This window comes from Phocoena phocoena, chromosome 18, assembly GCF_963924675.1.
Source record: "Phocoena phocoena chromosome 18, mPhoPho1.1, whole genome shotgun sequence".
In the NCBI taxonomy this organism is placed as follows: Eukaryota; Metazoa; Chordata; class Mammalia; order Artiodactyla; family Phocoenidae; genus Phocoena; species Phocoena phocoena.
In genome coordinates this window covers 16,427,069-16,571,247 of record NC_089236.1, presented here as the reverse complement: position 1 = coordinate 16,571,247, position 144,179 = coordinate 16,427,069, and the positions used below count along the sequence as shown (strand labels likewise).

General features: G+C 42.8%; 1 protein-coding gene across 1 annotated transcript; it reads left to right on the top strand.

Annotated features, from left to right (window-relative positions):
* The first annotated feature begins 29,157 nt into the window (after positions 1 to 29,157).
* On the top strand, positions 29,158 to 135,059 carry FAM124A (family with sequence similarity 124 member A). The gene is made up of 4 exons (XM_065895918.1): positions 29,158 to 29,222; positions 37,494 to 37,525; positions 57,526 to 58,259; positions 134,250 to 135,059. Exons 1-4 carry the CDS (start codon positions 29,158 to 29,160, stop codon positions 135,057 to 135,059), a joined length of 1,641 nt encoding a protein of 546 aa, XP_065751990.1.
* The last annotated feature ends 9,120 nt before the right edge of the window (positions 135,060 to 144,179 follow it).

Here is a 144,179-nt window from a genome sequence, read left to right as displayed (position 1 = left end):
AGATTCCTCTTAGCACTGACATTCCTGGCAACCTAATCAATAATCAGTACTTTATTAAACAGTTGTGATTTTGTAGGCAGTGTCTATTTCACTCTCCAAACTTGAATATCTACTAGAATACACTTAAAAGGCCAGTGCTGGACACATTTGTTATTAATTTAATACATAATACGTTGAGTTTATCTATCTACATTATATATATATATACATATTCATCATCTATATGTATCCATCTTCTAAAATTGTCTTGTTTAAATTATTGTCCTTTGCTTGCTTTAACTGTCAGAAACTGAATGTGACATCTAGCAACTTCCACATCCAGCATCCCATCCTTAGCCATCCCCATCCCACGCCCATCAGCCACAACAAATCTACAGGTCTTCAGTATTCTTGATTAAGCTTCACAGCAAAAAATAAATCTGATCAAGTCATCCTGTAATGGCAGTTGCTAAAGAGGCTTACAATGAATTGACAGAAGAGTTTTGAGAAAAAAAATCATCACTCCATATATCTCTGAAGAATGCACAGGAAACATATTTGAAAATTGAGCGTATTGTAGGCTGTATCGTAAATCACAGTAAATTCCTCAGTAAGTTCTGGTGGAATTGGGACCCAGTTTCCTATGGGGCAGTCAGCTGATTACAGCATCCTTATATTGGATTTTCCTGGTTCACTCTATCAATGCCACTCTCCTGCTCCCTGGAAACCATCCCAAATAAACCACAGGTGTTTTCTTTTGCACGTATTGTCTCCATCCTGCTCAATTTGGATTCTACACTCAGCAGTCTCTCCTAAGAGCACAGATTTGTCCTGCAAGGGAGCTGTAGTTTGTTTTGAGAGTTCACAGATCCAATCCACTCACCGATAAAGTGAAGACTGGGAAATGTTCTTCAAGTTTTTCTGTTCTCAGAACAGCCAACTGCACTTTCCTGTGAAAATGTGGGAGCAGTTTTGAGGTTTTTGGCTACCAGAACTCTCAGAAAACCCTCTGATTTCCTTCCATTACCGCCTGTGGTAGTTGCTGATCTCAAGCAGGTAAGGTTTCTGTACCTAATTCATGCCAACCAATTGCATTTGGGGGTTCATGTGAATACTTTCTCACCTGACTTTTATTGTAGATGTTGTCTGCTCATTTGGCTTTGTTCTCCTACTGGCATTCCATTCCATTCCACAGCCACACAGTGTGGAAAGGATCTACTTAATAAATGATCTGTAAAATTGGTGATTGAAAAAAAATTGGTGATTGATCATCACTCTACAAGACATACTCAAATAAGTTGTAGATGAATTGAGATGAATGTTAAAATGTAAACGTAGTGAGAAGAAAAAGTAAGTAGTGATGTATCATATTTGTTAAGAAGAAATTGGTTTTCTAAGATTAAAACTCTAGAATACAAAGAAAAAACATTATAGACTCATCTATATAAATTTTCAAAACCTGATATAAAGGAATGACAAACAAATTAAACAATAAATAACAGGCAAGAAAAATATTGACAATATGGCAGGCAACTGATTAATAATTTTAATATATAAATACTATGGAACAAATCAATATGGATGATACTACAACCTGTATGGAAAAATGAGCATGAACATGTAATTTGTTGTAAAAGAAATACAAAGACTAATAAACAATGAATAACTGTTAAGCTCTCTAGTAAGCAAAAAACTGCAAATTAAAACAACAGTATAGTATCTTTTTCCCCAAACTTGCCAGTATTTAAAAACCAGGTAATGTCTTTTCCTAGAAATGATGCTGAAGAACTGGCATTTGCAAGGACTGCTATTGAGAATTAAATTGGCACAATATTTCTGGAAGGCAATTTGCATTAAAAGGGGTGGTAATCATTTTGCAATATGTAAGTGTATCAAATCAACATATTGCACACCTTAAACTTACACAACGTTATATGTCTATTATATTTCAATAACCTGTGGGTGGGGGGAAAAGAACACAGTATTACCCGGTAGTGTTGCCAAAAGGATTTAAACGTGTGTCTGATCAAGACTTTGGGTCCAACTACCAATTTACAGGACATACAAAAGACAGAGGAGCAGGCTGACTTGAGTCAATATCCAGTCTTTACTACTTCTAGCATTCCCTTTCCTCCCTCCCTCCAGCACACAGATTAAACATGAGTCTGATCATGTTTACATGCAATCCATAAAACTATAGGAGCCATAAAACTTCAGGAACCTTGTGTTTGGGGCTCCCTCAGCAGTCAGACCACCCCCAAGTCTGCACTGATGCGCTTGAAGCTGCCGGGTATGCAGTCCATGGGGAAAAGTGAAATAGGATGGGGAAGGGGGGAGTTAATGCTTTCTCTGGGTTTGGCCTCTTGCTTATGCTATCACAGCAAGTGATGAAAGGCTTCACTGTTGCTTGCACTTTGGCTTGTTGCTTTAGTCACTCTAACACCTGACAGTTCAGCTCTCTACAGCTCAGCTGATCTCCTGACAAAACATACAATCATGATAACCATGCTTTAAAGATATTTGGGGTTAATTTTAGATCCAAGATCCCACATCATTATGAACTATTTCTGCACTTAATAATAAATGCTTTCATGCTTGTTAAATCTCCTAAGACCACCCACTGCAGCCAGATAACTTTATATTCTACTACAGGTCATTGTAGCCTTGATAGCTTGTCTGAAGTCCACTAGCAAGAGATATAAATCTTCCTATACAAACATACGTGTTAATTTGAGACTCCTCTGTTGTTTATATGTCTTGTCCGTTAAACTTCCCTGTATCTTGTCCAAATACTTCTCTTCCTGTCCTCGACAGCACCCCCATGAGTCTCATCTTACCTACCATTCAAGCTAGAACTGTAATAGAGTGAAAATACATTATCAGTCTGCCTATCGCCCCTTCCTTCAGGGAAAACATCCTTCTTATATTCAGGGTTGTCAAGATGGGAACAATACCGACCACATTTTAGTCCCAGAGATGGGCATGTGACCCAAGTGTGGCCAGTGGAGGGCTCTAGCCCTATGGTCACAATGATGGTTTCAGAGACGGTTATGTAAGCCAGGCTGAATCACGATCTTCCCCAAGGAGTTTTTTGCCATGGGTATGGGAAAAGATTCTTTTTCTTCTTCTGGGATCTTGAGTTCTAAAGTCTATAAGTTCAAGCTACTTTGAGACACCTTCCTTGACTAGCAAAAAATTTCTGCTATAGGAATGAATAAGGCCAACACTCAAAGGAAACAGAAGAAGAAAATAAAGAGATTGAAAAATTGACTCTTTGGTTCCAATTATACCCAAAGTGTACCTCAATTTTATAGTTACATGAATCAATAAGTTCATTTTCCTTTGTTTTAAATCAGTGTGAGTTGAGTTCGTCAATTGCAAACACAAAAATTCTGATTAATACATACAGTACATCACAGTTGTGTGTTTATTTAACATAATGCTTTCCTGGATAATTGTGTCAATGAGACTAGATCCAAAATTAAAACCCTAAAGTAAAGATAATAGCATTCAATTAACTCTGTCACATATTCATTCATTCAACTGTCATTATGGAGGGTGAGATTTGAGAGGGACGATAAGAAATCATTTATAACATAAAGCTCTGATGTCTGGATGGCACAGTTCTAATCTCTATAAGATGAATATAATATGGCTATTTCTGCTTGAGAAATGAGTGGTTTCTGCCTAATTTTGAATTTTTGCCTTATTGTGTGCTCTGAATCAGTACTTCTGTGAGTGGAAAATATTAATTCTCATCAGAACCCATTTGAATTCTGACAATAGTTGTGATTTGTATTTGCATCTAATTACATTTTACTAAAAGGGACAAAACTGGTTGTAGCAGAGATGGAATCCTATTGAGTCTTTAAAGATACAGGAGTCTACAAAAATTACAGTAAGAGTCTGGTGAAGTTGGAAGACAGTAGGTGCTTGAAGAGCCTCATGTTTTCACCACCTGAATGTAATGTAAGATGTGACACATGCTGGATGTGAGCATTTCTTAGCCCTGGCTTCTCAGTGAACACACACACACACACACACACACACTCTTGTTGCATGCCTTTAAACACAACATTCACACACATGCACACTTATACACACATGCACTCAGATTCTCTTTCTAGCTCCTTGAATACCTAGAAGTTACTGGCCACATTTATTATCCAACCAATTAAAAGAATGATTAAAGAAGCTACAAAGTGTTAACATGTCTGTAGATTTACTCATTTCATCTACCCTTTGTGATCTGCTCCAGGCTTTCAACATCTTTAAGACAAACACTGCACAATTTATTAAAAACATACCACATCCACCCCAAATTTTTGATGGCTGCGTTAGATCTTTTAGACAAATATCCATGATATTGTTTCCCACATGTTGGGAAAAAAGTTTTATTTGAAGAAGCTTCGTGATGGTCCTGATTCCTCTGTTTTTGCATTCATTCATTTCCAACAAGTTTTTCAATAGATTTGTTTCCAAAATCCTGCTGCATATCAGTATTCCCTGGGGAGCTTTCTTGGGAATCCGGGTGTGGAAACCTCTGCTCTACAGCCCTGTCACTCACCGTGTGGTCTGAGGACAAGCAGCACTGGCATCACCTGGGAGCATTTGAGAAATGAGGACGCTATGGCTCCATTGCAGACATAGTGAATCAAACTCTGCAACAAAGATCCTCACGTGAGTCTATACACATTAGTGTCCAAGAAGCAACTGCGGAACATGGTCAACAGAACTGGATCCTCTTCTCTCCGTTGCTATTATCCAAAATTCTGACTTCTACTTCATTAAGAACGTTATAGTGCACTTAAATTTGATTTATTCTTCATCTGTACTTTGCTCCAAAAAAATTTAAATCTTATCTTTGACTGCAGGTAAGAATAAGGCTCCGACTTGTAAAGGCCTCTTTGATGTCTCATTTTATTTTATTTTCAGAAGCGTATTCCCCACAGGTCTGCACCACTAAAGTGTCCTGAGTTTTTCCTCCTGCATTTCTTGACCTTTGCTTCCCATGTAGGTTTTACTTCCAAGGCTATTTCATCTTAGCTGTGACCTTGCCATTCATCTCCTGCTACCTAAATTTTCAAAATCTTTCCTTTGACAATCTTCGCAGGCTTTTATCTGGGCCAGCTTTAATTCTGGGCTAATGTGGAGACCCATTTTCTGTAGGCTCTCAGGTTAGATGCAATGAAATATTCCAACTTCAGATTTCATTCCTAGGAAATTGTTTGCCAATATACACTTTCTGGCTGTTCCTACTTGACTTCAAAATGTCTAGATAAAGGTGATTCATCAATCACCTTGACATTTTATCTTCCCAGTGCTGGATGCTTGATGTTACTCACACCATCTTCTTGAGGATTCTCAATTTTCCACTTTCCATCTGAATATTTTGATAGATGCAGGAAATTGAAAACACACAAAAACAGTGATTGGCTTGCTATAATGATAGCAGGAGGGAGCAAGCAATGGTAATCAGAGTGTGAGGGTTCTTATGAGTGAATTCTGCCTCAGTGTCGTCACTTCCAAAGACCTGCACTGCCACTCCCTTTCAGTCACCTCTCCCATGGTCAGACCCTGGACTAGGCCATTATCAGGAATTGTCCATATTTGATACCCCGGATGCCAATTTCCCACTGTCTGGGCAAAAATCTTTTGTCTGTCGGACTTGTATTCCCTCATCCGTGCCTGTTGACCCTGATTCTGGCTGAAATCAACCAAAATATCAACTCAGCCTTTCAGCAGTTTCCACAGGAAATCAAATTGTTTAAGCATGTCATCACATCTGAGGTCATTAGTGAAGATGTTATGGAAACACACAAAAAAGGTTGCATATGGTAAAATATTACTGTTCACCAAAGTCCAGACCTCCCCAAAGAGGGGTCTACCCTTCTCACACCTACTGCCTAACCCACAGACTCCTCCCCCGAATCCCCCCTCCTCTCCTACTCAAGACTTCACTCAAGTTCTCCCATCTCTTGTGCAAGGAAAGTCCATCCTGCTCCCAGCTCCTACTCCCCCCAAAGCCAGAGTATCCATTGAAACAAATGTCGAGTATGCTGCGGAATTTCAGGAATCAAGACAGGAAAACGTATTGGTAAAGGATGAGGCCAAACAGCCAAGAATATGAAATGATGAAGGAGTTCTGAGGGAAAGGGTTTGAGAAAGAATCCATTAGAAATCAAGGTGTGTTTGCACCCTCTGTACCGCAAGCTGACCTAGGTTTTGCATCACTGATCCTCAGTGTCTGAAAACTATATGTAATCAGTATAACTGAAGTATTACTGTGGGTAGGTATCCATCCATTAGGACTTAACAGCATAGAGGTTAGATGCAAGGGCTCTGGAATTCAACTGCTTCCTTAGTAGCTCTGAACACGTTACTTACCTGCTCTGTGCCTCATCTCTAAAATGGGGGTAATAAAAGTACTGCCCCCCCGCCTAGGGCTTCGTGGTGGCGCAGTGGTTGAGGGTCAGCCTGCCGATGCAGGGAACATGGGTTCATGCCCCGGTCCGGGAAGATCCCACATGCCGCAGAGCTGCTGGGCCCGTGAGCCATGGCCGCTGAGCCTGCGCGTCCGGAGCCTGTGCTCCGCAACGGGAGAGGCCACAGCAGTGACAGGCCCGCGTACCCCCCACCCCCAAAAAAAGTACTGCCCCCAAGGAAGCTGCAGCATTTGTAGAGAAATGATAATGAAAATTGGTAGATAGCATTGGGTCTCCCAGGTGTCTTTAAGCTGACAGTGTATTTCTTTGTTATTTTAAAAATACAACATTCTACATTTTAGGTAGAATTTTTTTAATAGCCTAAAGAAAGGCTACATGCGTTTTGACCAGAACAAAGAGGTGCAGGACTTTTATATAAAAGGGATCATCCAAAATTAGTGTAGTTCAAAATATTCATCTAATTTTGAGGGTTCCAGTAACAGGTGACAATTTAACAATTTTTGAAAATGTACTTTGAAATTGGTATTGGCATAGTTACTCTCCTTGAGGTAGGATTTTAAAGCTTTTCCCACACGGGCATTCTATCTGGCTTGGGACCAACTTCAGAACAAAGCAGAACCACCTCTTACGTGCACACAGTTGCTCTACTGTAGGTGCCCTCAACAGCTTGCTTGAAGGAACTCACTTTAAAAGGAGAAATTGTATAGTTTTAACGGCATATTAATTTGTATAAAATAACCTGCTCTGCTAAGAACCACAGTGTTTTGATTTGGTGCTTCGATGATATTTTTGGCGTGAAAATTATATTGTATCCACAAGGACTGTATTAATTTGCCAAAATTTTGTAAACTAGTAAAGTTATTACCTTCCTTCAATTTATACTTCCAAAAGTCTTTATGATTTGGTCTGCTGTACTCTGGGTTGGTTATGCTCACTGAAGACATAGTCGTTACCTGGAAAAAAAAGTTTAGCATAGAAAGTAACAGGAAAAGTCTACGGTAAGAAAGTTTCACATACGTTAAATCAGAGTCCAAAGAAAAGTAGAGAGAGTGAGGAAGAGGCAATACGTGATGAGATGGTGACTATTTTCTAGAACTACAGAAGGATAACAATCACGTACTCAGGGAGTTCTATGAATCCCAAGCAGCAAAATGAAAAGGATGCCACACCTACAGAGACCATGGTGCAAACTCAGAAAACCAAAGACAAGGAGGATGTCTTGAAAGCAATTAAAGAAAAAAATGCATATTATCTGTGAAGAACTGACCGACAAGAATACTTTTCAAGAGCAATAAAAGAAGTCAGAATGTAATGAAATTACTGGTTTGATGAGTTTTTAAAAATCTAGAAGTCTATGTCTAGCTAAAATATCCATAAAGAAGGAAGTTCAATGAAGATATGTTCAAACAAACAAAGACTGAGTTTTCTACTAACAGACCTACACGAAAGGAAATTCTGAAGGATGTATTTCAGGAAGAAGGGAAATAATCCCAAACAGAAGGTTTGAGATGCAAGAAAAAATGAAAAATAAAGGTAGTAGCAAGTATGAGCTTAACTTCAAATAAATATTAATTATGCACGTTAATAGTGATTATAATTTCTTATGGTTTTAAAAATATATATAGAATTGAGATGTACAACAACACATGACAGCATATAAGTCAGAAGAAGTGTGAATGGATTTAAAGTATTCTAATGCCCTTATATCAGCACACAACGCAATAGAAAAAGAGAAAATGACTTGACCAGGCAAGTCACAACATAGGAAATGCAAGTATTAAATAAATATATGTAAAGGTGTTCAATCTCGTTAGTACTCAGGTAAATGCAAATTTCAACCACCCTGAGATATCACTACATAAGCACCAGAACAGCTAAAATATAAAGAAATAATAATAGCAGGTATTGACAAAGATGTGAAACAATGGAATATTTCAAACATTGTTCATGAGAATGAAATTGGACAACAACTTTCAAAAACAGTTTAGGAATATCTACTAAATTTGAGAAAACCCATACTACATGATCCAGAAAGGTGTATACCCTGATATATACAGATTAGATAGATAGATAGATAAATCCAAGTGTTATATATCCAACAGTAATATGGACCAATAGTTATGTAAAAGAATGTTCACAGCAGCATTGCTTGAAGTGGTTGAAAAATGAAGACAACCCCCAAATCCTCAATATGCAATGGTTTTTTTTTTTTTTTATGCAATGATTTTAATGAACTGTGATCTATTCATGCAATTTAAACTTGTACAAAAATAATGTTGAGCAGGGCTTCTCTGGTGGTGCAGTGGTTGAGAGTCCGCCTGCTGATGCAGGGGACATGGGTTTGTGCCCCAGTCTGGGAAGATCCCACATGCCGCAGAGCGGCCGGGCCTGTGAGCCATGGCCGCTGAGCCTGCGCGTCCGGAGCCTGCGCTCTGCAACGGGAGAGGCCACAACAGTGAGAGGCCCGCGTACCGCAAAAAAAAAAAAAAAGAAGCTGGACACAAAACAATACACACTATATGAGTTCATCTTTTAAAAATGCAAAAAGCAGGGAAAACCAAATATCATGCTTAGGTGGAAAAACTATAAAGCAAAGCAAGGAAGTGATTCTCATAAATGTCAAGAGGGCGGTTACTCTTAGGGGACGTTTTCAAGGGAGTTCATGCTTCAGCTTTGACTTGATGAGTGCTTACACTTACACACCGAGCGGCTAAATCTCTGTACACTTTTCTGAATGTACATTATATTTCACTATACAAATGGGTTGTTAATAGTCTTTTTATGAAGTGTTAACTTGTGTAAGTTACTTAACCTCTCTGAACTTTAGTTTTCGCATCATATTTAGAAATATATAATAATATCTGTGGTATTATAAGAGCTAAAACTTCTGACTATCATAGTACCTCTGAATGTCATAATACCTCCATACAGGTATAGAAGTTTCTTTCAATTTCCCCTCAACACCATCCTTTTACTACTTGCCTTGGTCCTAGATGTTATTCACTTGGCCAGGGGCTAAAAGGAGAGGGTGGAGAGCTTTGAAACAGCCAGGGGACCCATAGAAGGGTGCTTTGTGCTCATCTCTGCTGCCATTGGAAGTCTCACCCCAAATAGGCAGGAATAAAGGTTTACTGTACCAAGTTCCCCTAGGGCAATAATAATAAATGGGCCAACCCAAGGGAGTCATATGAATGTATTTCAGCTACCTGATGAATTAAGGCCTTTGGCGGTAGAAAATTACCATCATGTTTAATATGGTTCATATAGGAAAATCCTTTCCAGGTTCCAAATGTACAGGACTAACTTATACATTCCTCTACACACTCATTTTTAAAAATTAATATAATTCATGATCATGCTTTCTAAAAATATCTGTTAACTAAAAGCCAAGTAAAGCATACCCATTAAAAACAGCCAGAAATATAATAATGATTTTAAGAGAGGATAGTAGATGTTATCAGGCAATTGGGATAAATTGGCTACTATGGTTGAGGACCAGATCTATGGCCAAGACTCCTGGCCGCTCAGTGTGGTGAAAGGAACACCTGCCTTTTCCCTACAGGGCAGTGACCAGAGGGACAGGGCTGACGGGAGGGGGCGGGATACCAAGGAGCCCAGGGCATCTGCAGGTTTCCTAACATCTCTGGGCCTGTTTTCTTCTCTATAAAGATGGTGGGATTGACTAGATTACATTAATGTCATTTTTAGTTCTAGAATGTTGTGAATCATCCTTGATTCACTGATCAATATTTTTAAATACCCAGTTTATTCAGAGAAACAATTTATTTTTCCTGGTATTGATCTGTAGGAAGACTCGTGTCTGGCCCCATCTTCCTTCACCCGTCAGCTGAATTCAGCAGAGAGCTGCTCCTGTATTCTGGAAGCAAAGCTCTTCTATGGTTTGTCTTTTGTGCTTTCCAGGTTTCCTCTTCTGTCCCTGCCGTCCTTCCCAATCTCCTCTTCTGCCTGTTTCACCCACCAGACTTCCAAATGGGGGCTTCCTCTGTGCACTAGCTCTTCTCCTGTCTGACTCAGCTATACTCTGTCTGCGTCTCCTTTTCCTCCCCACCGTGTGGAATGCCATCTCTGTGCTGATGGCTCCACAAATGTTATCTCCACTCAGCCCCCCTGTCATGTCTTACTTTCACACTATTCCCCTAGAACACACTTTACTCTTCCCTACCTTGGGAACTTTAGATCTGCTGTCTCCTGTTTCTAAGACACTCTTCAAGTCTTTTCCTAGTCCTTCATTTATCATCTTAAGACTCACTTCTTCAGAAAGCCTGTCCCTCTCCACTCTATCAACATAAGCACCCTGACAACTATTCTCAGTCACATATCCTAGTTAATGTCTTTTTAGCACTTGTTAAAAGCTATCAATATTTTGCTTTATTTATTTGTTACTTTGTTGTTCGTCTCCTCCATTATAACCCCAGCGCTGAGAGTACAGGATGGTATCTGTCTGTTCTCCCAAGGACCTAGCACAGAGCCAGGCACAGAGCAGGTGTTGATAAATTTTTGTTGAATGAATGGGTGTATGAATATGATTCTTCTGGTTTCTTAAGCTAATAGAGCCCCTCACACTCTTTTCTGGTGACAGAGTCTAGAACACACGGAGTCTAGAACACCTAGAGAAAATGGATCTTAACAGAGTCCTTGGATGTCTCTCTGAAGGATCAAAGCTTCAAGGGAGGTTTGGGAAAGAGTAGGATGGGAATCATTCCTAGTCTGCTTCTCTGAAGAGTGTCCTAAAAGACAATTCTGATATGTTATCATTTCCAAAGATGGCCACAAAAATACTTCCCAACCCACATACTTTTCTTAAGATGTGATGTAGACATTCCTCCTGTTGAGAGGTAGGCTCTGTATTCTTTCCCCCTTGAATCTGGGTAAGCTTATAACTTTAGCAGAAATGACATTGTGTCTTACAAGTTTCCCTGAACAAAAAAAGAAACAAGGCTACAGCATAAAAGGGAATACAGCTTTTACCTGGTTCTCCTGGGGTGCTTGCTCTTGGAACCTAGCTACCGTTCTATAAGAATGCCCAAGTAGCCACATGGAGCGGCCATATGGAGGTGTTCTGACCAATAGCCTCAGCTGCAGTAACAGATGAAAACCAGTGTCAACCAACAGACATGTGAGTGAGGAAGCCTTCTAGGTGATCCCAGGCCTCCAGTTACCAAGTAAACCCAGCCTTTGAGTCTTCCTAGTTGAGTCCCCTATCATGTAACAGAGATAGGCCATCCCCAGATCGCCCCTCTCCAAATTCCTGGCCCACAAAATCGGTGAGCATAATAATTTTTAAAAAAAATTTTTATTGGAGTATAGTTGATTTACAATGTTGTGTTAGTTTCTGCTGTACAGCTAAATGATTCAGTTATACATACACATATATCCATTCTTTTTCAGATTCTTTTTTCATTTAGATTATTACTGACTATTGTTTGAGTAGAGTTCCCTGTGCTATACAGTAGGTCCTCATTAGTTATCCATCTTATATATACTGGTGTGTACGTGTCAATCCCAATCTCCCAATTTATCCCTCCCCGTTGCCCTTTCCCCACCCTGGTAAGCATAACTTTCTTACAAAACAGAAATAGAGTCAAATAGAGTCACAGATGTAAAATGGTTCTGGAAGCCATTACATTTTGGGGTTCTGTTAGCAGCCGTAGGAACCAGAACACCAATATTATTTGCTGTTAGCTATAAAATGATTCCGATTCTCTCAATATCAGTTGGACAGGTGGTGGTATTGATACAACTGTGAAGATTTGCAGACAAGAATTCTACCTGGAGAAATGAACAGTTCTCCCACTTATGTATAAAATTAACGTGTCGCAGGGAGCTAGGGTCGGTTCACACTGGCTTATGATGTACACATTCCCAATGTGTACATCTTTTCCCAACCAGCCATGGTGGAAATAATTACACCGTGGAAATTGGCAAGCACTATAAATCAGGGCTTTTTTCCCCTCCTCCATAGAACTGACTTACCAGTCCACCTCTAGGAATGTGTGGCTTCACTTCTTGGTAATAATCTTTCTGCCCTATTATAAAAAAAGGAAATTGGCAGTTTTTCCTCCAAGGCTCCTTTAAAGCCACCTGTGATGTTCCAAGAGCTGCAGGATGGCTCCCTACTCTAATATCCTCTTCCAGCATTTCCACGTTGGACCATCCCATCCCTGCAGAGGCGGGGCAAGCCCAGATGTTCTGGGAGGGGCTGAGTGCCCCCAAGATTCCCTAGGAGAGAGGGGTTTTCCTGACTCCACTTAATTTGTGCCCACAGAAAGCTCTCCTGCTGGCCAGTAAAAGCATGTCCAGCAGGTCCAGATATATCTGCACACAGACAAATTAACAGATAGATATTATAAGGATGTTCACCCAGGTATTGTTTGGGTTAATCAGTAAGTTACTAAATTGTGGCCACCCGTGCAGTGAAATATTTAAAAAAGCCATTTTTAAAAGGAGGCAGGCCTGTATATATTCACATAGGAACATCTTTAAAATACTTTAAGTGAAAAATCAAGGCTGGAAGTCCCTGGTGGTCCAGTGGTTAGGACTCCCGCTTTCACTGCCAAGGGCCCAGGTTCATTCCCTGGCTGGAGAACTAAGATCCCACAAGCCACGCAGTGTGGCCAAAAACAAAAAAAACAAAAAATCAAGGCAATGCAGTCTGTAATGTTGCAAACTGGTCAAAAATAATATATTCATATACGTGAATATTTGCATGGAAAATGTCTGAAAGGCAGCAGGAAAAACTGTTGGAGGGGGTTAGGTTGAAAAGACAAGAAATTTGGAGTGGAAAAGAGCCTCATTTTTCATTGTAAATGGTTTTGTTATATGTTAAATTTTTAACCATATGCATATCTTTTTTCCTGATGGAATCATTTATTCGATTACATCATTTTTAAAATTTTTTAATTTAAAAATTGAGGTAAGATACGTTTATAACATTACATAAGTGTCATGTGTATGAAGTCACATCACTAACACAACTTAATACAACTTAATAAAAGCACTTAATTTGTGTTACGATTGAAATCCTTTTAGACAATTTTATTCCTCCTCAGCTTTATTGTTCCTGAGAAGATCTTCCAGTTATTGTTTGCTAGTCAACCACGCCCTTGTAAATTCACTCCGACCCCAAGCAGCTCTAAAAACATATCTGTTTTGTTTGTCACTTTATCTTCAGCACTAGAGCAGTACCTGGTGCACAGTGGAGGCAAATAAACAATTAAAATATATAGTATGTACGATGGTGGCTGGTGCTGTGGAAAAAATTCAGCAGAGAGGGAGAGGGGTGAAGTGCAACTTTTTAAAAAGGTGGTTAGGGCAAGTTTTATTGATAAGTCAATATTTGAGTAAAGACTTAAAGGATTTAGCAAAGCAAGGGATGAGGCAATTGGGAATAAGAGATTTCTAGGCAGAAGAGTAGCAAGTGCAAAGGCCCTGAGGTAGAAGTGTGTCAATCAAATAATATGCTGAATTCTTTTAAACTTTACACTTTAAATATACATAGAACATTCCTTAACTTAACACAGGAACATGAACACAATAGATTTGATTTATGCCATCATTTCTTTAATTCCCAGGGTTAAAGATGCTAACCAAGTAAACAATTTTATTATTTCAAGCAAATGGAGGTGACTGTTCGAAGGGACCTGGAGCTGAGGTTACTACCCAAGAGAATTGAGGTGACCCTTCCAAGAAAGCGTGGGTGATCCCTCTGACAATCGAAGTTGCTTTTTAACAAGTCATAGATATGCAGGGCAATTTTGTAAATAACCCTGAGCCATAAGATTTGAGCCCCCTTTTCTGGACATTATCGCAGTAAGGACACCCAGCCCACACCTGTCTAATGGAGTCATCTCTTAGTTCACACATCTGGGTTCAGGTTCACATTGACTAATTCTCCAGTCTGATTTGGGTCTGCAACCCCCTGAACTGGAACCGACAAACCTTCCTGTTACCTGAGTCTCAGAGTCTCCACCCCTGTAATGACACCTCGTTTCCCTTTCTGTAGGGCTTTCTGATTCTCAGCACTTTCTTCATGGATCTCATCCGACTTGACCTCCACGTGATATGTCGACTTGATCGACACTCTTGATGACTAAGCCCATTCCCAAAACTCTCACCTCTGACTTCCATAACATAGTCTCCCACCAATCTAGGTTCTTTCCTAGTCTCCTCCTGCCTGGGGCCCTCCCTTAATCAGTAACGTTCCAAGGGCTGCTTTGACTCTTTTCTCTCTCCCCCTACACTGGCTTGTCAATTAAACGCTCATAACATTCTTCCTACGTTAACCCACAGGAAGAAGGGGGCAATTTCCACTCCCATCCCCATCCCCATCATCATTGTAATGTATAAGTAATGGCACCTTCTGAATATTAAACAGAAAAACCGATGACGCAGTGGATAACGTTTATCATATATAGAAGAAAACTAAGAGATTGTGTAGAAACACAAAACTATGCTATTTGCGTCTGTCCAAGCCCAGTCCCGCTGGGCCTTCCTCTCCAAGGGGCACGATTGGAGTGAGATTTTTAGCTAAGAAAGCTGAAATCTGAACAATCGTATTTTGCTCTTCCTGAAGAAAGGCTTGAATAGAAGGATGTGGTCAGCAGGTGACGCAAAGAAAGAGCAGCCAGACAGTGCAGCCCTGTGTCCACTGCACAGACCAGAGGGGAGGGAACCCGTGTGTTCTGACCTGAGAGCTCGCCTCCATGCTTCACGCTCTGTTTCCCCATCACCATCCCCAAACCCCACCCAGGGTTTACCTGAAGTAAGGGGTCCATAGCCAGGGCGCTTAAGAAAAGAATCCTATCTTTCGGTGTGTGGGTAAGAAAGAAAAAATATCAGTAGAAAAGGCAGCAATGTCCCAGCCCCCATCTCAGCCCCACTCCTACCCTGGTCCTCAGGTGGAACCCCTCCATGGGTGCAGGCAGTGTCCTCAAGCTGATTGTGACTTACCACAGATATGAAGCTATCACCTGTTCCGGGACCATGGGTCATCAGCTCGGGACTCTCACTTCCAGGGAGAGCAAAAGGAAGAGGTTGGGATCTTGAGACCGTGAACTCAGGAATCAAACCAGCTGGGTTCAGATCCCCGCTCAGCCACTTACCGGTTGTATGCCTTCAGCAAGTTCCCTGCCTTACTGTACCTCAGTTTTCTTATCTGCAAATTGGGGATAAATAGAGAATCTAAGTCACAGGGTTTTAAGCACTCAAGGAGCCAAGACAGCGCCTGGCTCAGAGTGAAATTCTCGATATCACCCTAATGAGCGGGAAGCAGCAAGACGACTACGAACCTCAGTTCTCAGGAAATTCATTGCCTCTCCCAGTTTCTGCTCAGTAGAGCCAAGCTTGCTTCGCGGGGGTCCTTTTCCCCCAAGGCAACTGCATCACAAGCGTGGCACTTATCTCTCTCTGGTCATTTTTTTCTAAGACCCAAGCAGAAGGGAGGAATCAAATGACTGCTTTATCCTCCTCAGAGCAAACAGTTTAATAAATTACAGAACATTCTTCCGGCTGGTTCCTATGGAGAGTCCAAAGTTACCTTTTGAATTATGATATATTTTTGAGCTAAATATTTCTACCTAAATCCTGAACATTTCCATAGCCTTGTGTTTTCCTCTGGTTATTTGTTTGCCATTTTTGTTTTTGTTTTTTTACAAGGGAGCAAAAACATTTGTAGAAAATAATTCTCATATATAAATAAAAAGAGCTACAGAAACAGACTCACAGACATAGAGAAGAGACTTATGGTTGCTAAGGGCAGGGGATAGGGGCAGTGAAGGATTGGGAGTTTGGGATTAGCAGATGCAAACTAGTATATATAGGGTGGATAAACAACGAGGTCCTACTGTATAGCTCAAGGAACTATATTCAATATCCTGTGATAAACCATAATGGAAAAGACTGAAAAAGAATGTATATGTGTATAACTGAGTCACTTTGTTGTAGAGCAGAAATTAACACAACATTGTAAATCAACTATACTTCAATAAAATTAAAAAAAACTCCACTGTTTTTATCTCAACCTCAAGTTTAGCTATGCAACAACAACTTTAAGACACAGGCTCAACAATATCTGGAAATGTGAATATGAATGTTCTGGACCAACAATTCAGTAAGAATCATTCATCTCACTTCCTTACCTTGGATTTTACGCTCGCGAAGCAGCCTGCGGGTCATAACTTGCCTTACAGGCAGAGAATGTATTGAGTGGTGAACTTAAGTCTTTGGGAGAATTTTTAGTATTTCTATTTCTCACTCTAAATGAATGAATTGACATGGTGATCGTACATCAATCTCTTGTGAGTCAGGTGTATACAAAACAGCCACTAAAACACTGGTTAGTTCTGGGGGTCCTAGCAAGTCAGAGTTCCCCACCCTCTACATCCTCTAGAATGCTATGGTCACACCCAAGTGTGGTTGCCATTTTGTGAGCTCTGACTGGACCTTCTAGTTTACCTTTATAACGTCTCCATTTGGTTCTTAGTTACAGCAGCAACTACCATAGTTACATCTCCTACTGTGCCTTCCCTCTGCATCTGCCCAGCAGACCCTAACTGAGTGTCCCACAGGCATGTCTTTTTTATTTATTTATTTATTTATTTATTTTTGGCTGTGTTGGGTCTTCGCTGCTGCTTGCGGGCTTTCTCTAGTTGCAGCGAGCGGTGGCTACTCTTCATGGCGGTACACGGGCTTCTCGTTGCGGTGGCTTCTCTTGTTGCAGAGCACAGGCTCTAGGGCACGTGAGCTTCAGTAGTTGTGGCACGCGGGCTCAGTAGTTGTGGCTCACGAACTCTAGAGCGCAGGCTCAGTAGTTGTGGCGCACAGGCTTAGTTGCTCCGCAGCATGTGGGATCTTCCCGGACCAGGGCTTGAACCCATGTCCCCTGCATTGGCAGGCAGATTCTTAACCACTGCGCCACCAGGGAAGCCCCCCACAGGCATTTCAAGCTCAACACTTCTAAGACATAATTCAGCAAGCCCATTCTTCCTGCTGCTCCCACAGGTGGTAGGGGATCCTAGGAGAGATTTAAGCAGAGTAGTTACACGATCCGGTTTGCATTTCTGGTTTGCATTCCCTACCTGGTGTAGAGAATAGATTGTTAGAGGACAGGAGTGGATACAGGGGGTCAGTTAGGAGGATATCACAGTCATCTAGGTCAGCAATGATGTTGGCCTGGACTGAGGGATGACATTGAAGAGGGCAGGAAGGAACACTTACGAGATATGTATGAGGTGTATTTGTGATGACTGGATGTGAAAGGTGGGACAGAGGAAGACATCAAAGATGACCCTGGGTTGTGGTGGCTGGTGGGGTCATTCACTATGAAAAGGCAGCACGTTTGGGGAGGAAGATCATAATTTCTCTTTTGGACATATTGCATTTGACACATCTCTGAGACATCCAAGTGAAAATCCCATGTAGGGGATTGGACTTACTCTTTGAGCTCAGCTGGGAGAAATGGGTCAGAGATACAAATTTAGACGTTGTCAGCCTATTTATAGTACTTGTATTCATGGGTATGCATGGAATCATGAAGGAAATGATTAGAGAATGTAAAGAGAAATAGAGATAGAGCTAGACAGAGAGAGAAGAACTAGAACAGAGTAACTCCAGTACAAGAAGTCAGACTGATCTGTAGGATCTGGTAAAGGCCTCTGAGCCACAGGGTCCGGAGCTGTGGGAGGAGAACCGACAGGGGTGATGTCAAGAGAAGGGGATGCTCTAGGGAGGAGGGCATGGCCACCTGGATGGGCTGCTGCTGAAAGATCAAGTTGAAGTGCCTATAACCTTTCCCTTGGGAAAAATTCCATAATAGAATTGGAAAATGTTTATTACAAAGCCCCCCCAAAACAAACAAAAAACAGCTCTCTGGATAGCCATAGTTTATGGCTTGAAATGCAATGTAAATCCTAATTACATATAATAAACTTTTCAAAAATGATTTATGCAGCACCAAAATAATTGAAAAAAAACCCACACAATTTTTCATCCAGAAAGTTTGTCATTTCAATGTCAGACAGTTGCATGTTTCCAAATGTCTCAGTGTTTGGCAACATAGAAACCAAATGGGCAGGTGTTTGGCTGTCTTTTTTTTTTTTTCCCATGAATCATCCTGATATTTAGCATTATGTGCAAAACAGCCTAAAACTTTCCACAGCTCACTGACCCTCATTCCCACCTTTCTAACATAAAGCTGGTGGTTGCATCTTGATCTTTTTGGTTATGCACTGTTGGTTTCTTAAATCACTTAGGACACCATTTGTCAGTGTTCCCAGACTCACAGATAAAATATCACATGTGTTCCCTCCCACCATGAAGCCAAACCCAGATAAATTTTGAGTCAGTAGCATGAGCCCTCCAAGATCCTCACATCAGGCTTTGCTTGTTTCCTAGGAGACGAAGCTGTGCGGCTAGTTACTATTCCAAAGCATACAGCCAGATCCCCATCACTATGATATATTCCATTTTCTATTCAGTTTCATCCCCAGGAGGAAACTCAGGGGTTATATGGAATTGCACATTAAGACTTGCCCTTCTGTCAAACATTAATAGGATCACGGAATCATAATTCAGAGGGAGACTGGGGAACTCATGGAATCATTTCACTCCCCATCAGCAGAAGAACGTTTAACGTAACCCTGAGGAACTAAGGAATCCCCATGTTTAAAAGACAGCTCCTTTCCCCTCCATAAGAAATGATTCTACAACCTCCGGCAAACAATTCTCAGTGCTTAGCAGCCTCTACCCTGTGAGAATCCTGGGTGACATGGCGTCAACACCCATCACAGTAGGAGATTGCTAGTCAAAGACAGACTGGGAAGAAAATGATCTAATTCACTTACCGACGATTCAGATATAATATTTTGAATTCTGGAAAATATTATGGAAAAGTGAAAGCACCAAAACACAGCCAGTTCACAATATAATGTTTTCCACATTAGATTACTCATGCCAGGAAGAGTCCAGAGGTCACTTGGGTCAACTCTTGAGGAGTTGTGGGAATTAACCACTGTCACTCAGTGTACCCTTTTTTCATGCTTCTTCCAGTAAATAAATCTCCCAGTGGGATGAGACTTAATTATTTGAACTGTGTCTGCTCTGTTACATATCTTTGAAAAAATTTTTAGTGTCCTCTAAGGAATTAGAAAAGGCATCAGAACATCCACAGCCCATGTGCTCAGTCACCCTTTCAGCAACATTGGTAGAATGCCTACTGTGTACTAGGCTCACTGTTAAGTGCTAGGCATAGAGACATTTGTTGTAATGACATCCTCTGTCAATCACTGTGAGAGACAGTGAAGGTACAGTGGTGAGTGGAAACGTCTGGGCTTCGTGAAACTTATCATTTAGAGGTGGAAAGAGGGAATGATCAAAGTACCACACAAACAAATACAAAATGACCACTACGTTAAGATCCTCTGAAAGCATAAATAGGGGGATCCATCTAATGAGGGAGGAAATAATGACTGAGAGGCAACCTGATGACCAAGTGAAAAGTATCCCAGATAGGAAAACTGGCACAGCAAAGGCTCTGTGCCTGGAGAGGAAGTGCAGTTGGCCATTTGAAGAACTAAAAAAGGCCAGTGTAGTCGAGAACAGAGAATGCAGAGAGAATGGCAGTGGGGTTGGTGTGGGGGGCAGTGGTGACACATGGGTGGAGGTTTGGTACAATTCTGCTCTCCGTCCTAAGAGCAACAGGAAGCTCTTGTAATCCTTCAGGCTGTACGGGGGATGCCACAGCCAGATTTGTCTTTCAGGAAGAGCACTCTGGCTACAGTACAGTGACTAAATGAGAGGGGCAGGAATGGTTGCAAGGATCCACTTGAAACATTAGTGTAATAAGCTAGCTTAGAGAGAAGGGAGGAATGGACTAGGGTGATGGCAGTGGAGTTGAAGACAAGAGAAAATTTCAGGGCACATCTAGCAAGCAGAAACAGCAGGACTTAGTGATGAACTGATAAATGGTTAAGGGAAAGGAGAGTTTTCAAGGATGAAACCTCTGGCTTGCATACTAGGATGGATGGTGATACCACTTACTGAGATGAGAAAGAGAGAAGAGCATCGTGGCAGGGTGAGCGGGTAGAGAGGATGGGCGTGGCCACCACGAGTTCAGTTTTCTATGACTTTAATTGGAAGTGCCTTTGGGACATCCAAGAAGAGACGTCAAGGAGACAGTAAGATCAACAAGTCTGAGGTACAGAGGCGATGTCACAGTTAGAGATTCGTATTGGGAGCGTATGTGCATCAGTTGAAATCATGGGTCAAGGGAGAGAGTGCAAAGTAAGAGGAGAAGAGAGCCTAGGAACAGACTTTGAGGACTCCAGTCCATGAAACCTGTGGAAGAGGCTGCATGAGAGCCAAAGTAGATGTGACCAGAGGGATGGGAAGCAAACCAGGAAGCGTTATACCATGGGAACCCAGAAAAGAGACTGTCCCAAGAAGAAGGGAGGCATTAGTGTCTAAGGAATCTGAAGCCTATGTGGAATGGAACGAAACGGAGATAACAGATATGGACAATGCTTTCAGGAAATGGGCTGTGCGAAGGAGTGGCAGCTGATGAAAGAGGATGTGGAGCTTAAAAGGTCTTTTTGTTGTTCAACATGAGAGGCAGGACTATTTAAGTGTTGATGGGAGAGATCTCGGGAGAGGTTGAAGATACAGCAGAGAGAAACGGCAAGCGGCAGGGCAACGTTTCTGGGAAGGACGGATGGGATAGGAGCCTTTAGGTGGAGAGGTTTTATTTTGAGGATAGTCATTGTGGGTGTTGACAACCCACGCAATTGCCTGAGCAAGCATCTGTTGCCAGCATCATGGTCCCAAAGATACTGGCAGTACCTCTTCACATCGCCACCCTGAGGCGGCTAGTCTAGTCAGAGCACTGCCTACCAGTTAACCCAGCGGAGTGGTCATCTGAGCCTGAGGCTTTGTTCAAGCCCCTGCCAGTCCCACAGTAGGGCTACCTTCTCATTCAGTGGCCACGTTGTTTGTAAACCCACAGCATGATAAAGGGCTCTGGACCCCCAGACATAGTTCTGGCAAAAAAGCTAGCAAACAAGGTGAGTACACCCACAGGGTCACATAAAAGGTCTGGGGTTCATGGAGGTAAGGAGGAACCTTTCATCCTGGCTTTGGATTTGAAAAAGGTGATCACATTGTTTTCAAACTGTCAGGTTGCTTCTTAACTCTTGAATAAGCTGCTTAAGGGCAAGAACTGTGCTTTTTTATTTATGTCCCCAGTGTTTAGCACTATCTGGGATACAGTTGATGGACCAGGAGGCCAGGATCCCTCACAGGGGGTGGCAAGAGGATAGAGAGAGAAAAATGAGACTGGAAAGAGAGCCCGGTGGAGGGTCAGCGCCGGGTTGAGGTGTTCGCCCGTATTCTGTGAGTCGATGGTGGCCGTGAAAGTTCTTAAATCTGCAGACCTATCCAGAGACCTTTAGGGTGGCTCAACTCCGAGATGCGTAAATAGAAGTCTTTATGAGATTAGGGGGCAGGTGGGGAGACAAAAATGGGAGTAGGAAGGCCGGGAACATAAATGTGTATCTTGGAGTTTTAAATTGCGGCTGGAGCAGCTGTAAAATGAAGGCATTATTGGGGTGGAAAGGATGATTGTCAGCCAAATGTCAAAGTCCTCACTGGACCAGGGAAGGAACAAGGAAGTCTGTTACATCAACCCACCAGGAGCAAGGGGACCAGAAGGGGTGGGAAGGATGTGGAAGGGAAGGCAGAACAGCCTAGACCCCAAAGAAGAAAGGTTTGTGCCCTTCCCCTTTCTGTTTGATGAATTCTGTTCACTCCTTAAGTCTCAATTTACGTTTTCTATTCTGTGAAACTTTCCCAACACTTCCTCCTCGTTCTCGCCCACCCGGCCCAACCCCGCTCAGGATGTATTGTTTCCTCCCTTCCATCCCTTCCATGGCTCTAACAGCGTTTCGAAACTGAACTGTGCACACATCTGTCATGACATTAATTACATTGTATTGAGGTTTGCAGTTCACTTGCCTGGATCCCCCAGTAGGCAGGGGGTTCAAGGGCAGGGGTTTATCTTATTTGAACCAGATCCATCACGATACCCAAGTCAGTATCAATTTTTTTTTTTTTTGCGGTACACGGGCCTCTCACTGTTGTGGCCTCTCCCGTTGCGGAGCACAGGCTCCGGATGTGCAGGCTCAGCGGCCATGGCCCAGGGGCCCAGCCGCTCCGTGGCACGTGGGATCTTCCCGGACCGGGGCACGAACCCGCCTCCCCTGCATCGGCAGGCGGACTCTCAACCACTGCACCACCAGGGAAGCCCCCGAGTCAGTATCTTTTGAGGAGAGAGAGAGGGCATGGCATTGGTATGGAGGCGGGCAGGTGCATTTGGACAGTCAGATACAGATCGTGAGAGAGCTCATGGAGAGAGAGACTTGGAAGCTGACAGCAGAACAAAATGATGATTAACACCCAACACTTCCCACGTGCCGGGCGCTACCTCCATGTGATAACTTCTCAGTCCTCACAAGCCCTTAGTGTGCCTGTGATACAAACGAGGAAACTGACTCTCAGAGAAGTTACAAAACTTGCCTCAGATCACAAACCTAGTAGGTGATAGCGGGAGAGTCTGAACTCGAGCAGTCTGGTCAGCGCGAAAACTCAGACCTACCCACTACGCATACTGTCCTGCCTCCTACGTGAGACGTCTTCAAAGGCAGTGTTACGGGCTAAATTTTGTACCTGCAAATTCATATATTGGAGGCCTAATCCTCAGTACCCCAGAATGTGACCGGATTTGGAGTTAAGGTCTCTAGGGTAACAAATTAAAATGAGGCCATTAGGGTGGGCCCTAATCCAATCTGACTGGTGTCTTTATAAAAAGAGGAGATATGGACACACACAAAGACACCAGGGATGTGCACACTGAGGAATGACCACGTGAGGACACAGAGAGAAGGCGGTCTTTACAAGCCAAGGAGAGAGACCTCAGGAGAAACCACATCTGCCAACACCTGGAGCTTGGATTTCCAGCCTCCAGACGGTGAGAAATTAACTTCCTGTTGTGGAAGCCACCCAGTGTGTGGTATTTTGTTATGGCAGCCCTAAGAAACGAAGACAGGCAGAGTGGTGGAAGACTGGGTCACTGAAGCAAAGTGTGAGAAGAGGGAGAGGAAAGACAGCCAACATCCCAAATCTACATCGTTAATAAGATAAATAGCTGATCCGGCCACAATTCCCAGAAGGCATGACCGTCCTCTCTGGGGCCTAGAGGGCAGCGTCCTGAGTCTAGGGTTTCCCCGTATTTGTACATTTCCACAGCACTTTTCCAGAGGTCTTTCACATCCCCATCTCATTTTTCGCCCACCACCTGACAGTTGAAGGGGTAACCATGGGCACGGTGTGGGATGTCTGGCCTTGGACTCCAGAGAGTTGAGAGTTCTTGCGGAGGCTCCAAGGCAGGACCACTGTCTTTGCTCTCCCCTATCCAAGTGGAGTCATTTATATTTTAATAAGATTATTTTCCAACTCAACAGTTTATCGTTTCATGTATCCCTTTGCCATCTGGTCCCCTTATGCTTGCCTGTAAGGCTAGTGGCTTTCTTTGTCTAAGTAGACTTGTCAATAGTTTATAATTTTTCTTGTCATTATCATAATATTTATTTTTCACATCAGACAAAGTCTTCTGGAGACTTGGAAGAAAGATTTTTTTTTCATGTTTCTCTTTAACCTGAATATTTTATTGCTGGGTTACTTCCCCAACCAGGGATCAAACCTGCACCCCTGCAGCAAAGGCCTAGAGTCTTAAACACTGGACCACCAGGGAGGTCCCAGAAATGTATTTCTTAAAATAAAGAATTAAATAAAACTGAATGAACAAAACTTCTCAAACTCTACTGGATACCCTAAATTAGTGTATTAGATCAGGCTGGTCTTAACAACAAATAAGCCAGAAGATTTAGACTCACGCAGTGAAGAGGCCTAACTTCCCTCTAACTTGAAACTCAAACCCAAGCAAATCCCATGCCCAGGAGATTTTTATTTTTATCTGTGTTCAATCTCTAGCCTTTAAATTTCTTATCTTAAAGCTACTTACCTTCTATTGTTTAAAACCTTTGGCGTTGTCCCAATTACTTTTGGCCTTCTTGATTACTAATCTATCTCTTTCACTGGCAAAATCAAAGCTCTTTACCATCAGATTATTTTGAGTTTTTCCTCCAATAATGGTGTCAGGTTCCTGGTAGGGCTTCCTCTAAGGAAGCTCAGCTTGATGGGAGGGCTGGCCCTGCCCGTGAGGTCCGGAACAAGATAAATTGCCCTCTCCTTACCTCAAAAGTTCCATGAGGCCAGCCACTGCCTCTGACTTGTTCCAATGTGTCCCGGACACCCAGCCAATGCCTGGCACACAATGAGTGCTTAACAAATAAATAGACGGATGGTCTTGTTTTCTAATACACCACCCCATGCTACAACATCCACAGAGGCTGAAACAGTATTCTAGGTGAAATACAACGCGAGAGTGTGTTCAGATCTGTCTGAGAAAAAGTGATAAAAAAATCAGTGACATCTTGTAATCATATGCTTCGCGGTTTCTAGAGGGCTTCACATTTCCTCTGTGATTTATGCCAAGAACCCCATTTTAAGGACAATGGAAGCCCCACAGGTTTGTGTGAGGATTAAAGAGATTGTGCGCATAAGGCCCCTACCACGATGCCTGACTTGTAGTGAGAGCGTCTAAAACAGCTCATGATCTACCCTGTTTCTCTAGTGACCTGTCGGACTCTGGTCAGAAATCAGCTTTCATTTTTCCTGGCCTATTACACCCTACCTCAGTGTTCCTCCCATTCTCACGTTGATGGGAACGTCTTTAAGGAGGAGGGCGTTGCATCTCCCCGACTGTTAAAGTGATCAATGCATCTTACAGCGGGGAGGGGGAGGGCGTTGCATCCCCGCGACAGTTAAAGTGATCAACGTTAAATAGCTGGAAGTAGAGCCCAGGAACCATGTAAAGGTTATGGGCAAAATACCCTATTGCGATCGCTACAAGGTCCTTGCTCTGATTACCCGCTGACAGCTCTTTTACCAAAAACAAATTACAAAGTGAGGCTCCAGGGACCCAAAAGCTTACGCGGGAGCCCATGCACAGCTGGATACGGGTGCTCAGAGGAACGGTGAAGACTGTTCAAAATTTTTCTCTTCCAGATAGCAAATGCATCACTGAGTCACCATCTGAGGCTGTGCCAATAATAAATAACACTTGTGTCCCCTGCAGTTGAGGGGGCCTGAATCAATGTATCATTTGAGATGCGGTCCAGGTTTTTGTCTGGTCTGACCTTTCTCTGGGTATTTGAGAAGGACTGAAATAATTTAAGCAGCATCTCATTTTCTAAGGGCCATGCTAATTTCACTGTTTCTTCTCTGCTCTTTTTCTTAGTGTTGCCTTCCTGAGGGTCTACCTGGCCCACCTATAGACTTCCTGGCAGATGACAAGGACTCCATCCACATTAAATGGGTCACCCGGCTCCCCGACTCACTCACTGGGTGGCCTAGGGCAAGGCCCTTGAACTCACTGGGGTTTAGCTTCCTCGACTGTAAAGTGGAAAAATAAACCTATTTCACAGACCTTTGTGCAGGATTAAATGAGGTGACAAATATGAATTGTCCCTACACAGAATAGACAAAGGTAGGTTCCCTCGTGGTTGTAAGGATAACAAGGTAGCAGAATGTTCATTGGACTTACCTATTTGGCCACTTTTATCACGCCCTTTAACCTGGTCTCATGGACACTGTATTTGTCCTTCTACTTTTCTTTTTTTTTTTTTTTTTTTTTGCGGTACGCGGGCCTCTCACTGTTGCGGCCTCTCCCGTTGCGGAGCACAGGCTCCGGACGCGCAGGCTCAGCGGCCATGGCTCACGGGCCCAGCAGCTCCGTGGCATGTGGGATCTTCCCGGACCGGGGCACGAACCCACGTCCCCTGCATCGGCAGGCGGACCCTCAACCACTGCGCCACCAGGGAAGCCCTAGTCCTTCTACTTTTCAAATAGGCTATAATGACCTATTGATTTTGGGGAGATGTTACATGTGTATAGAACTGCCTCACTACCATCTTTGCCATTTTGTGTCCTTCTGGTCCCCCAGCTTTCCTTCCCTCCGTCTCTAATGAAATGCTCAGGGCCCTGTCCTGCCACACACTTGCTGGTCTCCACACTGGGAAAGCTCTCCTCACTAAACCCCTCCACGCTGGCGCTGCTTCCCTTTCATTCACTCAACACGTATTTATTGCTCGAAGGACTATTTCAGGTGCTGGGAATACAGCAGTGAACAAAACAGAGTCCCTGCTCTCCTGGAGCTGGCATTCCATGGATAGGAATGGGGAAGAAAGAACAGGTAGTCAACAAAACTATCATATGTTACGTGCTGGCAGAGTTATAAGAAAGAGCAGAGCAAGGTAAGGGATACTGTGAGGTAGGTTTAGTTGGGAAGGGCTCTCTGATGAGGGGCCATTTGAACAGACTCCTGAAAGACATGTGGTAGGAGCCTTGCAGAAAATCTGGGAGAAATTATTCCAGGGAGAAGAAACGGCAAGTGCAAAGGCCCTGAGGCAGAAGAGAGCTAAATATGCCTTCCCAAGAGAGCGTTCCCTGACATTCCAACTTGAATTACATTCTCTCTCAGGGCACACTGTTCTTTTCTTCATAGCATTCATCTCCACTGATGTTTTATATATATTTTAATATATGCTTGTTTAATAAGTCTCCCTCTCCTGATTATAAGCTCAGTGAGGGCAGGCATCATATCTGTTGCTGTTTTCCCTTATTTGTATATCCAGAATTCAGCCTCCTGTTTGGTAGTTATCAACTGCATGGATAAATTTAAGATGGTCATTAATGACATTGTGCTTTAAATCTCTCACAACACTCCTTTTGCCTCATCTGAGAATTTTCCTTTAGGAATTGGTACATGGGGTGGGAGGTGGGGGGAGTCTCCTTTGAACTGGCATGCTCCTTTCTTTCAGCTAATGAGCACAGATTGAGTATAATATATCCATTTCTGTTTTGTGTGCAAGGAATTTTATGCTCAGTAAGGACAATTCAGTTAAGATTTGGGGTTGGCATATTGACCTGTGTTTTTTCTTGATGATGAGATTGCATGTCTATTCTTCTTTTGTTTAGTTGGATTTCTCTTTTATGTAATTTAATTAAGATAAGAATCAAAAGGAGTGACATTTAGGTAAGTGGGAAGGAAGAACAGAAGGGAGGGGAGAGGGAGAGAGGAAAGACAATGGATTCCCGTTCGGTGATACCACTTGTCACTGCTTTGCAAATTGAGACTGGGAATGTAGCTAGCTCATGCTTTAAAAGTAATGATAGCTGCCTGGTACTAGTGCTTAGCATGTATCAGGACCAATGCTACATATTTTTATGTATGACCTCATTAAATTCACAACAGGCTCTAGGGTAGATATCAATAGTCCCATCTTACAGATAAGTAAATAAAGGCTCAAAGAGGTTAAATAACTTGCTTTAAAACAGAAGAAAGAAGAAATGAGTGCCTTCCAATGGTTTGGACAAGGCTGTCAGCATTAAATCCAAACTGTTTTGATTCTCCCTGCCCCCAAGTTCCATCCAGCCTCACCCTACTAAGAGGAGGTGAGGCCCTCCAATAGTGATCATTAACTCACCTCAGGTGCTGAGTGGGGTACTTTACAAACATCCATTATCCCCTTACAACAACAACCCCTGAATGCAGGTGCCTGCAATGGTCTTTAAGTTATTTTTAAAGGCTTTTTTTTTTTTAACTAGCAAAAGAATGCATGACACCAACTGTAAACTGGCACGTTGGTGGTGGGAAGCCACTCAGACTTATGCTAAGAAAGGTGATAATGAACTCACTGTTGGCAATTCTGAGGGAACTGTACGAAAACACCTAGATGTTCTAACTGGTGCAGAAGTAGAACTGATTCCTCCTTGCTTTCACCGTGCGGCCGGGGGTTTCTCGGTGGGACTCGCGACGCTGGGGCTGAGGAACCTCCGGGCAATCCCTAGGATTCTGAATTCCGGGACCGTGGGCCCAGGGGAGAGGGACGGCTCACTCACACATCACACGCGGTCACAAAGCACAGACGGGAACACGCGGTCAGCAGACACCCAGAAGCGTGCACATACAAATACATACCAACCCACATCGAACCACAAAGACAAGTGCGCACGACCCCACAGACCTCGCCCACTCATGCATTCACACCACTCATTGGCGCGCAACACGCGGGCTCACGCGAGCTCGCGCACACTCACAGCCGGAGCACACACCCTCTTGCGCGCGCACCTACCCTTGCGCACATGCACACACTTTCTTGCGCGCGCACATATTCTGCACACATCCCCCCGCGCGCGCTCACACCGCATGCACACGCCCTCTTGCGTACGCACATACCCTGGCTCACGTGCACACCCCCGCGCGCACACGCGCTCCGTGCACTCACCCTCTTGCGCGCGCACACGCTTGCACGGCCGGGCGGCGAGGGGCGGGGCGGGAGCAGCCCAGGGGGCCTGGCTGGGCGCGGCCAGGAGAGGGCGCGGCGCGGGGTGGCTCCTGAGTTGTTTGCCGAATCCCGGGCCGTGAGACGCTCAGAGGGAGCCCAGCCAGCTCGGGCTGGTCCGGGCTGCGCTGGGCGGCCCGGAGGGAGCGCGTCCCGGGTCACGCCGGCGCCGGCGAGCGGAGCGCGGCGGGGAACGCGCCATGGACCCCAAGGCGGGTAGCGGCGAAGAGGATGACTGCGTGGACTCGGGCGCAGAGACCGGAGGGTGAGCGGCGCGGGCCGGGCAGTGGGCGGGGGCCACTCTCCGAGTTGCGCGGCGGCTCCTCCCGGCCCGGGACCTTCCTGGACCCCGCGCCGGAGTCGCTTCGGCGGGACGCGGCTGCGGGGACTGTTTCTCCTGCCGGGTCCCCTGGGGAAACCGGAGGGGCTGTGGCGAGCCCGCTCTCTGCTGGGCCGGCCCTGAGGGCAGAGCGGCGGGGTCCGTGGCTGCCCCGGTCAGGGCGGGCCCCACCCTGGAGGGCAGAAAAGTGGAAGGACTCAAGGTTCAGAGTAACCCCACGCAGCCCACACCACCCCAGACCCTCTTGCCCTCCGTCATCACTGAGCTGACGCGGAGTGCCGGGCAAATGCAGTGTCCCCCGGTATCACCGTTAGAGAGACAAGGGATGCTCTTGCACTGGTTTCCACCTTCCGCGAGGACTTTCTTATTGTTGCTCCGGACCCCCCTGGGGTCCAGGATGGGGGTCTGGGGGTGGGGAGGAAAGGTAAAGCGGGTAGGACACGTGAGACCTAAAAGTCTTTCAGAAGTCTTCTAAGAGGATGGCGTTTTTCATTTTATGCCTTCATTGTGCTTGCCAAGACGCCCTCCCCAGCTCCTCCACTGCCCCGCCGAACTTCCTCACTTCTGAGCGCACCTGTCCCAGCTGGAGCCGCTTGCCTTGGGCACAGGTGCGATGAAGATGGTGCTATGATCTAGCCTTGGTTATTTTTAAAAATGTCCTCTTCTCTTCGGCGGACTCAAACAATTAGTCCAAACCTTTGGAGACTAATTAACCCTCTCCGAACAACACTGTTTTCCTGAGTGGGACAAAAGACTGAATGTCTTTTAGGAGACGAACGTCATTGTAAAGGCTTCCGCCCAGCCCCTGTCTCTAGAGGACTTCCCGGTGCAGAGTCAGCGCTACATCCAGGATGCGGGTACCGACCCAGAAGGAAAGGGTGTCTTTGCCTATCTGCAGTAACCCAGGGGGAGGGCTGGAGCTGCCCAGAACACAGAAAGCCTCATTCCAAGAAAGCTGGGGAGATTTAGACATAGATCTAAGGATTTGGCAACCCTGTGAGGACAGGAAGAGAGTCCAGGCCCAGAATGGACCTAGGGTCACACCTAATCCAGAGAAAGGCTCCCTAGGCAGCACCCCCCACCCCGCCTGCCCACTGCCCTCTATCCACTGGAGCCGAAATCCAGGAGTTTACGGCCCCCAAACATTTACCCTGCAATGGGCTTTCCCTGTTATCCGCACTTGTGATCATTGATGGTTCGCTACAGAACCCTGTTACACTGCAGTGTTGTAACCTGATTCCAAATACTGAACTCCTGTGCTTTCTCCCACGCTTTGTATGTGGGGCATTTATCAACTTTAACTGAAGATCCTTGGCTTCCCCCGCCTACCCCCGCCCCAGTTAGCTGAGCATGAGTAGAAGAAACAAAACAAAAGTAATCGGGTCGTTTTCAGCTGGGTTAAATAAAGCACCGGCTGGCCCATTGGTTTTCAATGTGCAGAGCTCACCTGAAACAGATCTTTTATGGCAGGGCTCTCTGGGAGAAATGGAGAGAAAGCCCTGACCCAGGAGTGTCATCACCCCAGGATCCCAACAAACAGCATGACAGCTGTCAGGGCTCCTGGGAGGGGCGTGCTGGGCACGCTGACGCCTCTCTGTCTCTGTCATAAGTGTGTAAGTTAACAGGACAGAATTGTTTGAAGGATTCTTATTGCCTCAGTAGCATTCTTAAGCTACAGGTCAAGTGGCATGCATTTAAATGAGATAGTTTCAGTGAATGCCTCTCAGTCTTGTATTTGCTGCATATTCATATATCCCTTAAAGCTGAGATTACGTATTAAAAAACCGTTCACAGTTTCCCTGCTTTTCCAGAGCTTTGCTGCCTCCTACCCTCTCCAGCTTCCATACAGCTACCTGTCGAGATTGTGTAGAAAGCATGAAGAAAGCTTGCTCAGTACGTGTGTGTTATCATTATTTTTAAAAACGCAAATCGGATCGTGTCTCTCTGCCTTGCAAACTTTTAGTGGTTCTGTCATCTATAAAGCACGAAGGGTTTAGCATGGCCTACAAGCCCCAGTGTTCATGGGGTCCCCACCCCTCTCTCTCTCTGGCCTTGTCACTTGGCAGGCTCGTCCCTGCACCCTGCATATAACCACATCAGCTGGGTTTTTTCCAATTCCTCACCTGTGTCAAGCCGCCCTCTTTGCCCCTAGGCCCTTCTCCACCTGGCACGCCTGTCTGCCAGGTGAAACTCTACTCTTCTTTCAAGAGTCAGCTCAAGTGACACATCCACTCAGACAGGGAGCCTTAATTTGGGGTGCATGAATTTCTTTAAGTTGCATACAGAATGATGGGCTTTGTGAAGTTTTCTAAGATACTGTTTTTCATCAGAGTCTCAGAGTAGCCTGTGATCCCCCCCAAACCACGTTTGGGCAGGGTGTAAGTTTCATTTTCGTCATGTTGCGTTTGAAGTATTGGGAGACATCCAAGTAAAGATGATGAGTCAGCAGTCGAGTAATCTACCTAGAGAGGAGGTCAGACAGGAGGACTGCAGTTGGGAACCGTCAGCCTCAAAATGGCAGTTGAAGCCCTAGGAGTGGATTCGATCAACTAAAGTTCATAGCAGACACGAGCCTGGCGTTCACTATGTGCCAGGTACCATTCTAAGACTTACATGTTTCATTAATTCATTTAATCCTTCAACAACTCTGGGAAGCAGGTACTATTTAAGACCAGCCTTGAAAAACGACAGCATTTAAATGTCAGGTAAAGGAGGGTGAGCTGATAAAGGAGGCTGAGAAAGATTAGGCATGAAATGAAAAAAGGAAGAAGGTGATATCCTAGAAGCCAAGGGAAGAAAGGAAACAGATCAGCTGTGCTGTTGAGAAACAAATCAGGATGAGGAAGTCATCTCCCTTCTTTTTAAAGGGAGATGATGAAAAGGCCGAGGAGTAGTGGAGGAGGAGGTGGCTGGAGCCCTTTGTCTGGGAAAGGGAGGGGTGAGAAGCGACAGTAGCTGGAGGGGAGAGTGGGATGAGGGAAGGATTTCTTAAACGTAGGCATGAATTGGGCAATAAATGCTCATAGAAGGGATTCTGTAAATGGGGAATGATAACTACGCAGGAGAAAAACGGATATCTGTAATGTCAGCTTTCTGAAAATGTGCAGGTAGGTGGACTTCAGGTCACGTGGACAGATTGGCTTTGGAAAGAGGAGGGACATCCCTGTTGCACCCAGTGGGAGAGAAGGGAAGATGGGTTTCCGTTCAGTGCAAATGCAGCCCCCCGTCCCCCAGGAGAATGGAGACTTGACACTGTTGTTCCGGGCGATGGTGAGTGAGACCCCAGTCAAGATTAGTGATTACATATGAAGGTACTAGTCTACCTTGCCATTGATTTTCCTGCAGCAGTGTTCACCCACCTGGGGGCAGGCGGAGAGAGACAGTGGGTAGTTGAGATCCTCAGGGTTTGGGGGAGAGGGACCGTTGCTAGGCTGGGGTGAACAGAACATAGGAGCAAGGGAGATGTGCGGCTGTTGCTTGAGCTGCTGACTGATCCTTTCAGCAGCATATCGGAAGTGCTTCCAAGAACCTTCGTGGATTCCGCTGCCAGTAGACAGACTGTGCTGATCCCTTTGAAAGTTACAGTCCACAGAGCCAGCCTGCTGGGGTTCAAATTCTGGCTCCTCCACCTAGGAATTGTGGAACCTTGAGCCAGTTACTTACCCTCTCCCTGCCCTCAGCTTTCTCCTTTGTAAGATGGGGATGACGATAGTACTAGTACTCACCTCATAGGGTAGTTGTGAGGATTAAATGGGTCTATACACTTAAAGCCCAGAGAACAGTGCCTGGCATAAGTAAACCCTCAGTACATTATTATTTCTTATGAAACACTCCAAATGGTAAACTTAGAGTTTTATATAAATAAAAATGTACATCTCCAGGTGCACTCAAGACCATATGTTCTTTGTTACGCATCACAGTAGAGGCTCTGATGCTTTTAAATGCCTTAAGCAACTTGTTTACTGTTCAGAACATCTGAAAGAGTACGGCACATGCCTCAATCTGGTCATTATTTTTATTTTGAAGATGAGGAAATGGAGGTTTCAGAGGGTGCGTGACTAGTTAGTGGCCTAGATTGCAGCTTGAGTCTCCAGAACACCTCCTGCCTAGTGAAGTTGCCTTTCAAAGAGCTGTTTGGTCTGGAATTAATTCTTGTTTTCTGCTCAGACATTTTCTTTTGCTCGAAATGCTACCTTTGCTGTCTGATGCCCGCAGCAATACAGGCTAAGACTGAAAGCAAACTAGCATTCTTCTGTGGCGGTTGATGTCATTTTGAAACTCCCACTTTCCAGATCCACTTGAAAACAAGCCTTGTGCTTCCGTGTACTTGCTGTTAGAAAAAACTGGCAAGTTGGCTACTGACCATGGTCAACTGTCTTTAGAGACAGAGTCTCTTAACAGAGGGACAGGCAGTGTTTTGTAAACCCAAACAAAAGGCTAAGATGAATGTTTTCCAATGGGTGTTGCATTAGTGCTGTCTCCCAGATTTGGCCTCTAAGCCAGTCTTTCAAATATAACCATAGCCGATGGATTATTTTCATTCAGAAGTTTGACCTGGCATTAATGGAACTCCACGTCTGTGGCAGCTGTCACTGAGCTTCTGAAAACATAGGGTCACACCATGCTCTTTATCTTTGGGTGAACTCCAACTGATGCGTCACTGTGATTTCAGTGATAAACAATTCACAGGTCTAGAGTTTATAAACAGGTGGATGGAAAGGAATAGGTAGAATCCATTTTTAAAGGGGACAGGCTTAAAGAATTTTAGATTCTGGGAAATGTTGCATAGAAGACAAGATGATCTATTAGGTACTCTGTTGTCTTTGTGTTCAAGGTGGAGCTAGATAGCTCTAAATTACCATGGCGTCTAATTCAATGGACTGGGAGTTAACAGATGAGGTCCGTGGTGCAGTGAGCTGGTGTTTTACTGAAATGCCAAGGTCAGTTCTTATCCCAGGATTTCCCTGGAAAAGAGAATTTAGGAAGGTATCCATTTTCTATAAATATGAAAATTGGCAAGTAGGCTGCTGATGGTGGTAAACTATCTTGAGGGCAGACCCCTTTATATTTAACCCCTATACGTATAATTGAAGTACAGTCGAGGGACCACATCCTACTTTCTGTTCATTATTGGCACAGATACTAAATAAATGTAATGTTTGAAAATGCTTTTACTATATGTGTCAGGCATGTGAATATATATAATCCTTGTATTATTCTGCTCATCTGTATCATGTGTCCACAAATTTTTCATCCTAAAATTTGTGGATCCACCTTGCACGCTTCATTCTGGCAAAGCTGAATGTCTTATTCAGAGCCAGCTGGATAAATTCTTAGGATGTGAGACCAATAAACAAAATTCCCAAGACAGGTACCCTACAGCTTGCTTCCTCCTACCTAGAAAAGCTGGGAGTACACATCCCTCCAGAGAACCATACTCAGTATCTGAGATTGTTTGAACCTATTTATGCATACAGTTTTTTCAAGCTTTACAGCTTGTCTTTCACCAGCCCTATTTCTAGTAAATAACCTTTTGGGGTTATTTGGAATGTATTTTAAGAACTATAAAAGTCTTCATACCTTGACTCAGCCCCCATTCCCCATCATGATAATTTTTTCAAGGAAATTAAATATCAAGCTGTATTTATAAATTTCTCATCACCCTGTGCTTTGCAAAAGTGAACAATCGGGAACAATCATATAGCCAACAAAAGGGAAATGGTTGACTAAATTATAGTACATCACCTTATCTAAAATTATAGTTACAGAAACCATGTAGCAGCATTTTATGATGGAGTTTAGTGAAAAGAGCAGTTTAAAATTGTATCTCCATCGTTATGGCAACTGAGTACAAATTACGTCACCAGGACCAGAGGCTGGAGAGTAATGTGAAGTTTTAGGTGACTTTTCTTTCTGTTTGATTTCTGTTTTGATGGTGGACAGGGGTGGAAGTTGGGGTGATGGATGAGACTACGGAGCTGGGCAGAGGCCATCAGTCATAGAAAGAGGGGTGCATTGTTGTGCACTATCGAGCTTGAACTTCATCCAGAGAGGGACATGATCAGATTTGTGTCTTGCAAAGATTGGCTGCTGCATGAGGAAGGAATTGGAGCAGGGCGAGAGTGACAGAAGACCGACCGTTTGGCAGGCCTGACCTGGGTGGCGCCTTTCATCATGAGAAATATGGAGAGATTCATGGCAGGGGCATCCGTTATGCTAGCACCTGCCCTAAAATACCCCCGTTGCACTTTAAGATTCTTGGAATATGTTTCGAATGTAAATTTCATTCTACATAGGTATCCATCTGTATGCAGATCTTTAAAATGTATGCATATGCGAAACCCATATGCTTCAAGAGTATTTGGAAGATCCTAGCTGAAAATACTGACAGAATTTTAAAAATAAAATAAATACGATTGCACATTCTTACTGAAGGTTTTATTGGAATTGTCATGCAATTTCTTTGAAGCCTGGCCATCTTAAGATGATCATATTGTAATGGAATTGTTTTGCTGTTGCATCTCCCACGGTGGATGTTGGTTGAGTTTTCATTGCATATATGTACAGTTACATTTCTAAGTATTGTCCGAAAGTTTATTTATGTCCTGCCTGGTTCCAGAAAGAATTTAACGCACCAACACTGGGGTTACAAATCCTGCATTTCAGAATGTGCTTGGTCCCTGACTCTCCTCTCTCATTTTCTCTCCCTCCATCTCCTCTCCCTTTTCCCTTAGCCAGCATGTCTGCGGGCTCTATCCAATCCCTTCTCCCTTCTAACTCCTTCCTTACCACCGCTCTACCTGCCTAGTTCAAGCCTCACCTCCTGGTCTCCTTACAGATACTATCACTTTAGTTTCCTAATCAGTGATATAAAAAGTTGGATGAGATCTCAGTGGATGCAGTTTTTAGTATATAAAGGGATATGCAAATGTTAGTAGTTGTTATTCTTTCCGGTTTTGAAATTCAGTGACTCTGTGACAACTAAAGTATTTCATTTGAAAAGAGAAAATCACGTGCTGTTTTTCTTCCATTTTGTTCCTCTAGCAATAAGTCAGTGCATGATTTTATGTGGGAGATGTAGGTTGTTTGAATTAGTGAGAGGCATGCTTTTTATGACTTTTTTAAAAAGTTTTGTATATATCCTTTTAATGTGGTAAGAAACTCAATGGAGTAAAAATTGGATGATTCAAGAAAGGCAGCCTGAGACTAAGTAAATAAAAGGAGTGTATATCTATAAAATTAAACATAATTAACCACTTTATTTGCATAACTATGTCCCCTAACTACCACCTTGGTAGAATAAACTCCTCCATGCCTGAGAGCTTAATTTCCTCCCAAGAATGACTTGGGGACACTGTGGGGAGAAAACCAATCGCTTCTATACCATGTACGTTGCCAGAGAGGGACGGTTTAAGGGCCACACAAGTGGAGCAGAAGCTTAGCAGAGATTAAGCAGACACGTTCTTGGCTGCATTCGCATTCTCACAGAGGCTGAATGCCAGTGGCTGATTTTTCAGCATACAAACTGATGGCTTATTTCACCCCGGCCCTAACCCTGCCTTTTCCCTTTCCAGATCACGGCCCACATCCTGTTACTCTAATATCTAGCAGGATTTCTTCCTAGATGGAACTGAAATCAACCATCACTGTGCTTGTGTGTTACCTGATGGTCAGCCAGGCCTTGAATGTGGAAGCCCTCCCAGCCAGGGTTCCTTCTCCCCAGGGTCCACCTGGCCTCTGCTTACATCAGCAAAGAAACATTTCCCTGAGGGGTGGTGCTGACATTTCAAGGGTTTAACCTTTTGCAGTGGTTTAACCTTTTGTGGGAGTCATGAACCCCTTTGAGAGTCTGCTGAAAACTTTGAGCGTTCTCTCCGGGAAAATAAGCTTCCACTCAAAAATTTGCTGGTAAATTTAGATGGTTCGGGACCCATCTGGTCTCCCATCTGGGAGACTCACAGAGCCCATATGAAGGACCCCGGATTTCTAGAATGCCTTTAAAGTTGTGCTTTCAAATCCAGACATAACTTGATTCTGCACAAAACAGTCCGCAGCATGAGAGTTTTTAATTTGTGGCATTTCTTTATCAGTTAAATGCTACTTACCACTGACTGTTTAAAATTCAACTTTGGAGAGATCACTTGGACAGAGAAAACTAATGTCTAATCCTACTAATACTAAGGTTTTATGTTTCAGGTCTGACTACAGCCACATGTCCTCCACCAGCAGTAAGTATGGCTTAAATGTTCTTCAGTTTTGTCTTCAGAGTCCCCCCTGGGGGTCTGTCCCATCTCTGTATGTAGAGAAGGCCATCCATGTAACCCTTGCTTTAATAGAAAGAATCTCTGAAGGTATCCTGGCCAAAGGATGTGATACAGGATTCTCTGGGGAGTGGAGAAAAGTGGAGACTGTTCCTGGAGAATGTGATTGTACCTTGATTTGAGGGCTAGACGTGCCACTACTTTCCCTGTGAAAATTCAGCCTGGAGGAACTAGCCCAGGCTTTATTAACCCGCATGCTTGGAAAATACCTTCTCTGACAAAGCTGAGGTAACTCATTCATTCAACAAACATGTATCCAATACCTGCCGTCCTTGGGCTCACAGCTCAGAGTACATTCGTTGGATCATGAGGGGGCCCCAGTTCCTCTGTTGGGCAGATTTCCTCCTGTGTATTTCTGTACCTGCAGGCAGATACCACAGATGATGATTATATATGGTTAAAAAAAAAAAAAAGTATGTTTATAAACGTACTCTGAGCATAGGAAAAGGTGCTTGTATTGAATATTAAATTACAAGTAAATCTATTTATGGGAAATTAGGCGTTATATCTGGGAACAATTTACAGTGATGAAGATCACTACAGAGCCATTCAGACTGGTTAAACACTTACTTTAAAATAACAAAAAAATTTTCTTACAATAAACGCCCTGATGTTTTGAGTCGGTAAACACTGAATTGTTTTGGCCTATCTCACTATCCTGATAAGCTCTCAATTCTAAATAGTTCCCAAATGGAAAGACACTTAATTGGATTATTCTGTTTATTGATGTTATGGCTTAGTTTTTCCTTTGCAATGAGAGACTGTGCAGAAAGCTGTATATCTGGGATGGTTATTTAGTGTCAAATTATATTTAGTTAGTATAACTGCAGCGAGCAATTTCTGATCATTTCAGCCAAGTGGAGACCCAGCATTGCCCCTTAGTTATTAAGAACCGTTAGTAATAAATTAGAGAATAATGCTCCAGTGATTTGCATTTCCTCCCTGAAGCTTCTGCGTTCCTAAAATCAGAGAAAGCGCTCGCTCTCGCTCACTCGCTCTCTCTCTCTCTCTCTCTCTCTCTCTCTCTCTCTCTCTGCTGCCATTTTCAGTTTTGCCCAGAGGCTACATTTCTTTAAGAATGATTTTTATAAAATACTTGCCCGAAGTCCTTTGCTCAATTTGTAGCTCCCAAAGCAGTCCTCTGGGTCACAATAAAGCGCCTCTCTTGTCAGCGAAATGGGTAATTTGGTTTGGGATGTTTTCCTCTCCATTATTTTAATTGCGATCTCTGAGTTGGAATTTCTCTTAGTGCAACTGGGATCGATAGCCTTTTATTGCTGTTCCTTTTCTCTTTAAATTTTTGGCGAGTCCTGCCTCATTCTTCAGTGTTGGGGCCTCTTGGTGAGTGAGGGTGTATATGCGTTTCATATTTCAGTTAGGAAATGTATTTGACTACCAGTAATAGAGAAAAAAATGACTTAAGTAAGGGTTTGTTTTCCTCTAATGGGGAAAAAAAAAAAAAGTCCAGAGGAGGCAGTGTGGGTGTGTCACACAGTCCTCAGGTTTTGGCCTCCATCCTCAGGGTTGCCTCAAAGTTACAGAATGGCTGCCTCTGCCACAGCCATCACATCCTTGTTCTGGGCAGGAAGAAGAGGGGAGGGGAGGATACTGGTGGGCCTCTGACTGTCTTTGCTCTCTATGTTGTCTGAACTGCCTTTCCTTCCAGCCAGAAGCGTCAATCCTGGCCGCACCCATACACAGGAGAAGGCCCCTTATGCATTCAGTTAAAGGTAACAGAGTGGACCCTTTCTGAAAAGGAAAAAAGAGTATTAAATCTAGAGTCTTAAATCTGTCCTTTAACACATAGGTTCAACAGTGCCGCAATAATAAAAAGTATTTTCCAAGTAGATGTTAAAAATAGCATTTCCCCACAAGCTAGATAATCACTCAGAGGACTGAGTAGAAGTTTGCTATTTCTCCTGAATGGTGCAGTTCCAGGCTCACTCTCCCTGTCACAGCCAACTTGGTGCCAGCACCTTCTGTGTGACCACGGGCCCAGAGGGCTGACCAGTCGGTCCCAGTTCCCACATTTTGGTCCTGGAAGCAGCTCTGGTGCCTCATTGCCATTGTCCTGCGATCTGTCAGCCTCTCGCCACTGAATGGCTTGTTTCTGAATGATTCCTGACTCCTGATTGGGATTTGAGCATTGGTTACCATTTACTTTTAGGAAGTGGGCTTTTCTGTGTGTGCAAGTGGCTCTTCCCACACATTCACCTGATGCCCCTTTACCTGTCTGTTCCTGAGTTCACAGAGGCCTGAGTGCTTCCTTGGGGAGAGCTGGGCTGAGACTCTGTCTGTCCACAGTTGGTTTCTGTCGTTACCGGGATTGTCAGCAGAGCTTCCTGCAAGAACACCACTCTATTTAGTTGCCGGTTTTCTTCTTGGAATGCAGGGACTGCTTCTTCACACTGCCTGCCCCTGATGGCAGAAGAAGAAAGGTCATCCCTAAGACAAAGTACCAGAGCAGTGGTGTGGGGTTCAGGTGTCCTAGGCCCCAGTCCTGGTTCCACCATACATTAGGTGTATGCTCTCGGGCAAGTCATTTACACTCTGTGAGCCTCAGTTTCCGCCTCTTTGGAATGAGGAAGTTGGGCTGAATGACCTCTAAGGACCTCTCCAGGAGCTCTGGGATGCTCAGATGTGACTGTCTTAGAAACTCCTCTAAAAAGAGAGGAGAAGGGAGGGAGGAAAGTAGTGAAGAATCAAGGACACTGTATCTTTCTCCTTGATCCCAGAGCAAGAGTCCAGAGGATGGGCATTCTCTCTGGTGGCCCATAGCATTAACCCTCAAGTGAGGGCTGTTCAGAATCAATTTGAGCTTCTGTATTGTGAGCTGCCCATAAGTCGGTGGCGGTAGAGACCTTGTGGTGAGGGGCAGCTGCTGCTTTTTATCCCCCCTCCCCTCAAGTAAGTGGAAGGGGGGCGCCATGAGATCATTGGGCTTCCTGCTTCTCCTCGACCTCTTGGGTTAAAGAATCGCATTTCTGTTGACTGTGTCCAGTGTCACTTTCAATTCAGGGGACTGGCTGAGGGGGGCTTCTTTAATGGATGTTTTGGTTTTATGTGGGTGAATTTTTTCTAATTGCGACTTGTCCGTTTGTAGTTTTTAGATTGATGGGCAGAAAGGCCCTTTCTTTGTGTTTTCTGCGAAACTAAGCCCACTCTTAGCACTCAGGAGATCTCAGTAAAGCCTAATACTTTCTTAGGAAGCTGAATTTAATTTATACTCTCAGAATTTTAGGTTGTTTTTTCCAGCAACCTGGTTAGAAGATCATCAAGCCAGTGTGTACAATTTGCATTCTTAAGCGATTTAAAAAGAAAGGGGGAATTTTATAAACAGAATAAAAGAAAAACAATAATTATGCTGGGGGAAAAAACATCAACTGTGCTACATAATGCTAATGAAATTCTCGTGTGTGGTTGAATATTTCCCTTCAAATAAAGATCGTAATGATACTTGGAGAATTCCTCCTAGAAGATGCTGGGAGCTGAAAAAATGATATTTTCAGGACAGTATACCACTTCTTGCGGGTCTCTAGCCCCAGGGTAATGCCGGTAGGAGGCAGTCAAAGAATTAACTAGTTCTCTCTGTTTGAGACTCTTCTCCAAGAGCCTCTTCTCTAGTTGCCCTACTAATTGTGCCCTAAGACTGTTCCTTCTTGAACCTCAAGTAGAGTCGTCAACTCTTCACCTGCCAGTGACGGCAGGACTGCCTTGCAGTTTTGTGCCCCTTCAGGCTTTTCAGAGCACACGTGATAAAAACTCAGTTGAAATGATACAGAGGGCTCTTGGCAATGCCCTGAGGAATTCTGTGTGTCTGAAATTATGGAGAAATGGCCATGAGCAGTGCGTTCTCCTCATTTGAGCCCAGGAGCATGTAGCAAGCTGTAGAAAAAAGGCACACGTCATGGGTGGGCGGGAGTCACCGAAGCTGTCTTCACTTCCCTCCTCCAGGCCTCAGATTCCTGCCCTACGATTTCTTCCCTAACTTTCTTTCCCTGACTTCCTGCTCTGTCCTTCCAGTGACTCAGGTAGCTTCCCTGTTTCCTGCCTACACTCTCCCTGCTGGCCCCGAGCTTCTACAGGCTATTGGTCCCATGGACTTCTGTCCCCTCAGCTTTCCTGGGGCTGCCATGTCTATGACCTGCCCTTGAGGGCGGCCTTACAGAGGTCCAGCTGATGCCGGGGGCCTCTGGACACACACTGGTGTCCAGGAAAAAGGGTCAGGTGGATTGCAGGTGTTTTTTAAATAGGAAAATTGGGGTGTTTCAGTTCATTGCAAGGCACTGTAGCTGGTCTAGAGCCACCATGGGGCTTGTCAAGTCTGCCTTGCTGCTCTGACAGGATGACATACCGTCCCTTCCTGAGGTTGCCTTTTCTCACGCGTGCATCTTTCTAAATGCTGTCTTTTCCCTTTCATTTCTCAGTAGTGTCATCATTTCCTTGGTGTTTCAGGATACCGAAGCATCATACGTTTTGATTTTGTCTCTGGCCACATCTGTGGGTCCCGTCAGCGTGCAGGGAAAGATAAGACCATTGTGATTTAATTAACAGACAATGTAAGGAGCTTTCAAAGCAGCAACACCTTGAAGAGATACGATTGCATGCTGTCGAACTCATCAGTGACGGGGGACACTTGAACATATATGATCTGTGTCTCCGTATCCAAGAGCTCAGTTCAGACTTGGGATATGAAATATTCGTTATTTTCTTTCTGTTTTTGTTAGAGGAGACGATAACTTATGGACAGAATTTGCTCATTTTAGAGCCAGTTTTTATCACATACATCCTAAAAAGGAAGATCAGTATCTTGGAAGAGGTGGTGCGAGCCAATTTCACTATGATCCATTTGTAAATGCCATAGTTTTCATTTTTTTTCTTCTGTGTACAATACTTTTCTCCATTATGATTTTCAGAACACATAGCTTTCAGAATCTCATTCCACAAGATCTAGGCAGAACTCAAATCTATTCATTAATCCTTATGAAGAACAATTTCAGCCGATGAAGTGGCTTAATTTTGTGATCAGTATGGAGTTGGCAATATGCACAGGTTTGCCAAAAGACTAAAACATCCACCTAGTCCATCCCCAGCTTCACACTCCTATTGCAGTAAAAGCACCAAAAGAAAAGTCACCGATTTTCTCTAATTTAGAATATCGCCTTTCAGACAGTTAGTTATAGATGGTAATACAATCATCAGAGACCAGCCTGCCATGTATTTTAAGTATCTCAGTTCACGTCCATCGCTACTTTCACTGATTTTCTACTTCCTCTGATTCCAAAGGGCTTACTAATATTAGTGACACTGTTTGATCGACTTACTAATATGCAGTGTCACTAGTATTAATAACTGTTGTAAACCCAACAGTCGACATAACACAAATCAATGCGTCGGGAACACGCGTACATATTTTCAATGGAGGATAGTCAGGGTTTTGTGTGCCAGGAGGTCTTGAGTGGGCAACTTCCAGCAAATGAACCCCAAACAGGAACTACTCTCATTTTCATTCTGGTTGAGACCCTATTCTGTCCCAACAGTCATGTTTATGTGCAGAGCTGTTCTCATGGAGGTTCAGAGTGGGCTGCCGCACAGCTGGAATGACTCCACAGCCCTAGACGGGCTCTCCGTGAATGGCCTTGCGCTGGACGATTGTATCACTGATGACACAGTCCTTCCTGATGTGTGGCGATGACTGAGGAGACCAATTGGAAACCATTAAGATGTTGTGCACGTGGGACAGATCAATCTGATTTTCTTGTCTGGTCTGTCCTGCTTTGTGGCTCTGCCTTCCAAAGTGGCTGTGAGATTAAAGCTTTTACTCAGAAGTACCTATCGCGTTCCCCAGCATGGGGCGTCTGGGCCACTGACAGCTCTAGCTCCCGTAGCTATGTGGGAAAGAGCCCTTAAGGCTTCCTCGTCCTCCTGGGAATGCACTGGCCTCACTCCAGTTAGGAACTGGCTCTCCTGCCTATGGAGAAGGGCCTGGTGCTTGTGGTTCTTTCATGCCCCCAGGCATTGAGGCTTTCTGGGACAACTGTGTCTTCATGTTTGAAACACTTCTTATGTTCCTGGACCTTTCTCTTAGGGCTGGAGCCATTTAACATGTAGCTTGTAGGTAACACTAATAAAAAGGCCACAGTCCTGGAAGCGTCGTTTTTGGCAGGTATGGATCTTGCAGCCACTCAGGTGGAGGCTTAGCAGAAGCTGAGAGCCACAGAAGGCCAGCTGGTGCAGGTTGGGGTATTTGCTCCTTCCACATTTTGTCAGCTGCCCAGACAGGGTATTCTTGGCCTGGCAGAGCACATAAAATCACCAAACTGGAAAACTTGCTACTCAGAGTGTGGTCCACAGACCACAGCATCACCCTGAAAATTGTTAGAAATGCAGAATCCCAGGCCCCACCCCTTACTTCCTGAGTCATGTGAGTTGTTTGTACGGAAATTTAACAGAGCACTGATCTAGCCCATCTCCCCAGTAAATAAGATTGCTCTTAAATCATCCATGATTGATGTGATTTATCCAACTTTCTTACTTTCAGAGGCTAATTTTTAATGGTATAATCTGTAGCTTCTAGGATTTGTATAATGTCTAGATAAAATTATTCACTTAATATTTAAGTTATTTTATTGATAACTTAAAAGAAAATTGTGTTCCTCCTCTAAGAGTAGTTTATTTTAAAACATGGGACTTGTTCTTTATACGGCAAGCTAGAGGTATTTGTTGTTTGGGGCTTTTTTGAGAAGCAGGTGGCAGCCTTATCTACGTGATCATGAAATTAGCAAACGATAGCTGAGATGAACGAAACTGCTGGAGGTGAAAGAGTGGGTGCGCTTACAATGTTATTCGATGGTATGGGCTCTATATATTCAGAGTCCTCTGAGTGGGAACCTGGAAAACTAGACAATATTACTAGTTGACAGTTGATAAGAAAAAAGCAATAACCAAAGATACTCATCAGGAAATCAAAGGCTGAGGACAATATCCCACATGGACAACTCCTCTGATGCTCTGTTACACAAACATCCATTTCTGAAAAAATGATTGTGCAGTCCTCTGGCTTCCAAGCTAAGTTTTAATTCGGGGGTTTCAATTACATATAGGGTGTCAATTTCTAGCCAGGATATGAAAGAAAAATGGAGGCAGGCTTCTCATGATCACATTTTCCCTGAGAGGCTGAAGGGACACTTCAGGGACATCTGTCGTACCAGGGCTGTCAGGACCCCTATCCCACGAGAGGGAACAAAAGTGAGTAGCTGCTACTACGCGTTCTCCTGACATGCCAGGTGCTTTTCCCAGTTTTAAAATAATTATATCCAAATAATACATAGTCCTTGTAGAAGAATCAGAAAATACAGATGAGCAAAAGGAAGAAAACTCAGAATGCAGCCATCCAGGAACAAGTTGTAATTTGGTGTCTGCCTTTATAGATTTCTTTCTGAGCATCTATATTCCTATATATGTGTATATTATTACCAAAAATTATATTGGATAGTTTTATAGTCTAATTTTCTCACTAAGCATATTGTAAAGTTCTTTATATACCAGTAAACTTACTTCTATAATAGTTTGACTATCTATACAGGATTCCATTGTATTTCTTTCTGCACCATACTTTATTCGCCAGTGCCCTATTGTTGGCCCTATAGGTTCTAGTCACTTTTTCACTATTATAATCAGCATTTTATACTATATCTTTGTGCATATCCTTCATTATTTCCTTAGTATAAGTTCCTATGAGTGGAATTGCCAAAAAGCATACTTACTTTTTAAAGCTTATGATCCCTATTGCCAGGTTGTTCTCCAAAGGTACCATTTCACTCTCCCATTGGCATGAATGAGAGTGCCAGCGTCTTATAAAAATTGGGATTTTTATAAACTAAAACTGTACGGATGGATACACACACAGTAACAATGGGCAAAAATGCTCTGAAGAGCAGATTGTGAACAGGGAGACTCTCAGCTTTTGGAGACCCACAGGCTGAAGTCTGTTCTGTGGCTCTCATTAAAAGTATAGTATTGATTACATGCCCGCTCCAACCTCAGGCAGCAATGACAGTGCCTCCAAACCATCCGTGCACCGCACAGGCTTCATGGAAAGTATTTCGCTTCCAGTAGACAATTTCTATCTTTATTCAACATCAGTATTGTTGCTATTAACCCTTGAGGGGAAGACAAGTTGGAAGTATTCAGGGAAGGTTGTGCAAAAAGCCAGGTCATATCCACTAAACATTAACAATATTCAGAATTGACTAGGAAAGCGAAGAGGATCCCATCAGCCCTCCCTCCTTTCTTTGTAAACCTTCTCTCCTTCATCCTCGTTTGTTAAACTTTTAAATTTTGTACAACACACTGGTTATGGAAGGGAAGGAACATTCCATCTGCTCTCACTTCCCCTTTTATTTTTATCTCACCCTGACATCTTCTGACATTATGATTGGTACCAAAAGGTACTGATGCTGAGCTGTGCAACCAGTGCCTGGAAGACTTATCTTTCCTTCTTTGTAACAAGAATAGTTGTGAGAAGTCTTTCCTTTGCCTATTGCGGGGAGAACTGGACTTCCTCTGTGAGTCCATCTTTAATATTTCATTGCCTCAGGCTTGAGCATAGGCTAAAATGTGTGGGTCACAGACAATCTAGACTCAGAAGTTGGAGGTCTTTCTGTGAGCTGGCATGTTTAGAGGCTCACCATCAGTTGGATTACAACACTTTCTGCTGTCTCTTGAGAACTGTATAAGAACGTCCTGTTTCAGTGAGTATGAATTTTCACAGTCACCTGCTCAGGTGTAAAAGTGGAACTGTTTGTTGTATTTCTCTATAATCGAGCTGAACTTAGCTCTTGAGCCACCACCCTCACCCCCTGGCAAGTGAAGGTACAGGTCTGCTCTGCTCTGGAGCACCCACCCCTGCAGGGCTCAGCCCAGGAGTTCAGTACATGACCCTCAGAAACCTTCTGGCATCCAGGCTTTGGTCAGGTCTCTTCCAGTCTTCTTCCTCCCACCAGAAGCCCAAACCGGACATCTGCTGAGGCGGAAAAGCCGCCCCTGCAGCATCACACATTCTTCTGCGGTCCAATGCACGGGGTAAGCGCCCTGCCCTAGGTTTTTAGCCTTTCTCAGCTCAGAAAGCCTCTTCTGTCTCCGAAACCTCAGTCCTTGCAGTAGAGAAGAGCCTTGCCCTTCCAGACTGTTTCCTCTGCTGTGATCTGAAAACAGTCTAAAGTCAGAAACTTGATGAATGGTGGTGGGTCCATCTGCCCCCACCTGCCCTGAAGCAATGAACAGCCCAGACTCTGCAGGTGGAGGGCTGCAAGCAATAAGAAAATTGTGGGAGAGGGAAACTTTGGTTATTATCTCTGAAATTCATCCCCTACGTCATTCAGAACCCACCATCTCCCATTTTGTGTTTCTCTTCTATTTCTCACGTGTGAGCATCTTGCTTTCTCAGTTAGGTTGTGATCTCTGGAAGGGACCCTGTCTCCTCCTGCTTTGCAGTCCTTGGGGCCATTAGCAGGAGTAAGCACTTCAGAGCTAGGGGGAGCCCCAAATTGGGAGTTGGGAGATGTTTGTTCTCTTCTAGACCTGCCGTTGACTAACGGGTCGACTTGGTCAAGTCGTCTGTAACATGAGGGGTGGACTAAATGCCTCCCCCATCTTTAATTTTCTAGTCATGCCCAGGAAGCTTGTTCTTCAAATGGGATGTAAGGTACCTATTTTTCTGAGGAAACTTGGAAACAAGGCCCAGGGCTACATCAGTATCCTATTCAAGTTAGCAAAGCATTTGAATATTTCACTGAATTTTAGACCAAAAAAAAAGAGTCCACAGCCTCCATTTCCCACATTGCTGGTTTGATCATGAGCAGAAGCAGTGCCACATTTTATCACTGATTTTTCAATGCCCATCCGTGATATGTTTTATAAGCATGTCCATAGTGGTTTTTCCTGGAACACTTGTAAAGCTAATCACGGTTCATCTCATTTCTCAACATCCTGCCAGACAAACCCCTTTATAAAACAAATCTTAGTTACTGTAGTTGTGAGGATTCGTCCCGCTAGCTCTAGTGTAAGGCTGAGCAGTCTTGATGAACAAAGCCTTGGGATAGGTTTGGTTAACACCCTCCTCTTTTGTCTGCTTGGCTTTGATAGATGTACCTTACTTCTTAAAACGAGGTGAATATTCTAACCCTGTTGTTTGCAAGCCCTGCTGCCTCATCTCCAAATCTACAGAATTTCATTGAGGTCCTGGCACTCTCAGGGTGACTGTGGCACCGATGGCAATGGCAAGATACAATGTGGTTTAGAAAGAATGGCAGTTACTGAGTAGAAGAATGGATTCTGTGTAAAATACTAGAGTCTCTCTCTTTTTAAATTTATTTTTTGTTGAAATATAGTTGATTTACAATGGCCAGTAGACACATGGAAAGATGCTCAACATCACTAATCATTAGAGAAATGCAAATGAAAAACTACCATGAGGTATCACCTCACACCGGTCAGAATGGCCGTCATTAAAGAGTCTACAAACAATAAATGCTGGAGAGGGTGTGGAGAAAAGGGAACCCTCTTGCACTGTTGGTGGGAATGTAAATTCGTACATCCACTTTGGAAAACTGTGGAGGTTCCTCAGAAAACTGAAAACAGAATTACCATATGATCCAGCAATCCCACTCCTGGGCATTTACCCAGCCAAAACTGTAATTCAAAAAGATACATGCACCCCTATGTTCATAGCAGCACTATTCACAATAGCCAAAACATGGAAGCATCCTAAATGTCCATTGACAGAGGAAAGGCCAAAGAAGATGTGGTACGTATATACAGTGGAATACTACTTAGCTGTAAAAAAGAATGAAATAATGCCATTTGCAGCAACATGGATGGACCTAGAGATTATCATACTAAATGAAGTAAGTCAGAAAGAGAAAGACAAATACCATACAATATCACTTATGTGGAATCTAAAATAAGACACAAATGACCCTATCTACAAAACAGAAACAGACTCACAGACCTAGAAATCAGACTTGTGGTTGCCCAGGGGGAGGGGAGTGGGGGAGGGAAGGGCTGGGAGTTTGGGATTAGCAGATGTAAACTATTATATATAGGATGGATAAACAACAAGGTCCTACTGTATAGCACAGGGAACTATATTCAGTATCCTGGGATAAACCATAATGGAAAAGAATATTTTTAAAAATGTCTATATGTGTATAACTGAGTCACTTTGCCATACAGCAGAGATTGGCACAAATAGAGTCTCTTCAGTCATCTGAACCATATAACTTTTTATACACAAGGGGTCTAGTACATTGTTAAGCACTGGGGACTGGTGTGCGTCAGACCTGTCTTACCTTCTCATAAAATTGCAAAGTCATTATAGTCCTCAGGACTTAGATAACTATGTCAGATATATTTAAGTGTTTCTAGCTGAATTAAACCTTCTCAGACCAATTACATATCAACTTCCCGGGCCTCTTCCAGAATCAATGTCAAGCAGTGTCAGGATTTAAAGTGACTTTGTTATTTCCTCTCTGGTTGGTGTCTGGCCTTTCCTTCCCCCTCCTCTTCCCATCTGCAGGTTTGTTCCACAACAAAGCTTAGAAATACATTTAAAGTCAAGTTGATGTCACATTTCCAAGTGGAGAAACATGCAGGGTGTCTAAAGCATCTGCCTTACTTTCTATATCAATTCTTTCTTAATAGTTGTTTTGTTTTGTTTCGTTTTGTTTTTTGCGGTGCGCGGGCCTCTCACTGTTGTGGCCTCTCCCGTTGCGGAGCACAGGCTCCAGACGCACAGGCTCAGCGGCCATGGCTCACGGGCCCAGGTGCTCCGTGGCATGTGGGATCCTCCTGGACCGGGGCACGAACCCGTGTCCCCTGCATCGGCAGGCGGACTCTCAACCACTGCACCATCAGGGAAGCCCCCTTAATAGTTTTAGAGTGAGTTCAAGAATAAGCCTCTCACATCCAGATTCCTGACATTGTTTCTGTAATAGGTGATGAAAATTGAGAGAGCCGTCAAATAACTACAGGGATAGCAAAGCCGTACTTCTTACAAAATCTTGAGAGGGCCTAAGGATCAGAAAGATGCCATAGTGTTCTCCTCGTCAAAGGAAAATAGAGTGTTTGGCTTAGTCTCTTCAGCCTATATTCCATTCTTCAATTACAGGAAAGTTCTGTGAATTCAGGCTGAAGGAGGAGATGCATTTTATCTATATTATGGACGCATTTTGGATCCCCTATATTAAATACTCTGCATGTCACCTCATTGCCACCAGATTGCCACTATTCCCAACCCTGCGTCTCATTTTGACTGCAGTCTGGGGCCGGCACTGGGACCAGCCTTGCCCCTTTCATAGCCCAAAGCTACAGGCCAACCAAAGGCCTTGTCGAAATCATAAAATTACTGAGAATTGAGAATGTCTTAGACTTTAAGTGTTGTCAGGGACAAAGGGGATTGCTTCAATTTTTTAATTAGTTCAGAGGTTCCAAGAACTGGCTGTAAAAAAAACTGTGAAAAAAAAAAACCAAAAAAACTGAAGGCAGGTTATTCATTATATTCTGGATGAATAGACTCTCCCAGGAAGGAATTTGGAAACCCCTTTCTGGGAGCTTTTATTTCAGGCATTCTGGGAAGACCAAGCAGCTTGATGTGGGGAGGTTGGCCCCCTGTGCCACTTTAATGTAGCAGGTTTTATATTCATTGTCATTCTGGAGCTTCTTTCCCTCCTGCTTTCTGACCTAATCTTTCTTCACAGCATCGCCCTATGCCCTGGGCATGTCTTTCTTACACACCTGGTCCACTGTTCCTGTGGTTTTTCCGCCACTTGGTCATATGTGTCCGGTTGACAGACCGCACATCCAAGCCCCTGAACTGTTGGGTGCTGTAGAGTGGGGCTTTAGAAATGCAAATCAGGAGTTTATTCAGCCTCCTGCATTTGAGGTTAGAGGGACTCAAGCTAAGCTCCAGGGCCAGATTGCCTAAACCATACAGCCTGCAGCAGCTAGAGGTGCCCTTGTTCAGACTCTTGGCCTCCTGGGTGTGTCTGGGGCCCTGTGGTTCTTATGGCGCTGGAACGGTCCAGGGCAGTTTATTCAGGGGATTGTAAGGTTACTGCCTTGGAAACCCCTTGTTGTACCCACATTGAACATGGGTTTGTTCAGTGAAGTGTCTATTGCATTTAGGTACCTGACTTCATCTTATATATTTTATTGTCTATCTCCCACCACTAGATTATAAGTTGTATGAAGGCAGACGCTTTTAGTCACCACTGTATCCTACAGTGCCTGGCAGGTAGTAGGTGCTCAATAAACATTCCTTGGTTAAGTAAGTGATTGCCACTGAATTGCAAACTGTCAGTGATAAGTGGTGGATAAAATGACAAGAGACATCAGTCATTGCCCAGAAATTCTGGAAAGGGGTATCTGAGCTTGTCATATCCTGAGACTTGGCCAGGCATTCCCTTTGGAATGAGCGATCTGGACCTTCAATTAGAGACGTACCTGCTGTTGGGAAGTCAGTGTCTTGGGGACACATCAGTTTGCCAGTCTGGGAGGCGGGCAGTCTGGCAGGCATTGGACAGCAGGGGACAGTACGGGCAAGAGAGTGGCAGTGAGAGGTCCCACTGGCAGTGAGGCAGCATTGAGATAGCCAAGTGGGAGGACCAGCATAAGGACATCTGTCAACAAGCAGAAGGACCTCAGTCCCCTCCCTGTCCACCAACAGACTGAGGATGTCCACGTGGGTCAGGGATTGCCAGAAACTCTCCAGGTATACCACGTGGGTCAGGGATTGCCAGAAACTGTCCAGGTGTACCGCGTGGGTCAGGGATTGCCAGAAACTGTCCAGGTGTACCGCGTGGGTCAGGGATTGCCAGAAACTGTCCAGGTGTACCGCGTGGGTCAGGGATTGCCAGAAACTGTCCAGGTGTACCGCGTGGGTCAGGGATTGCCAGAAACTGTCCAGGTGTACCGCGTGGGTCAGGGATTGCCAGAAACTGTCCAGGTGTACCGCGTGGGTCAGGGATTGCCAGAAACTGTCCAGGTGTACCGCGTGGGTCAGGGATTGCCAGAAACTGTCCAGGTGTACCGCGTGGGTCAGGGATTGCCAGAAACTGTCCAGGTGTACCGGTCAGTCCGTCTGCGGCAGAATCACCCACCCACATTTCCTGATGGAGCCCAGCCACAGTTTCAGAGCCCAGCCAGGCAGGCCGAGGTTCAGGGCAGGATGATTCTAAGGATGGTGGACTCAAGAGGCAAGAAAAAGCACATGGTGAGGCGCACAGACACGCCGTCCTTCTCCAGCCGAATGGCCTTTGGCGGGTCAGTTAACATTTCACCTGCAAGATGGGGAGAAAGAATACGCCTTTAGCATGGTGGTGTTTTAAAGATTAAATGAGATAATATATATAGTAAAGCTTTTAGGACAGTGTCTGACAAATAATAAGAACAGAATACATGGTTGTTATTGTCTAAGTTATTTTCTGTTACACTTATGAAAAAGAAGGGATATACTGGGGAAAATGGAACAAATCCTCAGGTTAATAATACACTTTCTGCCTCATAGAAGGCCTGAACTGGTGCAGTGCATTCCTTACAGTTTGTGTTTTACATTATCCAAGGAAAATCTAATTGTAAATGATCACATGGGAAAGAATCTTCTTTGTCCCCTTGGGAAGCATAAGCTAGTTGGAAAGCTTTGTGAACAGCTCCGATCTCTCTCCAGCCCTGGGGAGATCCGCCCACTGGACGGTTTGGGTCTGTGTCCTGCCCTAGCCGAACAGGTGCTCTCTGAGGGCCTTTGAGAGGACGTGTAATAGATATGATAAAGGCATATCCTACAGTCGCAGCGTCTCTGCTCCTCCAGGGAGGTGGAGAGGCTTTTCATGTCAATTAATTATTCACATTTTCTCTTCATCCCCTCAAACACTTGGCGTCCTGTCTAGCTCCACGGGGGCAGGTTTGCTCTGGGCATGCGTAACCCCAGCACCCGATGATGGTGACGGTGTGGGGCTGCATTCTGTGCCCCTTTGAGCCTGTTTATTTCAGGGTCACATGCAGTGGGCACACGCCGGCGACGGCCAGAGCGCACTAATGCCACCACTCATTCCCCCGGCTCTTCTCAGCGGCAGGATATTAGCCGCTTACGTCTCTGTGGTTCACACGGTGAAGAGGGAGCTCTGGGGTCAGGTCTTCATCCTCCCTGCTTGCTTGATGAGGGCTGCATGCTGGGTGAGCCGTGCTTGGTCGAGTGCCTTTCAGCCCCCTCCCTGCTCCGAAGCTGGGCATCTTGCCCTTTTGCAAAGCTGTAAACATCCACTCAGCCGTGCAGGCTTCTGCATGGCCTTTGTTACTGCTCCCTGGGAAACCTTTGTGCCGCCCATAGAGGTGGCCGACTGAGCACCCTGACAGCTCTGTCTCGGAGACTCAGAAGCTGACTTAGCCCGGGCCTCTTCTCACTCAGGCCTCCCACACCCGTCTGCTTTCCCTTGTCACTCTCTTGCTTTTCTGTCACTGTTGTGCCCACCTGCAGTGCTGCCCTGCACTTCCCCTTGAGGGCAGCGCTCACATTGCAAAGACCTGGGCGTGTGCCCTCAGGGAGGCGGTTTCTGACAGTCTTCCTCAGAGACCCAGGGCCAGAAGAAAGAGATGTAAAGGGGTGTCCATGACCGGAAGCTATGGACTGGTGGCCGAGAAGCCAGCCAATCAGAAGCGAGCAGGAGAGAGAGGTAAAGTAGCAGAAGCGTGGCCAGAAATGGCTGGAGAGTGAAAGCTGTCCCTTCGGCTGGGAAACAAGTACTTCTGTGCAGAACCGTGGGGGAACTGTGCACACAGACCTCATGCCATAGCCGGGTGCCTGCCCACTCCCTCCCTCTGTGCCCTCGGCAGGTTCCTTCACCTCTTTGTGCCTCAATATCCTGCTCTCTGAAGTGAGGACAAGGGGAGCGACCTTCGCCGCCCCCCGCCCCCCGACTTCTGGGGTTGTTGTGAGGATCCCATGAGCTCGTACATGTAGAACACTAGCCCCCAGTGAATGTCATCTGTGTGTCATGCAGCAGCATCACCCCACGTCCACGGCCACGCACACGCTGAGTGTGGGGTTAGGATCTTAATGGGACCGGCTGACGCTCTGACAACTTCCTTTCCCAAACACTCTTGCTACTCCACGTGTCCTTTTTTCCCCTCGTGGACATCATCGGTAATTTTCTCAAGTGAATGTCTTCATCCCCAGATTATTCAAAGCCTTTCTACACCTTCCATTTATAGTGAGCATTCACAACTGTTTAGTGGAATCACGTCTCCACTGGTGGGCGACCAGGGCACCATAGAAAAGTGAAATATCCATCGTAGGCGACTGTGGTACCTCCTGGAGCTACTGACGGGCAGGAACTGTCATTGGTTTGTGTTTTCACTGCTCTTGTTTCAACGTCACTCCTGCTGTTAGTGGTGCTTGTGTTCAGAGAAACAAAGTAGCCAGGTGAGCTGAAAAAGCAAGCAGAGGACCAGAATAATCTATGAATTCCAGTTGTTTTTTAAGCCACCAAGACGAATTTTCACGGGTTCATATTCAAAACAGGGCACACACGAGATAACTGTATGAAAGCGGGAATGTGGCCGAAAGGTAACTGGTCCATGCTTACGTTCAGTACATCACCTCAGCAACACACAGGTCCAGTTGCCAACAGGACATCCCTCCTGGAAGTCAGTTGGGCATCACAAGCCAGCATGGCCAAAGTGGATCTCCTTATCTTTCCCCGCAAACCTGCCCTTCTTCCTCTGTTTTCTGTCTCAGTTAAGCATCAACATCAGATGAGTTGCTCAAGCCGGAAACATCAAGGTCAACTCCTCTCCTGCTTTTCTTGCTCCTACCTCCAGGCCTGTGGGCTCCACGTGCTTCCTAAACAGCCTGTGAGACTAGCCCTCTTCTGTACACCCTCTAAAAGTGTCGCTGTGTGTTTTGAGCCAACCCCAAGCCGTGGCTCGAAACAGCAGTCATTTATCATTTCCCATGTGTCTTGGGTCAGCGGTTCCAGACCAAGATCTGCTGGGTGTCTTTGAGTGTCTTGAGCCCGGCTGATGGAGGCTTGGCTCAGCTAGGCTGGCTCGGGTCCACGTCGCCCTCGTACTCCTTTCTGGCCCCAGTGGGCTGGCCCGAGCATGTTCTTCTCATGGAAACGTTAGAAGCACAAGAAACAAGCCAGAACGCACGCCGCTATTTCTGTTGGCCAAAGCTAGGCGTATGGTCTCACTTGAAGTCAAAGGGTGGGGAAATGCACTACAGCCATTTAGTGGAAGGAACTACAAAGCCACATGGCAGAGAGCAAGGTGACAGGGTAAGATAAAGAACCAGGGCCCATAATGCAATCTGCCACGTCCTTGTTATCCTGACCTAGACTCTTCACTCATCTTCTAACTTCTTGCTTCGCTTATAGCCAACCGCCCCTGACTTGATCCCAGCATCCCTTTATTAAAAATTTCCACTGCCCCTTATCACTGCCAGATTGAGCTGAAGCCCTGTACAGCTTGGCTCCCATCCATTTTTCCTGCTGTATCTGTTGCCATGTTTCAGAATTACTCACCACCCCTTTCCAAATGTGCTTGTTTTTCACACAGCTCTGTGCCTTCATAAACAGTCTTCCCTCTTCCTGCCGTGATCTCCCCCATATCTGAGGTTATTGTAAGTGAGATATCATCGACCCTTCAAGACCCAGTTCACCTGGAGCATCTTCCAGAAAGCCCTCTCAGAAGCCCCCTGGAGAAAAAATTGCTCCTTCCTTTGTGATGTGGTAGTAAACTGCGATGGCATCATGCCCGTACTTAACTCATAGCAGTTGGAGAATACATGCTCAGCCAGAGGGAGAAAGAGAGGCAGAGCTTAAATACTTCCACCCACCATTCTACTCCGTGGCTGTGGGAGTACCGAGACTTGACTTTGCTGTTACCTTAGTCATCCTTTGGTTTCAGAATCCTCTTCAGCTCCCGAAAGCCTCTTGTAGCATAAAAGGCACAGCCTACTGAGCGGGCGTCTAGTGTTTAATGATACAAGACTCTTCTTTTATAACAACCAGACGGCAAGCCTTTATTTCATCTGCTGTTCAACCAAAGGAACATCTCTCTGGATGTGTGGTCTTGTTGCAAATCAGGACCTTCCAGTTCTATCCTGGAGATTCAAGGGACTATCAGTGGTAATAGTGTCTATAGTAAATGTTTATGTCATGGTGACTTTAGAATCTTCCCTACACCTGAGATGCTACTCTATCATATTTCCTATAGACTTATATCAGATTGAATTTTAATCTTTATGTCGGTGTTTCCCAGCTAAGTCATGAAGTTCTCATTTGTGGCTTATGGTTCCTTCTGACTGCTGCCTGTGGCTATTCAGGTCATACACTGTACAACTCTAAGGGGGCACTAGTCACGCCAGAGTCTATGTAAATGGACTCCCCCGTAGTCATGGTGTCAGCTTCCTTGTCTCCCAGTGCCTGGTACATATGGATTGCTCAAGAAATGTGTGGGGGAATGAGTGAAGGAGAAGGAAGGCAACAAGAAACTGAGCTAACTGTTCCCAAGTGAGATATTTAACAGTCAGGGTTCAAATGAAAATTCAGACAGGTTTTGCTCCAGCAAAATGAAGACCATGTTATCATAGGTGCTTGTGATGAAATGTACCTGTAAACCCACTTGGAATGTCTTGTTTAACTACAAAAAAAATCACCTTTCATCCTGCAAACTGATCAAGGTGATGCTTCCTAAAAGCACATCGTTTCTCAAACGTTACCGACCCCATGATAGCCCTGTGCCTGATACCCTAGCAGACACCGTGAGGCATGTGTGTGCAGACAGGTCTAGATTCTAGATGAATCTTGCCCTCCAAGTCACAATAGACTTAAAGTTTCCTTGAGTTCCCTTGGATGGTCATACAACTTAAATAAATGCAAGAGGGGCCATCATGAACAAGAACAAGACTTTTGTCAGTTTACTTGATGAAATACGCTGAATATTTTTAAAGTAGAAATATGCCAGTGTGGCTGGCAAACTGTCCACCCCATGGGAGAAGGTTGCCCAGGTAAATGGTCACCTTCACACTTGGAATTCGCTGTTCTGCCAGAGGACACAGGGAGGGGAACTGACCCAGTCAGGACGTGTGGGCTTCTGGGTGGACATGACCTGAGGAGGGGCCCAAAAGGCAGCAGGACACGGGCAATGATGGTCCGACCATGCGTCACCCCACCCCTAACCACAGCCCCGGGAAGCTCTGACAGCAAGAACACGGTGCTCGCCCCCCTCCCCGCTGGGTCGTTCTTCCCTGTGTCTCGCAGCAAGATGGTCACCACCCGGCCACCCTACCATCAGGACACAGTTGGCAGGATGCCCCACCAGCCAGGTCTTGATGTGTCAATTAGAGTAAGTGCCTGGTGAAGAAAGGATTCCATAAATGTTAAATGAATGAACAAACCAATGAAATAAGCAAACCAAAGAAGTGCAATGATATAGGGACCATTTGTGGGGGAAGGCACTGCAGTTACCTAAGGAAATTCTAAATGGTGTGCACTTAGTGCTACAGCATCTTCCCTAATGGCCCTGTTATCCTTTCCAAACCCATGGAGACTTGACTCTGTGCCGTTCAATAGAAAACACGCTCAATCTGAGGAAGCACCACACCAAGGTTGTCCTGACAGCGCCCAGCCTGGGAACCAGTGTGAGTAATAGTTCTTGAGTTTGGGGCTGCTAGGGTGCTGCAACAGTAGTATTTGCACGTGAGCTTGGGATCAGAATTTCAAAACAATCAAGGAGTCCGTTCAGTTAAAATTTAGCTTCTCTTCCTGCCCGAGGCCTTGCATGTTATCACGGGACACCTCAATGAAATAGTCACCATTTGTTTCTTGGGGTTTGTTTTGTGCTGCTAGGTGAGCTCTCCGTGGAGGAAGCGCAGGACCCTTTCTTGGTCAGCGTCCACATAATCGCAGACCCAGGGGAATCCCGACCCCTGCAGGAGGCCATCGACAAGGTCTTGGCTTGGATCCACCCAGACCTCCAGCTGTTCAGGGTCTCTGAGAGGAGGGCATCCCGGCGGCGGAGGAAGGCCCCCAAGGTGGCGCAGCCAGCCCTGGCGGTGGTCCTCTTCCTGCAGGAGGAGTACGGCGAGGAGCAGATCCTGCAGCTGCACCGCACGCTGCAGCGGCCGCCCTGGCGCCATCACCACACGGAGCGCGTGCCTAGTAGGTTTCTGCCCTACCTGCCCTGCAGCCAGGAGTTCTTCACTCTGGCCCCTGGGACACCGCTGTGGGCCATCCGGCCTGTGCACTACGGCAAGGAAATCGTGCGCTTCACCATCTACTGTCGCCATGACAACTACGCCGACATCCTCAAGTTCTACGAGCTGATACTTAGGCGGAGCCCCAGCCAGAGGAAAACGGACTTCTGCATCTTCCCCATTTTCTCCAGTCTGGATGTGGACATCCAGTTCTCCCTGAAGAGACTGCCCTGTGACCAGACCCCCGTCCCCACTGATTCCTCCGTGCTGGAGTTCCGAGTCAAGGACATTGGCGAGCTGGTGCCTCTCTTGCCCAACCCCTGCAGGCCCATCAGCGAGGGACGCTGGCAGACGGAGGACCACGATGGGAACAAGATCCTTCTGCAGGTACCTTGGGGGAAGTCTGTCTGTCTGTGTCTATCTCCACTTGGGGAGAACAGAGAAACAAGTGAATTGGTTCTGCCAGAAACCCTGGTTAGTACCTGTTACAGAACAATGAGTTAAGAAAAAAGAGAGATCAGTGACCCTCTGTCTGGCTCGTAGATCAAGTCAAGGGGTCCATACTCTAATTAAACAGTTTTCACTTAGCTGCCGTGGCCATGTGCCCCAGGCAAGCAATGGCCGATTCCTCTAGTGCCTCTTCACCCACCTGTTTGAGCATCCACTAAATGCTTGTGGCTCCCGGGGATTTAGAATGAACTGATATCCCAGGGGATTTGGTATTAAAGATTCCTTAATCTACTCCCTCACAAGTAGGGAGTTTTTACCAATGAATTCTTCACTTCCACAAAGGAACTTCAGGAACGCCCATCTATGACAATTGTAAAATATGTTGACGTTCAGTAGAGAAGATACCTGTTTTCTTCATCGCTCTGGTGCCTCCCCCCACTTCTACCCTTCCACCCTTCTGCTACTGGGCAATAGGTTGTTCAAATTCAGTGATCATTGGAAATGACTTTCTTGGTGTTTTAAGGAGTACGTGATGCCTCTGGAGCTTCTTTCATTCAGCTTAGGAAGGGGGAGTGAATACATGGAAGGAAATGGATGCAGTAGACTGTTCTGTTGCTTCTGTGGTTAATGTCTTGGCTCAATTACTGGACCCATTTCTCCTCCCATCCTTCCAGCGATCGTCCCAAACTCTTTAGACAGCATTAGTTATACTCTAGAATTCAAAGTTCAGCATACAGATTTAAGAAGGTCCTATACCTACCCTACCTGAAAAATGCTTTCAAGACCCAGGCTTTCTAGAATTAACAGGTAAATCCGTCCAGGCATATAGGATTTTGTCTTTCTGAAACACCTTGGCCTCTGGCATCTCAGTTTTCACATACGGCTACCTGAGAGGAGAAAGTTGATAGCAAGTTCGGGGACATTGTCTTGAAAGGTGCTGATTGTATTTACTTGAATCACAGGTAAAGTTTCATAGTTTTTGTTGGTTTGGGTATTGAACATCAGAACTATAATGCACATATCGCAAAATGAAGTGAGAATTTGGCACATGACAGATACCTGGCTCAAACTACAGCCAGGCCACATGGCTCAAGTCAAAAAGGTCACCTTGAGATATTTACGATTTAGAGGAACTAGATAATTTTCAGATTTCCCTTTGAACTATGCAAATAAGAAATAATATTTTTTTATTATTCACTGAACTAAATGCTAGCTAGCATTTGTTTTATTTTTTAATTTTTATTTTATATTGGAGTATAGTTGACTTACCTTGTTGTGTTAGTTTCAGGTGTACAGCAAAGTGATTCAGTTATACATATACATATATATATTCTTTTTCAGATTATTTTCCCATATAGGTTATTACAGAGTATTGAGTAGAGTTCCCTGTGCTATACAATAGGTTCTTGTTGATTATCTATTTTATGTATAGCAGTGTATATATGTTAATCCCAACCTCCTAATTTATCCCTCCCACCCACGCACCTTTCCCCTTTGGTAACCGTAAGTTTGTTTTCAAAGTCTGTGAGTCTGTGTGTGTTTTGTAAATAAGTTCATTTGTGTCATTTTTTTAGATTCCACATATAAGTGATATCATATGATATTTGTCTTTCTCTGACTTACTTCACTTAGTATGATAAGCTCTAGATCCATCCATGTTGCTGCAAAGGGCATTATCTCATTCTTTTTTGTGACTGAGTGGTATTCCATTGTATATATGTACCACATCTTCTTTATCCATTCCTCTGTCAGTGGACACTTAGGTTGCTTCCATGTCTTGGCTATTGTAAATAGTGCTGCAGTGAACATTGGAGTGCAAGTATCTTTTCAAATTGTGGTTTTCTCTGGGTATATACCCCAGAGTGGGATTGCTGGATCATATAGTAGCTCTGTTTTTAGTTTTTTAAGGAACTTCCATACCGTTCTCCATAGTGGTTGTACCAATTTACATTCCCACCAACAGTGTAGGAGGGTTCCCTTTTCTCCACACCTTCTCCAGCATTTATTGTATGTTAGACTTTTTGATGATGGCCATTCTGACCGGGGTGAGGTGATACCTCATTGTAGTTTTGATTTGCATTTCTCTAATAATTGGCGATGCTGAGCATCTTTTCATGTGCTTTTTGGCCATCTGTATGTCTTCTTTGGAGAAATGTCTATTTAAATCTTCTGCCCATTTTTTGATTGTGTTATTTGGTTTTTTTTGATATTGAGCTACATGAGCTGTTTGTATATTTTGGAGATTAATTCCCTGGTGGTCACACCATTTGCAAATATTTTCTCCCATTCTGTGGGTTGTCTTTTCACTTTGTTTATGGTAGTTTTTTTTGTGCAGAAGCTTTTAAGTTTTTATTAGGTCCCATTTGTTTATTTTTATTTTCATTACTCTAGGAGGTGGATCCAAAAAGATATTCCTATGATTTATGTCAAAGAGTGTTCTGCCTATGTTTTCCTCAAAGGGTTTTATAGTATCTGGTCTTACATTTAGGTCTTTAATCCATTTTGAGGGTTGTTTTTGTGTATGGTGTTAGAGAGTGTTCTAATTTCATTCTTTTACATGTGGCTGTCCAGTTTTCCCAGCACCACTTATTGAAGAGACTATCTTTTCTCCATTGTATATTCTTGACTCCTTTGTCATAGATTATAGAGCTTATCATACTAAGTGAAGTATGTGTCATTGACCGTAGGTGCATGGGTTTATTTCTGGGCTTTCTATTCTCTTCCATTGATCTATAAATCTGTCTTTGTGCCAGTACCATACTGTTTTGATTACTGTAGCTTCATAGTATAGTCTGAAGTCAGGGAGCCTGATTCTTCCAGCTCCATTTTTCTTTCTTAAGATTGCTTTGGCTATTCAGGGTCTTTTGTGTTTCCATACAAATTTTAAGATTTTGTTGTTCTAGATCTGCAAAAAAAAATTATGTTGGTAATTTGATAGGGATTGTGTTGAATCTGTAAATTACCTTGGGTAGTATAGTCATTTTGACAATATTGATTCTTCCAATCCAAGAACATGGTATATCTTTCCATCTGTTTGTGTCATCCTTGATTTCTTTCATCAGCATCTTATAGTTTTTGGAGTACAGATATTTTGCATCCTTAGATAGGTTTATTCCTAGGTATTTTATTCTTTTTGATGCCATGGTAAATGGGATTGTTTCCTTAATTTCTCTTTCTGATATTTTGTTGTTAGTGTACAGAAATGCAACAGATTTCTGTGTATTAATTTTGTATCCTGTAACTTTACCAGATTCATTGATGAGCACTAGTAGTTTTCTGGTAGCATCTTTTCTACGTATAGTATCATGTCATCTGGAAACAGTGACAGTTTTACTTCTTTTTTCCAATTTGGGTTCCTTTTATTTCTTCTCTGATAGCCGTGGCTAGGACTTCCAAAACTATGTTGAATAAAAGTGGCAAGAGTGGGCATCCTTGTCTTGTTCCTGATCTTAGAGGAAATGTTTTCAGCTTTTCACCATTGAGAATGATGTTTGCTGTGGGTTTGTCATATATGGCCTTTATTTTGTTGAGGTAGGTTCCCTGTGTCCACTTTCTATAAAGTTTTTACCATAAATGGGTGTTGAATTTTGTCAAAAGGTTTTTCTGCATCTATTGAGATGATCATATGGTTTTTATTCATCAGTTTGTTGATGTGTATCACACTGATCAATTTGTGGGTATTGAAAACTCCTTGCATCCCTGGGATAAATCCCACTTGATCATGGTGTATGATCCTTTTATCTTATTGTTGGATTCGGTTTGCTAGTATTTTGTTGAGGATTTTTGCGTCTATGTTTATCAGTAATATTGGCCTATAATTTTCTTTTTTTGTGTGGTATCTTTGTCTGGTTTTGGTATCAGGGTGATGGTGGCCTCATAGAATGAGTTTGGAAGTGTTCCTTCCTCTGCAGCTTTTTGGAAGAGTTTCAGGAGGATAGGTGTTAACTCTTCTCTAAATGTTTGATAGAATTCGCCTGTGAAGCCATCTGGTCCTGGACTTTTGTTTGTTGAGAGTTTTGGTTTTTTTTAACATCTTTATTGGAGTATAATTGCTTTACAATGGTGTGTTAGTTTCTGCTGTTGAGAGTTTTTTAATCACAGTTTCAATTTCAGTACTTGTGATTGGTCTGTTCATATTTTCTATTTCTTCCTGGTTCAGTCTTGGGAGATGGTACCTTTCTAAGAATTTGTCCATTTTCCTAGGTTGTCCATTTTATTGGCATATAATTGCTTGTAGTTATCTCTTATGATCTTTTGTACTTCTGTGGTGTCAGTTTTATAATCCCTTTTGAAATGTGAGAAGAGTTTTCTTCTGTGTTTGAAGACTGCCAGTTTTTTATGCAAAACAATGCAGTTGTGTAAGTAAAAATTAATGAAAGGATTTTGTTTATACTAAAAGATCAAAATGAATATGATTGTTTCTGAGGGACTTTTTCCTTTTTGCAGTATTTAGAATATTTTTTGCTCTCAATCCCTGTAATAACGTAAATGAAAGAATAAATTAGGAAAGCTTGGCCTGAACTCCACTCAAAGGAATCATTGAAAGAATATTTCAAAGAAAAGCCACAGATTTAAATGGTCTACAATCTGTATGCGTGCAGGCTTTTGAATTTAGAGCATCCAAGAGTGAAAAGAGTAAGAAAAAAAGATTTGTATCATAGGGTGTCAGGAATTTGGGCCTTTGTTCAAAATAGTAATATTCCAGAGAGTTAAATTAATGTGGGCAGAAATGACTAATAGTCCCTCTCACAGTTCTTGATTATGGCTGTTTGAACAGGTTACTATTTACTGCATCACTGCAGAAAGCCGTCCTCTGCTCTAGCATGAGACATACGCCTGCCCACCTCTTTAAATTACTTTTAAAAGTAAAAATTTATACTTCATTCTTTAGCAAAATTAAGATATTTTGGTCGTGGAGGGAGGGACACAGTTGAGAGAACGCCTTTTTTTTTTTTTTTTTTTTTTTTACATTCTCCTTAGCAGTGTGTTTCCCAGGTTTCATTTTCAACATGCATGCTTTTGTTCCATTGGGTGCAGTTTTACGTTGAAGGCAATCTTGGTTGGGTAGTTTCTAGTTGCTTTCTTAAAACATAGATTGCATTTCAGTTCCTCATCCTGCCCCATCGAGTTAACATTCCGTATTTCAGAGACCTCCTCCAGCCATTTAATTCCTCTGGAGGAGAAAAGCTGAGAGGTTTGTTTCTGGGAGCTGCTCAGCCTCTTATAAGAATTTGGAAATGTTCTTAACTAAAACCTGATTAGATGGAAAGAAAGCCTTCTACCTTCTGAAACTCACCTCTCCTTTCTTGGCATTGCCTGATTCAGGGGGGGAAAGGCGGAGAGGAGGTGGGTGGGGAGTTGCCAGCATCAGATGTTGCCCAAGGTCCCTCTAGAAAACGCATCTTAGAAATTTGCGTTAATGCTTGATGATTGAAACTACAGCTTTGTATAGCCAAGATCTGTGTTACACGAACTAGAAGTAAACCAACACTGTACTTTGAACATAATAAGTTCTCTTTATACATTTCTCTTTACTTTTTATTGAAGAATAATATAAATGATATATACAAGGAAAAGTGCACATCACAAATAACATGCTCAGTGAATTTTCACAAATTGAACATTTGAATAAGCAACACCCAGATGAAGAAACAGAACATAGAAACAGAAGAGAAGTCTTCTCTTCCCCCATTCCTGGGACTCCCTTCCCTTAAATGAACATATTAATTACTCTGTATTTCACAAAAGTGGGGGGGAAGGAGTATCTGGTCAGAAAAGTTGGGAACATGGCCATGTTATCTGGGGGTGTTTTTGTATTTATAGGTAGCTCCCACATTTATTTTTATAAAAAGACTTACGTTGGCTGACAAAGATATAGATCATACACAAAAGATTAATAAAAATAATTAGATACCAAAGGGACTTGAAGTAGAGGAAAAATAATGATAGGGAAGTGAGGTAAACCAAGTATGACATCCAAAGTGCATGTCATTTCCTATCTGAGAGCTGTGCTGTTTAACTGGTAGCCACTAGCCACATGTGGCCATTTAAATTTAACATTTATGTGAATTAAAATAAAAAATTCAGTTCCTCAGTCTCACTAGAACATTTCAAGTCCTCAGTAGCTCCGTGTGGCTGGTGGCTGCCATATTGGTTAGCACACATACAGAACATTTCCATCATTGCAGAAAGTTCTGTGGATAGCATTCTTCCAGAAATAGGCCCCAATTTTGATTTTGAGTTCTCCAGCAGCAAAAACAGAATGGAAAATCAGCAGTGATACAATTTAGAATCCATGAGGCAAAAATAAACTATGCTCCAAATGCACAACTATTCCAGGTTCTGCATCCTGGGAGCAGCGTTGCTCCCACCTTCTCATGTCCAGTGAGGTGTCGGCAGCCTGCCCTCAGCTGTGCTCTAAACAGCTCTATCGAGGCCTCGCGAGGCTTTCTTACACGGAGCCTGCAGGGTGGGCAGGGTGCCCAGCCAAGTGTCGTGTAGCAAAGCCACTGCACAAAGGGAGGCTGGGCAAAACAAGGTGGTCCCTGCCTGCAGCTCCTGGGGCCTTGGCTGAATCCCAGAGGGAGGGATACACCTTCAGAGAATCTCCCCAAATTTGTTTCTCTCAGCTAAGCTTTTGGTAGATCGCGAGGGACAGTGAGCTTGGCTTGTTTCTTTCCAGCCGAGTCCCTGGAGTACACCTGTTCCATATAGCTGGTAAAGGATGGAGTCATATGTCTTACGACTCAGCCAAGCTGGGTTGTATGTTGATGTCTTCTTTTTTTTTTTTTAATAAATTAATTTTATTTATTTATTTATTTTTGGCTGCATTGGGTCTTCGTTGCTATGTGCTGGCTTCCTCTAGTGGCGGCGAGCGGGGGCTACTCTACATTGTGGTGCGCAGGCTTCTCATTGCAGTGGCTTCTCTTGTTGTAGAGCATGGGCTCTAGGCGCTCAGGCTTCAGTAGTTGTGGCTCGCGGGCTCTAGAGCACAGGTTCAGTAGCTGTGGTGCACGGGCTTAGTTGCTCCGTGGCATGTGGGATCTTCCCGGACCAGGGCTCGAACCCATGTCCCCTGCATTGGCAGGCGGATCCTTAACCACGGCGCCACCAGGTAAGCCCTGTTGATGTCTTCTTAGGGAGCTCTAAGGAGCCTGACAAGGACACAGGCCTCAACTATAGGCCACCGCCTCCCTTGGTGGTCTTCCACGGGAGTGCCATGGGCAAGGCCAAACTCCTTAAGAAGTGATTTGGGGTCCATCCAAACACAGAGAAGCACAGTTGAGGACCCAAAGGTCAGTTTCACAAAGAGAATGCAGCTGCAATTTTAGGCTGGAAAAATGTGGAAAGCAGGTCACTCCCCGTCTTTGAAGGGGTAAGGTAATTTAACAATGGCGTCTAAGCCTTTGGAAGACTTCTTCCATAGAGGATGGTCGCCAGCTGTCCTTTGCATCCTCATAAGGCAGAACAGGGAACTGGCTTAAACCAAAGGTTTTAAGTAGCATTTAAAAGACAAGAAATCCTGACACGCAAAGTTGTTACCAGTTGAAAGGGCTGCCAGGTTCAGTCTCGAGGACTGTCTTCACTGGAGAGCTTTTAAGATTTCATTCACACCAGCTCATTTACTTGTCTTCTTCACCCAGCGAGGAGATTGTCTAGACAGTCAGTCCCGGAATACTGGGGCCATCAGCGCTGTGAGGACAGGGAGATGAGTGCTAATGAGGATGCAATTGAGGGACTAAGTGGGCTTCATAGACTTCTAAAAAATTTTTAATTGTGGTAAAATACACATAACAATACACATAACGATAAAATTTACTGTCTTAACCATTTAAAAATGTATGGTTCAGGAGTGTTAACTACACTCACATCATAGTGCAACCGTCACCACCGTCCACCTCTTTTCATCTTGCAAAACTGAAACTCTGTCCCCATTAAACACTAACGACTCATACCCCCTCCCTCCGGCCCCTGACAACCACCATTCTACCTTCTGTCTCTATGAGCTTGACTGCTCTAGGAATCTCATATAAGTGTGATAATACAGTATTTGTCTTTTCGTGTAACTAGCTTATTTCACTTAGCATAATGTCCTCAAGGTTCATCCAAGTTGTAGCACGTGTCAGATTTCTTTCCTTTTTAAATCTGAATAATATTCTGTTATGAACGTGCCACATTTTGTTTAGCCATTCACCCGTTGATGGACAGGTGAGGCACTTCCATCTTTGGGCTATTGTGAATAATGCTGCTGTGAACACGGGTGTGCAAATACCTCTTTGGGTCCCTGCTTTTACTTCTTTTGGGTTTGTACCCAGAGGTGCCATTGCTGGGTCACATGGTAAGTGTATGCTGAATTTTTTGAGGAGAGGAACTGCCATACTGTTTTCTGTAGTGGCTGTGCCATTTTACGTTTCCACCAGCAACGTATGAGGATGGGACATGTTTTTTAAGAAAGCAGAGAGAGGCTTGCTCTTTGCTCCCGTATTCTGCACTAGGCGATAAAGAGGGTGATGGTTGGAAAGAATTGAGCAAATACTGAAGTGGAGCATTGACGCTTCACCCGACACACTCCAGATCTAGACTCTACAGCAGAAATTCTTAACGTGCTGTCCTTGGATCCCAAGCACAACTTGTATGCATGTGGTTATGTGCATCATCATAAAAGGTACATCATATCATGTCTCTCAAAATTAACTCTCCAAAGGGTTCCCATTCTCTGGCAGCCCTTCTAGATGTTCACCAAGGCCCAAGGCTTTCCATCAGCGGCTCACCTCTCTGGCTTTATCTCGCACTTCTCTCCCTTCAGCTCGCTCTGTGCCTTCCACGTTGGCCCGCTTTCTCTTCCTCAGATGCAGCAAACTCATTCCTGCCTCAGGACCTTTGCACCTACTGCCTGGAATGATCTCCTTCAGGATCTTCACATGGTTGGTTCCTTCTCATCATTCAGGTTGCAGAGATGTCTTCCCTGCCCACCCCACCTAAAGTAGCTCCCAGATAGCCTCCTGACCAGTTACCTTACTTCTCCACTGGACAGCTAGAAGGTCCTTTTAGAATGTAAGCCAGATCATGTGACTCCTGTGCTCAGAACCCCCTGGGGCTACCTGTCCCATCTCTCGTGCAGTATAAACCAGTTTCCTCGCAGTGGTAGGTTGCCTCCCTGCTCTGCTCTTCTCCCATCACTCTGCCTCAACCACCCTGGCCTCACTCTTGACCCTTCAGAACATCCTGTGTCTGCTCTGTCCCTCTGCCCACCGTCCAGCTGGCCACGTGGCTGTTCCTTCTCCCCCACCTCGTCAGGTCTGTGCTCCGTGTCCCCTCCCTAGCAAGGCCTTCCCCGGCCGCAGCATGAAGAGCACCTCCCTCTCCTGTTCCTGCACACACGGACATGCCGGCAGCCGTACTCCTGCCCTGCTTGCCTTTTCCCCATGGCGCCATCCCCTTTAACTGACTGCATGTTGACCGAATTAGAGGCTTGTCCGTCCCTCCCACCAGAACCTGAGCACCTGGAGGGCAGGGACTTTCCCTGTTTTCCCCGCCGTTGAGTCCCTAGTGCCTCTAACGGTGTCTGGCACACATTAGACACTCGGTGTTGAATGAATTTGTTAAAAAAAGGAGACAGAAGGGGAGAGAGGTGGGGACGTGGAGCTGTTCCGGGCAGGCCCACGGAGGCGGGTTGAGCAGGGGGAGAGCCCTGGCTGGTGGTTAGAAGCAGAGGAAGAGTGACCAGGGCCCAGAGGAGGGGACCGTGACAGGAGGCGCCCGTGGGAGGACTCCTTGGGCCACAGTGCCTGCTGGCTGATGGCAAGGGGGACTCCGGTGCTGAATGCAGGGCAGGGGGCAAAGAGGATGAGTGGGTGGCCTCCCCCCACCCCTCAGGTCAGGCTCGGGGCCCCAGAGAGAACAGCGGCCATGCTGACAAGAGCCCTTCTCTTGCTGAGCCCCTCTGCTCCCAGGAGAGGTGGGAGAGTAAGGGGTGGGTCAGCCAGCATCTCTGGGAGGGCCAAACGACACACCCAACAGTGTAACACTGTCCCCACTGCAGGCTGGGCACCTCTGCTTCTAGCTGCCAGAAACGGACACAGACCGTCTCCAGTCGGTCAGCTTCTTGTCTGGGGAGGAGCTTATGCAGGGAAGAGTTTACCCAAGAAATAATGTGTGATAGTGAATATTAATTGCTTGCTTAGGAGCTGCCACACTGTAGGCTAAGTGCACTCTAATGCCTTCCTTACTTAACCCTCTCAGCGCGCCTACCAGCCGGGGACCACCCGTACCCCCATCCTGCAGACGCACACCCGGAGATGTAGGTCAGTAACTGCCATGCCCAGAATTACCAACGGCAAAGGGTGAGACTGGGAGCAAACTTGGGGACATTTGACTCAGGAAGCCATGCTGGCTGTGCTGTTCCCTATTCTTTTTCTTTTTTTTTTTTTAAATAAATAAATTTATTTATTTATTTTTTGGCTGCGTTGGGTCTTCGTTGCTGCACGCGGGCTTTCTCTAGTTGCGGCGAGCAGGGGCTACTCTTCGTTGCGGTGCGTGGGCTTCTCATTGCAGTGGCTTCTCTTGTTGCGGAGCACGGGCTGTAGACGAGCCAGCTTCAGTAGTTGTGACACGCGGGCTCAGTAGTTGTGGCACACGGGCTCAGCAGTTGTGGCTCGCAGGCTCCAGAGCGCAGGCTCAGTAGTTGTGGCGCACAGGTTTATTTGCTCCGCGGCATGTGGGATCTTCCTGGACCAGGGCTCAAACCTGTGTCCCCTGCATTGGCAGGTGGATTCCTAATCACTGTGCCACCAGGGAAGTCGCACGTGCTCTTCCCTATTCTTTTCCGAGGAACACAGCCGGGACCTGGGTGTTCCCTCTGCTGGCACGTCTCAAGCTTCAGCAGACCTGAAAATCACAGATCCCTGGGCTCCGCCTCCAGAAATTCGGATCTAGGAGGTCCAGGGTGGGGCCCGAGATCCTGCATTTTTAACCAGCTCCCAGGTGCTGACGCCTGTAACATCCTCTCTACATGTGCACCGGGCTCAGGATATTCTAAGCAGGACTACCCAGTTGTCACTTCATGTTTGGTAAGCACTGCCTGGGGTACATTCCCTTTTTTAAATTATTATAACCGTACTTAGTAGCAGGCTCAGGACAGAATGTCAAGAGTACAAGTCACAAGAGGTGTCTGTAAGATGAGCTCAGAGCTTCCTGAAACTGCTTGTATCCTGTTCCCAGCCCCAAGTGCAATGCCCAGCAGCTACTCAGTACACGTTAGCTTGTCCCTCCTCCCCCTTGGTCTCTAGTGTTCTCAGGGCAGGTGCAGTGACCCAAGGGGCAGGGCATCCACACGTGCAGGCAGGGAGGGGTTTGAGTGAATGGGAGGCCATTGGGCACGCCAGCATGCTACACCCGCCCTGGGGTTTTTTCAGTCAACCACGTTGCCTGCACTGGGTTATTTTATCTGTGCAGATTGCCCAGGCTGGCTGAAAGTCACCCCTAGAAAATAATTTCCCGGAGCATCGTCTGAGTTTGCTATTCCCGCAGAATGTGTAAGAGACATCATAGCTCTTTCAGGCCTGGAAGGAAGAGTAATTTACTTTTAGGTTAAAAAAGGAAGTGAACTATGATTATAGACCTTGGCAGGACTTGGAATCAGATCTTTGAGGCAGAGGAAGGAAAATGAGGAATTTTAGTCAGTGTTTGCTGCTCTCAGTCTTAGAACAGCTTTCCCCTGTGGCCTGCCTGTCTCACTTAGCATATTTAGTTTGGTCTGTCCAGGGCTCTGCTTCCAAAGGGGTTTGGTTTGGTGGTGGACCTGGAAGAAAGGGCTGCTGTTTCTGCATGTGGCAAGCGACTACCAGCAGGTAGGGCCAGTCCCTTGCAGGCCGACCGCGTGGTGCCTGTAGGCAAACTGCAACAGAAGGGGACAGTCCAGCGCTTTGGGGAGCTAGTCAAGTTAGCAAACACTTTGAATATCTCCTCTCAGTCACACATGGTACTGGAGATGGACAGAGATGAACAGTAGAGTCCTGTGCTCCAAGTTCATGATGGATCCCAGACCATTCCATGGAGTGTGACGTGCAAGCTGTGGTACAGCAAAGTGGGGTGCAGAGGGTGTGCTCCGGAGGGGCGCCTCCCTCCAGGCCTGGGAAAACAGGAAGACCATAGCAGAAGCCTTCTGGAAGCCAGCAGTTAGGAGTTGGGTCTCTAGATCCCACCGATCTAGACCACATCCTATTCGGACAGCTCTGAGTGGTTGGCTGAACCTTCAAACACTGGGCCAAAAAACCTATTTTAATTTCCACTGAATTTTCCTCTTGTGTTAATATATTTTTTGTTAGCTCCCAATTAGGCATCCTTTTTTATTGATGTATGGTTGATATACAGTATTATATAAATTACAGGTGTACAATATAGTGATTCACAATTTTGAAAGGTTATACTTCATTTATACTTATAAAATATTGGCTATATTTCCTGTGTTGTACAGTATATCCTTGTAGCCTATTTTATACCTAATAGTTTATACCTCTTAATTCCCTACCCCTATGTTGCCCCTCCCCACTTCCTTCTCCCCACTGGTAACCACCAGTCTATTCTCTATATCTGTGAGTCTGCTTTTTTGTTATATTCATTAGTTTGTTTTATTTTTTAGATTCCACATGTAAGTGATATCATATAGTGCCTTTCTGTTTCTATTTCACTTAGCATAATGCCCTCCAAGTTCATCCATGTTGCTGCAAATGGCAAAATTTCATTCTCTTTTATGGCTGAGTAGTAGTCAATTGTATATATATATATACTGCATATTGTTTATCCATTTATCTGTTGATGGACACTTAGGTTGCTTTCATATCTTGGCAATTGTGAATAACTCTGCTATGAACATTGGGGTGCATATCTTTTCAAATTAGTGGTTCTGGGTTTTTTGGATATATACCAGGAGTGGAATTGCTGGGTCATATGGTAGTTCTATTATTAGTTTTTTAGTTTGATGTTTTCATTTTTAAAGTTGTTATTATATTTTTATTAGAAAGTAATCAAACCAAATTACCTAAAATATTTTTGGAAATTAGAGATCTTTTAAAAAAATTACTCTTCTTACCACCATAACAGAGCATCTTTTGTTCCATTGGTCTATGCATGTGTTTTTATGACAGTACCATACTGTTTTGATTACTATAGCTTTATAATACAGCTTGAAATCAAGAATTGTGATGACTCCAGATTTGTTTTTCTTTCTCAGGATTGCTTTGGGTATTCTGGGTCTTTTGTGGTCCCATATAAATTTTAGAATTTTTTTTTCCATTTCTATAAAAAAACTGCTGTTGGAATCTTAATAGGGATTGGATTTAATCTATAGATGTTTTTGGGTAGTATGAACATTTTAACAATATTAGTTCTTCCAATCCCTGAACATGGGATACCTTTCCATTCATCTGTGCCTCCTTCAATTTCTTTCATCAGCGTCTTGCAGTTTTCAGTGCACAGAACTTCACCTCTTTGGTTAAATTTATTACTGAGTATTGTATTGTTTTTGATGCTATGAAGTTTTTATGACTTTTTATATATAAAATCATGTCATCTGCAAATAGAGACCATTTTACGTCTTCCTTTCCAATGCTGATGGCTTTTATCTTATTCTTGCCTGATTGCTTTGGCTAAGACTCCTGTACTGTGTTGAATTGGAGTGGTGGGAGAGGGAAGCATGGCCCTGTTTCCAATCTTAGAAGAAAAGTTTTCAACCTTTCACCAGTGAGTATGATGTTAGCTGTGGCGTGTTATATAAGGCCTATGTTATGTTGAGGTATGTTCCCTCTATACCTAATTTGTTAAGAATTTTTAACACAAACAGATGTTGAATTTTGTCAAATTCTTTTTCTGAATCTATTGAGATTATCATTTGATATTTCTTTCATTCTATTAATGTGATGTATCATATTGATTAACTTCCATGCATTGAACCATCCTTGTATCCTGGGACAAATCTCACTTAATCATGGTGAATGATCCTTTTAATGTGCTGCTGGATTTGGTTTGCTAGTGTTTTTTCTTTTTTATTGGAGTATAATTGCTTTACAATGTTGTGTTAGTTTCTGCTGTACAGTGAAGTGAGTCAGCTATATGTATACCTATATCCCCCTGCCTTGGACCTCCCTCTCACCCCACCCCCATCCCATCCATCTAGGTTGTCACAGAGCACTGACCTGAGCTTTCTGTGCTGTATAGCATGTTCCCCCTAGCTATCTGTTTTACACATGGTAGTGTATATATGTCAGTCCTGATCTCCTGATTTGTCCCACCCTCCCTTTCCCCCTCTGTGTACACATGTTGGTTCTCTACGTCTATGTCTCTATTCCTGCCCTGCAAATAGGTTCATCTGTACCATTTCTCTAGATTCCACATATATACATTAATATACGATATTTGTTTTTCTCTTTCTGGCTTACTTCACTCTGCATGAGTGACTCTGGGTCCATCCACATCACTACAGATGACCCAATTTCATTCCTTTTCGTGGCTGAGTAATATTCCATTGTGTATATGTACCACATCTTCTTTATCCATTCAGCTGTCATCGGACATTTAGGTTGTTTCCATGTTCTGGCTATTGTAAATAGTATTGCAATGAATATTGGGGTACATGTGTCCTTTTTAATTATGGTTTTCTCAGTAGATATGTCCAGTAGTAGGATTGCTGGGTCATATGGTAGTTCTATTTTTAGTCTTTTAAGGAACCTCCATACTGTTTTCTATAGTGGCTGCACCAATTTACATTCCCACCCCTGGTATAGGAGGGTTCTCCTTTCTCCACACCCTCTCTAGCATTTATTATTTGTAGACTTTTTTTTTTTTTTTTTTAAGCTGTATGTGGGCCTCTCACTGTTGTGGCCTCTCCCATTGCGGAGCACAGGCTCTGGACGTGCAGGCTCAGCAGCCATGGCTCACGGGCCCAGCCGCTCCACGGCATGTGGGATCTTCCCGAACCAGGGCACGAACCCGCGTCCACTGCATCGGCAGGTGGACTCTCAACCACTGCACCACCAGGGAAGCCCTGTAGACTTTTTGATGATGGTTATTCTGACTGGTATGAGGTGATACTTCAATGTAGTTTGGATTTGCATTTATCTAATAATTAGTGATGTTGAGCATCTTTTCATGTGCCTCTTGACCATCTGTATGTCTTCTTTGGAGAAATGCCCAGCCCCTCCACGGCATGTGGGATCTTCCCAGACCGGGGCACGAACCCGTGTCCCCTGCATCAGCAGGCGGACTCCCAACCACTGCACCACCAGGGAAACCCTTCTGCCCGTTTTTTAATTGGGTTGTTTACTTTTTTGATATTGAGCTCCATGAGATGTTTGTATATTTTAGAGATTAATCTTTGTCCGTTGCTTCATTTGCAAATACTTTCTCCCATTCCAAGGGTTGTCTTCGTCTTGTTTATGGTTTCCTTTGCTGCAGGAAAGCTCTTAAGTTTCATTAGGTTGCATTTGTTTATTTTTTGTCTTTATTTTCATTACTCTAGGAGGTGGGTCAAAAAAGATCTTGCTGTGCTTTATGTCAAAGAATGTTTTTCCTATGTTTTCCTCTAAGAGGTTTATAGTGTCTGGTCTTACATTTAGGTCTTCAATCCATTTTGAGTTTATTTTTGTGTATGGTGTTCTAATTTCATTCTCTTACATGTAGCTGTCCAGTTTACCTAGCACCACTTATTGAAGAGGCTGTCTTTTCTCCCTTGTATGTTCTTACCTCTTTTGTCATAAATTAATTGACCATATGTGCCTGGGTTTATCTCTGGGCTTTCTATCCTCTTCCATTGACCTATATTTCTGTTTTTGTGCAAGTACCATTCTGTTTTGATGACTGTAGCTTTGTAGTATAGTCTGAAGTCAGGGAGCCTGATTCCCCCAGCTCCGTTTTTCTTTTCCAAGATTGCTTTGGCTATTCTGTGTCTTTTGTGTTTTCATACAACTTGTAAAATTTTTGTTCTAATTCTGTGAAAAATGCCATTGGTAATTTGATAGGGATTGCATTGAATCTGTAGATTGCTTTGGGTAGTATAGTCATTCTCACAGTAGTGATTCTTCCAATCCAAGAACATGGTATATCTCTCCATCTGTTGGTGTCATCTTTGATTTCTTTCATCAGTATCTTATAGTTTTGTGAGTACAGGTCTTTTACCTCCTTAGGTAGGTTTATTCCTAGGTATTTTATTCTTTTTGTTGCAGTGGTAAATGGGATTGTTTCCTTAATTTCTCTTTCTGATTCTTTGTTGTTAGTGTATAGGAATGCAAGAGATTTCTGTGTATTAATTTTGTATCCTGTGACCTTACCAAATTCATTGATTAGTTCTAGTAGTTTTCTGATGGCATCTTTAGGATTTTCTATATATAGTATCGTGTCATCTGCAAACAGTGACAGTTTTACTTCTTTTCCAATTTGGATTCCTTTTATTTCTTTTTCTTCTCTGACTGCCGTGGCTAGGACTTTCAAAACTATGTTGAATAAGAATGGCGAGAGTGTACATCCTTGTCTTGTTCCATTCTTAGTGGAAATGCTTTCAGTTTTTCACCATTGAGAATGATGTTTGCCATGGGTTTGTCATATATGGCCTTTATTATGTTGAGGTAGGTTCCCTCTATGCCCAATTTCTGGAGAGTTTTTATCATAAATGGGTGTTGAATTTTGTCAAAAGCTTTTTCTGTATCCATTGAGATGATCATATGGTTTTTATTCCTTTATTTGTTAATATGGAATATCACATTGATTGATTTGCATATATTGAAGAATCCTTGCTTTCCTGGGATACATCTGACTTGATTGTGGTGTATGATTCTTTCAGTGTGTTGTTGGATTCTGTTTATTAGTATTTTGTTGAGGATTTTTGCATCTGTGTTCATCAGTGATATTGTTCTGTGATTTTCTTTTTTGATGATATCTTTGTCTGATTTTGGTGTCAGGGTGATGGTGGCCTTGTAGAACGAATTTGGAAGTGTTCCTCCCTTAGCAATTTTTTGGAATAGTTTGAGAAGGATAAGTGTTAATTCTTCTCTAAATATTTGGTAGAATTCGTCTGTGAAGTCATCTGGTCCTGGACTTTTGCTTGTTGGAAGATTTTTAATCACAGTTTCAATTTCAGTACTTGTGATTGGTCTGTTCATATTTTCTATTTTTTCCTGGTTCAGTCTTGGAAGCTTGTACACTTCTAAGGATTTGTCCATTTCTTATAAGTTGTCCATTTTATTGGCATATAGCTGCTTGTAGTAATCTCTTATGATCCTTCATATTTCTGTGGTGTCCATTGTAACTTCTCCTTGTTCATTTCTAATTTTGTTGATTTGAGTCCTCTCCCTTTTTTCCTTGACGAGTCTGCCTAAAGGGTTTTCAATATGGTTTATTGTCTCCGAGAAGCAGCTTTTAGTTTCATTGATCTTTGCTATTGTTTTCTTTATCTCTAGTTCATTGAATTCTGCTCTGATCTTTATGATTTCTTTCCTTCTACTAACTTTGGGTTTTGTTTGTTTTACTTTCTCTAGTTGCTTTAGGTGTAAGGTTAGGTTGTTTGAGATTTTTCTTGTTTCTTGAGGTAAGATTGTATTGCTATAAACTTCCCTCTTAGAACTGATTTTGCTGTGTCCCATAGATTTTGGATCATTGTGTATTTTGTTTGTTTGTTTTTGCGGTACGCGGGACTCTCAATGCCGTGGCCTCTCCCATTGCGGAGTACAGGCTCCGGACACGCAGGCTCAGTGGCCATGGCTCACGGGCCCAGCCGCTCCGCGTCATGTGGTATCCTCCTGGACCGGGGCACGAACCCGTGTCCCCTGCATCAGCAGGCAGACTCTCAACCACTGCGCCACCAGGGAAGCTCCAGATCATTGTGTTTTTATTGTCACTTGTCTCTAGGTATTTTCTGATTTCCTCTTTGATTTCTTTAGTGATCCACTGGTTATTTAGTAACATATTGTTTAGCCTCCATGTGTTTGTGTTTTTTGCAGTCTTTTTCCTCTAATTGATTTCTAATCTCATAGCATTGTGGTCGGAAAAGATGCTTGATATGATTTCAATTTTCTTAAATTTACTGAAGCTTGATTTGTGATCCAAGATGTGATCTATCCAGGAGCATGTTCTGTGTGCACTTGAGAAGAAAGTGTATTCTGCCACTTTTGGGTCAGATGTCTTATAAATATCAGTTAAATTTATCTGGTCTGTTGTGTCATTTTTAAATATCTTTTTCCATCCCTTCACTTTCAGTCTGTATGTGTCCCTAGGTCTGAAGTGGGTTTCTTGTAGACAGCATATATATGGGTCTTGTTTTCGTATCCATTCAGCCAGTCTGTGTCTTTTGGTTGGAGCATTTAATCCATTTACATATAAGATAATTATTGATATGTATGTTCCTATTACCATTTTCTTAATTTGGGGGAATTTGTTATTGTAGGTCTTTTCCTTTTCTTGTGTTTGCTGCCTAGAGAAGTTCCTTTAGCATTTGTTGTAAAGCTGGTTTGGTGGTGCTGAATTCTTGTAGCTTTTGCTTGTCTGTAAAGCTTTTGATTTCTCCATCAAATCTGAATGAGATCCTTGCTGGTAGGAGTAATCCTGGTTGTAGGCTTCTCTTTTTCATCACTTTAAGTATATCCTGCTACTCCCTTCTGGCCTGCAGAATTTCTGCTGAAAAATCAGCTGATGACCTTATGGGGATTCCCTTATATGTTATTTTTTGCTTTTCCCTTGCTTTTTAAAATATTTTTTCTTTGAATTTAATTTTTGTTAGTTTGAGTAGTATGTGTCTTGGTGTGTTTCTCCTAGGGTTTATCCTGTATGGGAATCTCTGTGCTTCCTCGACTTGGGTGGCTATTTCTTTTCCCGTGTTAGTGAAGTTTTCAACTATAATCTCTGAATATTTTCTCAGACCTTTTCTTTTTCTCTTCTTCTTCTGAGACCCCTATAATTCGAATGTTGGTGCATTTTGTGTTGTCCCAAAGGTCTCTGAGATTGTCTTCAATTCTTTTCATTCTTTTTTCTTTATTCTGCTCCTTGGCAGTTATTTCCACCATTCTGTCTTCCAGCTCACTTATTCATTCTTCTGCCTCAGTTATTCTTTTTTTTTTTTTTGCGGTACGCGGGCCTCTCATTGTTGTGGCCTCTCCCATTGCGAAACACAGGCTCTGGATGCGCAGGCTCAGAGGCCATGGCTCACGGGCCTAGCCACTCCACGGCATGTGGGATCTTCCCAGACCAGGGCACGAACCCATGTCCCCTGCATCGGCAGGCGGACTCTCAACCACTGCACCACCAGGGAAGCCCCTGGCTCAGTTATTCTTTTAGTGATTCCTTCTAGTGTATTTTTTGTTTCATTTATTGTGTTGTTCATCTCTGTTTGTTCTTTAGTTCTTCTAGATCTTTGTTAAACATTTCTTGTATTTTCTCAATCCGTGCCTTCATTCTATTTCTGAGATTCTGGATCATCTTTACTATCATTACTCTGAATTCTTTTTCAGGTAGGTTGCCTATTTCCTCTTCATTTATTTGATCTTGTAGGTTTTTACCTTGCTCCTTCGTCTGTGACATATTATTTTGTGATCTCTTTTTTTTTTTTTTTAATTGGGGGATTGTGTTCCTCTCTTACTGGTTGTTTGACCTGAGGCTTCCAGCACTGGAGTTTGTAGGCTGTTGGGTAGAGCCGGCTCTTGGTGCCAAGATGAGGACCTCCAGGAGACCTCACTCTGATGAATATTCCCTGGGGTCTGAGGTTCTCTGTTAGTCCAGTGGTTCAGAGTTGGAGCTCCCACCACAGGAGTTCAGGCGTGCCCCCCAGGTTGTTAACCAAGATCCCACAAGCCATGCAGGGCAGAAAAAAAAAAAAAGGAGAACAATAATATAGAGTAAAAAATAAAATAAGATTAGAAAACTAACAGATATGTTAGAAAATATATGTATACATGAAACAACTGGAAGGTAAAACAGAACCACAGTAGCAAAAAAGAGGGGAAAAAAAAAGAAAGCCAGGAAGGGCCTTGGCTATGGGGGGTGGGGTTTAGGTGGGGACAGGGCCTATGTTTAGGACCCACAGGGCTGGAAAAACCCCGGGTCGGGGGCGGGGCTTAGGCCCAGCACAGCCAGAGTGGCCCAGGAGTGCCTCTGGCCTCAGAGGGCAGAGGACCAGGTCCGGGACCCCAGCAGGCTCCCTGGGCCCAAGTGGACAAGGGAAACACTAGGCACATTTCCCCCAATCCTCCGATCCTGGAGGGTCCCTCACCAGTGGCCTCTCCTCTTCTTCCCCCCCACTCCTATGCCCCTAGGACCCATGTGGTCGGAGGGGGCCCCAGAAGGCAAGGGACCAGGCCTGGAAGCCCAGCAGGCTTCCCGGGGCCTGAGTGGGCGGGGGAAATGCCCTCCACACGTCCCCTGATCCTCCGGTCCTGGAGGGTCTCCCTCACATCCGCCTCTCCTCCTCTTTTCCCCTCCTCCCTCCTTCCTACACCCCTAGGACCCATGCGGCCAGAGGGGGCCTCAGAGGGCAGAGGACCAGGTCCAGGAGTCCAGTAGGCTTCCTGGGGCCCAATTGGGCAGGGGAAACACTAACCATGCTCCTCCCTGATCCTCTGAGCCCCCAAGGGTCCCTCAAGGCATGGGAACCCCTCCCCTCTTTCCAGCCACCCCTCAGGGGCACCAGTCCCGTCTGGCCTCCACTTCTCCTACCCCCCTTTCCCCCGCCATGTCCTACTTGGTCACTCAGGGGTTCCTCCTGTCTCTTTGGGCATCGAGGTACCCCACCAGCATCTGGTAAGTGCCCTAGCTGTGGGAAGACAGGAACTCCGTGTCCTCTCACTCTGCCATCTTTGCTAGTGTTTTAGTGAGAATTTTTACATCAGTATTTATTAGGGATGTGGCTTGTAGTTTTCCTTTCTTGTAGTGTCTGTTTCTGGTTTTGGTGTCAGGGTAATGCTGGCCGTATAAAATAAGTTTGCGAGTGTCCCCTTTTTTTCACTTTTTTGGAAGAGGTTGAGGATTCACATTCATTCTTTAAATGTTTGTTAAAATTGATTAATGAAACCATCTGGTTCGGGGGTTTTCTTTGTTGGAAGATTTTTGATTACCAAATCAATCTCCCTACCTAATTGGTCTGTTCACATTTTCTATTTCTTTATGATTCATTCTTGGTAGGTGTATTTTCCTAAGGATTTTTCCATTTCTTTTAGATTGTACAGTTTGTTGGCACATAATTTTTCATAGCAGCTTCTTACAATCCTTTGTATATCTGTGATATCAGTTATACTGTCTCCTCTTTCATTTATAACTTTTAACTTGGGTTCTCTATTTCTTTCTTTGGTTTGTCTAGCTAAAGTTTTGTCAATTTTTGTTTATATTTTCAAAGAACCAACACTTAGTTTTGTTACTCTTTTCTCTTGTTTTCCTGTTCTTTATTTCATTTATTTCTGTTCTAATCTTTATTATTACCTTCCTTTGGCTAAACTACGGTTAGTCTTATCTCTTCTAGTTCTTTGAGGCATAGACTTAGGTTGTTTATTTGATATATTTCTTGTTGCTGTATAGGTGTTTATTATTGTTAGGAACTTTCCTCTTATAACTACTTTTGCTGCATCCCATAAGTTTTAGTATGTTGTTTTCATTCGTCTAAAGGTACTTTTCAATTTTCCCTTTGATTTATTATTTGATCCATTGGTCTTTCAGAAGAGTGTTGTTTAATTTCCATGTATTTGAGGGTTTTCCAGTTTTCCTCCTGTTACTGACTTCTAGTTTCATGCCACTGTGGTCAGAGAAGATACTATGATTTTGATCTTCTTGAATTTGCTAAGACTTATTTTATGGCCTAACATATGACCTATCCTAGATAATGTTCCATGTGTGTTTAAGAAGAATGTGTGTTCTGCTGCTGTCAGAATGTTGTGTATGCATCTGTTAGATCTATTTAATCTATGGTGTTGTTCAAATTTGCTGTTTCCTTATTGATTCTCTGTCTGGATGATCTAACCATTGTTGAGAATGTTTTACTAAAAACCCCAACAATTATTTATGTTGTTCATTTCCTCTTTTGCTCTGTTAGTTTTTGCTTTATATATTTATGTGCTCCAGTGTTGGGTGCATAAATTTTAATATGGTTGTATCTTCTTGAAGGATTGACCCCTTTGTTATTATATAATGACCTGCTTTGTATCTTCTTACTACTTTTAAAGTTTATTTTGTCTAACATAAGTATAGCTATCCCTGCTTTTTTTGGTTACCATCTGCTTGAAGTATCTTTCTCCATCCTTTTTCTCTCAGTCTGTGTGCATCTTTAAGGCTAAAGTCAGTCTCTTGTAGGCAGTATATCATTGAATCTTGTTTTTCTTAATCCATTCAACCATTCTTTTTCTTTTGATTGGAAAATACAATCCATTTATGTTTAAAGTAATTATTGATACTTAAGGACTTAATAGTGCCATTTTGTTAATTGTTTTCTGGCTATTTTGTAGATCCATTGTTCCTCACTTCTTATTCTGCAGTCTTTTTTGTGTTTTGATGTCTTTTGGTATCAATATGTCTTGACTTCTTTATGATGCTCTTTTGTGTAATTACTACAGGTTCTTCCCTTGCAGTTACCATGAAGCTTACATAAAATATCTTAGAATTATAACACCACATTTTAAACTGATAACAATTTAACTTTAAGAGCATTCCTAAAACTTTACACTTTCATTTCTCCTCCCCTCACATTTTAGGTTTTTGATGTTACACATTTCATATTTTTTATATTGTATATCCCATAACAGATCACTGTAGTCATAGTTTTTACTATACTCATTTTTTAACTTTTAAATTAGAGGTGTAAGTGAATTACACATCACCATTACCATATTACTGAGTTTAACTTTGACTATATATTCACCATTACCAGTGAATTTCACACTACCTTCTTATGTTTTTATAATGTTAAATAGCACCCTTTTACTTCCACTCAACTCCCTCTAGCATTTCTTGTAAGGCAGGGTTAGTAGTTGATCTTCCTTATACAAACTTTTGTTTGTTTGGCAAAGTCTTTATCTCTACTTCATTTCTGAAGGAAAGCTGTGCTGGGTATAAAATTATTGGTTGACAGTTTTTTCTTTCAGTATTTTGTATATATCATCCCATTTTCTCCTGGTCTGAAAAAATTTCTGTTGAGAAACCCACTAGTAGTCTGTGGGGGTTACTTTGTATGTAACTTGTCTCTTCTCTATTGTTGCTTTCAGAATTCCCTGTCTTGACTTTTGACATTTTAATTATAATGTCTCAGTGTAGTCTATTCAAGTTCAACCTATCTGGGGTCCTTTAGGCTTCATGGATCTGCATGTCCATTTCTCTCCACAGATTTGGGAAGTTTTCAGCCATTATATTTTAAATATACTTTTTGTCCCTCTCTTACTCTCCTTCAGGAATTCTCATAATGTAGATACTGTTTCCTTTTATTGTGTTCCATTAGTCCCATAGGCTTTCTTCACTATTTTTCATTCTTTTTGTTTTTGTTCCTTTGACTGGATAATTTCAAATATCCTGTCTGCTAGTTCATTGATTTTTTTTTCTTCTGCATAGTCAAGACCATTTTTGAAGCTCTCTATTGAATTCTTCAGTCATTGTATTTTTCACCTCTAGGATTTCTGTTTGTTTGATGCCTTCTGTTTCTTTGTTGAACTTCTTGTTTTGTTCATGCATTGTTTTCCTAATTTCGTATAGTTGTCTGTGTGTTCCTGTAGGTCATTAAACTTCTTTAAGAGGGTTATTCTGAATTTTCTTCCAGCTCTTCATAGATCTCCACTTATAGGGGTTAGTTTTTAGAGCTTTATTAGTTTCCCATGGTGATGTCCTATTTATCTGATTTTTATTGACCCTTGATTCCTTACATTGATATCTATGTATTTGAGTGCTTTCTTTTCCAGAACTTTGCAAGTTCACTTTGGCAGGGGCAGTTCTTTACTAGTTTGCTCAGCTTAGTGTTCTGGACATGTCAGCTGGTACCATACTTGGGCAGGAAGGGCTTACTGTCAGCGTCTGTTTTTGGATGAGGCCTCTGCCTGGGCTCTGAGGTCATGGGGAGGGGAGTGTACCACTGGCTGTGAATACTGGATGGGACTCTTGGCTTGGTTCCCTGCCCAAAAAGACTGTAGGATGGGCTCCACGTTTGTCTGGACTCTCTAGTCAGGCTTCCTAGATGGTCGGGACTGGGTATTATACTCTGCAGTTGGCTGGGCTATGAATTAGTTTCCCTGCCTGGGGATGTAGCAGAACAGGGCCCAAGGCACTGTTTTGGGGACCCAAATCAGGCTGGACTGTGCACTGAATATCCTGGTCAGACGGGGCCTTAGTTTTGCTTGCAGACAGGGAAAGCCCTGTGCTGTGCTCTCTGTTCATGTGCCACTGTGGACAGGGCTGTGGGGTGGGCTACGTAGCTTCTCCTGTGTTCTGGTTAGGTCCCCTGGTCAGGTGGGCTGAAGGCCATGTTCAGCAGTGGATGGAGCTATGAGTTAGTTTCCCTTCCCAGGCAGGGCCCCATATAGTCCCCAAGGCCGGCAAGGCTCTTGTTTGCAGATCAAATTAGGCAGAACTATATTCTAACTTCCCTGGCCTGATGGGCCAGCATCCTAGCTCTGCTGATGGGCTGGGCCATTGGCCAGGTTCTCCACTCAGTGCTGCTGTAATTGGAGTTGCAAGATGGGCTACACAGATTGCCGGGAGCTCTGGTTAGGTTCCCATGTTGTTTCAGGCTAGAGGCTGTATTCAGCTTTGGGTATGGCAATAAATGACCTTCCGTGCATGGTTGGGACTTCAGAACAGTCTCCAGGGACAGCAAGGCTCTTCGGGAATCAAATCAGACAGACTAACACACTAAGCTCCCTGGACAGATGGGGCTACCTTCAGATGCAGAGTTGTGGGTCAGGTTCTCCGCTCAATTGCTGCTGGGACCAGGGCTGCCGGGTGAGCTACTGAGATTCCCAGAAACTCTGTGTAGGTTTCCTAATTAGCAGAGTTGGAGGCTGCACTCAGCACTGGGCAGAGCTGCAGGTTAGCTTCACCGCTAAGGTGGTGGGGGTGGGGAGTGGGGATGCAGAGCACACCTCAAAGCTGAGAAGACTCTTCTTTGAGAAGCTAATCAGGCAGACCTGTGCACCAAACTCTCTGCTCAGACGGGGTCACTGGCTTGTCTCTGCAGACTGGGGGAGCTGCTGGCCAGGCTCTCTGCTCAAGTGCTGCTGGTCCTTGCCATTTCCCAGGTGGTCAGGCAGGGCCCAAAGCTACCTCAGCAGTGGGCAGAGGTATGAATTAGCTCCCCTTCCCGGACAGAGCAGGAGAGTTCACGGCAAGCAGCTTTCCAGGTGTTCTGGAAGGCTTTCTGGTTGGGCAGAGCCAGGAGCTACACTCAAGTAGTCTGGCTATGAATTAACCCTCTGCCTGGGCGGAGAAGAGAACTGGCTCCCAACCTGGCAAGGCTCTTTGTTTGTGGTCTTGACTCAAGCCGGCCTACACCCCAAGTTCCCTGGCTGAACAGTGCTGCTGGCTTTGCTCTGGGGATGATCAGCTCTGCCCGCCGGACTCTTCGCTCGAGCGATGCTGGGCTACACAGCTTTGAAGCGTTCCCACCTGGCTCTCTGGTCGGCAGGGCCAGGAGCTACCCTCAGCAGTGGGCGGGCTCTGACTCAGCTGCCCTGCCTGGGTGAGGGGACAGACCTGCTACAGAGCTGTGAAGGCTCTTCATGTGAGGTCCCACATGAGGCAGACCTGCACCCTGCTGAGTTCCCTGCTCAGACTGTGCCACCATCTTGGCTCTGCACATGGGCAGAGCCACTGTTGGGACCACTACTTGGGTGCTGCAGGTAGGAACTGAGGCTGCCAAGGTCCCAGCACTGGTTGTTTCAAGCCCCTCCCACCTTTTCCATCATAGATCCCCAGAGTCAAACCCCACAGGCTCCGCTGACATTCTTATGAGGCAGGACCAGAGCGGGGCCTCCCATGAAGTGACCCGCAATGCTGGGGGAGCTGGATGTCCCTGCTGGGCTCTCTTTTCCCACTGGAGGAACCAGGGACCCAGGGGAGACCTCTCCGTGCGGTGTTGTGCTGGCCTGGAGGAGGAGCAAGGCTGGCAGTGCGTAGCTGCTCTTCTTACCCTTCCAGCGCAGTCTGTCTTGGTCTCTATGTGGAGGGGATGCTTTAGCCTCACCCCATGTTCTAGAATTTCCTCAGTGGCATTTTGCCCATGAATGGTTTGTCGACAAAAAAATTAATCCATCGATCTAAGAAAGAGATGGAAAATTTTATTCTAGCCAAGTTGAGGATTATAACCTGGGAACGGCCTCTCAGAAAAGCTCTGAGGACTGTTCCGCCTGTTAGAGGTCAAACACAGTTATATAAGTTTTTGAAACAGAGGGCTGCACATTAACTGATGTATTCTTGACAGTTTACACAATCCAGACCTAAGCGAGTAGGGGGTTGTGGTTCATCGTGGCCCCTTACAAGATTAAGAAGGAATGTTATCTTTTAAGGAGTTGTCTTGTTGGTGCTAAGAGAATGTTGCTCGTTATGACTGAGCAGGTATTTCTGCCGATGGGGAGGTTTGGTCGATGCATAATGTGTATACACAGTGCACAGTAGAGGGTAGGGAGGAGGCCAAAGGGCAGAAAAAACTTTTTTTCAGTTTAAATTTTTCTTGTCTTGCCATAAAATATGAATTATATTTCACAGGTTGTTAATTGTTCTTCTTGGGAGGGGAGCAAAGTCAGCAACAACCTATGTTGCCATCTTGGTGATGTCACTCCTAGGAAAGGATCTAGAATAGTAATCCTGGCACACAGTAAAGGTCTATTAAGTGCTTGCTGCTGCTGTATCATCAACATTATCACCACCACACCATCATCATCAGAGCTAGTAAGCCACTTGCCCCAGGCCGCAGGGCTGACAAGCATCCTAACATGGATTCAGGTGCACAGAGGAGGCTCTGCCATTAGCTGAATTTGGTGGCTGCCCAGGGCCTCCCAACTTCAGGGGCCTCTCTCCAGACCACAACAAAGCACCTTCCTGCCTGAGACAAGAATGCAAGACGCTTGCTTGGTACACGTGAACATCTCAGCCACATACATGGGATTTACGTAAATTACTTACGTAAATTATCTCTATCTTAGAGATGAAGGCTGAAATACTTAGGAGTAAAATGTTACGAAAGCCACAAGTTGCTCTCAAGTGGTTCAACAAAAAGCTATATGTAGATTCTACTACATATACATATTCTCATACATATGCGTACACGTATAGATAAACCAAATGATAAAATGCACATATAAAACATATCTGTACATTGCAGATAAAGGGAATAAGACAAAATAATATTTGTATCTAGGGTGTTCCTTCTATTCTTTCAATATTTTTTGTATGTTTGAAAAGCTTCATAATAAACATTGGAGAAAAGTACACATATTTTTTAACCATTTTAAGGGATAGTTTGGGGGCCTTTCATCTGTATAGCCCACTGCATGGACATTGTCAGATTTTTATTTAGAATGTATAAAAGCTATAGTATGGTAGACAAAATATCAGATAAATTCAGTGCTTCTCTACTCCTGAACTGGATAGCTGAAGCTGCATTTCAGTATGCATTAGTGACCAGGAATCTTCCCATTTGACCACAAAGCCAATTAGCAGGGCTCAGTAATGCTACGTGGATACACGTGCAGTTGTTTGTTTATGGCAGAACTTGGTAGCTATACTTTGTGATGCGGCCGATTATGAGCGATGTGGATTAACGATTTGCAATACTGTAAGTTTACAGCCATTGTAAAAATGTATGCAAGTAGGAATGGAAGTAGCAAGGTCAGAAACTTGAGTTTTATCACACTAAAAGAACGACTGATTCATATTCTTTTGGCTGAGGCCAGTGAATCTGCCTAAGATGTTTTATTCAGGTTTGTACTTCAGGAGCTTTGATGTTGGTTTATTTCCTTGGTTTTTTTAATTGAGGTATAACTGACAAAAAAATATTAGTTTCAGGTGTACAGCATAATGATTCTATATTTGTATATTGCAAAATGATCACCACAGTAAGTCTAGTTAATATCCATCACCATACATACTTATAATTTTTTTCTTGTGATGAGAACTTTTAAGATCTACTCTTTTAGCAACTTTCATATATGCAGTAGAGTATTATTTAACTATAATTACCATGCTGTACATTACAGCCTCATGACTTATTTATTTTATAACTGGAAGTTTGTACCTTTTGACCAACTTAACCCATTTTGTCCATCCCCAACCCCCTGCCTCTGGCAACCACCAATCTGTTCCCTGTATCTATGAGTACGGCGTTTTTATTTTTTTAGATTCCACATATAAGTGAGATCATACAGTATTTGTCTTTCTCTGACTTATTTCGCCCAGAATAATGCCCTCAGGGTCCATCCATGTTGTCACAGATGGCAAGATTTCATTCTTTTTTATGGCTGAAAAATATTCAGCTGTGTGTATGTATATGTATATGTACGTGTGTGTATGTATATATACACATACATATATGCCACATCTTTATTTTTTTTAATTGAAATAGAGTTGATTTACAATGCTGTGCCAATCTGTGCTGTACAGCAAAGTGACTCAGTTATACATGTAGACATTCTTTTTTTAATATTCTTTTCCATTATGGTTTATCCCAGGAGATTGGAGATAGTTGCCTGTACTATACAGTAGGACCTTGTTGTTCATCCATTCTAAATGTAATGGTTTGCATCTACCAACCCCAAACTCTCGGTCCATCCCTCTCCCTCCCCTCCTCCCCCTTGGCAACCACAAGGCTGATCTCTATGTCTGTGAATCTATTTCTGTTCTGTAGATAGGTTCATTTGTGCCATATTTTAGATTCCACATGTAAGTGATATCATCTGGTATTTGTCTTTCTCTTTCTGACTTATTTAGTGTGATAATCTCTAGTTGCGTCCATGTTGCTGCAAATGGCATTATTTCGTTCTTTTTTACGGCTGAGTAGTATTCCATTGTATGTACATACCACATCTTCTTTATCCATTCATCTGTCGATGGGCATTTAGGTCCTTTCCATGTTTTGGCTATTGTGAATAGTGCTGCTATGAACATAAGGTGCATGTATCTTTTTGAATTATAGTTTTGTCAGGGTATATGCCCAGGAGTGGGATTGCTGGACCATATAGTAATTCTATTTTTAGTTTTCTGGGGAACCTCCGTACTGTTTTCCATAGTAGTTGCACCAATTTACATTCCCACCAACAGTACACAAGTGTTTTGTTTTCTCCACATCCTCACCAATACTTGTTAGTTGTTATCTGGTAGATAAGAGCCATTCTGACAGGTGTGAGGTGATATCTCATTGTGCTTTTGATTTGCATTTCCCTGATTAGTGATATTGTGCACCTTTTCATGCACCTGTCGGTCATATGAATGTCATTTTTGGAAAAATATTCAGATCCTCTGCCCATTTTTAAATCAGATTGTTTGGGGCTTTTTTTGTTGTTGTTGTTTTGCTATTGAGTTATATGAGTTCTTTATATTTATCAGATACATGACTCGTAAATATTTTCTCCCATTCAGTAGGTTGCCTTTTCATTTTGTTGATGGTCTCCTTTGCTGTGCAGAAGTTTATTGGTTTGATATGGTCCCACTTGTTTATTTTTGCCTTTGTTGCCTTTGCTTTTGGTTTCAAATCCAAAAAATCACCTCCAAGACTGATGTCAAGAGCCTACTACTTAATTTTTCTTCTAGGATGTCTATGGTTTCAGGTCTTATATTCAAGTCTTTAGTCCGTTTTGAGTTCCTTTTTGTGCATGGTGTAAGACAGAGGTCCAGTTTTCCCAGTGCCATTCATTGACGAGACTGTCCTTTCCTCATTGTATATTCTTGGTTCTTTTGTCATAAATTAATTGACAGTAAATGTGTGGGTTTATTTCCAGGCTCTCTATTCTGCTCTGTCAATCTAGTCTCCGTTTTTATGCCAATACCATACTGTTTTGATTACTATAGCTTTGCAATATGTTTAAAATCAGGAGGTGTGATACCTCCAACTTTGTTCTTTCTCAAGATTGCATTGGCTATTCAGGGTCTTTCTGTGATTCCATACATATTTTAGGAATGTTCTGTTTCTATGAAAAATGCTATTGGAATTTTGATAGGGATTGCATTGGGAGGTTTTTGGCTACTGATTCAATCTTGTTACTGGCAATCTGTTGAGATTTTCTATTTCTTCATAATTCAGTCTTGATAGGTTGTATGTTTCTAGGAATTCATCCATTTCATCTAGGTTGTCCAGTTTGTTGGTATATAATTGTTCATAATAGTGTCTTATGTTCCTTTGTATTTTTGTGATATCAATTGTGACACCTCTTTCATTTCTGTTTTTATTTATTTGAGTCCTCTTTTTTCTTGGTGGGTATAGATAAAGGTTGTCAATTTTGTTTATCTTTTTAAAAACCAGATCTTAATTTCATTGATCTTTTCTTTATTGTCTTTTTAGTCTCTATTTCATTTACTTCTGCTATGATCTTTGTTATTACCTTCTTTCTGCTAACTTTGGGCTTTATTTGTTCTTGTTTCTCTACTTCCTAGAAATGTAAAGTGAAGCTGTTTGAAATCTTTGTTTCTTGATTAGGCGTTTATCACTATGAACTTTCCTCTTAGAGTTGCTTTTGCTGTATTCCGTACGTTTTGGTATGTTCTATTTTTATTTGTCTGAAGGTAATTATTATTTTTCTCTTGATTTCTTCTTTGACTCATTGGTTGTTCAGTAGCATGATGTTTAATCTCCACATATTTGTGGATTTTCCTGTTTTCTTCTTGTAATTGATTTCAAGTTTCATACCATTGTGGTTGGAAAAGATGGCGGATATGATTTCAGTCTCTTAAGTTTATTAAGACTTGTTTTGTGCCCTAACATATGATCTACCCTAGAGTGTGTTCCATGTGCACTTGACAGTGTATGTATATGATTTTGAATATTCCAGAATGAAAGTCATTTTAGTCTAAAATCAATGCATTACTTAACTATTTGTTGTCAGAAATTGCAAATAGATTTTTCTCTCTTGGACCTGAAAAGATAAGGATATATTCCTAAAAATGAGAAGCAAAGAAAATACCTAAAACTGCTAGGCTGAAATCACACCTCAGTCATTAGGCTATTGGCTACCTGTTCATTTCCTACAAATTTTCAGGAAGTAAGCTTTTGCAGTCTTAATTGCCACCTAGCTTTCATATAAATAAGATTTTTTAAAATATTCTTTTTTGATACAGAAGACTTTCTAACAACATAAATGAGAAATATAATTTATTTAAGAGAAAGCCTAATGTTGGACCATCTAAGCAGTGATCTCAAGTGTAAGGATTAGGATGCCCTTCTGTTAATGTTCAGCCTGGTCATCTCCATACTGTGGCCCAGTAAGGTATTCCCTTCCCAGTGGTCCTTTGTTGAGAGCCCCCTCCCCCATTCACACAGGTACAGCCAAAGCCCCATGTTAGACTAACCTAATCCTGCCTTCCAGCTGTAGTTGATGTATGTCAACTATCTGTGCACTGTCATTTTCGCATTGGGGAACTGGTATTGACTGAGAAAATAAGTTAGTCTCTGTCCAGATGGCTGAAGCTCCAACATATAAAGCCTGGGAGTGGTCAGCAGCTGTGTTTCCTACCGTGTAGAGAAAGCCACGCTACCATGAAAGAAAAGAATAGCTCTGACCTACAAGAAAAGGCCTGAGAAGAGAAAGAATGGGCCTTATTGTATATGAATCCTTAGCTCTGCTTATTCCCATGGCTTGCTGCCCTTCTGCAGTTATGAATGTCTCCTCAGTATTCTTACGTAAATCTTTCTTTTTAACAGTTTGAGTTTCAGTCCTTGACAACCAAGGGAGTAATACATTCAATCTTAGAGGACAAAATTCAGTTTTGATTGCCATCTTTTGAAAGGGCCGTAGAAAGGATCAATGGGAATAGCTGACGAAATAGTAAACAGGATCAAGGAGGAAGCTTCAAGGGCTTGTGTATTGTTAAATAAAGAAACAGTTTTACAGCGTTTTCCTAATGCTATAGAAAGACGGTCTTTAACCTCCTTTCACCAGAGAATATGGGGTTAGGTCAGAACTAATACTTTTTCTGTTAGTCAAAAATCCAGACTCCTGGGACTTCCCTGGTGGTGCAGCGGTTAAGAATCCGCCTGCCAATGCAGGGGACATGGGTTCGAGCCCTGGTCTGAGAAGATCCCACATGCTGCAGAGCAACTAAGCCCATGCGCCACAACTACTGAGCCTGTGCCCTAGAGCCCGCGAGCCACAACTACTGAAGCCCACGCGCCTAGAGCCCGTGCTCCGCAACAAGAGAAGCCACTGCAATGAGAAGCCCACACACCACAACGAAGAGTAGCCCCTGCTTGCCGCAACTAGAGAAAGCCTGCACACAGCAACGAAGACCCAACTCAGCCAAAAATATAGATAGATAGATAGATAGATTGATTGATTGAAAAAACACTCCAGAGTCCTGCTGTGCCATTGGTGTGACCACCCTTGGCTGTGTGTCTTCATTCAGGAGAGAATCCAGTTGTTCGGCCCAGTATTTTTGCTTGTTTCCCTTTGGTCAGGTGTCCACTCTTGGCTCAGTCACTTAGGTAGCAGGAGCAGGATCATGTGACCTGAACACATGCAGCTGGGACCTCCGAGGAGGTAGAGACACTGGAGGCCTGTGGGTCCACGAGTGGCCACAAGAGGATGCCATGTTGGAGCGTCCTGGAAGTCAGTACGTGAAACTGTTTTCCCAAGATCCCCTTAAGTCTAATGATGTTGATAGCTGAGTTATGAGCCAGTCTAACACCTTTCTTTCCTGAACCTACCTCTCTCTTCAGTTGCCCAGCTGCTTTGGGGTCACTACTTTAACACCTGATCACATGGGACATTTTTTTAAAATTAAGTTTTATTGGCATATCGTTGCTTTACAGTGTTGTGTTAGTTTCTACTGTACAGCAAAATGAATCAGCAACACATATATCCCCTCTTTTTTGGATTTCCTTCCCATTTAGGTCACCACTGTGCATTAAGTAGAGCTCCCTGTGCTATACAGTATATTCTCGTTAGTTATCTATTTTATACATAGTATCAATAGTATGTATGTGTCAATCCCAATCTCCCAATTCTTCCCACCGCCCCCCCCGCCCAGTGTGGGACATTTCAAATGGCTGGGCTTTCCAGGCTCAACTGGCTCATCCTTCCATGAACCCAAGAACACCTGGTTATCAGCAGACTGCAGAGACAGCAAAGCCCTGGGAGATGTAGAGTCCAATGGAGTAACATGTAAATATCTTAAGCGACGCAAAGACTTGCAGAGCTAATGAAGCAATGATGGAAGTTGCCACAGTCTGAGGGGAGGATGCAGAAATCTATTCATAGAGAGAAATTAGATAGCGATTTGACTTAAATCCAGCAAGATGGACCATGCAGATAACCTCTTTAACTCCTGGAATCCCTGTTTAGCAACCATAAAAGAGGGCCCTATTTGTCCCTCCTTGTTGGAACTCCTCTTGGCCAAAATAGCTGTCCACATGCAACCTCGGTCAGCTCGAAAAGCAATGCCAAATTGTTTGGGATAACAGAGTTATCTCCTTAGTGGATGTGATGTCTTAATCCCAGAATAAAATAGGAAGTATAGAAATAACAAAGTAAACAAAACCTGTGTTAAAAAGTTTGTGTTAGGTTCAGAAATAATTTGTTCATGTCTGGTATTTAAGAGTTTGTTGTGTTTTCGAGAATTTGGTCTATGAGAACAAGAGATCAGTATTGTGATTCCAATTTAAAATGTAGCTTAGAATTGATTTATATTTGCTGTTTTAAGTAGAGGGATATGAGAGTCAAGTTATTAAGTTTGTAACACTGAAACATTTAAGAGGATTTAATAGTCGACATTTCTATGTTTAATTGATTAGATTTACTAGAGTTATTTAGGGACTGAAAAGGTTTTATTAATCAGACCACTGAACTACTTAAAAAGAAAATCAATACATTAAATGTATAAATGCAGTTTAAGATGTTAAAGGAAGTTAATTAAGCTGCAAGAGCCCTTTTAAAAATAAGTGTTAATTATTAACATTTGCTAGATCTATTAGTTGAGTAATAAGATTTGGGAATTGAACTCAAATTAGTAAGTTTAAGGAAAATTTGGGCTTGAAATGGGTAGCTGTATTTAATTGGATATTAATTTTTCAGAAGTAGTTTTTAGATAGTTTTCTGTGCACAAAAGGAGATCAGAAAACCTAAATTGATAGTCAAGAATTTTCACTGAGTGACCAATGGGATGTTAGTTTAATCCCAGCCAGAACTAGTCCAAGTACAGCCAGGCTGTTCCCAAGACAGTAGAAGGTCCAAGGACCCAACTATTGAACTGGGTGAGCGTGGGGCCAGGGAGACAGTTCTGTGGGCCACTCTTACTCATGGTGTTCTGGTAGAGGTCCTGTTTACTCCGGGCACTCCCAGATCGCATAGAAATGGGGATCTAGCCCATCCTCTCAACAGTCCTCTGAAACTTCAGCGTGGGCCCAGCCCAGAGCAGTGACCCCAGACCCATATTCGTCCTCCAGTCCTGATATCCCAGCGGGTTACAGTGGCTGGTGCTTCTTTAGGCAAATGGGCCAGTGACTGCATGTCAGGTTGTTGCTGTATCTGAATATGCAAGCCTGAAACAAGCCATCCTTTATGACATCTGGATATACTTGCATCCTATCTTGTCTTGAGTAAAAATGCTTATTTAATTGGCATATTCGTTGCACATCTATCAGGTTGTCCCATCTTCAGATCCTTCTGTTTCTGCATCTGTGTTTTGAACAGTAAGCACTTCAAAGACTGGATTTTTTTTTAATTTAATATTTTTACTTGCTTTTCACCACCCAAGAAAGCCCACACATAATTCTGGTCGGGAAAGCTCCTAAGGACATAATGAGTACTACTGCTTTGCAGACAATAGCCACAGTGAGTTCTTGACATATATCTGGCATGCTTCTTATTAACTCAAGAAATGGGAGGCACTGTCCTAAATTCTGTTTGCTGAGTAGAGGCATTGTTATTACAGGACTAATCTCAACAATCAACATTTTTCCCCAGTGAGGCGGATTCATGGAAAAGATTAGATCCATCTTTGCGCTTTAGACTCTACAATGACAGTGATGTCCGTGTATTCTGGGGAAGGCTAGATGGAGCTTTTGTTCAGCCCGGGTCTTTTTTCTGTGGGGCAGTTAGTTGATCTCTTCTGATGTAGGCAGCCTTGTGTTCCTGGCCCAAGCATTACAAATGTATTCAGTAGTTCTCTGTTTTAAGTGAGTTAACAGATAATACTGCAAGAGGAAGCTTAGGTAAGCCATAGCTTACCAATGTGCCAGTGGAAACTTATTCTTCGGAATTTCCATTATCCATATTTTCCAAACAGAGGTTGAGAGGACAAGTTCAGTATATTTTAGCCAAAATAATTGTATAAAACGAGGGGAAAAAGTGAATGCTAACCTAATTAACATAGTGGGGGGTTAGACAGAGAGAAAAGAATGTTCCTGTGTGCTAACTCTGCTTCTCCCACCAGCTTTCTTAGTGAAAGTTACATAAGGCACAGTTTTCTGGGTCTAGGTTTTCAGAATCACAGATTTTTGGAGCTGGAAGGTGGCAAGAGTTTACCTCACAGAAAGTAAGAAAGAGGGTTTTTAAATTTTGAAGAGTATACAGTTATGAAAATATATACTCGCAAGTCATTCAGAATATCACTTTCAGTAGCCATAAAGATAATTACGCGCCCTGGGCACAAGAGAAAATCAGGAAGTTGGACTAAAACAGCAGTCCCCGTTCTGGCTGGACGTTAAAATCACCTGGGAAGTGTTTCAACTGATGCCTGGGACCCACCCCAGAGATTTTGTTTCATTTGCTCTAGAGTGGGGTATTTTTAAAAGCTTGCCAGGTGATTCTTATGTGCAGCCGGAGTTGCAAACTACTGGCCTGCCTAATACAATTAATTCCACTCTAACTTCTCTTGGCGTTATTTCATGACAGCCTCGGTCTTGAGGACTCTGCCAGTATCTGTTCTGGCACATATGTGTGTTCACTGCCCTAATGACAGCGTCAGGGGCTGAAGTTGAGAGTGGCCAGGAGGGGAACAGTAGTCTGGCAGTAATGTAACCTTGCCCAAGTCAACTGGAAGGTTTTGAAGATGTTCACGAGACATGACTCCTTGGTGTTGCCTCATTTTAAGTGTGGCTCCTCATCTGATATGGGCAGCTAGCTCAGCCTTGCAATAGCATTGCCTTTGAGTTTTGATAATTCTTTTTTATTTATTTATGCCAGACAGTAGTGATGGGTGCCCAATTATCCCTGAATTAGTCATCGGAGTCTAGGCAGAAAAACAGAGGTGTTAAGAACCCTACACTTGAAATTTTGAGAAGCTCCAACTGTGAGACCAGCCGTTTCCCTCTATAAGGCATGCCAGGTGACCCAGTTCAGCAGAACCGGAACTTCTTCCAGCCCCATCTCCATATAAGAGGGCTGGGGGCATTGTCAGGTCAATAAGTTATCTTTGGGAGGATACAGCCCCTGTGCTTCCTCTAAGATTCAGGGTCCCCAAACCACACTCCCTTCCTGCCTTCATGAACTAGGGGACTAGTGTCTCTTGTCACTGACCGGCCGATAGCTTCCATACCAGAGAGCGCAGATATAAAACATTTACGTCATTGCAGAAAGTTTTATTGAACAGCACTGCTCTAAGAAATAAGACTCGGGGGTAAAAGTAGAGCCTTCTTTTTTTTCCACTACAAGCTTTGTAGAACCACAGTTGACCCTTGAACAAGGCAGTGGTTAATCCACATATAACTTAGAGTCAGCCCTTGGTATCCATGGTTCCTTTGTATTCACGCCATATGGTACTGTAGTATTTAGTATGGGAAAATATCCACATATAAGTGGACGCATGCAGTCAAACCCGTGTTTTTCAAGGGTCAACTGTACTTTGTTTTTAAAACTGTCTACATATCAGTTTATAAAAATAAAAAGTTTTTTAAATGATGATGAGGGATTCCCACAGAAGTTTTGAATGCTGAGTTTATTTAAAGGCGTTATGTTTCCATAGTACTTAAGCAGTGGTTCTCAGCTGGGGGCATTTTTGTACTCCTTCCATGCCTGAGAACATTTGGCAATGTCTGGAGACATTTTTGGTTGTCTCAGTATGGCAGGGGAGAGAGGGGTGCTACAGGCATCTGTTGGGCAGCATACAATGAATGTAGAGGGCAGCCTCCCACAGCAAGGAGCTCTCCGGCCCAAAACGTCAGTTGTGCTGAATTGAGAAACCTTGAGCTAAACTAAATCTCTAAGATTCCTACCAGGTTCCCAAATATATATGTGTGTGTGTGCATGTTGACTTAAATGAATAATCCTCTGACCTACAATATAGTAATTAGTTAAAGGTCAGTCCCACAGGCTAGCATTATACCTTCAGTGAACTAGAAAACTAAAAGGAAGAATTGAAACAATTATCTGGGTAATTCAAAACCAAAAATACACTTTCTCTTGATTAATGCTCAAATAAAGTAAAAATGGGATTTTTAAGAATTTCAGGTGCAGTGTGTTGCTTTGATAACATTTATATATTACAATATTATTACTTCAGTAGTGTTAGCTAAAAGCTTTATCATGTCGATTATTTTTTGTGTGTATGGAGAATGATTAAGATCTACACTCTTCGCAACTGTGAAGTTTATAATACAGTATTGTTGACTATAATCACTTTGCTGTGCATTAGAGCTTCAGAACTTACTCATCTACTAGTTACAGGTTTGTACCCTTAAATGACAACCCTCCAATTCCCCCACCCCCAGCCCCTCGTAACCACCATTCTACTCTCTGTTTTTACAGGTTGGGTGTTTTTAGATTCCACATATAAGTGATGTTTGTCTTTATCTGACTTACCTCACTCAGCATAAGGCCCTCAAGGTCCATCCCTGTTGTCACAATGGCAAGATTTCCTTTCTTCTCATGGCTGAATAATATTCCATGGCATATATATATTTTCTTTATCTGCTGATGGACACTTAGGTTGTTTCCATGTCTTGGCTATTATACATAATGCTACCATGAACATGAGGGTGCAGCTATTTCTGTGACATAGTGATTTCATTTCTTTTGGACATACTCCCAGAAGTGGAATTGCTAGATCATATGGTAGTTCTATTTTCAATATCTTGAGGAAACTTCATATTGTTTTTCATAGTGACTGCATCCGTTTATATTCCCACCAACAGTGCACAAGTGTTCCCTATTCTCTGCCTCCTTGTCAGCATTCATTATCTCATCTGTTTGACATAGCCTTTGTAACAAACAAGAGGTGATATCTCATTGTGGTTTCGATTTGCATTTCCCAATGATAGTGATGTTAAACACCTTTTCCTGTACCTCTTGGCCATTCGTATATTTTCTTTGAAAAAATGTTTACTCAGGTCCTTTGCCCATTTTGTTTGGGTTGTTTTTTGTTTGTTTTTGCTATTAGGTTGTGTGAATTCTTTATATATTTTTTGATATTAACCCCATATCAGATATGTGATTTGCAGATATCTTCTCCCATTCCATAGGTTGTCTCTTCATTTTGTTGATCATTTCTTTTGCTGTGTAGAAGCTTTTTATCTGATCTAGTCTCACTTGTTTATTTTTTATATTGTTGTTTGTGCTTTAGATGTCATATTCAAAAAATTACTACCAAGACCCATGTCAAGGAGCTTTTTTACTATGTTTCTTCTAGGAGTTTTATAGTTTCAGGTTTAAGTCTTTAATCCACTTCAAGCTAATATTTGTGAGTGGTGTAAAATAGGGGCCTAGTTTCATTCTTTTCCAAGTGAATATCCAATTTTCCCAACACCATTTATTGAAGAGACTGTCTTTTCTCCATTGAGTATTCTTGGCTTCTTTGTCAAATACTAGTTGACCATATATGCATGGACTTATTTCTGGGATCTCCATTTTGTTCCATTGGTTTATGTATGTATATTTTTATGCCATATCATAAAAGCACACAGTTTTGATTACTATACCTTTGAAATATAGCTCACATCAGGTATTGTGATGCCTCCAGCTTTGTTCTTCTTTCTCAGGATTACATTTGCTATTTGGGGGTCTTTTATGATTCCAAACCCATTTTAGGGTAATTTTTTCCATTTCTGTAAAAAATGTCATTGGAATTTTGATTGTGATTGCACTAAGTCTGTGGATCACTTTGGGTAGTATGGGCATGTTTACAATATTAATTCTCCCAATCTAGGAACACAGGATATTTTTCCATTTATTTGTGTTTTCTTCAGTGTCTTATAGTGTTCAGTGTACAGATCTCTCACCTCCTTGGCTAAACTTATTCCTAAGTATTTTGTTGTTTACAGTGCCATTGTAAATGGAATTGCTTTCTTTTTCTTTTTTCTTTTTTTTTTTGGAAAGAAACACTTGTATTTCTCAGATAAACAGTTTACATGGATAATATTTTTGCACAGTTCATTATTACTACTGACACATGTATTAATCAGCTTGCCACATGTTGGCACAGCTGTGGTGGATTTGTCCAAATCTCTACAGATTTTTCTTTCTCTGCTCAGAGGTAGTTTTCTTTTTTTTTTTTTCACACTGTATTTTATTCTTACAAGAGGTAAATAAACTGACACCAAGCATTGTAAATGGATGACCACAACAAAAGCAACAATGATTGCAATTACCAAACACAAAGCACACTCATACTATGTCATAATATTGACATTCAGTCCAGGAATCCTCCACTGTAACAGGTCCTTTACTTTGCAGTGAAAATTGATTTGTATATTTTTTGCCTCTGAGTCCTTGTAGGATTTTTTTTTTACTCAACAGAAAGCCACAAAAATTATTATCATTCCCATCAGTTCACTCAGTCCCATGTAATAAATTTTTCTTCATCTTGATTTTTTGTTAGCACTTTTATGAATTCATCAGTTTTCCATTAGAGTTCTAAAAATGCTTATTCATTCAGGTCAGCAGTATAGTCAGTTACCAGAAACCTGTACTTGTCAGAGTCTTTTCCATGAATTCCTTGAAGATGAAACCCTTTTATAGGAACATTTTTGCAAAAGCATCAGAGTACACCCAGAACTGTCTGTAAATGACAAAAGACTTAAAAATGACCACGGTTAAAGATTGATGAAAGTTCATAATAATGCAGTTGGCAAGGAAATTTAGTTATTTCTGAGATATACATTTTAAAGTAATAACTAGAATTATGACTTATAACATTATACCAGAACATATAAGATTTTTAGAAATTTCATGTAATGTCTGAAACATTTATATTAACATTTCCATACAAATAACCCAAAGAAAGTTTAGTATTAGTTATTTTTGTTTGTTTTTTTATACTACAGGTTCTTATTAGTCATCAATTTTATACACATCAGTGTATACATGTCAATCCCAATCGCCCAATTCATCACACCACCATCCCCACCCCACCCCGGTTTTCCCCCCTTGGTGTCCATACGTTTGTTCTCTACATCTGTGTCTCAACTTCTGCCCTGCAAACCGGTTCATCTCTAGGTTCCACATACATGCGTTAATATACTATATTTGTTTTCTCTTTCTTACTTCACTCTGTATGACAGTCTCTAGATCCATCCACATCTCAACAGATGACTCAATTTCGTTCCTTTTTATGGCCGAGTAATATTCCATTGTATATATGTACCACAACTTCTTTATCCATTCATCTGTCAATGGGCATTTAGGTTGCTTCCATGACCTGGCTATTTTAACTAGTGCTGCAATGAATATTGGGATGCATGTGTCTTTTTGAATTATGGTTTTCTTTGGGTATATGCCCAGTAGTGGGATTGCTGGATCATATGGTAATTCTATTTTTAGTTTTTTAAGGAACCTCCATACTGTTCTCCATAGTGGCTGTATCAATTTATATTCCCACCAACAGTGCAAGAGGGTTCCCTTTTCTCCACACCCTCTCCAGCATGGTTTGTAGGTTTTCTGATGATGCCCATTCTAACTGGTGCGAGGTGATACCTCATTGTAGTTTTGATTTGCATTTCTCTAATAATTAGTGATGTTGAGCAGCTTTTCATGTGCTTCTTGGCCATATGTATGTTGTCTTTGGAGAAATGTCTATTTAGGTCTTCTGCCCATTTTTGGATTGGGTTGTTTGTTTCTTTAATATTGGATTTTTTCAAAAACCCTGGATTTTTGTTTCTTTAATATTAAGCTGCATGAGCTGTTTATATGTTTTGGAGATTAATCCTTTCTCCACTGATTCATTTGCGAATATTTTCTCCTATTCTGAGGGTTGTCTTTTTGTCTTGTTTATGGTTTCCTTTGCTGTGCAAAAGCTTTGAAATTTCATTAGGTCCCACTTGTTTACTTTTTATTTATTTATTTTTGTGGTACATGGGCCTCTCACTGTTATGGCCTCTCCTGTTGCGGAACACAGGCTCCAGACGCGCAGGCTCAGCATCCATGGCTCATGGGCCCAGCCGCTCCGCGGCATGTGGGATCTTCCCAAACCGGGGCACGAACCTGCGTCCCCTGCATCGGCAGGCGGACTCTCAACCACTGCACCACCAGGGAAGCCCCCATTTGTTTGTTCTTATTTCCATTATTCTAGGAGGTGGATCAAAAAAGATGTTGCTGTGATTTATGTCAAAGAGTGTTCTTCCTGTGTTTTCCACTAAGTTTTATAGTGTCCAGTCTTACATTTAGGTCTCTAATCCATTTTGAGTTTATTTTTGTGTATGGTGTTAGAAAGTGTTCTAATTTCATTCTTTTACATGTAGCTGTCCAGTTTTCCCAGCACCACTTATTGAAGAGACTGTCTTTTCTCCATTGTATATCCTTGCCTCCATAGGTGCATGGGTTTATCTCTGGGCTTTCTGTCTTGGTCCATTGATCTATGTTTCTGTTTTTGTGCCAGTACCGTATTGTATTGATTACTGTAGCTTTGTAGTATAGTCCGAAGTCAGGGAGTCTGATTCCTCCAGCTCCATTTTTTTCCCTCAAGACCGCTTTGGCTGTTTGGGGTCTTTTGTGTCTCCATACAGATTTTACGATGATTTGTTCTAGTTCGGTAAAAAATGCCATTGGTAATTTGATAGGGACTGCATTGAATCTGTAGATTGCTTTGGGCAGTATAGTCATTTTCACAATATTGATTCTCCCAATCCAAGAACATGGTATATCTCTCCTCCTGTTGGTATTATTAATTTCTTTCATCAGTGTCTTATAGTGTCCTGCATACAGGTCTTTTGTTTCCCTAGGTAGGTTTATTCCTAGATATTTTATTCTTATTGTTGCAATGGTAAATGGGAGTGTTTCCATAATTTTTCTTTCAAATTTTTCATCATTAGTGTATAGGAATGCAAGAGTTTTCTGTGCATTAATTTTGTATCCTGCAACTTTACCAAATTCATTGATTAGCTCTCGTAGTTTTCTGGTGGCATCTTTAGGATTCTCTATGTATAGTATCATGTCATCTGCAAAGAGTGACAGTTTTACTTCTTTTCCAATTTGTATTCCTTTTATTTCTTTTTCTTCTCTGATTGCCATGGCTAGGACTTCCAAAACTATGTTGAATAATAGTGATGAGAGTGTACATCCTTGTCTCATTCCTGATCTTGAAGGAAATGCTTTACAGTTTTTCACCATTGAGAATGATGTTTGCTGTGGGTTTGTCGTATATGGCCTTTATTATGTTTAGATAAGTTCCCTCTATGACCACTTTCTGGAGAGTTTTTATCCTAAATGGGTGTTGAATTTTGTCAAAAGCTTTTTCTGCATCTATTGAGATGATCACATGGTTTTTATTCTTCAATTTGTTAATATGGTGTATCACATTGATTTGCGTATATTGAAGAATCCTTGCATCCCTGGGATAAATCCCACTTGATCATGGTGTATGATCCTTTTAAATGTGTTGTTGGATTCTGTTTGCTAGTATTTTGTTGAGGATTTTTGCATCTATATTCATCAGTGATATTGGTCTGTAAAATTTTGTGTGTGGTATCTTTGTCTGGTTTTGGTATCAGGGTGATGGTGGCCTCATAGAATGAGTTTGGGAGTGTTCCTTCCTTTGCAATTTTTTGGAAGAGTTTGAGAAGGATGGGTGTTAGCTCTTCTCTAAATGTTTGATAGAGTTCACCTGTGAAGCCATCTGGTCCTGGACTTTTGTTTGTTGGAAGATTTTTAATCACAGTTTCAATTTCATTACTTGTGATTGGTCTGTTCATATTTTCTGTTTCTTCCTGGTTCAGTCTTGGAAGGTTATACCTTTCTAAGAATTTGTCCATTTCTTCCAGGTTGTCCATTTCATTGGCATAGAGTTGCTTGTAGTCTCTTAGGATGCTTTGTATTTTTGCAGTGTCTGTTGTAACTTCTCCTTTTTCATTTCTAAGTTTATTGATTTGAGTCTTCCCCTCTTTTTCTTGATGAGTCTGGCTAATAGTTTATCAATTTTGTTTATCTTCTCAAAGAACCAGCTTTTAGTTTTATTGATATTTGCTATTATTTTCTTTGTTTCTATTTCATTTATTTCTGCTCTGATCTTATGATTTCTTTCCTTCTGCTAACTTTGAGTTTTGTTTGTTCTTCTTTCTCTAGGTCCTTTAGGTGTAAGGTTAGATTGTTTACTTGAGTTGTTTCTTGAGGTAGGCTTGTATAGCTATAAACTTCCCTCTTAGAACTGCTTTTGCTGCATCCCATAGGTTTTGGATCATCGTGTTTTCATTGTCATTTGTCTCTAGGCATTTTTTGATTTCCTCTTTGATTTCTTCAGTGATCTCTTGGTTATTTAGTAACATATTGTTTAGCCTCCATGTGTTTGTGTTTTTTACGTTTTTCCCCCTGTAATTCATTTCTAATCTCAGTGTTGTGGTCACAAAAGATGCTTGATATGATTTCAATTTTCTTAAATTTACTGAGGCTTGATTTGTGACCCAAGATGTGATCTATCCTGGAGAATGTTCCGTGTGTACTTGAGAAGAAAGTGTCATCTGCTGTTTTTGGATGGAATGTCCTATAAATATCAATTAAATCTATCTGGTCTGTTGTGTCATTTAAAGCTTCTGTTTCCATATTTATTTTCTGTTTGGATGATCTGTCCATTGGTGTAAGTGAAGTGTTAAAGTCCCCCACTATTATTGTGTTACTGTCAATTTCCTCTTTTATAGCTGTTAGCAGTTGCCTTATGTATTGAGGTGCTCCTATGTTGGGTGCATATATATTTATAATTGTTATATCTTCTTGGATTGATCCCTTGATCATTATGTAGTGTCCTTGTCTCTTGTAACAGTCTTTATTTTAAAGTCTATTTTGTCTGATATGAGTATTGCTACTCCAGCTTTCTTTTGATTTCCATTTGCATGGAATATCTTTTTCCGTCCCCTCACTTTCGGTCTGTATGTGTCCCTAGGTCTGAAGTTGGTCTCTTGTAGACAGCGTATATATGGGTCTTGTTTTTGTATCCATTCAGCAATCCTCTGTCTTTTGGTTGGAGCATTTAATCCATTCACATTTAAGGTAATTATTGATATGTATGTTCCTATGACCATTTTCTTAATTGTTTTGGGTTTGTTTTTGTAGGTGATTTTCTTCTCTTGTGTTTCCCACTTAGAGAAGTTCCTTTAGCATTTGTTGTAGAGCTGGTTTGGTGGTGCTGAATTCTCTTAGCTTTTGCTTGTCTGTAAAGCTTCTGATTTCTCCATCGAATCTGAATGAGATCCTTGCCGGGTAGAGTAATCTTGGTTGTAGGTTCTTCCCTTTCATCACTTTAAGTATATCATGCCATTCCCTTCTGGCTTGTAGAGTTTCTGCTGAGAAATCCGCCATTAACCTTATGGGAGTTCCCTTGTATGTTATTTTTCGTTTTTCCCTTGCTGCTTTCAATCATTTTTCTTTGTATTTAATTTTTGTCAATTTGATTACTATGTGTCTCGGTGTGTTTCTTCTTGGGTTTATCCTGTATGGGACCTGCTGCACTTCCTGGACTTGGGTGGCTTTTTCCTTTCCCATGTTAGGGAAGTTTTCAACTATAATCTCTTCAAATATTTTCTCTGGTCCTTTCTCTCTCTCTTCTCCTTCTGAGACCCCTACAATGCGAATGTTGTTGTGTTTAATGTTGTCCCAGAGGTCTCTTAGGCTGTCTTCATTTCTTTTCATTCTCTTTTCTTTATTCTGTTCCACAGCAGTGAATTCCACCATTGTGTCTTCCAGGTCACTTATCCGTTCTTCTGCCTCAGTTATTCTGCTATTGATTCCTTCTAGTGTAGTTTTCATTTCAGTTATTGTATTGTTCATCTGTTTGATTGTTCTTTAATTCTTCTAGGTCTTTGTTAGACATTTCTTGCATCTTCTCGATCTTTGCCTCCATTCTTTTTCCGAGGTCCTGGATCATCTTCACTATCACTATTCTGAATTCTTTTTCTGGAAGGTTGCCTATCTTCACTTCATTTAGTTGTTTTTCTGGGTTTTATCTTTTTCCTTCATCTGGTACATAGTCCTCTGCCTTTTCATCTTGTCTATCTTTCTGTGAATGTGGTTTTTGTTCCACAGGCTGCAGGATTGTAGTTCTTCTTGCTTCTGCTCTCTGCCCTCTGGTGGATGAGGCTATCTAAGAGGCTTGTGTAAGTTTCCTGATGGGAGGGACTGGTGGTGGGTAGAGCTGACTGTTGCTCTGGTGGGCAGAGCTCAGTAAAACTTTAATCTACTTGACTGTTGATGAGTGGGGCTGAGTTCCCTCCCTGTTGGTTGTTTGGCCTGAGGCAACCCAACACTGGAGCCTACCTGGGTTCTTTGCTGGGGCTAATGACAGACTCTGGGAGGGCTCATGCCAAGGATTACTTCCCAAAACTTCTGCTGTCAGTGTCCTTGTCCCCACAGTGAGCCACAGCCCCCCCATACACACACCTCTGCAGGAGACCCTCCAACACTAGCAGGTAGGTCTGGTTCAGTGTCCCCTGGGGTCACTGCTCCTTCCCCTGTGTCCCAATGTGCACACTACTTTGTGTGTGCCCTCCAAGAGTGGAGTCTCTGTTTCCCCCAGTCCTGTCAAAGTCCTGCAATCAATTCCCACTAGCCTTCAAAGTCTGATTCTTTAGGAATTCCTCCTCCCATTGCTGGACTCCCAGGTTGGGAAGCCTCACATGGGGCTCAGAACCTTCACTCCAGTAGGTGGACTTCTGTGGTGGTATAATTGTTCTCCAGTCTGTGAGTCACCCACCCAGCAGTTATGGAATTTGATTTTACTGTGATTGCACCTCTCCTACTGTCTCATTGTGGCTTCTCCTTTGTCTCTGGATGTGGGGTATCTTTTTTTTAGTGAGTTCCAGTGTCTTTCTGTCGATGATTGTCCAGCAGCTAGTTGTGATTCTGGTGTTCTCGCAAGAGGGAGTGAGAGCACGTCCTTCTACTCTGCCATCTTGATTCCTCTCCACTGCAATTGCTTTCTTAACTTCTCTTTCAGAAAATTCATTGTTAGTGTATAGAAATGCACGTGGTACTGATTTTGTATCCTGCAACTTTACTGTATTCATTTATTCTAATAGTTTTTTAGTGGAGTCTTTAGGGTTTTCTTTTTATTGAGGTCTAATTGGCATATCACATTATATTTGTTTCAGGTGTTCAACCTAATGATTCAATATTTGTATATATTGCAAAATGATCATAATGAGTCTAGTATTCATCACCAAACATAGTTGGAAAATTTTTTTTTCTGATGAGAACTTTTAAGATCTACTCCCTTAGCAACTTTCATATATGCAGTACAGTATTATTAACTATAGTCACCATGCTGTACATTACATCCCTAGGACTTATTTTATAACTAGAATTCTATAAGTCTGGGCCCACTTTACCCATTTCACTAACCACCCCCCCCCCAACTAGCCTCTGGCAATTAATACCCTATTCTCTGTATCGATGCACTCATTTTATTTTCTTTTTTGGTATTTGTTTTTTATATTCCACATATAACTGAGATCATATGGTATTTGTCTTTCTCTGTCTGACTTGTTCCACTTAGCATAATGCCCTCGAGGTCTATCCATGTTGTCAAAAATGGCAAGATTTCCTTCTTTGTATGGCTGAGTAATATTCCACTGTGTGTATACGTGTGTGTGTGTGTACATACCACATCTTCTTTTTCTATTCATCTATTGATGGACACTTAGGTTGCTTCTGTGTCTTGGCTATTGTAAATAATGCCACAATGAACATGAAGGTGAAGATATCTTTTCAAGTTAGAGTCTTTAATTTTTTGAGGAAGCTCCATACTATTTTCCATAGTGACTGTACCAATTTACATTCCCAACAGTGCACAAAGGTTCCCTTTTTTCCATATCTTACCCAACACTGTTATTTCTTGTCTGTTTGACAGTAGCCATTTTAACAGGTGTGAGATGCTATATCATTGTGGTTTTAATTTGCATTTCCAATGTTGAGCACCATTTTGTGTACCTGTTGGCCATCAGTATGTCTTCTTTAGATAAATGTCTGTTTAGATCCTCTGACTGCTATTTAATTGGATTTTTTCTCTTTTTTTTGCCATTGAGTGTGTGAGTTCCTTATATATTTTGGATAATTTTTTTTTTTAGTTTGGTTTGTTTAATAACTTACAAAATGGGTCGTCAGGGGAGCAGCCATAAAGTTTACACCATATGGGTCTGTTGGGAAAATAGTAGGACCAACTCCTTACTCTGCCCAGGAGAAGGGAGTGTGAGGTCACCAAGGACCCTAAGGGAGGTGGGCAAGAGCTTGGGGACGAGGGGGTCTGGAGAAGCCTGGCTCATGCTCAGAAGACCACACTGGGAGGAGCAAAGTCTGGATCAGTGGTGGGTGGCACCACTGGTGATCAAAATTGTGTGGTTTGCAGAATTTCTTCTACTGAATATTAGTCTTCTTTCTCATTTGTAGATCAAAAAATTTAGTAGGGAGATTAGGACACATCATCTTGTCAAATCATTGCTTTCTACTTCTGAAACTCCAAACACGTTTTCTGCTGCCCATTTCCTTCCCTAACCCATCATCTGACCTGAATTTTCTATTATTCTAAGTACACCACAGTAGGCTGCAAAGTTCCTACTATCTTCATTTTCACCACCTACTCCTTCTCGTGCATCAGTCACAACTCCGTTGCTCTTGCCAACTTCTATGTCTTCCTCCTCTCAAAGTCACACTCATCCTCTTATTTTACTATTTCAAATCCTGTATGTTGTGTGAGTCCAAATATTCCCAGCCCAAGAGCCTCTTTCCATCTCCTTCACACCCTTCACACTTTGTGACGCCTACCGTGTATGGTCACATCTGCCTATAGATCAGTGGTCCTCAACCTTGACTGCAACTAGAGTCACATTGATAGTTAAAAAAAAAAAAAAAAAGACGGGGGCCTAAACACAGAGAATCTGATTTAATAGGTCTAGAAGGGGCAACATGGATCAGTACATTTTGTTTTGGTTTTTGCTTTATTGGAGTATAATTGCTTTACAATGGTGTGTTAGTTTCTGCTATATAACATAGTGCATCAGCTATACATATACATATATCCCCATATCCCCTCCCTCTTGTGTCTCCCTCCCATCCTCCCTATCCCACCCCTCTAGGTGGTCACAAAGCACCAAGCTGATCTCCCTGTGGCACGCGGCTGCTTCCCACTAGCTATCTATTTTACATTTGGTAGTATATATATGTCCATACCACTCTCTCACTTCATCCCAGCTTACCCTTCCCCCTCCCTGTGTCCTCAAGTCCATTCTCTAGGTCTACGGCCATACCACTCTGAATGCACCCAATCTTGTCTGGATAATTAAATCTTTATCAGATATATGATTTGCAAATATTTTCTCCCATTTGGTAGATTGCATTTTCATTTTGTTGATCGTTTCCTTTGCTGTGCAGAAGATTTTAGTTTGATGTATTCTCACTTTTTTATTTTTGCTTTTGTTGTCTTTGCTTTTGGTGTCAAATCCAAATCATCGTCATCAAGATCAATCTCAAGGAGCTTACTATGTTTTTTCCTAGGAGTTTTATGGTTTCAAGTTTTACATTCAAGTCTTTAATCCATTTTGAGTTCATTTTTGTGTATGGGATAAGTTAGTGGTTCAATTTCATTCTTTTGCAAGTGGCTGTATACACTTGGCTCCTTTGTCATAAATTAATTCACCATATAGGCATGGGTTTATTTCTGGACTCTCTATTCCGTTCCATTGATTGATGTGTCTGTTTTTATGCCAGTAGCATACTATTTTGATTACTATAAGTTTGTAATATAGTTTGAAATCAGGAGGCGTAATGCTTCTTCTTATTTCTCAAGATTATCTGCTTTGGCTATTCAAGGTCTTTTGTGGTTCCATACAAATTTTGGGATTGCTCTATTTCTGGGATAAATGTCATTGGAATTTTTATAGGGATTGCATTGAATCTGTAGATTGCTTTGGTTAGTATGGACATTTTCATAATATTCTTCCAATCCAGGACATAGAATATCTTTCCATTTATTTGTGTATTCTTAATTTTTTCATCAGTGTCTTATAGTTTTCAGTGTACAGGTCTTTCAGCTCCTTGGTTAAATTTATTCCTAGATATTTTATGCTTTATGATGCAATTGTAAATTTCATTTTTTTTAACATCTTTATTGGAGTATAATTGCTTTACAATGTTGTGTTAGTTTCTGCTGTATAACAAAGTGAATCAGCTGTACATATACATATATCCCCATATCCCCTCCCTCTTGAATCTCCCTCCCACCTTCCCTATCCCACCCCTCTAGGTGGTCACAAAGCACCGAACTGATATCCCTGTGCTATGCAGCTGCTTCCCACTAGATATGTTTTACATTTAGTAGTGTATATATGTCCATGCCACTCCCTCACTTCGTCCTAGCTTACCCTTCCCCCTCCCTGTGTCCTCAAGTCCATTCTCTATGTCTGCGTCTTTATTCCTACCCTGCCCCTAGTTTCTTGAGAACCTTTTTTTTTTTTTTTTTTAGATTCCATATATATGTCTTAGCATACAGTATTTGTTTTTCTCTTTCTGACTTACTTCACTCTGTATGACAGACTCTGGTCCATCCACCTCACTACAAATAACTCAATTTCATTTCTTTTTATGGCTGAGTAATATTCCATTGTATATATGTGCCACATCTTCTTTATCCATTCATCTCTTGATGGACATTTGGGTTGCTTCCATGTGCTGGCTATTGTAAATAGTGCTGCAGTGAACATTGTGGTACATGACTCTTTTTGAATGAATCATTAGAGAAATGCAAATCAAAACTACAATGAGATATCATCTCACACCAGTCAGAATGGCCATCATCAAGAAATCTACAAACAATAAATGCTACAGTGGGTGTGGAGAAAAGGGAACCCTCTTGCACTGTTGGTGGGAATGTAAGTTGATACAGCCACTATGGAGAACAGTATGGAGGTTCCTTAAAAAACTAAAAATAGAACTACCATATGACCCAGCAATCCCACTACTGGGCATACATCCTGAGAAAACCATAATTCAAAAAGAGTCATGTTAAACCATTCTTGCATCCCTGGAATAAATCCCACTTGATCATGCTGTTTGCCACTTTTAATGTCCTGAATTTGATTTGCTAATATTTTGTTGAGGAATTATCCATCTATGTTCATCAGGGCTATTGGCCTGCAATTTTCTTTTATTCTGGTCCTCTTGCCTGGTTTTGGTGTCAGGGTTATGCTGGCCTCATAAAATGAGTTTGGAAGTGTTCCCTCCCCTTCTATTTTTCTGGAAGAGTTTAAGAAGGATTGGCATTAGTTATTCTTTAAATATTTGGTAGAATTCACCAGTGAAGCCATCTGATTGATCCTAGACTTTTGTTTGTTGGGAGGTTTTTGATTACTAATTCAATCTCCTTACTAGTAATCAGTCTGTTCAAATTTTTTCTCTTTGTTCTGATTCAGTCTTGGTAGATTGTAGGTTTCAAAGGAATTTATCCATTTCTTCTAGGTTGTCCAATTTGTATATAATTTTTCTTAGTAGTCTCTGTGTTTCTGTGATATCCATTTTAGCATCTATTCTTCATTTCTGACTTTGAGTCTACTCTCTTTTTTTTCTTGATGAGTCTACCTAAAGGTTGTCAATTTTATTTATCTTTTAAAAAAACAGTTCTTAGTTTCATTGATCTCTTCTATTATCTTTTCAGCCTCTATTTCCTTTGTTACTGCTCTGATCTTTGTTATTCCCTTCGTTCTGTTAAATTTGGGCTCAGTGTCTTCTTCCCTTTCTAGTTCTTTGAGGTGTAAAAAAGGTTGTTTATTTGAGATGTTTGTCACTATAAACTTCCCTCTTAACTGCCTTTGCAGCATCCCATGGGTTTTGATATGCTGTGCTTTCGTTTCAGGATATTTTTTATTTTGCTTTCGATTTCTTCTTAGACCCATTGGTTTTTTATGAGTATGTTATTCAAGCCCCACATATTTGCGAATTTTTCAGCTTTCCTCATGGTATTGATTTCTAGTTTCATACCATTGTGGTTGGAAAAGATACCTGGTATGATTTCAGCTTTCTTAAATTTGGTAAGACGTGGTTTGTGACCTGTCATGTGATGTATTCTGGAGAATGTTTTGTGTGCACTTGAGATGAATGTGTATTCTGCTGCTGTTGGATGGAATATTCTGTATGTGTCTGTAGGTGCATTTGTTCAAAAGCATCACTCACATCCATTATTTCCTTCTTGACTTTCTGCCTGGGTGATCTGTGCATTGTTTAAAGTGGTGTATTGAGGTCCTCTACTATTACTGCATTGCTGTCTATTTTTCCCTTTAGGTCTGTTAATAATTGTTTAATATTTTTAGATGCTCTAATATTGGGTGTGTATATATTTACAATTAATATATCTGATGAATTGCCCCTTTACCATTGTATAATGACTTTGTCTTGTGTTACAGTTTTTGGTTTAACATCTATTTTGTCTGATATAAATAACCACCCCTGCTTTCTTTTGGTTTCTATTTGCTTGAAATATCTTTTCCCATCCCTTCACATTCTGTTTGTGAATATCCATAATGCTTAAGTGAGTCTCTTGTAGGCAGCATATAGTTAGGTCTTATTTTTAATCCATTCAGTCCATCTGTGTCTTTTAATTGGAGAATTTAGCCCATTTACATTAATTACTGATAGCTAAGGACTTACTGTTGCCAGTATGTTAATTGCTTTCTGATAGTTTTGTCATTCCTTAGTTCCTTTGTTCCTCTTGCTGTCTTTCTTTTTGAGTTGATGATTTTCTGTAGTAGTGTGCTTTTCTCTTTATCATTGTATATCTGTTACCTAGTTTTGGTCTGTGGTTATTACCATGAGGCTTTCATAATATGTTATAACCATCTATGATAACTTCAATTACATAAGAAAGTTCTACCCAATTACCTGCCCCCCTCAGATTTATGTTGATGTCCCAATTTATATATTTTGATATAATTATATATTATACATTTATGTATATTTATAAATACTATATTAACATAATATTACAGCTATAGTTGTCTTCAACACTGTTGTCTTTAACCTATATGCTAGATTTCAAAGTGATTTACACACCACCATTGAAGTATTAGAGTTCTTTGAATTTGACTATATATATTCACCTTTACCACCTTTACCAGTAAATTTTATATTTCAATATGTTTTCATGCTACTAATTTGTTTCAGTTTGAAGAACTTCCTTTATCATTTCTTGTAGGGCAGGTCTAGTGGTGATTAATTTCCTTCATGCTTTTGTTGTTGTTGTTTATGTGCTTTGAATGTATCATCCCACTGTCTCCTGGCCTGTAAGGTTTCTGCTGAGAAATGTAAAGCCTTATCAGAATTCCCTGTATGTGATTTTCTTTGACTTTGATTTTTGAGAGATTGATTATAATGTGTCTCAGTGAGGATCTCTTTGGGTGGGATCTCTAAGCTTCCCATACCTGGATGGCTGTATCTCTCCCCAGATTTGGGAAGTTTTCAGCCAATATTTCTTTGAATAAGATTTCTGTCCCTTTATCCCTTCTCCTCTGGGACTCGCAAAGTGAGGATATTGTTTTTGATCATGCCCCACATAGCTCTTGTATGCTTTCTTCACTCTTTTTCATTCTAATTTCAAAAATGGGACTCTTGCTTAAGCTGCTGTTAATCATTTCAGTCAGCTACTTTTAGGATTTGCTCATGGAACTGTGGCAAGGAATATTTCTCTTTTGAAATTCCTTAAATCAGTGATACTTAAATTCTGATGATCCTTTGTTGATATAAATATCAGTCTACCTCGTGTTTTACAGCCAATGGCAGGGTAATTCATAAATCATACTGAAAAATAAATATTCAGGGAACATGCAGAAGTTATACAAAGAGAAAGCTTTGCAGTTGGGCAAGATATGTTTGTTCTTTTTCTGAGTCGTCTTTTCAGTTTTATAGATTCTGTCATTTGATCTGTCAGCCTCAGCTCCTAATCCTGAGATCTATGACCTTGATTTTCTCTCCTGTTCCTTCTTAAATGGATAGCTTTTTAATATATATCAGATGAGTAGTCTGTGTCCTAGCAGTTCTAGGTGTTCACAGTCCCTCTATTTATAGTATCTTCTGTGATTTTTCCCAAGAGCTGATACTGATGTTTAACAAAGCTGGCCCCTGAGGCAGCCCCTCAAATAATTCTTGACTTAAAACGTTTTCATTGTTAGATATTGCTACTGCTCTCCAGTAACACTAAAGTCCTCATTTTTTTCCATCAAAGCCACATAATAACTGTTGGTATTTATGATTTATAATATATATGTATATTTATACATATATAAGCACCTTAAAATTCCCTTGATCAAAAGTGATCTTAGAAGATATGTATTTTTTATCTCACATATATTTATTCAGTATGACTTTGCCTGTTATGTGCAAATATGATTATTTTTAAAAATACTTATATAAGTACGGGTGCTAGAGGTCAATCGACCCAGCTCCTAAATACCTTACAGCACCAAGTAAAAATTTTACAGTTAAAGCCAGTTCCTTTAAATATGTAAATGTACTTCTGTGCAGAATGTTTGTTGTGGTGATATGTAAGCTCAGGTTCAACTGAGAAAGAGGCTTGAAAAAAAATAGAGGCTTAATAACAATAGATGCTTACTTCTCTCTCCTATGTATGGCAGCCCACAGTCCTCAGGGATCCAAGCTTCTTTTCATTCTGTCCTCCACCCTCTGGTTCCGAATGGCTGCTGGGTGGAATAGCAAATATTACTAGTCTTAAAAGATAAGAACTTCTGTTCATCAAAAGACACCAAAAAAGAGTAAGATGGCAAGCCACAGACTGGATAATGATATTTACAATACATACATCCATGAAAAGAATCCAAAATATATACAAAGAGCAGGTGCTTCACTAAAGAGGGTATTCAAACGGCCAATAAAAAGATAATATCATTAGTCATCTGGCAAATGCCAATTAATAGCATGATGAAACACCATTACCTATCAGAACGATTAAAATTTAAAAGAATGCTAACAATAAATGTTGGCAAGGATGTGAAGCAACTGGAATACTTATAAATTCCTGGTAGAATTACACATTTTGATGCAGTCAGTTTGGAAATTTGTTTGGAAGTACCTACTAAAACTAAAACTTGCTCACCCTGTGCCCCAGCAATTCCATTCCTAGTTATATGCCCAAGAGAAATGAGTGCATTTTGTTGAGTACGTGGTCAGATGAGGCTTCACAGCATCACGTTAGGCTTGGTCTCTGAAGACGAGCAGGTGTCTCTAGGCAGACAGGCATCAGCAGCAGCATGAAGGCAGTCATGGAGATATAAGCCAATCTGGTTTGTTTGGGAATGATGGCAGTTCCAAATGGCTGGATCATATAGATTGCAATTCCAGAAAGACACAAGGCCTGAAGGAGTAGAGAGGGTCTTGTAGAGGTTGCTAGTTAGTGTCTTCTGCCAAGAAACATGGTCAGGTTTGCATTTAGAAAGGTCATTCAGAGAGGTGTGGCGGGAGGGGAAGCTATATAACTGTTGGCAGGAAGACAGTCCAGGTGGATAGTTGTCACTTTGCTGCCATTTTGCCAATTCTGGAGAATAAGTACTCTTCTTATATTCTGCATTATCCTGTCTTTCATTCTACGAGGAATGGAATTAGTATGTTGCTCTGATAATTCTTCAGGAAGTCTTACGATTCCATAATGGCAGAGCGGAAAAGAATGGACAATGGACAAATAACTGTCCAGCAAAGATTTGCTTAAACCACCATCCTATGTGGCTTAGAATCTCTTTGAAAATTTTCAGACTTCCAACCTAGAAACGTCACTGATTTGACAAAATGTATCCAGGCTTTGATTACTTTTAGAGTGAATCTTGCCTTTTTTCCCATAAGTCCTCCTCTCTTCCTACTAACCATTAGAAAAAGAACCCCAGTGTTCCAGTTCAGGAGGGTGACATAGGAGGATCCTGAACTCACTTCTTCTCACACCAAGTCTACAGCTAGATATGGAACAGTTTCTTCTAAAACTATCTGAGCAATTCCTACAAATTAGGTAGGAAAGGCTGAGACACAGTATCACCATGAACCCTGGCATGGTGACCCACAATCTGGAGGGCTCTCACAACTCCAAGCCAACTCCAAGCCTCTCCCTGAGGAGCAAAGGGTTTGAACCTCAACTTTTAAGGCCTGCACCTGAGAGACAATTACCTCTAACTTTGAGAACATCTAGCTTTGAAAGCCATTGGGGCTTGTTCCCTTGAGATCCAGAAGGTGATTGATAGTGATCTGGGAAACAGTTTTTGAAGGGCTTAGGTAGAATCACTCACCCCAGGGCCCAGAGCAGAGGCAGCCAACTAAAACGTACCCAGTCTTCCTGTTAAAGAAGCCAACTTGCTTATCTTAAAGCTTCAGCCCGAGGGGCAGGCATCTAATTTAATACATATCCAGGGACTTACTGAAACACTCTCCAAAACAGAGGCGAGCAGGTGTCATCTTTACAGTCTCCCTTGCTCCAAGCCTCTGGTATCTCCCAGAAAGGAGCTTGTGTACTCCTCTCATGTCCTGCTTTTTGCAGCTGCCACCCAGGGGACACCCCTTGATCACCTGGCTCTGGTGGACAGCAGGGCTTACACTCACAGGTACCACAGGATTGTAACAAATAGAGAAGACTTCTTAACCACCTAACCCCAGGGTACAGCAGAGAAGCAACAGACTTGAAAGTCCCAATCCTTCTATACAAGAAGCCTCTTATCTTCATAGCTGTGGGCCAGGCTTCTTTCTAACACACACATAGAGGGTGACTACAATTCTCTCCAGAGACCAGGGAAGCTAGCAAAGTGTCATCTTCATGCTTTCCATCTTCCCAGCCCCAAGTCGCCAGTGTCTCTGAGAAAGGAGCTTGTGTAAATATCTGGTGACCCAGCTTTTGTGGCTGCCACCCTGAGGACACATCCTTTGGTAGACTGGCTCTTGCAGCCAGTGAGGCATGTGTTCACAGGTTCAACGGGACAGGAGCAAACAAAGAAACGGTTCTTAACTGGCTGTCACCCCAAGGCTCAGCACAGAGGGAGAAGACAGATTCTCCTCTCTGGGACACCGACAGATCTAGGAACACCCTCACTTCTTGGAGCCACTAAGAATAAAGTAGCCTGCTTAAACAAACACAAAGGTTTGAGAGAGAACCAACTAGGGCAGGGTTGAACAATAATTTTATCTATTACATGAGGCCACTACTTCAGACTGGGAGAGGTGGCTGATTTCTCTAGTGCATACATACCAACATGGAAAGTCAAAGAAACAGAAGAATATATTCCAAATGGAAGAACAAGATAAAATCTCAGAAAAAAACCTTAGTGAAATACAGATAATTTACCTGATGAAGAGTTCAAAATAATGGTCCTAAAGATGCTCATGAGTTCAAGATGCTCATGAGTTCAGGAGAACGTTTGATGAACAAAGGGAGAACTTCAACCAAAGACAGAAAACATAAGAAAGCACCAATGGAAGGCACAGAGCTGAAGAATACAATAACTGATGTGAAAAATATACTAGAGGGGTTTAACAACAGACTAGAGTAAGCAAGAGAAAGGGTTAGTAAACTTGAAGACAAGGTACTGGAATTCATCAAATCAGAGAAAGAAAAAAATGAAAAAGAGTGAAGATAGATTAAGGGACTTAACAGACACCATCAAGCAGACCAACATTTGCATTATAAGGGTCCCAGAAAGAGGAGAGAGAGAGAAACAGGCATAAAACTCATTTTAAATAATAGCTGAAAATATTCCTATCCTGGGGAAAGAAACAGACATCCAGATCCAAGAATCCAGAGAATTCCAAATAAGATAAACCCAAAGAGACCCACGCTAAGACATATTACATGTAGTTAAAGTGTCAAATTTAAATGCAAGGAGAGAATCAAAATCAGCAAGAGAAAAACAATTTACCTACAAGTGAACCCTCATAAGACTATCAGCAGATTTTTTCAGGAGAAACTTTGCCAGCCAGAAGGAAGTAGCATGATATTTTCAAAGTGCTGAAAGAAAAAACTGCAAACCAAGAGTATGCTAACAAGCAAAGCTGTCCTTCAGAATTGAGTTGATGTTTGTTAAGTCAAATCATTTTGCTATACACCTTAAATGTATATAGTAATGTATGTCAATTATATCTCAATAAAACTGGGGAAGGGGGGAGAAATACAGGAGAGATAAAGGGTTTTCCAGATGATCAAAAGCTAAAGGAGTTCAACATCACAAGACTGGCCTTACGAGAAATATTAAAGGTACTTTTTAAAGCTGAAACAAAAGTATGCTAATTAGTAACAGAAAAACATGAAAGTATAAATCTTACTGGTAAAGGTAAATTTATAGTAAAATTCAGTATAATCTAATGTTGTAAAGGTGATGGGTTAATCACTTATAAAGCTAGCATAACGGTTAAAAGACAAAAGTGGTAACAATAAATAACTACAATAATTTGCTAATGGATACACAAGATAAAAAGGTGTAAACTGTGACATCAAAATGTGAAAATGTAGAGCTTTCAAACTTAAGTTGTTATCAATTTAAAATAGACTATTATAAGTTGTTTTTGTAAGCTTCATGGTACCCCAAAGCAAAAACCCATAGTATATACACAAAATATAAAGAGAATGTAATCTAAGCATGCTAATGCAGGAAATTATCAAATTCCAAAGGAAGAGAGCAAGAAAAGAAGGAGTAGAGGAATTACAAAACAGCCAGGACACAATGAACAGAATGAACAGAATGGCAATAACATACCTGTTAATAATCACTTTAAATGTAAATGAACTGAATGCTCCAATCAAAAGACATAAAGTGGCTAAGTAGATTAAAAAAACAAGATACATCTATATGCTGCCTACAAGATACTTCAGATGTAGGAATACACATAGTTTGAAAGTGACGGGATGGAAAAAGATAGTCCATGCAAATAAAAGACAAAAGAAAGCTGGGGTAGGTATACTTATATCAGACAAAATAGACTTTAAGAAAAAGACTAATTAGAGACAAGGTCATTTTGTAATGATACAGGGATTAATCGAACAAAAGGATATAACATTTGAAAATAGCTATGCACCCAACATAGGAGCACCTAAATATATAAAGCAAATACTAACAAACAAAGAAATATACAACAATACAGTATTAATAGAGGACTTCACGTTCACCAATGGATCGATCATTCAGACAGAAAATCAATAAGGAAACAGCCTTAATGACATGTCAGACCAGAGAACTTAACAGATATATATAGAACATTCCATCCAAAAGCAACAGAATATATATTCTTCTCAAGCACACATGAATATTCTCCAGGATGTTAGGCCACAAAACAAATCTTAATAAGTTTAAGATGACTAAAAATACATCAACTGTCTTTTCCAACCACAATGTTAGAAACTTGAAGTTAATTACAAGAAAACTGGACAATTCACAAGTATATGAAGACTAAACAACATGCTACTGAACAACCAATGGGTCAAAGAAGAAATTAAAAAACAAATACTTTGAGACAATAAAAATGGAAATGCAACATACCAAACTTATGGGATATAACGAGAATTTCTTGCTATAGAGGGGAGTTCATAGTGATAAATGCCTACATCAAGAAACAAAAAAGATCTCAACCTATCTCTATACCTCAAGTAACTAGAAAAAGAACAAAGAAGCTCAAATTTGGAGGAAGGATGGCGATAACAGATCACAGTGGAAATAAATGAAATAGAGACAAAAAATAGAAAAGATTAACAAAACTAAGAGCCAGTTCTTTGAGAAGGCAACAAAATTGACAGACCTTTAGCTAGACTCATCAAGAAAAGGAGAGGACTCAAGTCAGAAATGAAAGAGGAAAGATTAAAATGGATAACACATAAATACAAAGGATCATAAAGGACAACTATGAACAATTAGGTGCGAACAAATTGAACAGCCTAGAAGAAATGGATAAATTCCTAGGAACATACAACCTACAATGACTGAATCACTGAACAAATAGAAAATCTGAACAGACTGATTACTAGTAAGGAGACTGAATTAGTAATCAATAGTCTCCTAACAAAACTCCAGAGTCAGATGGCTTCACTAGTGAATTCTACCAATCATTTAAAGAAAAAATTAATGCCAATCCTCCCCAAACTCTATCAAAAAAAAAAAAAACAGAAGAGGAGGGAACACTTCCAAACTCGTTTTACAAGGTCAGCATTACCCTGAAACCAAATCCAGACAAGGATGCCATAAGAAAAGAAAACTACAGGTCAATATCCCTGATGAACATAGATGCAAGAATCCTCAACAAAATATTAGCAAATTAATTCAACAATACATTAAAAGGATTGTACACCACGTTCAAGTGGGATTTATTCCACGGATGCAAGGATGGTTTGACATCTGCAAATCAACTGGTGTGATATACCACATTATCAAAATGGAAGGTAAAAATCATAATCTTATCTCAATAGATGCAGAAAAAGCATGTGACAAAATTCAACACTCATTTATGAAAAAAACTTGCAACATATTGGGGATACAAGGAATATACCTCAACATGATAAAAGCCACATATGACAAGCCGTCAGCTAACATCGTACTCAGTGGTGAAAAGCTGAAAGCTTTACCTTTATGATGAGAAACAAGATAAGGATTCCAACTCTCACCACTTTTATTCTATGTAGTTGCAAGTTCTAGCCAGGGCAGTTAGGCAAGAAAAAGTTATAAAAGCCATCCAGGTCAGAAAGACGGAAGTATTCTAAGAACTCATTTATGACTAAGGATGTTAACCATTTGTCATGCAGTGTAAGTGAAATGCCATATTTTATTGCCATCAATTTACTATGGTGTTTTGTATTTTGGTTTTGTATTAAAATATAATCATGTTGTGTTTTTTTTTAAAAAGGAGTAAAACTGTCACTGTGCAGATGAAATGCTATTATATAGAGAAAATCCAAAAGCCTGTGCTAGAAAACTATTTGAACTAATAAATTTAGTGAAGTTGCAGGATATAAAAATCAATATATCACTGATGAACATAGATGCAAAAATCCTCAACAAAATACTAGCAAACAGAATCCAACAGCACATTAAAAGGATCATACACCATGATCAAGTGGGGTTTATTCCAGGAATGCAAGGATTCTTCAAAATACGCAAAGCAATCAATGTGATAAACCATATTAACAAATTGAAGGAGAAAAACCATATGATCATCTCAATAGATGCAGAGAAAGCTTTTGACAAAATTCAACACCCATTTATGATAAAAACCCTGCAGAAAGTAGGCATAGAGGGAACTTTCCTCAACGTAATAAAGGCCATATATGACAAACCCACAGCCAACATCGTCCTCAATGGTGAAAAACTGAAAGCATTTCCACTAAGATCAGGAACAAGACAAGGTTGCCCACTCTCACCACTCTTATTCAACATAGTTTTGAAAGTTTTAGCCACAGCAATCAAAGAAAAGGAAATAAAAGGAATCCAAATCAGAAAAGAAGTAAAGCTGTCACTGTTTGCAGATGACATGATACTATACATAGAGAATCCTAAATATATTAAAAATCTGTTTTGTTTCTATACACTAATAGCAAACTATCAGAAAAAGAAATTTTAAAAAACACCATTTACAATTGCATCAAAAGAATAAAATACTTAGGAATAAATTTATCCAAGAAGATCAGTGATATATACATTGAAAACTATAAGACTTTGGAGGGAGGAATCAAGATGGCAGAAGAGTAGAATATGGAGCTTACCTCCTCTCACAAATACATCAGAAAACACCTACAAGTGGAATGATTCACACAGAACATCTACTGAACGCTGGCAGAAGACCTCAGACTTCAAAAGTCCAAGAAAACCTCTACATAACCGGCAGGACAAAAGAAAAAAAAAAAGAGAGTTGGGGAGAGCTTTCCAAGATGGATGGAGAGTAGGAGAACGTGGAGTTCATCTCTCCCTACAAACACATCAAGAATACATCTACAAATGGAACAATTCTCACAGAGCACTTGCTGAACACTAGCAGAGGACCTCAGACACCTAAAAGGACAAGAAAGATCCCCACATAACTGGGTAGGATGAAAGAAATAAGGTAAAAGGAAGAGGAGAGGAAACAGGATGCAACCTGCACTCCTGGCAGGAAGCTGAAAGAGAGGTTCCCGCATCTGGGGAAGCCCCCTCACCACCTGGAAGATCAGCTGGGACAGAAGGGAGCCTCAGGGGCTTGGAGGAGAGCCCAGCAACTGGTCTGTGATAGGACAGAGTGAGACCTACACAGATGGTCCATGCCACAGTCCTGCATGCCCCAGCCTGAGACAGGTCCGCCAGTACACGTGGGGGCTGGGTGGTGGAATGTGGGGTTTGGAGAGCAGACCCGGGGGGAGACCATTGTTGGCTGTAAGGAGACAGCCTGTGGGGACAGGAGTGAGGAGCTCCGCAACTGGGAATGCTCGTGGACGAAGCCCAGACCACCACAACAAAGAAGCACCATGGTTGAGTGACGTGCAAAGGGCAGGGCCACCATCACATCCTCTCTCCTCACACACCAGCCGCTGCCTCCACGGGCACTAGGGAGGGCTCCACCAGAGCCAGCTCACACGCCCCTGCCATCACCTCCCCTGCAACCTCCATGCAAGCCTGGGTGACCCACTCACCCTGCTTGCCACCTGATGGGCTTGCATGTTCCAGTCCCTACCCTAGCATCCTCCCACCTAGGCAGCCTGCTTGCCCCAATCACTGCCTCAGCTCCTTTCTACCTGATAGGCTCATGTGCTCCAGCAACATCTGGAGCAGACTCCAGTGGGAAGAACATATGCACAGGTGGGGCTGAAACCACACCTGAGCCCCAGGGGCCGTGTGACTAAGGAAGAGCTGAAATCGCTCTTCAAGGCTGCACGAACCACAGAGTTACATCTCTGCTGGCAGCTTCCTAAATTCAGCACCTGTGAAACATCTGAAAGGACAACAAGCTCTCCTGCAGCTGGTATGGGTCTGGCTTCAGCAGCTGTGGGCTTTGTGGGCACATACATGTGGGAGTTGGTCCAGACCAGAGTCTGAGCTGCCTCTATAGCTCCTACAGCGGGTCTAGGTGCATGACTACTGCAGTCCTGGGACCTGACCTCAGTGTATCTGTGCCAGTGATCTGCTGAAAACACCTGAGAGTCACCAGGGCCAGTTGCCAGCATCCCCACAGTTAAGGGCAAACTGAGAGCAGTGCCAACAACAGTGTACTTTGTGAGTCCGCACAATGGGCAAATGGGGGCACAACAGAGCACATTCACAGGTGAACAGCTCCAGAGCAGGAATACTCAGTGGCTTGTCTCCCAGTGGGAGTGCTCCAGTCCCACCTGCCTCACACCGCAGATCAGAAACACAGCTAAGAAACAGATCTGGGGGCCTCTACTCCAAAAACTAGGGAGCAGACCCTGCCCCTGACAGGGCAGTGACAACCACAGAGCAAAGGGGAGGCTGCACTCAATATCCAGTGCAGGCTCTGGTCACCACAACACCAATCAAAACCCCTGTCAAGGGGATAATGGCAAAGCCTCCGAACCAGCCTCACCCACCGGGGTCAGACACCAGAAACAAGGAATTATGATCCTGGAGCCTGTGGAAAGATGACCACAAACACAGTAAGTCTGACAAAATGAAAAGACAAAGAAATACGTTGCAGACAAAGGAGCAAGATAAAAGGAGCAAGATAAAAGGAGCAAGACAAAAGGAGCAAGATAAAAACCTACAAGATAAAAACCTACAAGAACAACTAAATGAAGAAGGCAATCTATCTGAGAAAGAATTCAGAGTAATGATAGTAAAGATGATCGAAGATTTCAGAAAAAGAATGGAGGTGCAGATCAAGAAGAAACAAGAAACGTTTAACAAAGACCTAGAAGAACTAAAGAACAAACAAACAGAGATGAACAATACAATAACTGAAATGAAAAATACACTAGAAGGAATCAACAGCAGAATAACTGAGGCAGAAGAATGGATAAGTGACCTAGAAGACAGAATGGTGGAAATCTCTGCCATGGAACAGAATAAAGAACGAAAAGAAAAGAGTACAGTCTCTCAGACCTCTGGGACAACAAGAAATGCACCAACATTTGAATTATAGGGGTCCCAGAAGAAGAAGAGAAAAAGAAAGGGTCTGAGAAAATATTTGAAGAGATTATAGTCGAAAACTTCCCTAACATGGGAAAGAAAATAGTCACCCAAGTCTAGAAAGTGCAGAGTCCCATATAAGATAAACCCAAGGAGGAAAACGCCAAAACACATATTAATCAAACTAACAAAAATTAAACACAAAGAAAAAATATTAAAAGCAGCAAGGAAAAAGCAACAAATACAAGGGAATCCCCATAAGGTTATCAGCTGATTTTTCACCAGAAATTCTGCAGGCCAGAAGGGAGTGGCATGATATATTTTAAGTGATGAAAGGGAAAAACCTGCAACCAAGACTACTCTACCCAGCAAGGCTCTCATTCAGATTCAGCAAAGAAATCAAAACTTTACAGACAAGCAAAAGCTAAGAGAATTCAGCACCACCAAACCAGCTTTACAACAAATGCTAAAGGAACTTTTCTAGGCAGGAAACACAAGAGAAGAGAACAAAAGAGGAAGGGAAGAAAAACGACCTACAGAAACAAATCCAATGATCTATATTTCTGTTTTTGTGCCAGTACCATACTGTCTTGATTACTGTAGCTTTGTAGTATAGTCTGAAGTCAGGGAGCCTGATTCCTCCAGCTCCCTTTTTCTTTCTCAAGATTGCTTTGGCTATTCTGGGTCTTTTGTGTTTCCATACAAATTATGAAATTTTTTGTTCTAGTTCTGTAAAAAATGCCACTGGTAGTTTGATAGGGATTGCATTGAATCTGTAGATTGCTTTGGGTAGTATAGTCACTTTCACAATGTTGATTCTTCCAATCCAAGAACATGGTATATCTCTCCATCTATTTGTATCATCTTTAATTTCTTTCATCAGTGTCTTATAATTTTCTGCATACAGGTCTTTTGTCTCCTTAGGTAGGTTTATTCTTAGGTATTTTATTCTTTTTGTTGCAGTGGTAAGTGGGAGTGTTGTCTTAATTTCATTTTCAGATTTTACATCGTTAGTGTATAGGAATGCAGCCTCTTCAATAAGTGGTGCTGGGAAAACTGGACAGCTACATGTAAAAGAACGAAATTAGAACACTCCCTAACACCATACACAAAAATAAACTCAAAATGGATTAAAGACCTACATGGAAGGCCAGACACTATCAAACTCTTAGAGGAAAACATAGGCAGAACACTCTATGACATAAATCACAGCAAGATCGTTTTTGACCCACCTCCTAGAGAAATGGAAATAAAAACAAAAATAAACAAATGGGACCTAATGAAGCTTAAAAGCTTTTGCACAACAAAGGAAACCATAAACAAGATGAAAAGACAGCCCTCAGAGTGGGAGAAAATATTTGCAAATGAAGCAACCGACAAAGGATTAATCTCCAAAATTTACAAGCAGCTCAATATCTAAAAAACAAAAAACCCCATCCAAAAATGGGCAGAAGACCTAAATAGACATTTCTCCAAAGAAGCATACAGATTACCAACACATGAAAGAGTGCTCAACATCATTAATCATTAGAGAAATAGAAATCAAAACTACAATGAGATATCATCTCACACCAGTCAGAATGGCCATCATGAAAAAATCTACAAACAATAAATGCAGGAGAGGGTGTGGAGAAAAGGGAACTCTCTTGCATTGTTGGTGGGAATGTAAATTGATACAGCCACTATGGAGAACAGCATGGAGGTTCCTTAAAAAACTAAAAATAGAACTAGCATATGACCCAGCAGTACCACTACTGGACAAATACCCTGAGAAAACCGTAACTCAAAAAGAGTCATGTACCACAATGTTCACTGCAGCTCTATTTACAATAGCCAGGACATGGAAGCAACCTAAATGTCCATTGACAGATGAATGGATGAAGAAGATGTGGCACATATATACAATGGAATATTACTCAGCGTGAAAAGAAACAAAATTGAGTTATTTGTAGTGAGGTGGATGGATTTAGAGTCTCATACAGAGTGAAGTAAGTCAGAAAGAGAAAAACAAATGCTGTATGCTAACACATACATATGGAATCTAAGAAAGAAAAAAAAAAGGTCATGAAGAACCTAGGGGTAAGACGGGCATAAAGATGCAGACCTACTAGGGAATGGACTTGAGGATATGGGGAGGGGGAAGTGTAAGCTGGGACAAAGTGAGAGAGTGGCACAGTCGTAGATACACTACCAAATGTAAAACAGATAGATAGTGGGAAGCAGCCACATAGCACAGGGAGATCAGCTTGGTGCTTTGTGACCACCTTGATGGGGGGGATAAGGAGCATGGGAGGGAGGGAGATGCAAGAGGGAAGAGATATGGGGATATATGTATATGTATAACTGATTCACTTTGTTATAAAGCAGAAACTAACACACCACTGTAAAGCAATTATACTCCAATAAAGATGTTTAAAAAAACAAACCCAAAACAGTTAACAAAATGGCAATAGGAAAATACATATTTATAATTACCTTAAATGTAAATGGATTAAGTGCTCCAACCAAAAGATACAGACTGGCTGAATGGGTACAAAAACAAAACCTGTATATATGCTGTCTACAAGAGACCCACTTCAGACCTAAGGACACATACAGACCAAGTAAGGGGATGAAGAAAGATATTCCATGCAAATGGAAATCAAAAGAAAGCTGGAGTAGTAATACTCATATCAGACAAAATAGACTTTAAAGACTGTTACAAGAGATAAGGAAGGACACTACATAATGTTCAAGGGATCAGTCCAAGAAGAAGATATAACAATTGTAAATATATATGCACCCAACATAGGAGCACCTCAATATATAAGGGAAATGCTAACAGCCATAAAAGGAGAAATTGACAGTAACACAATAATAGTGGGGGACTTTAATACCCCACTTGTACCAATGGACAGATCATCCAGACAGAAAATTAATAAGGAAACATGAGCCTTAAATGACACATTAGACCAGATGGACTTAATTGATATTTATAGGACAGTCCATCCCAAAGCAGCAGAATACACTTTCTTCTCAACTGTACACAGAACATTCCCCAGGATAGATCACATCCTGGATTAGAAATCAAGCTTCAGTAAATTTAAGAAAATTGAAATCATGTCAAGCATCCTTTCCGACCACAGTGCTATGAGATAAGAAATCAATTACAGGGAAAAAACTGCAAAAAACACAAACACGTGGAGGCTAAACAATATGTTACTAAATAACCAGTGGATCACTGAAGAAATCAAAGAGGAAATCAGAAAATACCTAGAGACAAGTGATAACGAAAACACAATGATCCAAAACCTATGGGGGCTTCCCTGGTGGTGCAGTGGTTGAGAGTCCGCCTGCCGATGCAGGGAACACGGGTTCGTGCCCCGGTCTGGGAAGATCCCACATGCCGTGGAGCAGCTGGGCCCGTGAGCCATGGCCACTGAGCCTGCGCTCCACAACAGGAGAGGCCACAACAGTGAGAGGCCCGTGTACCGCAAAAATAAAATAAAATAAAATAAAACCTATGGGACACAGCAAAAGCAGTTCTAAGAGGGGAGTTTATAGCAATACAGTCTTACCTCAAGAAATAAGAAAAATCTCTAACAACCTAACCTTAAACCTAAAGCAACTAGAGAAAGAAGAACAAACAAATCCCAAAATTAGTAGAAGGAAAGAAATTGTAAGATCAGAGCAGAAATCAATGAATTAGAGATAAAGAAAACAATAGCAAAGATCAATAAAACTAAAAGCTGCTTCTTTGAGAAGATGAACAATATTGATAAACCTTTAGCCATACCCATCAGGAAAAAAAGGGAGAGGGCTCCAATCAATAAAATTAGAAATGAAAAAGGAGAAGTTACAGTGGACACCACAGAAATACAAAGGATCATAAGAGATTACTACAAGCAACTATATGCCCATAAAATGGACAAATTCTTAGAAGGGTACAACCTTCCAAGACTGAACCAGGAAGAAATAGAAAATATGAACAGACCAATCACAAGTACTGAAATTGAAACTGTGATAAAAGTCTTCCAACAAACAAAAGTCCAGGACAAGATGGCTTCACAGACAAATTCTATCAAACATTTAGAGAAGAGTTAACAACTACCCTTCTGAAACTCTTCCAAAAAATTGCAGGGGAAGGAATACTCCCAAGGTCATTCTATGAGGCCACCATCACCCTGATACCAAAACCAGACAAAGATGTCACAAAGAAAGAAAACTACAGGCCAATATCACTGATGAATATAAATGCAAAAATCCTCAACAAAATACTAGCAAACAGAATCCAACAGCACATTAAAAGGATCATACACCATGATCAAGTGGGGTTTACCCCAGGAATGTAAGGATTCTTCAATATATGCAAATCAATCAATGTGATACACCATATTAACAAATTGAAGGATAAAAGCCATATGATCATCTCAATAGATGCAGAAAAAGCTTTCGACAAAATTCAACACCAATTTATGATAAAAACCCTCCAGAAAGTAGGCATAGAGGGAACTTACCTCAACATAATAAAGGCCATATATGACAAACCCACAGCCAACATCGTCCTCAATGGTGAAAAACTGAAACCATTTCCACTAAGATCAGGAAAAAGACAAGGTTGCCCACTCTCACCACTATTATTCAACATAGTTTTGGAAGTTTTAGCCACAGCAATCAGAGAAGAAAAAGAAATAAAAAGAAACCAAGTCAGAAAAGAAGAAGTAAAGCTGTCACTGTTTGCAGATGACATGATACTATACGTAGAGAATCCTAAAGATGCTACCAGAAAGCTTACACCATATACAAAAATCAACTCAAAATGGATGAAAGACTTGAGCATAAGACTTGAAACCATAAAACTCCTAGAAGAAAACATAGGTGGTACACTCCTTGAGATTGTTTTTGGTGTCAAATCGAAATTATCATCACCAAGACCAAAGGCAAAAGAAGCAAAAAATAAACAAGTGGGACTACATCAAACTAAAAATCTTTTGTACAGCAAAAGAAACCATCAACAAAATGACAAGGCCACCTACCAAATGGAAGAAAATATTTGCAAATCATATATCTGATAAGGGGTTAATATCTAAAAAAATATAAAGAATCCATACAACTCAATAGTAAAAAAGCAGACAACTTGATTAAAAAGTGGGCTGAAAGTCTGCATAGACATTGTTCCACAGAATACACACAGATGGCCAACAGGTAAGAAATGATATTCAACATCACTAATAATCAGGGAAATGAGAATCTAAACCACAAAGTGGTTTAGATACCACCTTATAACTGGTAAAAATGGCTTTTATCAAACAGATAAGAAATATTAAGTCTTGGTGAGAATGTGAAGAAAAGGGAACCCTTGTGCACCGTTGGTAGGAATGTAAATTGGTGTGGCCACTATGGAAAGCGGTGTGGAGGTTCCTCAAAAAATAAAAATAGAACTACCATATGATCCAGTAGTTTTAATTCTGTATGTTTATCTGAAGGAAAGGAAAACACTAACTTGAAAAGATATTTGCACTCTCCATGTTGACTGTAGCATTATTTACCATAGTCTAGACATGGAAGCAACCTAAGGTAAGGGTCCATCTATGGATGAATGGAGAAGATGTGGTGTGTGCGTACACACACACACACACACACACACAGAATATTATTCAGCTATAAAAAAGAATGGAATCCTGTCATTTGTGACAACATGGATGTACCTTGAGGGCATTATGCAAAATAAGCCAGAGAAAGACAGATACCATATGATCTCACTTATATGTGAAATTAAAACAACAACAATAAAAAACCTAACTCATAGATTCAGAGAAGAGATTGGTGGTTGTTATGGGTAGGTGATCAAAAGGTACAAACTTCCAGGATTTCCCTGGCTGTCCAGTGGTTAAGACTCTGCACTTCGATTGCAGCGGGCCGGGGTTCGATCCCTGGTCAGGGAACTAAGATCCCACATGCTGCAAGTGCAGGAAGAAAAAAAAAAAGAAAGCCAAAAGGTACAAACTTCCAATTATAGAATTAATAAATCCGGCGATTTAATGTACAGCTTGGTGACTATAGTTAACAATACTGTTTTGTGTATTGAAAGTTGATGGGAGAGTAGATTTAAAGTTATCATTGCAAGAAAAAACATAACTATGTGTGGTAATGGATTAACTAGACTTATTGTGATCATTTCACAATATATACAAATAATATGTTGTACCCCTGAGACTAATATATGTTATATGTCAATTATATTTCAATAAAATTTTTAATTAAAAAGATTTTTGAAGACAACATAGGCTTTTTCTGGGGGTAGTACTCTTAGTGGGTATATGAAACCTAATCCAGAGGACAGTGAAAGGAGAAGCAAAATACGATGCTTTTATTTAGAACAAAAATCTGGTTTCTCATGTGAACCCATTGCCCAATTTCCTTGAGACTGCCCCTAATTCTTATTAGTCCCTGGGTTAAAAGGTCTTTTGCTGGCTCACTGCATAACAGACAGTGCCACACTGGTTGTGTTTCTGCCCAGGACAGAACAGGAGGAAATGACCTTTCTTGGAAAGAGGAGGTGTGAGGGTGAGAGAAAATGCCCTGACAATGATCGACCCATGAGACACTGCACAGGCTTACTGGATCAGGGACAGAATCACCCTTCCTAGGGATTCTGTCCATGTGTCTGTTGAGACACACTGATCCTTGAAAAAGGCCTCTTTACTCCTTCCATTGCTAACTGCCCAGGCTCGAAGTTCCGTGTGAAGCTTATGGGTCGCTTACTGCATTTCAGCTTTTTGCTGATTTCCGGGACACAACCAGATCTCCCTGGCTGGTTGCCTTTAGACAGAGTCATTGACGTAATGCTACTGTGTTCCTTAGAGAAAGTTCCATAAACAGCAAAGAGGGAACTACTGGATTCCAGTGAGTCGGCGAGCCTGCACTGCTTCAAAGAGAAGCAAAGGAAGCCATCCTCAAGGTACATTGCTGCTGTCACTTGGAGAAGCTCCAGAGGGAAGCCCTGAGAGCCGAAAGCTGGGGGAGGAAGGAGGCTTTTCTAGAGTGTTGTTTCACTCTGGAAAAGTCCACTGGGGAAGAGCTTCTCGAAGCATCTTTGATGGTTCATTCTCAGATTCTAGTGTTCCTGGTCAAGTCAGACAGGCAGACAGGAAAGGTCAGAAATAGAGCCATCGCCATGGGAAGGACACCAAAAGAAGGGCCATCCTTTGCATATGTGAGTTGTCATTAGACAGACAAGACCCTGCTTTTAGAAGCTGACTTCTCTGCCTCCAGGCAGAGCTGGAGAAAACCACCAGATCTGCTGCAGGCACATCCCACTGGCACAGCAGCCCTGGGCAGACCCTGGGAGCAGGGGCTGTGAAGCCCCGCAGCCACCCTCCTCCAACTCCCCACCCCAGGATCCTGCATCATCACTGGCCAATGCTGTGCCAACTGGAATCCCACCTGCCCAGCAGCCACCTCTCTGGTGCACGTGGGCACCCCTCCAGTGAAAAACACTGGCTACCACCTCTCTTCAAAGCAGATATTAGGATTTATCTGGACTCCTGCCTTCACGATGCAGTAAAAAAAAAATAAGAGCACAGTGATGAAAATCTCTGCTAAACCACCAAGGATTCGTCCTCTGCTAGCTGTTCCTGACTTCGAGTCTAATTTAACACCACTCTGTCTCTGACAGTGAAAAGCTTCAGATGTCTCCAAACAGTTCCTCAAGTTGGAACCTTGGCCTTTTGCTTCTCATGGAGCAGTATTCACAGAGGCTTCCTCTTTCAGGCAGATTCTGACTGCAAGCATGCTCACCCAGAGCATGCCCCTCAAATAAGACTCTGAACATGCAAGTTACAGGGTGGTACATAGTTACTGGGGCACCCAGGGGACTCAGCCCTTTGGAAAAATAAGACAGACCTCTTAATTAATAAACACTGTCCCCCCACTGGAAGCAGCCTCTGTACCTGAGGACTTCCTTCTCTAAAGAGCCTCATGACTTATTTTCTCTCTTATTTAGCCGAACTCAAATGACTGAGAAAACTGGTTTGTCTCTTCAACAGCCACTCAGCTGTCACACCTCCCAGGTACACGTGGGCCTTCTGAGGCCACTCCTTACCCCATCCCAAAGCTGTGACTCTTCATTCATGCTTAAGTTCCTGCTGTGTATCGGGTACTGGTCAGGGTATGTGCTGAGCAGGATCTCCCTCGTGAAGCACAGAGCCTTGCAGAGAAGATGGATCACTAACCAGCAGTACAGCACAGAGTCAGAATGGCTGGGTTGGGAGTTCAGGGGATACTGGAGCACAGAGCAGCAAGCCCTGGTGAGTGGGTCATACCCCAGGAGGAACGAGTTTGGCTCAGCACCTTCCTTGCCATATTCAGTGAGGTCCCCATGCACATAAAATGCAAGTAGAATGGCCTTGTAGAGTGTGATCTTTACGAGAGCCATATATTATAACCTGTACTAAAAACATTTTGCATCATATTCTTTAAGAATCTATAATTTAGACCATCAGAAGTCTCCGTAATTGCTGCTCTTGACCTTCAGCTCCTTAAACCACCCTTAGCAGAACAGCTTGAGAATTTCAGAGCCTGTTGGGCAGGAAGACAGCAGGTCACGGGGACAAACACACACCCCCCACACAGAATTAGAGACTAAGGATTAAGAAAAGGATCAGTAACTCTCCCAGACTTACAATACTACAAAGCTACAGTAATCAAAACAGCATGGTATTGGCACAAAAACAGACATATGGATCAATGGAACAGAATAGAAACCCCAGAAATAAACGCACACACCTACCATCAATTAGGCTTGGACAAAGGAGGCAAGAATATACAATGGAAAAAAAGCAAGTGGTGTTGAGAAAGCTGCATGTAAACTCCCTCACACCATACAAAAAAATAAACCCAAAATGGCTTAAAGACTTAAATATAACACAAGACACCATAAAACACCTAGAAGAGAACATAGGCAAAACGTTCTCTGACATAAATCATACCAATGTTTTCTTAGGTCAGTCTCCAAAGGCAATAAAAATAAAAGCAAAAGTAAACAAATGAGACCTAATCAAACTTATAAGCTTTTGCACAGCAAAGGAAATCATAAACAAAATGAAAAGACAACCCACAGGCTGGGAGAAAATATTTGCAAATGATGCAACTGACCAGGGATTAATCTCCAAAATATACAAACAGCTCATACAACTCAATAACAAAAGAATGAACAACCCAATCAAAAAAATGGGCAGAAGACCTAAAGAGACATTTCTCCAAGGAAGACATACAGATGACCAACAGGCACATGAAAAGATGTTCAGCATCACTAATTATTAGAGAAATGCAAATCAAAACTACACTGAGGTATCACCTAATACCAGTCAGATTAACCATCATCAAAAAGTCTACAAATAATAAATACTAGAGAGGGTGTGGAGAAAAGGGGAACCCTCCTATACCATGGGCAGGAATGTAAATTAGTGCAGCCACTATGTAAAACAGTATGGAGGTTCCTTAAAAAACTAAAAATAGAGCTACCATATGATCCAGCACTCCTGGGCATATATCTGGAGAAAGCCGTCATTCGAAAAGATAAATCCACCCCAATGTTCACGGCAGCACTATTTACAATAGCCAAGACATGGAAGCAACCTAAGTGTCCATCGATAGATGAATGGATAAAGAAGATGTGGTACATATATACAATGGAATATTACTCAGCCATAAAAAAAGAATGAAATAATGCCATTTGCAGTAACATTGATGAACCTAGAGATTATCGTACTAAGTCAGACAGAGAAAGACAAATATCATATGCTATCCCTTATGAGTGGAATCTAAAATATGATACAAATGAACTTACCTGCAAAACAGAAACAGACTCACTGTCATAGAAAACAACTTACAGTTACCAAAGAGGAAAGGCAAGAGGGATGGATAAGTTAGGAGTTTGGGGTTAGCAGATACACACTACCATCTATAAAACAGATGAACAACAAGGATTTACTGTATAGCATAGTGAACTCTATTCAGTATCTTGTAATAACCAAAATGGAAAAGAATCTGAAAAAGAATATATAGAGGGAGAGGGAGCTTGTGCCCACAGCAGCACGCCTCTGACGAGGCTCCTCCCACTTCTCAGGGCTCGCCTCTTGTTTTGGTTCATGCCCCCAGCCTCTGCGCCTTGTGTGCCTTTCCATGCCACGCCCACTGCCCTCCAGTTGGCAAACCCCTCTTCCACTTCCAAGATTTTGTCCAGTCATGACTTCAAGGCAAGCTTTTTCTACCCTCTCCCCGTGCTGCCTCACCCCCTCTGTAAAATCAACCCCTCCCCCCTTGGTGCCCCAAACGCCCCCATTATATCGCCGCTCACTTTATCATTGTGGCTCACTTTATTACACTTGACCGTTGTATTGTTAATTGTGGGGGGCTAAGATCGTGTCTTATTCAAAATTATCTGTGCCTGGTCGTCCAGACCTTTTTCACATCAGAGCACATAGGAAACGATAATATTTCTGTGGTGCGAGAGGCTGCTGGTGACAGAGATCAGTCCTCAGCACACCTTTATAACCCAGGCAAAGCTTAAACACACCAGTTGAGGAGCTCTGCTTAAAAGACTCTCAGTTAATGTTGATTGAAAAACAACGAGTCAGTCGGTCTGTTTATAGGATTAAGAGATATCTGGAATTAGGCAAAAAAGATCTAAGAAATCAGTGAAAGGAATGGTCCTATAGAAAAAAACATAATGAGTGAACATGGCCCCAGCAGAAGGATAAGTATGTGGATTTCTTACCCACATGGTCAGGGTCTCCTTGACCAATACTAGACTCCATCCCCAAGCTGACCTACAGCACTGCTTTCCAGGCACCTGGTCTGTAATCAAGCCGAGCTGCTTGCTCCCCGCTCCGTGCAACTCCCTTGCTTACCTGCCAACAGTCAGCCCGTTTGTCTTGGCCTCTCTCTCCAGCACAGCCTCCTCTCCACGCGTGCCACCCACTAGGACGACAGCCGCCCATCTCCATGGCCACCTCCAACTGAAGACCCCTGTGCTCCCGCGGGCAGGCACGGCCTCCCGCTCTTCGGCCTAGTGTTGTGCCTGTCTTCACACGCCCTTGTCCGAGTTCTTTTTGTCTCCGATCCTGTCGATGAGATATAAGTTTCATGTGGTTGAGGACAGTCCTTCTCATTGTAGTCTCTCCTCCTTTACCCGTAATAGGTACAAATAAGTGTATATTGCATTGAATAAAATTTCCCAGGTGGCTGTGAAAAAACCAGGTTCCTGTCTAACAGGGAGGTGGGGGACTTGCCTGTCCAGGGAGGAGCCAACGTCTCGTAGCCTGCTGGGTCCCAGGAAATACCCCTTACAGTAAGTTGCACTCAGCCTTCGTATTGCAGGGATTCATAAATCAGGCAATCCTATACAGAGCAGAGCCAGACCCACTGTCCCCAGATCCATTATCTGGGTAGTAAGTAATCCAGACTTCGGCCTGCAGGCCTGGTGAGCCAGACCAGGGGGAGAACCCGAGAGCAGCAGCCCCAGGGGGGCATGAGAATCGGAAGTGAAGCCCCAGTTCTGTGCAACAGAAACAGCTTCCTGCAGAGCTGCAGGGAAGGTCGGGGAGACTAGGAGGACAGGGCGGAGTGTTAAAGGGTGAAACTGCTTGTCCAAGCCCTGTGGGGCATCCACGGGGTTAGTCAGTAGTCAGCCGGCCCCTTTCCCATACAGTTTCTGAAAGGCAAAATAGAGGAGTATTGTGGAGTTCCTTAGAGCAAGTAAATAAATGCCAATTTCCTGATAGCCCTGCACTCTTTGAAGATGTACTGCCCTGAATCGTAGGCCACCCCTAGGCCGTGTCCTGATGTTCACACGTGCACTGGAGTCAAGTCCCATCCCGATCCTTCCACGCTGCCGTCAGTAGTACTTCCAAACAGTGGGGCTTTGGTTGGAGGGAGATAAACCCTTCAAGCAACCTTCTTGCGTTGAATGGTAATTCTTGTCTCCCCTCTCCTGCTCAGCCAGGCCTCACGCTTGTGGCTAATCTGTTGAGCATCCTTGCGTGTGCACTGGAAGACGTACCGTTCCCTGTCGTGACAAGGGACTGCGTCTCCCCCTGGGTTTGGGGATGTCTGCTCAGACTGAGAAGTCTGATCTGTATTCCCCCAAGCTCCGCTACCTCTGTCTTTGCTTTAGAATTTGGAGAATGACATTTCTGGTAATGCTTTATTGCCGAGACATTGCGGGAAGTTTCCAGTCATCAGGAAATGTGTCTCACGTTCTGTTAACAGCGGAATCCCCGTCCCCGGTGACCGCCAGTCCTGCACTGATGTGATATGCCCTCTTCCCCCTGCAGGCACAGAGGGTACACAGGAAGTGCCCTAAACCCAGCAGAGCTCACCACGCCTCAGAGCAGAAAGCTGGGTCCACGCCTTCTCCGAGTGCCGCTGCACAGAGCCGGACCCCTGGCAGCGGCCCGCAGCCCCCGATGGACACTTCAGACCTGGGGCTCGGCCAGACAGGCCTGCCTACCCGGCAACCGCAGGACTTTGCCAGACCAGCCGGCAGCCCTCCCAGCCTCCCCTGGTCTTTCCAGAGAAGCAAGTCCTTGTTTTGTTTGCCCACGGGAGACCCCTCCCCGGCCTCCTCAGCTGAACCACTGTGCTTTGCAAACACAGACGGCCCGGGACAGAGGGCGTCGGAGCGGAGGCACGGCCACCTCCTCTCCATCGATGACTTAGAGGGGGCCCAGGAGACGGACGTGGACACGGGGCTGCGGCTCTCCTCCTCCGACCTGTCCGTGGTCTCTGCGTACTCTGCACCCAGCAGGTTCTGCAGCCCCGTGGAAACACTGCTCCCCTCCGAAAGGTGCAGCAGCCTCTGGTCAGAGCGCAGGGCTTCCAGAGAAGGACCCTTGCCCTCTGGGGGCGGCGTGACCACAGAGGCCTCCTGGGCTGCCCCCCCTCTGTTCACCAAAGGGCCTTCCAGCTCCTCGGCCACAGCTGTCACCACTTCCCCAGCTTCCGACACCTCCTGGCTCCCAGAGTCACCCCCAGAACTCCCTTATGATGCTCCCGACACCCAGCAGACTGGCAGAGGCGTCCTGCCACCCTCAGTGCTGGCCGGAGGCGCGGACAACGACGCGGAGGAGGAATTCTACATCTGAACACACCCCACTCTTGTCTTTCAGACCCACAGGCTCAGGTGCCCCTGCCCCTCTGGGGTCCGCACGCCACCCGTGTTCTCGGCCCCGCGTCCCCAGGTCCCTCCAGAATCTAATTATCTGTCTCACGGGGTCATTATTAGCACGTTTGACACACCACCCGTTACCTGCAAGGTGGTGGGCTCAGTGGAAATATACTGGGATTTTTATGCAAATAAATTCTCAACAAACTTAAGGCATAAAATATATGTTTTGAATACTCAGTTCCATTTGAGATATGGTTTGGTGCACTTATTTAAATGCTTCATATAATTATTTGAAATGGAAAGAAAACCTAGTCAGCTGGAGTTGATTTCACAATTTTTCATGCTGGGAAGGAAAAACAATTAAAGCCAAAAAAACGTTGAATGTGAGAAAGATACCAAGTGACTTGTATGAGAGATTAGTGCACATAATTCCACCTTACTGGATTCTCCATCTCTGTTTACCTTACCAGGGAGCAGTGGCCCTGAGAATTTCCAGGTACTGTTACAGTGAAAGGAGTCATTGTAGTGCATTTATAATACGATTCTGAGTTCTAAAAACTAGATTTGCACACATCTTTCAAACACATTCACTGTAACAGCTGGGGGTCTACAGAAGACTCCGCTACCTAGATTTGCCTGGATCAATGAGGAAGAATCGTTCTTGGAGTTACAGAATAGTAGGTTATTAGACATAGTGGGCGGGTATCCTTAAGTTGCTTCAATTTTTAAAACCACAATCCAAGGGCTATACATACACAGATCTATGTAAATGACAGGAGCCGTATTTTGCACTGCTTTCTCCAGTAAACATGCATCACCACACACCCTTCTTCATTTTTAAATAATTCATAACACTTGTAACTGGCATTTTGATTGCACAGGTTAATAAATGCACTCCCCTCTTCTCCAAGCGGGAAGCTGTACACAGAATGCTGTCCTGAACCAACACTGCTGTACGCGTGCATAGGAGCCTTAATTAAAGCTGGAGCTCTAACCTGACCTTGGCCTCTCCCGCCATTGCCTGCTTCTGCCACAGCGTGAACAGTATTTAAATCTCACCTCTCTCCCACTCCAGTAAGGGTATGTTTACAATTCCAGCCTCTACGGTGCCAAGTGCTGGCGTCGGGGACAACGCCGAGCTGTCCCTAGTTGCTGTATACCTTTGGGGAAGAGCATAGACTTGCCTTGCTTACGTCCCACTCTGGTGCTCCCTGCCTGAATGACTCACGGCCCCGTTTACACCTCTCTGGAAGCGCCCACACCAGCCCAGACACAGCTTCGAATCCTCTTCAACACAGTCCTCCCGGCAGCCGTTACCAGCTATCAGACTCGAGCTGAAGCCTCAAGTCTTTGCCATCCCTGTAATGAGAACCTTACCTCCTACCCCGAACATCCCGCATATTCCAGGACTCCGAATTACAATATTCTGCTCTGATTTAAGTAAATAAAAATATGGTCTTCTGGGCTTCCCTGGTGGCGCAGTGGTTGAGAGTCCGCCTGCCGATGCAGGGGACACGGGTTCGTGCCCGGGTCCGGGAAGATCCCACATGCCGCGGAGCGGCTAAGCCCGTGAGCCATGGCCGCTGAGCCTGCGTGTCCGGAGCCTGTGCTCCGCAACGGGAGAGGCCACAACAGTGGGAGGCCCGCGTACCGCAAAAAAAAAAAAAAATATATATATGGTCTTCTGTAATTCTAGACCAGGAGTGAGCAAATTTTTTTAAAGGGCTAAATAATAAATACTTCCAGCTTTGCCAGCCAGTCTCTGTCATTATAGTGTGAAAGCAGCCTATGATATATAAATGAATGGGAGCGGCTGAGTTCCAAGAAAATTTATTTTACAAGAACGGGTGGAGGGTCAGATTTCTCCCAAAGGTCGTAGTTTGCCAACCCCTGTGCTAGACTGACGTTGATTTGAGATCTCAGCCACGGTCAACGATAAAGAACAGAGGGTTGCATCCCTCTGCTGCTTTGGTGCCCGAGACCAAGAAAATACACCCTAGGGGCCACACTGGTGACTACAGAACCACAGGGCGCAGAGCAGCATGGGGCTTCTTTCTGCAGAGATGATGCCTAGAAGGCCGCTGCCCATCCACCTGCTGCCCGGAAATGTGACTCACAGACAGCAGCCGATGATACAGAACACCGCGCTAATCACTCAGGGTGCTGACGCAGCCCCAGGGAGCAGGAGACAAGCTCAGGATAGCAAAAGTCACCGAGGCACCCACGAGTAGACCCGCGGCCAGGTGACAGCTCCTCCTGTCTTCACCCTCATCAGTGCCCTTAGTTCAGAATATTCACACACACCCCCTACAGATGCTTCAGAGCACAGCTCCGATGCGCTCTGCCCCCGTCCTGTCTCACCGACCCCTGCACCTCAGCACAGTGTAGTCTATCAAACTGAGTGACCCCAAAAGATGTCAGCAAACCCCTTCAAAAGCAGAAAATGCAAGACGCCCGCCATAACACAAGGGGAGGAGGGGAGAGAAGCCCACCGCAGACCACACTCAGATGCTCCCCTCCCCACAGACGGCAGTCACTCTGAGGAGGAGTCACAGAGACACTACTGAGGGCATCGCTCCCTTTTCTGACCTACCGCTAGCATTGTCCTCATCCAGGAGGGCTCCTGATACCCACTGGTAGATCCTGACTCGTGTGGATTATTATTGTGATAGATGCTGGCATACTGTAGGTGCTCAATAAATTTGTTCAATTAAAAACAACATTGAGGTTGTCTCATAAATTTATTTTTCTCCTGGATTTGGCTCTGTGATGGAGGACATCTAGACTTTAACCCTAGTTTTTTGTTATTTAATGGACAAAACGTCTCCTTGACCTTGCAGTTCCCCCTAACGTTGCCCTGGGGGTGGGGGGGTGGGGTGTAAGTGCCCTGGTCTAGTTCACAGCCCATCCCTTACTTGCCTATTTTCCACATAAGACTCCCCAAATTACTACTCACGGTCCCACCATAGCCCACCCTACATACCACCTAGTATCTGCTTTAAAGATCAAATGTTTCTCGGGGGTCCCTAATGGACCTGGAGAGGGAGCCCTACTGAAATCATCTTGGGTCACCCATGGGGGAGGGTGGTGAGCCACCGAAGAGACTTTTGTGACGGTCGAGCGGCTGATGTGTGGAGTACAAAGTAGGTTGTAGCACTGGCTGCCGCTTGAGCCCTGAGACCCGAGGACAGGGGAGCGGTCACATGGAAGCCTGCTGGGCTGCACCACCTAGAACCTTCCAGGTGAGGCCAAATGTTTACTTGTACTGGGAAGACCCTTGAGCCCATGGCTGATCTCTTTAGACCCTTGTGAATCAGGAGAAATGCAGGTACTTCCTATCCCCCTACTGGGCTTTCTGAAGATGAATGAATTCTCCATTCCACCAGGTAAGAGGCACCTGAGTAGACGCACAGAATTCCTAGAAGAGATTTTTAAGAGCAAATAAACTGTTGAGAGCTTCTCCCTTCCAAGCCCTCAGAACGCTATCATGACCAGTTCTGGCCAGTGATCCCAAGTCTGAATTTCAGGCAAGCAGTGGGAACAGCTGGTTGGTCGCCTTCCCCACCCTGCCCTGGGCCACGTTGCACCACGTTCCCGGTCTGGACATAAATGCCCCCTCGTGATCTGTAGGATTCCGCTTCTCTTTAATTCTCTGGGAACACGACTGATCAGATACTATTAGAGGCTTGAGAAAACAATATGAGAAATTGGCATGAATAAAAACGGATTCTCAAAGGAAACATCTTTTGTCACAATTATTAAATAGATTCAGGAAGGTTCAAGAACCTGAATTTAAAGGTTTTTATAGAATTACATTCTTCCAGCTTCTACTGAAGGCTGTTTTCTAGTCTTGGGCATAGAGGCCTAGATACAAAATGGCTTTAAATGACAATTTCTCTTAGTGAATAACAGAGGCAAACATTAATGGTGATGTTCACGTCAGACAGAAGTCACCAGAACACTTGGGGGTGCTGAAAAGCCCCTTCCCTGTGCCCCTATAACACACCCCCTAAACTCTCCATGTGTGATGGGGGTCCCACCTCCCACTGCCTTGGATGGTGTAGAAAATGGAGCTGCTTCCATGGAGGATGCACAGCCCCCAGCTGGCCTAGTCTGGTTCAGAGCTGCCCCACCTTATTTGATCTCATAGGTTGAACATCTGAAAGAAGCCAGCCAGACTCCCTTAGGTCAGCTTTGCCCAGACCCTCGTTCTGGACAGGAGCAGCTCTCAACATGGTTAGCACAGTCCAAGAAATGGCCAGAAATGCTTATACAGAAACGCTTTCAGGCCAAATCGCCTGGCTGAGAAGGGCTGTGGGAAGGCTTTGGTGCCACCTAGTGGCCATCGTGCCCAGGAGGGCCAACGACTGCCCTTTTCTTCGCAGAAGACTCCACCCTGATGAACACAGGGAGGCCCTTCACTTCCATGTACTATTCTGCATTTAATTGTTTTATTTCCACAAGGTATTGAAGCAACTGAAATTACAGTTATATAAGACGATGCAAGGGCTAAGGAAAAAAAGTCTAGAAATACTCGAACCATAAAGAAAAACTGCTGCAGATGAATTTCCTAGAAGCCAAAGCAAAAAGGGAAACATGAGCAGCTTAGTGGTGGTTCTCATTTACAATTAGAGAATCTGGTGACATTGTCTTATTTCATTGTAATTTAAGTTGCCTCAATGCTGTTTCTCAACAGAAACCAAGTTTTTCTTAGCAAAGATGTCTAAAATCACTTTCTCCTCACAGACTTAGAGAACAAACTTACCGTTACCGGGGGAAAGGGTTGAGGGGAGGGATAGACTGGGAGTTTGGGATTGACACGTACACAGTGCTATATTTTAAACAGATAACCAACAAGAACCTACTGTATAGCATAGGGAACTCTGCTCAACATTTTGTAATAACCTAAATGGGAAAAGAATTTGAAAAAGAATAGATACGTGTATATGTATAACTGAATCACTCTGTCGTACACCTGAAACTAACAGAACACTGTTAATCAGCTATACTCCAATATAAAATAAGTAAAATAAATAAAAATAAGTAAAATCAGTTTCTCAGAAGAGCATTTTCATAAGGGATTTTCTCTGTAGGGTTTTTCTGGACCAAGTTGGTAGCGTTCCTGCTTGAAGGGTGGAATTTACAAGACCTGGAGGAGTGGACACAGCCTGCCGCTTTGGATGAGCCTCCCTGGACATCTCCAGCCATACTGTAGGAAGAGGGAAATTTGCCTCTGGGCAGAAAGCCTGGAAGCTGGCTTCCTCCAGTCTCTTGAGACCAGATCTGTAAAGTTCGGCAAGCAGAGGGCAAGTGGTGAGGCCCACATCCTCCTGGGAGACGGCAGGCTCCTACCCACGGTTCTAGCCTTGTGGATAGAAAGCCCACATCGACTGGAGCCCCCCTGCACCCTCATCCACCTTCTGCAGTCCCAAAGTCAACTCCAATTGTCTAACACCCCTCCCCACTACCTCCACTGGTTACAGGGGCTTCTAGCACTCTGAAGGCCTTCCAGGTAAGTTATAAATCCCCTCAGCCCACCCTCCACTGAGATTCCTGAAAACTGATAGGAATTCAGTTCCCTGTACCTCTTTTTTCAGTGATCTGAGTGGATTTACTTATTCATTCAACAAGAATTTACTGAGCCCCACTATGTGTCAGGCAGTGGGCTATTCGTAGCTTTTTTTTTAATTTATAGGAGAGATTTATTTGAAGAAATATTATTGAACAACATAAAAAAACTACATAAAGTCTTAATTTCCCCTCACAGGCTGGTAAATTTGATATAATGAAGAAACAAAAACTTTTAAAATCCAGAATGCACAAAGTACTGCACAGTTTGATCACTAAGTCAAATTAGTTGACAACCAAACCTCACAGAACAGCTTCATGTCAGCCAAGGGGACCTGGGACTGAATAGGAGAGATGCCATCTCATCCTCAGGGAACGAACGAACTACTCCCACCGTGACTTGTTACCTCTTACCTGCAGATTTTTTTTTTTGAAGATTTTCTATTTTTTAAAAATAATATTTATTAACAAATATTTATTGAGTATATATCGTGTACTGCTATAAAGTGAATGGTGTTTTTTTACATTTATTTATTTTATTTTTGGCTGCACTGGGTCTTTGTTACTGCATGCGGGCTTTCTCTAGTTGCAGCGAGCGGGGCTACTCTTCGCTGTGGTGCTCAGGCTTCTCATTGCAGTGGCTTTTCTTGTTGTGACTTGCGGGCTCTAGAGCGCAGGCTTCAGTAGTGGCATGCGGGTTTAGTTGCTCCGCGGCATGTGGGATCTTCCCAGACCGGGGGTCGAACCCATGTCCCCTGCATTGGCAGGTGGATTCTTAACCACTGTGCCACTAGAGAAACCCTTACCTGCAGATTTTATAATCCTCCTAAAGGATCTAACACAGTTACATATACGGAGTCTCGATTGTGGCAACAGCTAAGCCTGGCTTCCCCTTCTGACTCTACCGCTCACTCTGTGAACCCAGGGCAAGTTATTTCACTTCACTGCACCTCAATTTCATCATCTGTAAACTATGGACGACAATACCTACCCTGGAGGGTCACTATGAGAACTAAGTTATATAATTTGCGCAAAAGTCTCTATATTGCCTGTAACACAGCCAACGTTTCACAGAGGCTGATGGCTCTTTCTCTTCCCTCGGGCTCCGGCAGGCACCAGTCTCCTTCACAGACTCCCTGGTGCGGAGAGGACAGACAAGGTTTAGCTTCAATGCACTCTTTAAAAGCAGCAATTCTCAGCAACCGAGACCCAACACAGCCAAAAATAAAAATAAATAAATTTATTTTTTTAAAAATGAGCAATTCCACCATCACCTCTCAGTCGTCTCTGTGGACAGAATTCCACCCGATAGGAAATCATCTTTCCATCATCACACCCTCCACCTCCCTGGCTTGTCTCTTTCCTCCATTTCAAGCCACTGCCGAGGAAACCAGACCCTGGTGCTTGTTACTACTCGATGCTGCTCCTTCCCCCAGATCCCCAGCTCTGAGCGGCCCTTCCCTAAACACACCCTCGCCCCTCAGCCCCCCACCCGATCCCTCAAGCCTACAAAACCTTCTCCTCTCGGCCATCTCCCCGCCCATCTCCCCTCCCCTCCTCTCTCCTGGTTTCCAGGCCTGCCCACCCCACCTGGAGCCCAGGGCTGACCATCTCACTGCTGCCTGTGTAGCATCTGCACCTCTCCCTCTGTCTGTTGCCCCATCTGCCAGGCCCCCAAGCCGAGCCATCCTGCACTTCTGCTATTTCTACCCCGTAACTACCAGACCACACTGTGGTCCATCCATCCATGGCTACTCGGCCAACTTTCACCCCACTCCTACAGGCTTCAATTAGGCCAAACTTGTTCCACCTTCCCAAATGCTCCCTAAAATGTGCACTACCCCCAGAAGCTAACCTTGCCTCCTCTGCACCCAGGGCCAGAACCCTCCATTACCCGCTCAGGCCCCCTCCTGACCGCAGAAGGTGTCAGTGAGTCCAACGAGGTCAGAAGCAACAACAGACTGATGAGTAGAACAGACCTACTGCCAGATCCTCTGCCCTTGAAAGTGGTCTGAAGACTGAAAATGCAACCGGGCACAACAGAGGAAACTGGTGTGCACAGCAGGGAGACGACTCACCCTGGGGGCATGCTGAGACTTAGTCCCACTTCCTGCAAAACGAGCCTATGCTGCCCAATGTTAAGTCAATCAGCCCAGGCCAGTGGCTCTGCCACTCTGCTTGGCCAGAAAGGCCATGGCAGTCGGGGCCTGTGTTCACCTCAAGCTGGCTCTGCAGACCTGCAGTGACTCCTTCGCTCCTTTGGTCGGTGTCAGAACTCACAGCCCAACCCGGGCTTCCAGTATTTTCCTGGTCCAGCTGTGCCCCAGCTGGACACCGTGCACTGGATGCCACTGTGGAGGGGACCACGGCTGGGCGCCGGGCGGCAGGCTCAGACCTGTGACCCAACCATGTGTGACTGTGACCATCCCCAGGAACTCTGCCTGGTCACGGCCCTATTCTGGGTCTAAGCCGGCCTTTGCGCTCAGATTAGATAAGCACTAGAGCTTCCAGAGAGGTGTGCCCTGGCCCTCTCTCACACTCAGTCACACCCCGTCCTGCGGGACAGACCTGAATCTTCAACCTCCTGCTACTCGCCCCACAGTGGACGGGTCTGGTCTCTCTGTGCCCCCAAATCCACGTGGCCCACATTAAACTGCTACCACACCCTTACACGCCGGAAAGGACCAGCTCCTTCTCCGGGATTCCACAGTTCTGTTTAATGGTTTCTTCTCTCTCCTCATTATTCACATTCAAAGACCCAGACTGAAGCACCCAGACACCTTAGTAGAAAGAAAGAGAGTTTTGGAGTCACACGTACCCAGATCTGAATGTCATCACTGAGACTTACTGACCGTGTGACCCTAATCAATAAACTTCATTTCTCACCCCTGGTTTCCTCATTTGCAAAGTGGAGTGAATCAGAGCTGGGTCTAGGGTAGGTGAGGGACACACTCACCTCAGAGGCATAATTCAAGAGGGCGCCAAAAAACTCAGCCAGCAAGATTAATAATATTTTAAGGAACAAGGCCTTCGTCATAGGGGCATTCCGAGGAATAAATGAGATCAAGAGGCAAAGCCTGGCACACGAGAGGTCATTTCCACCTTTCAAATTAGCCAAAGTTTTAAAATTAATACACACGTTATGTTTACACAAGGCTTTTAGCAGTAACTGGCACAATCTTTTTGGGAAAAAGTGTGGCAATAGATATGTCAGTAGCTGTAAAAATGCTCCTGGCTAGTAATTCAATTTCCAGGAGTCTCTCCCAAGGAAATTACCCAAAACAGAGATTAAAAACATGCATCTGTTTCTCACCGTGCACTTTATAATTACAAACCATTGAGGAACAACCTGAATGTATGTGTAGGTGTGTATATATACATACACATATGTAATACATACATACATAAACACATATATACATACGTACCGTTTACATACATACATATATATGCAAATATATCCCTTGACCGTGTAAAACAATGCAGAGAAAAACATCGTAAAGAAGCGTGTCAAACATTTTTCCAAAAG

Excerpts from the sequence above, each read along its gene's own strand:
- FAM124A (XM_065895918.1), top strand. The coding sequence starts at position 29,158 with ATGGACCCCAAGGCGGGTAGCGGCGAAGAGGATGACTGCGTGGACTCG. Across the intron at positions 29,223-37,493 it reads TCGGGCGCAGAGACCGGAGG|GTCTGACTACAGCCACATGT; the intron begins GTGAGCGGCGCG and ends TTTATGTTTCAG. Across the intron at positions 58,260-134,249 it reads GGAACAAGATCCTTCTGCAG|GCACAGAGGGTACACAGGAA; the intron begins GTACCTTGGGGG and ends TTCCCCCTGCAG.